A 144,179-nucleotide genomic window follows, 5' to 3' on the forward strand; every position below is an offset into this window, starting at 1 on the left:
AGAAAAGTTTGTTGAAAGTGTTGATAAAAAATTAAGATAAAATAGAAAAAGAAAAAGAAAATTGAAAAAAAGAAAAAAAGAGGTTTATGTGGGTGTAATACTAGTATAAGTGGTATTTTTGTACAATTTTGGGTAGTTTTAGTCACCCATATCCCTCTATGCCTCTCGTAAGGAGATGTGCATCTAATTTCCCTTTGAATCCTAGCACAGTGGATTCCTTAATAATCTCCTTTGGGAGAGCATTCCAGGCGTCAACCACTCGCTGCGTGAAGCAGAACTTCCGGACATTTGTCCTAGACTTGTCCCCCCTTAGCTTCAAACCATGTCCTCTTGTCCTTGTCACGTTGGACAATGTAAATAATTTATTTTCCTGCTCTATTTTATCGATGCCTTTCAGTATTTTGAACGTCTCGATCATGTCCCCTCGCAGCCTCCTCTTCTCAAGGGAGACCAGTCCCAGTTTCTTGAGTCGTTCCTCATATTCCAAGTTCTCCATACCTCTTATTAGCTTCGTTGCTCGTCTCTGCACCCTCTCCAGCAGTTTTATATCCTTTTTTAGGTTTGGAGACCAATGTTGGACACAGTATTCCAAGTGTGGTCTGACCATTGCTCTATAAAGCGGCATTATGACTTTCTTCGATCTACTCGTGATTCCTTTCTTTATCATGCCTAACTTTCTGTTTGCTTTCTTTGCCGCTGCCATGCATTGTGTCGATGTCTTCAGGGTCCTATCTATCAGTACACCCAGGTCCTTTTCTTGTTCGCTCTTACCCAGAGTTGCACCTGACATTCTATACTCGTGTTCCTTATTCTTACTACCTAAATGCATTACTTTGCATTTCTCCACGTTGAACTTCATCTGCCATTGCTCTGCCCATTTCTCTAACTGATACAAGTCGCTCTGGAGTTCCTCGCTATCCTCCTGCGATCTGATTGCCCGGCATAGCTTTGTGTCGTCTGCAAACTTAATGATCTCACTGGATATTCCGTCTTCCAGGTTATTGATATAAATATTAAATAGGATCGGCCCAAGTACCGAGCCCTGGGGCACACCACTAGTCACTTTCTCCCAGTATGAGAACTTCCCATTTATGCCCACTCTCTGCTTTCTGTTTTCCAGCCATTTGCCTATCCACCTTTGTATATCTCCCTCTATTCCATGGCTTTGTAGTTTCCTGAGAAGGCTTTCATGTGGAACCTTGTCGAATGCTTTCTGGAAGTCCAAATATATTATGTCCACCGGCATTCCACTATCAATTTGCTTGTTCACGGTCTCAAAAAATTGAAGTAAATTCGTTAAACATGATTTCCCTTTCCTGAACCCATGTTGACTGGGTTTCAGCAAGTCGTGTGTATCTAAGTGCCGGACTATGCTATCCTTGATCAGTGCTTCAACCATCTTTCCAGGGACAGACGTAAGGCTCACAGGTCTGTAGTTGCCCGGTTCTCTCGATCCTTTTTTGAAAATTGGCGTGACTTTCGCTATCTTCCAGTCATCTGGTATCTGTCCAGTTCTGATTGTCAGATTGGTGAGTTTTTGCAATAACTCTCCGATTTCAACCTTCAATTCCTTTAAGACTCTCGGGTGAATTCCATCCAGTCCAGGGGATTTGTCACTTTTAAGTTTGTCGATCTGGTAGTATATCTGGTCCAACTCCACTTCAACTGTGGTGAGGCTGTCTTCTATTACTCCACTAAACACTTTCACTGCTTCTGGTATTTTTGCGGTATCCTCATCTGTAAAGACGGACGCAAAGAAGGAATTTAGTTTGTCTACAATTTGTTTATCTTCCTTAATTTACCCTTTTCTTCCCTGGTCGTCCAGGGGTCCCACCGCCTCTTTTGCGGGTTTTTTCCCTTTCACGTATCTAAAGAAGGGCTTGAAGTTTTTGGCCTCTTGCGCTATTTTTTCCTCATAGTTCTTTTTGGCATCCCTCACCGCCTTGTGACATTTCTTCTGATCATCTTTATGTTTTTTCCATGCTTCGGTTGTTTTCATGTGTTTCCATTTTTTGAAAGAGTCCTTCTTTTCTTTTATGGCTTCCCTCACCTGTCTGGTAAGCCATGCCGGTTCTCCCTTACCTTTTGTTCTCCCTTCTTTGGAGATCCTCGGAATGTGGAGATTTTGTGCTTCTGTGATAGTATTTTTCAGTAGGGACCATGCCTGGTCTACCGTTTCAAGTTTGTCCATCTTTTTCTTGAGTCGTTGTTTCACCATGGCTCTCATGCAATCGTATTTGCCCTTTTTAAAGTTAAAGGTTTTGGTTAAGGTTTTGGCACGTTTTCTATTCCTGATGTCAAGCTTAAAGTTGATCACATTGTGATCGCTCGTCCCCAGCGGTACTGTAACTTCTACTTCTTTTGTCGGTCCCATGAGGCCATTTAGTACCAAGTCCAGGGTGGCGTTTCCTCTTGTCGGCTCTTTTACCATTTGTTCCAGGAAGCAATCCCCTAGCGCCTCCAGGAAATTGGCCTCCTTGCCGCAGTTGGAGGTTCCTAGTTTCCAGTCTATCCTCGGGAAATTGAAGTCTCCCAATATTATTTCATTGCCTGTCTTGCATTCTTGTTTGATTTCCTCTATCATTTCTGAGTCAGTTTCCTCTGCCTGTCCTGGGGGACGATAGTAAAGGCCAATTTTCGTGTCTGCGCTGTTTTGGCCAGGAATCTTGATCCAGAGGGACTCTAGCTTCTCTTTCGTTTCCGTCGTAGCCACTTCAACAGATTCTATTCCTTCCTGAACATATAGGGCAATACCTCCACCTTTCTGCCCTACTCAATCTCTTCTATATAGTTTGAATCCCTGTAGTACTGTGTCCCATTTGTTTTCTTCATTCCACCATGTTTCTGTTATGCCAATGATTTCCAACTTATCATGTCTTGCTATAGTCTCTAGTTCCCCCATTTTGTTTCCTAGACTTCTAGCATTCGTATACATACATTTGAGTTCTCTTTGTGTTACCTTTTTGGACTTTCTACTCTTTGCTGTCCCTACTGTTTCTTTCACGGTATCCTTAACTGCTCCAGTTGTTTGCTGTGCGGTCATCCCCTCCTGTGTCTGAGTTGTCCCTTCCTGCCTTGTCTTCCTTATTTGCCGCGAGGTCGTCCCCTCCTGTGTATGAGTAGTAGCCCATGGTTCCTTCATCGGGGCATCCTGTCGTCCGTGCTATCGACTGGTGGTCGACTGTCGGCTTTCCCCTATTTGTTAGTTTAAAGCCTTCTCGATGGCCTTCTTCGTGTTGCCTGCCAATACTCTTGCTCCTTCCTTGTTGAGGTGTAGTCCATCCTTTCTGTAGTACTTGCTTTTTCCCCAGAACGCCGTCCAGTTGCACACGAAGTCAAAGCCTTCTTCTTCGCACCATCGTATCATCCAGGCGTTAATAGCTTGCAATTCCCCTTGTCTCTTTCCATCCGCTCTTGGTACTGGGAGGATCTCGGAGAAAGCCACCTTCACCTCCCTGATCTTCAGCTGGGAGGTCTAGCCTTACTTGCGTATGTTTTGTTCCAATAGGAACTTATCCAACCTGGTCTTGAATTCCAGAAGGGTGCTTTCCCCTATAATAGCCTCCGGAAGAGCGTTCTAGATTTCTACCACTCTCTGGGTGAAGAAGAACTTCCTTATGTTTGTACGGAATCTTTTCCCTTCTAACTTTAGTGAGTGCCCTCTTGCTCTCTTCACCTTGGAGAGGGTGAACAATCTTTCTTTCTCTACTAAGTCAATTCCCTTTAATATCTTGAATGTTTCGATTATATCTCCTCTCAGTCTTCTCTTTTCAAGGGAGAAGAGGCCCAGTTTCTCTAGCTTCTCGTTGTACGGCAACTCCCCCAGTACCTTAACCATTTTTGTCACTCTTCTCTGGACCCTTATGCACGCAAATGCTCACAACATTGACAGACTCTTGCATATGCAACATACATGTCATCTATTCTAGTATATACTTATGAAGGGATTTTAAAAACAAAGAAAAATTCTGGAATCTCTCATGGCACATCCAAAATCTCTTTGGGGTACACCACTGTTCCGTGGCACACTGTTTGAGAGATAATGATTTATAGAAAAGGTTTGAAACCATCAATACAGGTCAAATTACATAATCAAATATTTACTGAAATTCTCCACAAGCCACCCGGATTCTGTATGTTGTGGTCAAAGTTGTGTGTGCAAAACTGTGTGCATTGCTGATTTGTGTGTGCAACTTAATTGTTTAACAAGTCAATCTGTGCTGATAATTGGCATTCAGTGAATAGTTAAGCTCTGGAACGCATTGCCAGAGGTTGTGGTAAGAGCGGATAGCATAGCTGGTTTTAAGAAAGGTTTGGACAATTTCCTGGAGGAAAAGTCCATAGTCTGTTTTTGAGAAAGACATGGGGAAAGCCAGTACTTGATCTGGATTAGTAGCATGGAATATTGCTACTCCTTGGGTTTTGGCTAGGTACTAGTTCCTGGCTTGGCCACCATTAGAACGGGCTATTCTTATGTTCTTATTTAAGCCTTTATTGGCAGTAATTGTCATTAATTAGAATTTCTGCATAACTTTCTATAAAGTGGTGCGTGTAAATTCTACTACATGGATATACCCTTACAATGTCAGAACCACCTTAACATGGGGAGCTCCTCCTTAGGAGGAAGTGACATGAAAAGGAAGAGTCAGGGAAGCAGCTGCCAGGAAGTACAAGTGGCAAGGCCAGAGCTGGACTAAGGAGGCCTAAGGCAGAAGAAGGAAGAGGTGATTCCCATATGTATCTTGACTACAACAACTGGACACTCCGCTTGGCTAAGATAAGCCAACTTTTCCCTTGCTAAACACCTATGAGGCTTGTTCTGAGGTCTGGCTCAAACCAGACCTTCTTACCAGTCTCAAGAAGGAATTTTGCAGATTGTGTTTGGGGTATGGCAGCTATAAGCCATAAACCCATCTCAGGACTTTTCTTCTTGAACAAAGAGACTGTTCCTTGTATACCTGTCCCTGTGAATTAACACGGTTCAGGGTTTTTCTTTTGAGTCCATAAAGAGCTTTGCTTTACTGCTTGTGATTGTCTGGCTGTGTGGACCCAGGCCCAAACCCTAACCCCGCTTGTACTGTTACAAGGCACCATATATAGAAGAGTCAATCAGTGGGAGTTAAGTAGACAGGAGAGACATATTGACCTATGATATATAAACATTTATGTGACATAATAATAATAATAATAACAGTTTATATACCGCAGAACCGTGAAGTTCTTTGTGGTTTACAATGATTAAAAATGTTACAGATTGAGTAGAACTAACAGAGTTAAAGTTTAGTGGTCAGTTATTGTGGGGAAAGATTGTGCAGAGCAGCTACCTAAGTACTTTAGGAACAGATATGTTTTTAGATGTCTCCTAAATTTCCGATAAGTGTTTGCAAGCATGAGTAATTGTTTCAGATCTTTACCCCATATTGCTGCCTCATATGAGAAGAGATGTTGATGATGACTTTTAAATTTACATCCTCTAACCGGTGGAGAAATAAAATTCAAGTTTGAGCTTCTCTTATGTCTATTGGTTGAGAAGGAGAAAAGGTCAGTTATATATCTGGGGACTAGGCCAAATAGTACCTTAAAGCAAAAACATCCAAATTTAAACTTCACATGTGCCTCCATCGGCAGCCAATGCAGGAGTCGGTAGGAAGGAGTTACATGATGAAACTTCTTCAACCCAAAAATCAGCCTGACCACCGCATTTTGCACCAGTTGTAATCACTGCATACTCTTCTGAGAAATTGCCAGATAGGCGATATTAAAGTAGTCAAGTTGGCTCAGTATAAGGGATTGTACCAGAATTCTGAATGATGAAACATCAAAATATGCTCTAATGGACCGAAGCTTACAGAGAGTAAAAAATCCCTTTCTAACCAAAGAGTCCACCTGGTCTTTCATGGTTAGGCCCTGGTCTAGTATTACACCCAATAACTTCATAGTAGATTGGATAGGGTAACTAAGTTTATTGATGCACATCTATGTTTTAGTATCAAGTGGGTATGACGAGGCTACGAAGAATTTTGTTTTTTTCTGAATTTAGTTTCAGTCTAAATTCAGTCATCCATTTTTCCATCATATTTAGTACTTCTGTTGCCATAGGAGTGACTTTGAAGAAAGAGGTAGCGAATGGGATAATGATCATAAAGTCATCTGCGTAACTAAATAATTTTATCCCCAGTTGGGACAATTGCACACCTAGTGATGACATGTAAACATTGAAAAGCAATGGTGACCCCTGCGGAACACCACATGGATTCCTCCAGGTATCAGAGAGATTGTAGTTAAAATGTAATTGATAGGTGCGGGACATAAGGAAACCTCGGAACCAGTCTAACACCTCGCCTCTGATACCAATTGCATCTAAACATTGTAATAGTTTGCCATGGTCCACTAAGTCAAAGGCAGAGCTCATATCAAATTGCATAATCAGGGCATTAAAGCTCGTACTAAAGAAGGAACATAAATTATCCAAGATGGCCGCAATTACTGTCTCAGTGCTAAATAGAGGTCAGAAACCAGATTGAGTTTCATGTAAAAGAGAGAACTGAGCAAGATATTCCATCAATTGGGTATGTACCAATCTTTCCATGATTTTTACAAAAAATGAAATGGATGCTACTGGTCTATAGTTGGTTACTAATGCTAGTGATTCTTTACGATTTTTTGGAATTGGGGTTATTATTATGTGACAATTATTAGTAAGGAATTTTCCATTTTTTAAATTATCGGTCAAATAATTCAACACAGTTAGTTTAAAGTCTAATGGGGCTGCTTTCATAATTTCTGGGGGACAGGAGTCCAAAACACAGTATGATTTAGTGTACTTGTTATATAATTTGATATAATTATTCCATTCTAAATCTTGAAAGGAGTTCCAAATCATATCCGCTGGTATTTCATTTCTTTGTACGTTAACTATTTGATGTTCATGTATGTCATTTGTCGAACAGTTATTTCTTAGGTTTTTAATTTTTGAATCAAAATGCTTTGCTAGATCATTTGCTGAAGGTAGCTTAATATTATGCATGAATTGAGTGTAGCGTGTGATGTCAAATGTTTGTAACTTGAACTTGTTGTAACTTGTCAAATGTTTGTAAGTTGAACAGTTCTTTTGTATTGATTCCTTTTGAGCTAGTATTGGATGAGTCAATTTTGGATGAGTAAAAAGCTTTATGTTTTTCTTTTATATTGGATCTCCAGTTGTTCCGGTCTGACAATTTTCCCGTTTTTTTCCAGATCCTTTCCATTTCATTTTTAACAGTTCAGTCTCAAACCATTTATTATATTTATTTGAGCAGCTTTTACTATTTTGTTTAGGGGCAATTTTATCTAAAATGGATTTGCTTGTTTTCATCCAGTGATCACAGAAATAAACCCTTCTCCTATCTCCGCTCATAATTTGTATTGTGACCAATATTCCTCTGGATTGATATGGCCCCTTGTGAGATGTTCTTTTTTTATCCTTGGATGTGTTTTAGATTTTAGATGAGTCCAGATTAAAGTAAAATAATAAGTAAAGTGATCAGACCAGATATCATGACACCAAGTACCGTCAGATAGAGAGATAGAAGGATCTAGAATCTCCTTTGTGGACATAGATCTAGATGATGTCCCTTTTCATGTGTTTGTGTGGTTAAAGGGAGATTATAATTAAGTAAAGATAGAAAGTTTTTAAAATCTTTCACTTCTGGATTGTCCTCTTCGTCTAAGTGTAAGTTTATGTCTCCTGCAATAATATTATATGAAAGGGTAATTGAATTATGTAGAACAAATTCGCAGAAGTCCTCTCTAGCTTTTGTCCAACTTTTCGGTGGGACATAAAATAATATGTAAGAAAAGGATTCTTCTACCAATTCCTTATTGCTAATTTTACAGACTAATATTTCTAACTGATTGGTCATTTTGGAATCCAATAGTTCAAATTCAAATCCTTCCTTAAAACCAACTGCTAATCCTCCCCCTCTTCTGCCATCACGATTTAGCATGTGAATTTTAAAATTATCTGGTAGAAGGTCATTTATTATTGGATCCTCTTCAGACAATAGCCATGTTTCCGTTAAAAAAAAGACAGGCTATTTGTTTGCTGATGATCCAATCTTTGATTAAAAAAGCTTTATTTCTTACAGATCTAGTATTAAGATATGCACAAGGAACAGAAGTGGATGTGATAGGTTCTGATAGGTTTTACTTCCCTTGCCCTTTTTTTAAGGGTACGTTGATGTCTTCCATTGCTTGTCATTACATTAATATGATTTGCTTTATCTTCCTGTTGGTTAATTATGAGCCTAATGGGTACCTCAGGATAATGGAGTAAGTGTAGCTGTGGATAGAGTGAATTAACATCCTTAATGCTTCTGCTTATTAAATAGATTAGTAGTATCAATAGGAAATTCATGTTTGCAGATTAATGTGTCTCCTTCTTGTCACAATAACTATATTGATTTCTCCTATAACTTCCAATTTCTAGGTTATAAACAGACTGCTCATTCCTTAATGTTTCAGATAGTACTGATTATGTTGAGGGAGTTAGCTCTCATGACCCAGATCTCTCAATTTGTCTCGGACAAGTCCTAATTGAGAGCTTTTCCTTAGCAGTAAACTCCAGGTCTTGGCGACAGCCCTTACACCTATTAGTACCAATCCTACCCCCTGAAAAGACTGGGAGTTCAAAAGTTAGAGCCGCAGGGGGCATCGGGAGGCGGAACTGGTCTCCCACGCCGATCCGATCTCCTTCCCCTGCAGTGGAAGGTAGGGCTTTCATTGGAGCAGCTCCCGGTAGCAGTGGAACTGCCCTGAAGAGACTAGGAGCTCAAAAGTTAGAGCCGCAGGGGCATCGGGAGGCAGAGCTGGTCTCTCACGCCAATCTGATCTCCTTCCCCTGCAGTGGAAGGTAGGGCTTTCGTTAGGACAGCTCCTGGTAGCTCCCGGACATACACTTGTATATTCTGCTATTTACACTGTCTAAGGGATAGTTTTGCAGAAAACCCCCATTTTGTACAATTTACTGCACATTGGCTTACTACACCATAACTGATAGAGTTGATTTACATGATAACTCATTAATGATTTTGAATAAGTTTTGCCAGTGGCTTCGTAAACACAAAATTATGCAGGTGAAAATGGAACAGGCCACACATTAAACTTTGCAAAAAGAGCAATCATGCAATTTGTGGGTTTTTTTTTTCTATTTTTGATAGCATTTGCTTAGCCATTCACAGTTAATCAGCCTCTTAGTAAGTTGGCCATTAATATCCTTTTATGCCCCAGTATTGTTTGGGGCTTAACTTTACCTACTTTATCGACTGGGTTGCCTTTCATTTATCAACTTGTAAGTTCATCAGTTCTCACAACTACCTCATATTATATATAAAGGATAGAAAAGTGCCCTGATGGAATTAGAACTATAGCCAGCCCATAGCACGGAGTTCATAAAAGATTAGAAAAAAAGAAAATAATTTGGCAGATAATCATGTCTTAACTCCTCAGTCAGAGATGTAACGTGAAAGGAAAAAAAAAAGAATATTTATTTTTCAGTGAAGGCTCCTGTTCATGACCTCTGCTAGAAAGTTTAACGTCTGGCAAGAATATTAATCTGCCAACTTTGTATAGAGGGTTTTTTGCAAGTGCTAGAGCACAGAGCTTGCTTTCTTTGCCCAGAGTCATAGGGTTATCCTTGGCCCCACACTAGCCACAAGGCAGACATAACTGCATCCATTTTGATCTTGTAGCTTTCAAAGCTTACTCAGAAACTGCAGAATTTGTTGCACTCCAAGGAAATTTCTGGTCAATAAATGCTATGAGACACATGTGCTTGAATGACCATAATTGATTCTCCTTCTACTAGAGAGTCCAGTGCCACCTTTCTGAGCTCCAAGTGCTGAACTGGCTTTGGCTAAACGTTTGGAAAAGCGAGAGGAAAAAGTAATCTCTCAATGTCAAATTTTCAAGTTAAGGTTGATGGAAAGGTCCTATTTTTGGAACCTTTTTTCCTTGTTGGTTTCATGCAAAATTATTCACCCAGGTTTCAGACTTTTCTTTGGATACAAAACATCTGTTTTCAATTAAAGAGCATCTGGGAGTTATGTTAACTGTACAAAACCATAATGATTTCTCCAACATCTTTTTACTGTTTTAATAAAACATGAAATGTATCAAATAAAACACTAAATGCCCCCTCCCCTTTTTTGGGCTCATAGACGAAACCGCGAGAGACAGTCACGTGTGGACAAACCTACCCAGACAATTGCGCACAGGACGTCAGCACGCTGGATTTCAACACTATTTTAAAGTGCTGTGCGGGGGTGTGTGGGGGGAGCCCTCCCACTTTAGTTAGAAATGTTTGTGCTCCTGTTAGGGGTATATATGGGGGGGGGGGGTAACCCCTCCATTACAGAGGAAACAGCCTTTTTCCCTGTTTTTTAAGGAAAAATTACTGTTTCCTCTGTATTGAATTTAATATACCAACCATCAATGTGTACCTGGCTGGTTTACAATACAGTACTAAAAAAAAGAAAAAAGAGAGAAAAAGTAACATTTCTAAGTAAAGTAGGGGTTCCCCTCCACACACACCATCAAAATGTTTTAAAATTGTGTTGAAATCCACCACGCTGACATCCTGCACACGATTGTCTGGGCGGGTTTTTACTGAGCCATGGTAGAGGTTTCTACTTGTGCCACAGAGGGCCTAAAAATGTAAACATTGTTACTTGCTGTATATCTCAATTCTGCATTTTCTGAACTTCTATTAATGTAGGCTATATATACAGTAGATAAATTGTTGAACTGTCAGTGATTTCAGAATATAACAGAGTTATATTTCAACCACTACCTATTTCTCTTATTAAAATAGTCTAGTCAAAATTTAGACAGCAGCAGTGAGTGATATTTTTTTTAGCTGTTTACTATCTTTAGCTAAGTTAGGCCCAGATATTCAATGTCAGGCCATGTGGGAGCAGATAGGAGGTAGCCACTTGTACTTAGGCGGGTCCTGGCTGATATTCAGCCAGGCAACCACGTAAGATAGTTAGAGAAGTCCTGGCTGAATATCAGCAGGGTCATTCAAAAGAATATCTGGTTAGTTCTCCCCTCCCAGATTTTGATTCCCAAACCATCTCCCTTCCTCCATCCCTCTGCATACCCCCAATAGCATTGTCCCCCTCAACAAAAGCCAACCCCCTCTCTCCCATTCGAGCATTATTAATGTTACCATACATCCTGTTTTGAATGGGACTATCCCGTTTTTAGATCCCCTGTCCCGTTGTCCCCACGCACAGCTTCAGGATGCCAAAATGGCCTGTTTTCAGAGACAGTATCCTGAAGCTGTGCTTAGGGACAACGGGACAGGCAATCGCTTCCCCTCCCTCTCTGCCACACCAAAGCCAGCCTGTCTGTCTGCCTCCCTCCATCGCTCCAGTGCCCGAAGCCAGACCTACCACCAATTCAATCCCCCCTCCGGTCCGCCGCCACCCGCTGCTGCTTGCCGCCCGCTGCAACTGAAGAAAAGCAAGGTCCAGGTGCCGGCCCCCAAGCCTTCCTCCCGATGTCAATTCTGACATCGGAGAGGAAGTTCTGGACCAGCCAGTTGCAGCAGGTGGCAAGCAGGGGGCGGATAGGGGGTTTGAATCAGTGATAGGCTAGGCTTTGGCGCTGGAGGGAGGGAGACAGACAGACAGGCAGGCTGGCTGGCTTCGGGGGAGGGGGTAGGACAAAGGCTGGAAGGCAGTGAGGGGGATATAAGGAGGGAGGAAGAAAGTGAGAAAGAGACAGAGAAGGGGGTGTAACAGAAGAAAGACTAGAGAGAAAAAGGCATGGACAAAGGGGAAAGACAGCAGCAGATACAGGACTATGGGAGGTGCAGACAGAGGGGGAGAGACCCTGAGGAAGAGCAGAGAGAGACAAGATCATAACAGGAGGGAGAGAGAGGGAGACTTGGAATAAAGGTACAAAGGAGAACTGACACTGGATCTGGGGAAGGTAACAGAAAGAAAAGAGATAGACACCTGGACCCAAAGAAGATGGGGCTGGATTCTGAAAGAAATATTGGATGAGAAAGAAAGAAAGAAAGAAGTTACCGTTAAGAATTAATAAGGTACTATGTGTACATGAAAAATGAATGGAAGAAATTGGGAGCGAGATTGGGGCAGGGCTAGGGCAGGATTGGGGGCGGGACTGACAAGTAATAGATGTCCCGTTTTGATGAAAAAAATAAATGGCCACATTAAGCATTATGTACCTCTTAAAGCCCCACCCCCATTCATGTAGGCCTCTCTGGATCTGTCTTTACAATTCTTGGTGAACTTCAGTAGAAAGAGAAGAGTGATTCCCACTCACTCCTGCCCATGGGGATCAGACTTTAAAATGGCTGTCAGTCTCATAATACCAAGTGTAGAGGGGAGTTATCAACCTGAACCACAATTAAGTCGGCTTATTTTACTGTTTGCTTGAATTATTAGTAACTGTGTCTCATTGCATAAATGGGGCCTTGTCTAAAATAGAACAAGTTAGTGGTAAAATAACCTATCTTAACAGAAGCCCAAATTGATAACTTGTCCCTTTATTATTCAGTGCAAGCTGCTGTTTATATAGTAATGAAACAGAGAAACATGATGGCAGATAAAGGCTAAATGGCCCACCCAGTCTGCCCATCCGCAGTAACCATGATATCTTTCTCTCTCTAAGAGATTCTATGTGCCTATCTCAGGTTTTCTTGAAATCAGACACAGTCTCTATCTCCACCACCTCTTCCGGGAGACTATTCCATGCATCTACCACCCTTTCGGTAAAAAAGTATTTCCTTAGATTTTTCCTGAGCCTATCACCTCTTAATTTCATCCTATGCCTTCTCATTTTAGAAACTCGACTCATGCACATTTATGCCACATGGGTATTTAAATGTCTCTATCATATCTCCCCTCTCCCGCCTTTCTTCCAAAGTATACAGATTGAGCTGTTTTATATGCATTTGCCTTTATTCCATCTCATTACAGTGTAACCTCATATTCACATGTGTAGCAGTAATAAAACATGTTATTGCACTTTAACATGCGTTAAGGGAAGGGGGGGGAGGCGGTGGTAATTCATCAAGGGGTGCTAACTCAATGATATGAAATTAAATTAAATGTGTCAAGAAAAATATATAGCCATGAAACTTACAATAACATGTAAGTTTCATGGCTCCACATCATTCTCTTCTTGGTTGGGCTGAGAATTTTTCAATGGCCTCTTGTAGCACCAGGATCTGTACCTAACTTTACATGTGAGGATTTACACCAACTAAAATCTGGTATAAAACCTTGCACCTAAATTAGGTGAGGATCCCCCTTATTATGAAAACATAAGAATTGCCTTACTGGGTCAGACCAATGGTCCATCAAGCCCAGTAGACTGTTCTCACGGTGGCCAATCCAGGTATCTAGTGCCTGGCCAAAACCCAAGCAGTAGCAACATTACATGCTACTGATCCAGGGCAAGCAGAGGCTTCCCCCTTGTCTTTCTCAATAAGAGACTATGGACTTTTCCTCCAGGAAATTATCCAAACCCTTCTTAAAACCAGCTACGCTATCTGCTCTTACCACAACCTCTGGCAATGTGAAAAAAAAAAATTACCTCCTATTGGTTTTAAAAGTATTCTATACCAGCTTCCATAAATTGAAGGAATGCCCCTGATCCTCCTGTGCTCCAATGACCATACCTCCTATTTAGAGCCATGCATAAACTTCACAAGGTCTAATGCTATTCATGGCGCCTAACTGCTAGGTGTTGCTCATGCTGAGCAGCATCTGGGCATTAGGTGCCATTTATAGAATTAGGCCTGTGACGTTTATGCATGATTATGAATCAACTGCTAGGCACTGCTAGGCGTGATGGTTATAAATCAACTGCTAGACTAGGGGTGGGCAAACTTTTTGACTCGTGGGCCACAATGGGTTCTTAAATTTGACAGAGGGGCTGGACCAAGATCATCCCCTCTTCATCTCGGTATAGTGCAGCACGTGGCATATCATAGAAACATGACGGCAGATAAAGACCATTTAGCCCATCTAGTCTGCCCAACCGCAGTAACCATTATCTCTTTCTCTCTCTGAGAGATCCCATGTGCCTATCCCAGGCCCTCTTGAATTCAGACACAGTCTCTGTTTCCACCACCTCTTCCGGGAGACTGTTCCACGCATCTACCACCCTTTCCATAAAAAAGTATTTCCTCAGTTTACTCTGGAGCCTATCACCTCTTAACTTCATCTTATTCCCTCTCATTGAAAAGTTTCCTTTCAAATGAAAGAGACTCGACTCTTGCACATTTATATTATGTAGATATTTAAACAACTCTATCATATCTCCCCTCTCCCGTCTTTAACTTTATAGTGCAACCACAGCCTTTACCTCCGTGGTGGTGGGGGGGAATTGTTTTCCCTGTGAATCTTCCCTTCTTTCGGTCTCAGTCGGTGACTGGCAAATGTAGAGGGAAGCAGGGCAGGGGCAGCAGGGGCAGCATGGCTGGCGTTTTCGGCAGGAGCCGGCTACTCCACGCTGTCGTTCCGATGGTTGAGGCGGCGCCGGCGGATGCGGCTCCTCATCCTCACTACTTTCTGGGGATGTATCTGGGTGCCAGATAAACAGATCATCTCCGCTGCGAGCGCTTTGCGGGCCGGATTAAAAAACTAAACAGGCCGTTTATGGCCCGTGGGCTATAGTTTGCCCATGTCCGTGCTAAGCACTGCTAGGTGATGTGCGCGGAGGTTCATCATAATTTCCATCTCTCTCGTCCGATTGATTGATATGAGAGTGACTCTCATACATGCGCAAAGCCGGCAAAGGGAAGCCCAAGCAGCTGAGAGGCAAGGGAAGCCCCGAAAGCAGCCTCCTGCCACTCAGTTGTTCAGGGCAGGAAGCCTTTTTTCTTTTAATGGACAGATGTTGTGCATGTGTTCCACAGTGCACCGGGGAGGAGAAGGCCCATCATTTTCGACGGGCAGACCTCTGAGCTGGAGGGACCATGCTTCCCTCCAGCTACCAATGTCTACAAAAGGTACGGGGGAGGGGTTCAGGGAGTGGGAGAGCATCTGGTGGCAGGAGGGAGTGGACATCCCTCCTGCCTTTTTTTCGGGAGGAAGGGGAAAGTTAGAGGATAGTTTTGGGGGAGCCTTCATTGGCAGGAGGGAGTAGCATCCCTCCTGCCAATTTTCTCTCATGGGGGTGAGGCCGGCATGGCAGGAGGGAGTAGGAATTCCTACTACCAAGTTTCTTCTCGGGGGGGGGGGGGGAATTCCTGATGCTGTGTTCATTGGGGAGAGCCGTCATCAACGGTGAGGGACTTTTTTCTTTTTTTTTTAGGATAGATATTTTGCATGTATAACACACAAAAAATATCTGTGCCATTGAAAAAAACCCCCGGCAAACCTGTCACTTTTTCCCGATCGCTAAAACCTCTGGGTTTTTTTTGTTTTTGTGCTTAGCCAAGTGATGTTAATGCGTCAATCGCTTGTCTACTTTGCATGGGGTTTTAGCTTATTTACATGGCAGGATCAGAAAATGGGCAATCGAGGGGAAAAACACTCAGTGAGCCATTTTGTGAATTGGGTCAGTACAAACAATTGTCATTAAAGCTGTGAAAACAGGTTTAGCGATGATCGCTAACTTTAGTGCATCTAGCAGATAGTTATCAATAAGAGCTACCATTTAAGGTGTGTTATTTTGCTGTTGGCTCTGATTATTACTAACTAGGTTTTATTGCATAAAATGGCCTCTGTGTTAAAATGACACAAGTTAGTGGTAAAATAACATATCTTAAATGTAGTTCATGCTGATAACTACACCTCTATACCCACTGAATATTGGACCATGTATTTATGGTATAGGTGGCGCATGGATCAATATGGAGGCAATTTGGCATTTTCTTTTCCAAATAATTCTTAAATTTCAGTTTGTTTTTTGACTGTTACCTCACACTAAGAAGAGAACTTTAAAAGGTGGTCTATTGTTAAGTTAAGTTATTTTTATTTCTTTATGTATTCAATTTTCTATTCTATTCTCCCAGGGAGGCTCCTAATGGTTTACAGCAGTTTTCTTCAACCACCGGTCTGTGGACCGGCGCCTGTCCGCAGAAATTTTCTTCCAGTCCACAGGGCCGGCACGTCCATCGGGCAGAAGACAGTGTTCTTCAGCTGCCAGTCCACAGTGCGATCAACACAGCGTCTTTGGGCTGGCTCCCTGAGTGTGGGAAAAGGCTCCTACGCACGTCCTGCACCTGAACCAGAAGCCTTCTCTCTGACATCGCAACGTCAGAGGGAAGGCTTCCAGATGAGGCACGGGACGCGCTCGAGGAGCCACTGCCCACATCTTTGTGCACTGTAGCACTCAGGGAGCCGGCCCGAAGACGCCGCGTTGATTGCACCATGGACCGGCCCGAAGATAACACTGGGGGGGGGGGAGGGGGCAGGCCAGAAGGCAAGGCACAGCATGGAGGGAGAGAGACAACAACGGTATGGGGAATGCTTTTATTTTTTAATTTAGTGATTGATTTACATCTGCTGTCTGTTCAGGAAGAAATGCATTTGTTTCTTTTCCTCTGGGGTTGTACTGCTTGCAGAATCTTGCATCTTAGGGTTTGTTTGTAAATATTAGTACTTTTAGTTTTTGGTCCTACATTTGCATGGGGTTATCTGTTTTCTGGTAGAAATGAATGTTGAAAAGCATACAGTGTGCTTTGTGTATTTTAATTTTTGTGGTTAACCATTGTGTGTTGTTAATACGATTATATTGTGTGTGTGTGTGTGTGTGTGTGTGTATGTGTATATATATATATATATATATATATATATGAAAAATGAATGGAAAAAATGATGTTACAATTAGTGCTATTATGGAGGTGGAGTCTGGGGCGGAGATTGGGTGGAGATGGACATGACTTAGCAAAGTGTTCTTCAACTGTTGGTCTGCAGACCGGTGACAGTCCACAAAATAATTATTTTATTTCCGCCAGTCCATAGGTGTCAAAAGGTTGAAGAACACTGGTTTACAGTACATGAATTTATTCAAGTGCTCAAGTGTTTTTCCCTGTCTGTCCTGGTGGGCTCACAATCTATCTGACATACCTGGGGCAATTGTGAGATTGGGTGACTTGCCCAGGGTCACAAGGAGCAATGTGGGTTGGACTCATAACCTCAGGGTGCTGAAGCTATAGCTTTAACCACTGTGCCACACTCTCCACACCCCCTACCCTCACCCCATGCGGTCCCATCTTATGCAATTTGATGCTGTGCTAAAATAGCATGACTTATCGTAAAATAACCTGACTTACATTAGCTCACGTGGATAATGTCCCTTCTAAGCTGAAATTTTCAGTATATTCTCAATGGAGGTTGCAAACAATTTAGTGAACCAAAGGGACAGGAGGCACTGAAGGTAGAGAACAGGCAGGTCCAAGGGGGCCGCACTCACATAAAACCAAAAGAGAAGCAGCAGGCGCACAGGGTGCGGAACAGAAGACAGACAAAGGGCAGGCCTAAGAGGTAGCATACACAGAGAGAACACACACAATCAGAGGGAACACTCAAAAACAAAAGGCAGCGGTGGACAGTTAAGAAAGGCAAACTCAAACAAAAGGTTCTGACAGGCAGAGAGGGCTAGGAAGAGCAGGGCAGCGCGCACGCACAAATGGAAGGAAGCAGAAGACGAGGAAGATCAGGAATAGCCTAGACCAGGAGTGAGTGCGCAAGCAAGGAGTGTAGGAACTTCTAGAAGGCGGACAAGTATGGAAGCTGCAGGAGCCCAGGGTTTGAGCTTCCCAGTGTACTGCACGGACTGCCACATGTACGACTACCTCCCCTCGGGGAGACAGTCGTATGTGTGCGTACGATGTCAGAAACTGAAGAGCTTGAAGAGTGAAGTCCATCATCTGAAGCACAGGATCCAGGAACTGGAGGGACTCTACAGCTCAGAAGACCCATTCCTGACTACCGATTACCCCACGGGAGAGAGGCATATTGAGGAACAGGTCAGGGAACTTGGGAAGTTCATCGAGGACGCCTACAGAAGAGCAGAAGAACAGGAATCTGAGCAATACACATACACGGAGGATGCACGAAGCGGAGGACACGAACTATCCAGCACCATGGAAGAAGGATCCCAAGGAGAGCACTCGCAGGAAGAAGAGGCAGGAACCTACCAGCACCTAGAGAGAGAAGAAATGAGATCCACCATGGACACTGATCTGCGACCACAGCGGAGACTGAAAGAAGGGAAATCTGCAATCCTGGTGGGAGACTCGATCTTGAGACAGGTGGACAGTCACATAGCAGGAGGGAGAGAGAATCGGCTGGTGACCTGTCTCCCAGGAGCAAGAACCAAGGACATTATCAACAGAATTGACAGGATCCTGGAAGGAGCAGAGACGGAAGAGACGGCAGTGATTGTCCACATCGGGACAAATGATGTCGCTAGGAGAGACTACAGCAGGAAGGCACTCACCGAACAGTTCAAGATCTTGGGAGGGAAGCTGAAGATGAGGACTCGGAGGATAGCGTTCTCAGAGATCCTACCAGTACCAAGGGCAGATGTGAAGAGGCAGACGGAACTACAATCAATCAATGCGTGGCTCAGGAGATGGTGTGAGGAAGAGGGATTTCACTTCGTGAGGAACTGGACGACGTTCTGGGGCAAGAACAAGCTCTACAGGAAAGATGGACTACACCTGAGCATGACGGGAACTAGACTACTAGCAGGTAACATCAAGAGAGGAATAGAGCAAGCTTTAAACTGAGAGGAAGGGGAAAGCCGACAGTCGACCAGGTGTTGATGATTCGGAAGACAGTATCCCGAAAAGATACTGAGTGGGAAAAGTGCTGGGAAGATACCATGTACGTCAAGCAAGCAACGGAATACCGAAGGAGCCAGACAAATCAGGAAAGGGACAGGAGGAATCTACTACATGGGGAAGAAAATAAGGGCCAAGGAGAAGGGAATGAACGTAAAGAGGAAAAATACCACGCACCACAGGGGAAGGACAAGAGAGACAATAAGCAAAAGTCTGTAGAATGAAAAGAGGACGGATCAAATGATGAATTGCAAGGGAAAATAACAGGAAAACAAAACTATCAAGATTTAAACTGTATGTACACTAATGCAAGAAGCCTGGGGAACAAAATGGGAGAACTAGAAACCAGGGCCAAAGATGAAAATCTAGACATCATAGCAATCACAGAAACTTGGTGGAACGAGGACAACAAATGGGACACAGCACTACCAGGGTACAAGCTATACCAAAGAGACAGGATACACCAGAAAGGAGGAGGAATAGCACTTTACGTAAGGGACACCATTCAATCGACCGGAGTGGACACAGCAACAACAAATGGCCATTTGGAATCAATATGGGTTAAAATACCAGGAAGAAAAGGAACCAAACTAAAGATGGGACTGTACTACCGCCCACCCGGGCAATCAGAAGCAATGGATGAAGAACTGAGAGACGAGTTGAGGCGAGAATGTAAAAACGCAAACACCATAGTTATGGGAGATTTCAACTACCCGGGGATTGACTGGAGACATGGAGCTTCAAAATGTTCAAAGGAATCGGAGTTCCTAGAGGCTGTGCGGGACTGCTACTTGGAACAGCTTGTCAAGGAGCCATCGCGAGGGACAGCTATTCTGGATTTAATCCTCAATGGACTGGGAGGACCTGCCCAAGAAGTAGAAGTAGTAGGACCTTTATGAAACAGTGACCACCACACTATCCAATTCAAAGTGGAACTAAGTATGCCAAAGGGGAGGAGAACCATTGTAACAACGTTCAACTTCAGGAAAGGGAACTATGATGCCATGAGACAAATGGTAAAGAGAAAACTCAGGAACAGTTCCAGAAAGGCACAGACTGTGGACCAAGCCTGGACCTTATTCAAGGACACGGTGAACGAGGCACAAAACCGGTATATACCCAGATTTAGAAAAGGGTACAGAAAGAATCAAGCAAAAGACCCAGCATGGTTAACCAAAGAAGTTAAGAAGGTGGTAAGAGATAAGAAAATATCCTTCAGGACGTGGAAAAAGGACAAAACCGAGGAAAATTGGAAAGAGCACAGGAAGCACCAAAGAGAATGTCACTGCGCAGTCAGAAAAGCAAAGAGAGAGTATGAAGAGAGACTTGCAAAGGAGGCACGGAACTTTAAACCTTTCTTCCGATATGTGAAAGGGAAACAGCCGGCAAGGGAGGAGGTGGGACCCCTGGACGAGGGGGACAGGAAAGGAGTAGTAAAGGAGGAAAAAGAAGTAGCGGACAGATTAAACATGTTCTTCTCGTCGGTCTTCACAAAGGAAGACACATTCAATGTACCAGAACCAGAAAAATTCTTTAAGGGGGACCAAGAGGATAAACTATCGTGCATGGAGGTAAGCCTCGAAGACGTACTCAAACAGATAAACAAGCTAAAAACTGACAAATCTCCGGGCCCGGACGGAATCCACCCAAGAATACTAAAAGAACTTAGAGAGGAAATAGCGGAGTTACTGCAGCAGATTTGCAACCTATCCTTAAAAACGGGGGTAATACCAGAGGACTGGAGGATAGCAAATGTTACACCTATCTTCAAGAAGGGATTCAGAGGCGACCCGGGGAATTACAGACCGGTCAGCTTAACCTCAGTTCCGGGGAAGATGGCTGAAGCGATAATCAAGGACAGTATCAATGAGCATATAGAAAGAAATAAGCTGATGAGAACAAGCCAGCATGGTTTCTGTACTGGAAGATCTTGCCAAACGAACCTGCTGCACTACTTCGAAGGGATAAGTGGACATTTGGACAAAGGAGACCCCATAGACATAGTATACCTGGACTTCCAGAAAGCCTTTGTCAAAGTACCTCACAAGCGCCTACTAAGGAAACTGTGGAACCACAGGGTGGAAGGAGACATACACAGATGGATCGGAAACTGGCTGGCGAACAGGAAGCAGAGGGTAGGAGTAAAGGGACACTATTCTGACTGGAAAGGGGTCACGAGTGGGGTCCCACAGGGGTCGGTGCTGGGACCACTGCTATTCAATATATTTATTAATGACCGGGAAACAGGGACAAAGTGCGAAGTTGTTAAATTTCAGATGACACGAAACTCTCCAGTAAGGTTAGATCTGTAGAGGAATGTAAAGAAATTCAAATGGACCTGAACAGACTGAGTGAGTGGACAAATAAATGGCAGATGAGCTTCAATGTAGAAAAATGTAAAGTTATGCACATAGGGAAAGGGAACCCGATGTACAACTACACAATGGGGGGGATGGTACTGGGGGAAGATGACCTAGAAAAGGACTTGGGGGTTTTGGTAGATAGAACAATGAAGCCAGCGGCACAGTGCGCTGCGGCCTCAAAAAAGGCAAACAGAATGTTGGGCATTATCAAAAAAGGTATCACTACCAGAACCAAGGAAGTTATCCTCCCGCTGTATAGGGCAATGGTGTGACCGCATCTGGAGTACTGCGTTCAGTACTGGTCGCCGTACCTTAAGAAGGATATGGCGATTCTCGAGAGGGTCCAGAGGAGAGCGACAAAAATGATAAAGGGCATGGAAAACCTCTCATAAGCTGAGAGGCTGGAGAAGCTGTGGCTCTTCTCCCTGGAAAAGCAGAGACTTAGAGGGGATATGATAGAAACTCATAAGATCATGAAGGGTATAGTGAAGGTAGAGAGGGACAGATTCTTCAGACTAGCAGGGGCAGCAAAAACTAGAGGGCACTCAAAAAAACTGAAGGGAGATAGGTTCAGAACAAATGCTAGGAAGTTCTTCTTCACACAGAGGGTGGTGAACACCTGGAATACGCTTCCAGAGGAGGTGGTAGAGCAGAGTACAACTTTGGGGTTCAAAAGAGGATTGGACGAGTTCATGAAGGAAAAGGGGATCCATGGGTACAATTAGAGGGTTACTATACAGTACAGAAGGCTGTAAATTAATAGAGTAGTAGAGAAATAGATCACTACAGGTCATTGACCTGGGGGGCCACCGCGGGCGGGAGCGGACTGCTGGGCATGATGGACCTATGGTCTGACTCAGCAGAGGCAATGCTTATGTGCTTATGCTTATAGTACTGTGGAGGGTAATTCTCATAACAAGGCCTTTTTTTCTCTTATTTTGTATGTAACAGATCACCTGAAGTGGTAGACTGGCCTGTATTTTTAGGAGGGTCAAGACATAGAAACCACACCACAGTGGCATAAGAACACAACACTCTTTATTTCTGTACAGTTTGCCTCACTCTTAATTCATACAAGGAGTTTGGCTTACCTTGGCCAAATGCTGTGTCTAGTTCCTAGTTCTCCTTTCTCTTTGGACCTCTCTCCGAGTCAAACCTGGGAACTGTAGTCCTTCTCATATACATGATCATGGCAAGAGAGATGTCCAATCGCTCCTGCTGATACCCGCCGTGACTTCCCCTCTGAATGATCGTGGCAGGAGAGATGACCAATCTCTCCTGTCAACACCTGCCACCCCTCCCCCAAATGATCGCAGCAGGAGGGATGCCCAGCACCCGCCGTGACACCTGAAAGTTCTCCAGCAGGAGAGATATCCAAGGCCACCCCCCCAAGACCTCCCCTCCACTATGCCACACTCTTCTCCATTTCTCATTTCTGTAAAAGTACTAGATATTCACAGCATTCTACATCAAAACATAGAAGAGATAGTCCTTGCTCAAAATAGACAAACTGGACAAGAAGGGTGGGGGAATTACAGAGGGAATGATAAGACAGATATTGGTGCTTAGAAAGGTGGGTTGGAGTTTGGAATTGAAAGCAGGAATAGTATTACAATGGTTCCAAGGCTTCCTGATGAAAAGACACTACAGAGTGTTAAATGATAGAACCTTCTCTACTACTTGTCTGTACCATGTAGAATACCACAAGGATCTATAGCACATGTGCAAATATGATCTCATATAGGGGATAGAGTGAACTTTTATCAGGTTCACTAAGCTGTGAGAATTGATTGCACAACACTCTTAAGATAAGTTTGTTGGAATTTGTAGCTCACTATATGAATTTTTGATGAGTTGATTATTGAATGACAAACTCCAGAAACTATTTTGAATATTTAATAAAACTTAAAATCATTTAAAAAGAAAAAAGAATCAAAATACCCAAAAGTTAAAAAGTGAGAGGTGATGGATCAATGAAAGATACCGAAATCCAGTTATACAGACTTGTTTATCCATAATGGAGTGTCTGTGGAGTTTCTGAGATTCATACCTCTTTTGTAGAGTTGTGCTTTAGTACTGCCTATGTGAGATCATATTTGCACATGTGCTATGTATGTTAGGTAGATCTCTTCATCCTGTACGTCTGAGTTAGAATACCACAAGGATCTCCCATCTCACCACTATTATACAACATTGACTAAGTGAATGGCTCTTCTCATGTGCACATGATGCCTTTATATCTTTCCCTGAGTACGGTAATGCCCAGAATGCTAAAGTGAAGGATGAGCAGGGAGATACCATGTCAATCTAATCATTGACAAAACAAACTACTATGGTCTGAGTGACGCAAATACCTAATCCCATCTACTATGAAACCAGCTGCAACACTGAGAAAATCTCCAAAGTACTGAGAGTCATTTTAGATAGCTCGTTAAGTTTTGAAGATCATATTAACAACTTAATCTGAGAATCCTTTCTTACACTACAAAAATCAAGAAAGATAAGATACTACTTCTTCCAACAGCAATATAGGATGGTAGTGCAGTCAGCAATATTGTTACTATTAGACTACTGCAATGCTCTACTCTCATTATCTCCATGAAATTAATGAAAACACTGCAGCAGAACTCATACACTACAAATCAAGAATTGACTATGTCATACCACTGCTTATAGAACTACCTGATTACTGATAGAAAACAGAACAGAATTCAAACTATGTTGCATAGCATTTAAAATGTTACACGGTGATGTTCCTAATAACTTCCCCAGATTTACTGAACTATGATTAGGTAGATCTGTGGACCAATATAAATCTAACAACCTGACCCTATCACTCACAGCTAAGAAAGATATAAAATACATAAGATTGCACAAAACATGAGTATAAACATCTTTTTCCGAGAAAAAAAACACTACTTACATGCATTATTTGTACCTAAATCTACTTGCTACCTTATAGAATTAACTCAAAAACCTTAATCTCAAAATTCAAATCAGAGTTATCAGTCACTTAAACTCTCAGCTGAAATATTTACTGTTGTTCTCGCAATGTGGTAGCCAAGTCCCCAAGTAAGAAAAGCTTACCATAATTTTTTTTCATGTCTGACCTACAGAGAAACTACTAGCCACACTGTGTGTTTCATGTTGCATAAAACCAAGGATTTTACCAACTTGAGGCTTCATGTAAAAGTCCATGTGTGGCCTGGAATTTTGTCTAAATTAGACCATAAAAGTTTTGAAAGATGTACAGTACACTAATGTTGTTCATTTCCATACAGACACTATAGCCCTTCAGTTACGAAACATTTTTGAGAGATGCAAGTTTTGTTAAATCTTTATTCGTTTTTAAAGCCAAGACAAAGTGCAACATATTATCATACAGTTAACAGAATAAACAGCACTCAAATTCATCAAATATTATTGTATGTATATATCTCCCTCCCCCCACCCTTCCCAAGAGTGTTAAACCAGTCATACAGATCAAAGGATAATACAAATGATCAGGACATATAAAATTATAATCATATGACAAGATAAGTACATATTCCCCCCTCCCTCCTTCCCACCCATCTTGGATGTGTATAACTTTCTTTCAGAAATCAAGGGTAAGACTAATAGTCACTCCTTGTAAAATTTTGTTAATGCAAGGTTTAAATATATTATTTTGGTTTAAAAATCTGTTTTGCAAAGCACAGAAAACTTCAGACTGTCGGTGAAATCTTTTGAGTTCTATAAAGAAACACAGATTAAAGGAGTCTGGTAACCTAACCTAAAAGAGACAGATAGGGTCAATTTAGACTAAAGTGAGGCTTTTGTATAGTTTATAGTCTATACAATATTTATATTCAAGTCTCTTTTTTTGTTGTTGTTAAAATCCAGAGGACTCTCTTTTTTTTGTTATCCATGACAAATTACCACAATTTGAACTTTGGCCATGTCTACCAAGTAATTTTCCATTCTCTTTGGCCATATGCTTTACTCCATGAGGGAATGATTGAATTCCAAAAAGAAAAGGCAGGAATAAAGTTGACATATACCAGAAAGTGATAGAAGTACGAGGGCAAATCAAAAATTAAAGGCAATTCTTAAATTATGTGATAACTGGAAAAGAGCTAGTGAAATGCAACATATGTACTCATACATTGCCTGTTGAGTAGTTCGTCCATGCACAGTGCAGCGCTTGACTTTAAGTCATGTGGCAGCCACAAAGTTAGAAACATGGATATGCCATTGCAAGATTGCACAATCAAAGAACAACGTGCAGTAGTGTGCTTCTTTTAGACAAAGGGAGTAAAACCTGTGGAAATTCACGGTTGGATATTGACTCAGTATGGACATAGCACCATCAACGAAAGGTTTATAAGTGGGTAAAAAGGTTTAAAGCAGGAAGAACAGGTGGAACCTACGGAAGTCGTTCTGGTTGCCCATCAACATCATGCACACAAGAGCACATTGACAGGCCTTGATTAGAGAAGACCGACGGATAACAGTGTCTCAATTGGCTGCAAATTTGGATGTTAGCTATGTATCTGCATTTGCCGTAATGCATGATGACTTGGGATAAAGGAAAGTCTGTGTATGATGGATTCCTAAACAGCTTACTGATCTGCACAAGTAACAGCATGCGGAGGTTGCGACCCAGTTCCTGAGACTGTATGAAGAAGATTTGAGTATTCTGAAAAGAACTGTCACCGGCAATGAGACATGGGTGCATCACTGTGACCCGAAGAGCAAAGGAGAAAGCATGATGAAGTGAAGGAAGTGGTGCTCACCTGGCTTTGGGAACAGCAGAAAAACCTCTCTGCAGGAATGCAGAAGCTAGTCGAATGATACAACAAATGCATCATCTTGTATGTGGAAAAGTGATATGTTCAATTGCTCGTAGTTACTTCTGTTAAAGCCATTAAATGTATTTTGCCTTTACTTTTTGATTCACCCTCGTATTAATGTGTGAAGAGATTTAGGGGGCTATTCTGTAAGAAAGTGACTCCATATAGGTGCCCCAATGCCGCATGGGGAAATCCTATTCTGTCACAGCATCTGAGCACCCAAATTCCATTATAGAACACTAGCACAATCCAACATTGGTGCCTTATATTTAGGTACTGTGGTTACCCCAGATCTAGCAAGCTCACACAGAGATTTTGGATCAGTATTTACCTTCAATCTATGCAGACTATTGTTCTCTTTTTGTTTGCGGTTTAATTTGATAACATACCAACCTAGGACCCCTGATGAAGGCGTGTCAACCACAACACGGACTGTGTCGGGTCCCTAGGTTTGTGTAAAAGTGATAATATTAAACGCAATCATTAATTGATATAATTAACATAGCCTGCATCTTGTACGTTTGTCTGCATTTCTTCTTTGTTTACCCCAGAACTAGACCTGTTATAACTGCAGGCACATAACTTACAGTATTCTGTAAGCTGCACATACCTGGGAGTCCCTCCCATATCCCACCCATGACCGGCCCACACACAGGCCCCCTTGCATGTGCGCTATTGCATCTATGTATCCCTTTATAGAATAGCTTATAGTGCACTTATACTGTAAGTGCTGCTTTTTTCTGCATTTATGTGTGCAAAGGGATAACCACCATTGAGCACCTAGTTATAGAACTTCTGTTTTATTGTGCAAGAATGTACTTACATTTATTGAACATCTCAAAATAGATCTTTTTTTTTAACATCTGGGTGATTTTCAGTCGGGGTTGAGCAGCTTGCTGTCCAGCCAGCACCAGCGCCAGAGCCAGAGCTCAACCCAGATATTCCAATACCGGCCATTTCTGGCAACCAGCTTTGAATATCCAGGGTTTTTTGGACTGATTCTAACTTAACCTTCAAAGTTAGCCAGTTAATTTAATAGTGGGCAAATATAGGACTGGATAGGCCTAGAAGAATCAAAGAGACAACAGAGATAGCAAGACACTTCAGTAACTTCAAAAGAGATAAAGGGCTGTCCATAAATAAAACATGGCAGCTGCTAATCAAAAAGAAATTCAGTGCAAAAATGACTGAGGCCAAGGAGAAATGCCTTCTCCCTCTATCTAAAAGTTTCCACCACCCCCTCCTTTTTTAAAATAAATGTGACCATAGACTTCCCCACCAGAATTTAAAATTGTCTCCAATTGCCAAAATGTCAAATTTGTATTACCAATGAACTTTCCCGCCAAAATTCAAATTCATGACCAACGGTCCTCCCTGTTCTCAATGAGGTCAGTGGACCCTCTATATATGAGATCTGACAATTAAGTTCATGAACACATCCTAGAAAAAGTGCTACATACCTCATAGCTGATATATCACTACGGTCATCTTTGAAGTACGCCCCTTGGGAAGCTATGCACCAATGCTAGCACCTAGTCCATCCTACAAAGCAATTTTGGAACTCTTTTTCTGGAATGGCCATCAGAGTTGTAATCGTATTACCCTTGATGTCCTGAATGTCATCTAAATGTCTTCCTTTCAATATTTCCACTTTCTTCGGGTAAAGAAAAAAGTCATTGGGGCAAGATCAGGTGAGTAAGGAGGGTGTTCCAATATAGTCATTTGTTTAATGGCTAAAACCTGCCTCACAGACAGTGCCATGTGAGCTGGTGCATTGTCATGATGCAAGAGCCATGAGGGACCATTTTTGCAGACACCTCTCATGCCAAAATTTTAAGTCAAGATTTTCCTGTGTCTCTATCGAGTTTACTTGGTCTGTTATGTTGCTCACAGTAAGCCAACAATTTTGACACACCATTCAACATCTTTTTGCAATGTTTCTGTTAGTTCTTCTCATTACTGGCTGCCCTGATCTGCTCGTTACTGGCCGCCCTGATCTCTCCTCATCAATGATGCTTTTTCTCCCTTCAGAAAAATTTTTAATCCATTTGTACACTACCATTTTCTTCATGGCATTATCCCCATAAACTTGGACTAACATGTCTCTGATTTCATATCTACTCTTGCCAAGTTTAACAAGAAATTTAATGTTTATTCATTGCTCTAATTCAAGCTCTGACATTCTCGCAACAGCACACAAAAACATGCAACAACAATAATGAATGCCACTTGGCCAAACACCGCCACATGTCGATAGAAGCACAACTGTGAGACACTGATATACCAAGGTTATGAAACCTTACTGAGCTGTTTGCACAGTGCTGCCAATGTAAGCGCATGTTGGTAAGCTTGTTAATTAAGTGGCACATGCAAATTGGCAATGTGCATAGATTTGAGCAAGCAACTAATCGCATTATACAGAATCAGGCCCTAATTCCGTGCATAAATTCATAGAATACTAGCATATACATGAGTAAGTATGCAGTACACTTACACCTTTAAATGATTAGCACTATTCTATAAATTACACATTCAACTCGCTTAGTGTGTAAATGCCAGGGGACATTCATAGTGACCAGCATGGATGGAGCATGATGTTGTCCAACATTTACAGTGTAATGAACATACTAGTGCAAGTTGCCTACTAAATTGTTACATTTAGATATGAACGCTTATGCCCGCCATTGACATGATGTAAGTGGGTGTGCCTATGACGTGGGCTACCAAATGTCATTATAGAATTACCCCTAAATTCTATAAAGTCACCCAAATATAAACTTATTCCCAAATTCTGTAAATGGTGCCTCGTACACGCACAACTTAATTGAATATTTGGCCTAATCTGCACCGATAATAATTGGCAATTAACACTTCATAATTGATGCTAATTGGAAGTAATTAAAAGTTATACATGCACCTCGGAAAGTGTGATTCTATAAAAAGTGTGTGCCAGTTGCAGTATGCAAATTTGAAAAGGAAGTATGGCCAGGGGTGGATTGGGGTAAATCAGGGGCAATCCTAAATTTATGCACATTGTTATCGAATATGCCCAATTTATTTATTTATTTAATTCGATTTCTAGCCTCTCCTCCCTGAAGCTCAGAACGGGTTACATAAGGACATTCACAGTGCAGACATTTTACAAAAGCAAAGGTCATGACTGGTCATAGGGTAGTGGGTACATAGGGGGAAAAATGTTGAAATTTCACAGAGCCTAAGGGGCTCAAAGGAGGGATACAGAAGTGTGTGTGTCTGTGAGGGGGGTCTTCACTGCTCTTCAGAATGTTATCAATGAATTCTGAGATCTTATCTGATCAGACAACTGGTTCCAGAGTTGAGGAATGAAATCCGTGCACAATTTAGGTGCAGGTATTAGATATGGTATTAGATGACCTTTATGCCGGCGCCTAAGTTATGTGTTGCTCTCTGGTACTTAAGATGATTCTATACAAGGTATGTATACCTTGTAGAATTGCACTAAGGCAGGGGTAGGGAGCCATATTCCAGTTGGGTTTTCAGGATTTCCCCAATGAATATGCATTGAAAGCAGTGCATGCACATAGATCTCATGCATATTCATTGGGGAAATCCTGAAAACCCGACTGGAATACGGCTCTTGAGGACCGGAGTTCCCTACCCCTGCACTAAGGGCTCCTTTTACAAAGCCGCGCTAGGGCCTTAACGCGTGGAATAGCGTGCGCTAACTTGCCGCACGCGCTAGCTGTTACCGCCTCCTTTTGAGCAGGTGGTAGATTTCCAGCTAGCGCGCGCTACAGCGCGTGCTAATCCAGTGCATGCGATAAAACCTCTAGCGCGGCTTTGTAAAAGGAGCCCTAAGTGCCATTCTAGTCCACGCCAATTTTTTTTGTTTGTTTTTAGGCAACATATAAAGAATGGGTGATTCAGTAGAACATGAACCAAACCAAAAATGTTTGCTGTGTACATCTCTACTGCATAGAAATGAGTCCAGCTGCCAGATAGCAAGATTTTCCCAGGTGCAAATAATCTGTCCTGTACTTTAGGAGAGAAGAGATGCTGCTGAGCTCCAGAACTGTCGCAGATGCTTTGCTTAAGAGAATGCGAGATCCTGAAGTATTACTAATCATTTCTATTACTCAACTTGAATATACAACACTGTGCCAATTCTATACTCATAAAAAGGCAGTCTCTTCCCTATAAAGCTTACGATCTAATCAAGACAAACATACATGACAGAGAACTAGGACAGTTTACTCGGAACACTTCTAAACAGTTCGGCTTTATGAGTTATTTTCTATGTAGTGGAACAGAAGTTGTATTTTGTTTTCCTGAACAGTTCTAATAAAGCTGCTGCGATAGTTCTTGGTATTGTTGAATCAGATTGTTTTTTTTTTTTTTTACAGTTTAGCAGCTTCTACAGATATTGATGGAGAAATCCCTTTAGATAGAGCACGTGGCTCAAATGTGATGATACCACATTGGTGTACAGAATCAAGAGCCAGTTTGCTACAATTTATTAATTTATTCCCAGGATCATCAAGGTTCTTTCATTTTTTTTCCCCCTCAGGCAAGAATAGGTGAAATAGCTTTTTGTTGTTTTGTTTAGCTGTCGTGGCCTCATTTTTAACAATCAAGATACAATCTCATATAGATTTAAAGATATTCTCCTAGAAGAAGTTTTCTGTTTTAGAGGCAGTGAGACAAGGGCATAACGTCTTTCATGTTCTTGTGTGGATTGGCCCATGGGTTGCACTACATTTGTCATTATTTCCCACATGAGTACTACCTGAATAAGTTATAGCTTGCACAAGCATTACACTTGAAATGAAAAGCAGATTGAACTGCAGACATGAATTATCCTCCTATATTTCATGATATATAATCCATCTTGGTGTGATAGCATTGATATATATTTCACGGTCATGATTTTCAAGGTATCGGGCTACTCATTATCTCACAGTTCTATTTGGCAATAAATGCCAAAATGTTCTAGCTTCCAGTATGTGCTCTTTTAAAAACTTAGTCTAGTGTTCTGTGTATGTTTAGCATTTTATGGATCTGAATAAGATTTTTAAAAATGTCATAATGCTCTATCAGAAGTAACGCTTGGAACGTATTGATATTGTAGACTTCATTTAATTTCTAGACTCAACAACCATTCTCAAATATTTCCTGTAGACTAGAAAGAGTGGCAATTGTAGTCTTTTCAGTGACTGTTTTAAAAAATCAATCAGGCTTGAAATTTAATTTGATCTAATTAGCTTGATACATTCAAACAAAATTGAATGGCATAAAAATTCAGTCGTATACTGTATTTCTTGCCAACATAAAAATAGATTTTCCCACCTCTTCCGGGTTTCATGTGGTCTTTCACAGTGCTTGTTTAATTCATTCCTGACAGAATTGATAAACATTTTTCCAGTATCCATGCTCTTCATACTTGGCCTTTTCTGTCTCAGGTAAGATTATTTTAATTATTCAAATACCACAATAGTGATAGCAAATCTGTCAATACTTCCATTTTCATTCTTATTCTTATAAAATTCCCAACAATTTGATGGAGCTTAAATTCCTTGAAATCTACTCCTGACAATCTTTCACCATTGTAGATTTAAGAAAATAAAGGTGTTGCAGTGCATGCTCAACCATTTTCTATGCAAGCATCAGACAGAATCACAGAATTTTTAATTAAGCACTAAAACTAATGTTGACTGAATCTAGTCCTTCATGCCTGGGCCCCTTAGGTTAAAGGGAAAAAGTCTAGACTTGAATATTTTTTCCCTTAACCTAAGGAGCCCTCTATACATGATAACACATTAGCCTCACCTTGTACTTAGATCCACGGCCTACTGTCATGGGCAGGGTAGTGCAGAATCATCCAAAATGCCCGTGTGTCCTAAGCAGTCCCAGAAATGTGCCCAGATGGTGTTAGAGCATCCGAAACCCACAAGAATGACAGGGAGGTGGGCTAGGATTGCCAGATTTTCCAATCGGAAAATCCGGACCCCTAGACCTGCCGCGAGGCCCACCCCGTTTTGCCCATCCCTGCCCTGTAATGCCCTAATCCCGCCCCCTGGCCTACCCTAGCCCCATCCCCCGCTGCCTGCTTTTGGGCAGGGCAGAAGTCTGAGCATGCTTGGACGCCACACGATGATGTCATGTGCGCGTGAGAAGGCTTTTCAAAACCTGGACAAAGTGTTAGGTTTTAAAAAGCCATCCGGACCCTCGGTCATGTCCTCAAAAGGAGGACATGTTCGGGGAAATCCGGATGTCTAGTAACCCTAAGGTGGGCAAAAGTAAAAACTCTCAAGCTGACAGGAGAGAGGTTAGCTGTCAAACCAGAGCTTGGGTTTCAGTTTCCCAGGGAAAGGGAAAGAGAACAACACCTGAGCCCGTTTAATGGCCATGCTAAATACACAGCTCAATCCCCTGAGAAGAGAGTAACCCGGGGTATAGAGGAACTCATATACAAGCTGAAGGCTTGCAAGTGGGAGAACTTAGAGCAGGGGTGTCAAAGTCCCTCCTCGAGGGCCGCAATCCAGTTGGGTTTTCAGGATTTCCCCAATGAATATGCATCAGATCTATTTGCATGCACTGCTTTCATTGTATGCTAATAGATCTGATGCATATTCATTGGGGAAAGCCTGAAAACCCGACTGGATTGCGGCCCTCGAGGAGGGACTTTGGCACCCCTGACTTAGAGGAAAGCTCCAGCCTTTAGGACAGTGTATCTCAAACTGTATGCCAAGGCACACTAGTGTGCCTCCTGAGATTTCAGCCATGCTAAGCCAGGAGTTAAAAGCTTGCTAAGAACTGTTTGTGCCAAAGTGGTAAAGTGTGCTTAAAGACCACATAAAGAATCCAGAATTATTGGAATTGCTTATAAAGAGTCCAGTAAAGAACAGATATTTGTGAAGCTGTATTATATACTGTCATTTGCATCAGCTGAAACTAATAAAGTGAATTCTATTTTGTGATTTTGATTTCATGAACTTGAACTGACTGGATATGAAGTTATAACACCCAGTGTTTGTTTTGCTTGCATATCCCTGGAACTGGGACTGAATAGAAAGCTTTATTTTTTAACCCAATGCACTGCTTTTTATTTTCAAATTGTGCAATTATCATTTTGACCATTCCAGAGAAACGCTTGGCTGGGTGCAGTGATGAGGACTGAGGCCTGCTTTCTGCTGACCTCAACTCTCCGCCACCATCTATCTATCTATCTATCTATCTAGATAGATAGATAGATAGATAGAGAGATAGATAGAGAGATTTATATACATATAGAGAGAGGGAATGGGATTGGGATATATATATATATATCTTTGTGTTTTCTTATAAAGTTATACCACAAAACTCTCAAACTTTCAACGCACACAAGAATATTGAAAATTCACAATTCACAATGTAACTTCAAGGGCTTTCAGCAAAGTGACATCTGAACCCTAAGCCACCTTGGCTCAAATGGAGGTCACCTCATAGCTTCACATCTCTAGTCCCTCTTTTAAACATTATATTCCAGCATTTATCTAATCAAAAAGAATATATAAAATATGGCACCTTTTTAAAGTGCCTATGAAACCCACACAGCCTAAACTCAACAGGGCTGCTTGTTTCATGAGAGCTTCATCAGGAGCGGCTGCCAAATCTCATACAGTTTTCAGGCATAAATCCTCCGTCTTTTACAAACTTATGGAAACATTTTGCTCCAAATTCTATTAGTGGTCTCAAAAAATTGCATACACAGATTTGGGCATGCTCCCAAGCTGAGTGTGCAAACTGAGTAATGAGCCAATCTGGATTTACATGCAAATTTTGCTAGGTGTTATTCTTCAAAGATGCATGCCTAATTTTTCATTATGCAACTGAAAATTGATCAGGCCTTGGAATGATAGACATGGGCGAGTCAAGGATGTTCACTAGACTGTAGAACAGTATATCGCAAACTGTGTGCTGTGGCACACTAGTGTTCCTCTTGAAATTTTGAAAAACATTTTGAAAAACATGAACTTCTGATAACCAGCCAGCATGGTTTCTGCAAGGGAAGATCGTGCCTAACGAACTTATTGCACTTCTTCAAAGGGATCAACAAACGGATGGACAAAGGAGACCCCATAGACATCATATATCTAGATTTCCAAAAAGCCTTTGACAAGGTGCCCCATGAACGTCTACTCCGGAAACTGAAGAACCATGGGGTGGAAGGAGACGTACATAGATGGATCAGAAACTGGTTGGAGGGTAGAAAACAAAGGGTAGGAGTGAAGGGTCACTACTCCGACTGGAGGAGGGTCACGAGTGGTGTCCCGCAGGGCTCGGTGCTCGGGCCGCTGCTATTTAATATCTTCATAAATGATCTAGAAACAGGAACGAAGTGTGAGATAATAAAATTTGCGGACGACACCAAACTATTTAATGGAGCTCGGACTACAGAGGACTGCGAAAAGTTGCAAAGGGACTTGAACAAATTAGAAGAATGGGCGGCGAAATGGCAGATGAAGTTCAACATTGAAAAATGTAAAGTATTACATGTGGGGAGCAGAAACTCGAGGTACAACTATACAATGGGAGGGATTTTATTGAATAAGAGTACCCAGGAAAGGGACTTGGGGGTAATGGTGGACATGACAATAAAGCCGTCGGCACAGTGTGCAGCGGCCGCTAAGAGAGTGAATAGAATGCTTGGTATAATCAAAAAGGGTATTACAGCCAGAACGAAAGAAGTTATCCTGCCGTTGTATCGGGCGATGGTGCGCCCGCAATTGGAGTACTGCGTCCAATATTGGTCGCCGTATCTTAAGAAGGATATGTCGTTAGTCGAGAGGGTTCAAAGGAGAGCAACACGTCTGATAATAGGTATGGAAAACCTGTCATATTCTGAGAGATTGGAGAAGCTGGGTCTCTTTTCCATGGAGAAGAGGAGACTTAGAGGGGATATGATAGAGACTTACAAGATCATGAAGGGCATAGAGAGAGTAGAGAGGGACAGATTCTTCGAACTTTCGAAAAATAAGAGAACAAGAAGGCATTCGGAAAAGTTGAAAGGGGACAGATTCAAAACAAATGCTAGGAAATTCTTCTTTACCCAACGTGTGGTGGACACCTGGAATGCGCTTCCAGAGGACGTTATAAGGCAGAGTACGGTACTGGGGTTCAAGAAAGGATTGGACAAATTCCTACTGGAAATGGGGATAGAGGGGTATAGATAGAAGATTACTGCACAGGTCCTGGACCTGTTGGGCCGCCGCGTGAGCGGACTGCTGGGCACGATGGACCTCGGGTCTGACCCAGCAGAGGCATTTCTTATGTTCTTATGTTCTTATTTCAGGTGTGCCCCGAGATGCTGGGGAGAAGGAGAGGCATCATCGCTGGCTGACTGCCTACAGGACGTGTCTCTTATGGTGAGAGATACATTCTGTAGGCAATCAGCTGGCGCCAGTGCCTCTCCTTCTCTCCATGCATCTTCCCTGCCAGCAACCCCCACTGGCGGCTCAGGGCCCATCTGGAGGGCCTTTGCACATGTGCGACATCAATGTGCTGATGTCACACATGCAGGTGACATCATCACATCGACATCACATCACACACTTCCAGGATGCCTCAAACCGCAGCTACTACGTTTAATGTGCCGCAGCTCGACCAAGTTTGCAGGACATTGCAGTAGAATTTAGTTTTGAGGATTTACACCAGGTTTCAATTGGTGTAAATCCTCACACCCAAAATTGGGTACAGATCCCAGTGTTAAGCACCGTTCTCTAAACGGTGCTCAACTCAGAGCACTGTTGATAGAGTAGCATTCATTTTTATCTGTGCCCAAATCTGGGTACCATTATTTAATTAGATTTATTTCCAACCCTCCCAGAAAGTTCAGGGCGGGTAACAGTAGAAGAAACACAGATTCAGAGGGTGGGGTAACAGAAGGGCTGGTGGGGTTAGAGAGAACAGAGGGAACCTAGGTACAATATTAAAGGCTATCAAATTATCATCAAGAAGTGTACAGATTCTGTAGTGTGCTGCTAGCCATCAAGCAAACGTAGTTACTCATTCCCATGAGCCTCAAAATAATTAGAACGGTCCAACAATTTCTTTATTTCTCTTGAGAAAAAAACCCTGAACTTAACCACAAGCAGTGCTGTTGGGATTGCCAGTATTCATTTACAATCCAAAATAATCATCTTCAAATTCAAACAGGCCAAAATAATCACTTTTAAATCCAGTTTGTGGAGGGAAAACCCCCCTCTTCACTATGGCAAATTGGAACAGCTCAGAGGTCTTTCCCTTCACTGCTAATAGTAGTGCTTGGCAGCAGGTGCTTCACTCTTCCAGGCTCCTTCTTTGGAAAAGACTTAGTGTTTACCATTCAAAAACAAACATGCCTCAGCCCCACCCCCTCAACTTGTTCTCATCAGTCAGGAGGGCATCCGCACATGCGCGTATGCAACGTGATGATGTCACGTGCACACGTGTGACATCATTACATTGCATCTACGCGTGCGACAGGGTTCCAAAGAAGAAGCTTTTCAAAACCCGGACAAAGTGCGAAGTTTTGAAAAGCCGTCCAGACATACGGACATGCCCTCTAAAAAGAGGATATGTCCGGTTAAATCTGAACATCTGATAACCCTAGATCTACCTCCTTTCCATGGTACAACTGAAGTGGTTTTCTTATATTATATATATGTCTAGTGGGCTCGCAAAATAAGTTTTGTACCTTGGCCAAGGGAGGATTAAGCAATTTGCCCAGGGTCACAAGAAGCTGCAGTGGGAACTGAACCTAGTTCCCCAAGTTCTTTCTTAATCCATGGTACTAACCGTTAAACTACTCCATGCTGGTCCACTCCTCCAACATTACTCTACTTAAAACAATAACATATCAGACATAATCTCCCCCCCCCCCCCCACACACACACACACTTTTTTATGAAGCTGTGTGTATTGGAGTTAATACTATTGTGGCCAGCAATAAAAAAAAGTCTAACAGGGCTTAATAAAAAGGGGGGTGGGGGGGGGGCAAAGGTAATTATTAGAATTCCAACATTTGGAATCTAAATATGATAGAAACATAGAGTATGATGGCAGAAAAGGGCCGACAGCCCAACAAATCTGCCCACTCAGGAACCCTCCCTCTTCCCTCCCTCCTTCGGGAATCCATCTTTTAAGCATTGCTCTGGAGTGACCCCACCTGTCTGTCTCATCATCCCTTGAAGTCGAGCATGGTTCTGATAACTTTTGTTTGAATTAACAAGCTAAAAGGGTAGGTTGTAAAAATGGTACAAATTAGAAATGTGATGTCCAGGTTGGAATGTGTCAAATTCTGGTAATATTTTGGAAAAGGATTTCCTTACAAGAAACCTTTTCTAAAATGCATGCGGTTTCAGTACCTGTGGATTCGATTATTCACAATTTTATATTTTTTTTTTAAAGAAATGCTGTATCCCAGATCTTCCCCAGACCTTACCTGGTGGGAATACTGTGTACAATTCTGGAGGCCACATTACCAAAGATGTGCTGAGAGTTGAGTCAGTTCAGCGAATGGCCAACTGGATGGTCTCGAGACTCAAAGATCTCTCATATGAGGAATGGCTGGGTAAGTTACATCTATACTCACTCGAGTAACGCAGAGAGAGGGGAGACATGATCGAGATGTTCAAATATGTCATGGGCCGTATCGAGGTGGAAGAAGATATCTTTTTTCTTAAAGGGCTCACGGCAACAAGAGGGCATCCGTTGAAAATCAGGGGGGGGGGAAATTTCATGGTGACACTAGAAAATATTTCTTCACCAAAAGGGTGGTTGATCGCTGGAATAATCTTCCACTATAGGTAATTGAGGCCAGCAGCATGCCAGATTTTAAGAAAAATGGGATAAGCATATGGGATCACTTCATGGAGGAAGTTAGGGGGTGGGTCATCAGAGTGGGCTAACTAGGTGGGCCATGGCCCTTTTCTGCCGTCATTTTCTATGTATCTATGTTATGGGAGAGGTGTGATATACAGATGCAGGGGAAGAGAGAGATGAGAGAGATATTTAGGGGATGGAACTCCTCTTGTATGAGGAAATGCTAAAATGGTTAGGGCTCTTCGGCTTGGAAAAGAGACGGTTGAGGGGAGATATGATTGAAGTCTACAAAATCCTGAGTGGAGTAGAACGTGTAGAAGTGGATCGATTTTTCGCTCCGTCAAAAATTACAAAGACTAGGGGACACTAGATGAAGTTACACGGAAATAGTTTTAAAACCAATAGGAGGACATTTTTTTCACTCATAGAATAGTTAAGCTCTGGAACGCGTTGCCAGAGGATGTGGTAAGAACGGATAGTATAGCTGGTTTTAAGAAAGGTTTGGACAAGTTCCTGGAGGAAAAGTCCATAGTCTGTTATTGAGAAAGACAAGGGGGAAGCCACTGCTTGCCCTGGATCGGTAGCATGGAATGTTGCTACTGCTTGGGTTTTGGCCAGGTACTAGAGACCTGGATTGGCTACCTTGAGAAGGCTACTGGGCTTGATGGACCATTGGTCTGACCCAGTAAGGCTATTCTTATGTTCTTAATCATACATAAAATCCTCCAGTCACAAGTACATGTTAAAAACCCCATAACAGTTCAGTCTGTTTTTCAGAGTAAACCAAGAGGTACCCATTGCTCTGCAACCCCAGCCCATCATCCATACAAATATGCGGATTGTATGTATTCTTTTGTTATTGTTGAGGTCAATCATTTTTATTGAACTTTTGTGAACATAAGCACATTAACAACAAAGAAAACTATAAGCCAGAACATACCGCATGACCCATAAAGTAGGCAGAACAGATACTTATAATCATATAAGATTAAAGTGTAGATGTCCATACGTTTTCACAAAATTGAAATGCAGGCTTCCATATTCTGTGGTTATTGTGTTTATGTTTACAAACGTTTAATAAAAAATTAGTCTGGTTCTTCCTTTCTAGCTTTCTATAACAATCATCAAACCTTGAACCTGGTTTGTGTTTCAGGTGAACCAACCTCTCAATGTTTCATAACGGTTGTCAAGAAAAGAGGTAAGAAGTGTCCTTGGATTCACATATACGAGGTCCCAAGTGAGAGATAAAAACACATTTATGTATCAATATTTGCATATGAGTATCTGCCTCTCAAAATCATCACAGAAGTGTACTGATATTGTATTGCACAGAAACTATAATTCTTTAGTGAAGGAATAAATGATGAAAAATTCATGCATGTCTGAGTCACTGAGAGGCAGAGGCATAGCCAGGAGTGGGCCTGGTCTGGTCTCTGGGTTCGTCTACTTTTGTCTCAAGCCCACAGTAGCACAGCACCTTTGATGTAGATAGCGGATATTCCCAAGCAGTGGCAGCTGAAGACATCTGAATCCCACTGCCTCCTATCAGAAAAGTATGATTGTTAGAGACAGCATGCTGAGCCACCAAAACCAACACCAAAAGAATGCTAATTTCTTGGGTATGCTCAGTTTTCATACTGTTTTTCTGAATAGGGGAGGGGGCCCTCAGATATCTTCTGCTGATGGAGCTTGGGGATTCCTAATAGGGACTGAATTCTCAAAACTCGGTGGTAAAATCCGGTGAGTCATTGGCCGTAGTGGGAGTGATTTTTATTTCTATGGACAATTCTCAGCTTAATAGTATGCAAATTTTATGCACGGTATTTTTGCAGAGAATCGCAGGTAAAGAGCAGGAGGAACTGTACCTGGTGCTTGCTCAGAAGTGCAATTACTAAGCACAGCTCCTCCCTTCTTTCAAAGCTGCTCTCTCTGCCCCGCTTAACTGAGCCACAGGTCTCCCCTAGTCCTGCTGGTTCATGGAGAGCAGCATTGGAAAATATTTTCCCCTTCTGCCAACATCCCCTCATCTGCAGCTGCCCGCCCCCACATCCTATAAAAGATCGGCAAGAGAGATGCTTACTCCCTCATGTCGCTCCACTGACAATGCCTTGATGCCCCCTGACACTCCCAGCAGGAGGGATGCCCACTCCCTCCCACCACCAGGGTCCCATGCTCCCTCACCCCTCCTGGCAGGAAGGAAGCCCACTCCCTTCCTTCCAGGATCCCCTGCCCTCCCATAAGCCCCTGTCCCCCTGTACCTCTAAAACAAAGGCTGGCTGGAGGGATGCCTTCTCCCTCTGGCCAACAGGCTCGCTTCTTCAAATTGGTGGGCCTTCCTCTTCCTGGTAAAATACAGTTATTAATTTCTTCCTTAATCATCCTTACATAAATTATTGCCTACTCTTTTAATGTTCCACGCTGAGGCAGAGAAGAAATTTGGTTTTCCAAGCTCACTTTATATTGACAAGAAACTGGTGAAGGCAACTGGGCTGCAAAATAACAATTTTTAGTGTCTTCAATTCGTATTTCATTTGGCTCTTCTGAGAGCTCAATCTGTAAGCAGCCACCTAGCAAAATGTTCTGAAATGGCCCCCTCTTCAGATAAAGAAAAAAACATATACAAATAAGGTAGATGACATTCTGAAATATCTAATATGTTTGCTGTGGTTTAGATGTCATAGTTGCCTTTGAGCATTATTAAAAATAAACTTATAACAAGAACAGAGGACACTGTTAGATGATTAGAAATGGCAGGAGAGCTAAGATCTTAGGGGCAGTTAGGTTTTTTTGGCTATCTAGTATAATTTCCCCGTCCCCCTATTTTTATTCTTTTAAAACCCTCTTTCTATTCTTACTATTGTCTAGTTTTGAATTACATTGTTATGTACAGTCTCACATTTACTAAAATGCAGTAAGGTTTTATAGTTTGGTAAGATATCATGTTATAACTGCAAACCTTCCATGTTGTATGTTGGGGATGAGGAGGGCTGCTACTATACAGTACATAGCATAAAAAAGGGATGGTTAATAAGACTAAGAATATTATAATGCCCCTGTATCGCTCCATGGTGCAACCTCATCTGGAGTATTGGGTTCAATTCTGGTCTCCTTATCTCAAGAAAGATATAGTGGCACTAGAAAAGGTTCAAAGAAGAGTGACCAAGATGGTAAAGGGGATGGAACTCCTCTCGTATGAGGAAAGACTAATACGGTTAGGGCTCTTCATCTTGGAAAAGAGATGGCTGAGGGGAGATATGGTTGAGTCTACAAAATCCTGAATGGAGTAGAACAGGTACAAGTGGATTGATTTTTTACTCCTTCAAAAATTACAAAGACTAGGGGACACTTGATGGATGTTACAGGGAAATACTTTTAAAACCAATAGAAGGAATTTTTTTTCACTCAGAGAATAGTTAAGCTCTGGAATGCATTGCCAGAGGATGTGCTAAGAATGGATAGCGTAGCTGGTTTTAAGAAAGGTTTGGACAAGTTCCTGGAGGAAAAGTCCATAGTCTGTTATTGAGAAAGACATAGGGGAAGCCACTGCTTGCCCTATATCGGTAACTTGGAATATTGCTACTCCTTGGGTTTTTGGCCAGGTACTAGTGACCTGGATTGCTCACCGTGAGAACAGGCTACTGGGCTTGATGGACCATTGGTGTGATCCAGTAAGGCTATTCTTAAGTTCTTATAGTGCCAAGAAAAAGCCACTACCACGATAAGGATGTATATTATCCAAGAGGGCAGCCCTATAATGAAACTAACTGACATGGTAGTCTCAGACAGCACTCTTAAGGCAGTGACATTTTATTACTGGCCAGACTGCCTGCTTGACAGCTTTCACTTCCCTCCAAGTTTCTATTTTCCTTTCTGAAGAGCTTCAACTTCTGCAATCCTGCCCAGGCATCTCCTATCCCCTATTGGGCCATCATTGCTCCTCACCCCTACCTTAATTTTCAAAGGCCACCATGTAGCTGACTCTGACATCTTCTCTATATTACTGAGGCCTGTCCTCTCTAACATAACTTCCTGTTTCCTAAGAGGAGGGACCAGGATGTGATGTCAGAAGGGAGCCGAGGCCGGCATGAGCATCAGATGGAAGACGCTGTTCACTCCGGTGAATATTTAAAGAGGTATGCGGGGGAGGGGGGAGGAGAAGCGCCAGTGCCCCATGCAAAGATGGTACCTGGGGCAGTCTGCCTCCCCGCTTCCCTTTGCTACACCACAGACCAGGAATCTCCTTGCATGTGCTCTGACACTGGCTGCTTCTGTTACTGAGAATCCCTGACCGCACAGCTAGCCCTGCGGTGACTACCCTTGTGGTCAGGTCCTTCCTTCCTCTTCCCATGGTTGGGTCTCTCCCTCTCCTTCCCCCCTCTTTCCCTTCTTCCCTCCCTCTAACCTTTCATTGCTTGTCAGCAAAGCACTGCTGGCAGACTAGCCAGCTTCAGTCTCTCACAGTCTTTTTAGTCCCTGCTACACCAGAGCAGGAAGTTACATCTTCCTACTCATTGACTACAAGGGTTACCACACACCCAGAACCTATTAATGCAGTTATTTAGACATCTGTAGCACATTTTCGTGGAAGCATGCTCTGTCTCAGGGGAAAACAGCATATCATTGACAGCTAGCAATCTTAGCTGGTGCACTGAGATAGAGCAGCACTGAAGCTGAAAGGCATTGCACAGATAGAAGTGGGTTGAGTGGACAGGATAAAATGTTTGTGGTAGTTGTTTAAGGCTCATTCCTCAGGGATGAAGAAGTTGTCATGGCCAAGAGTGGTTGTTCTAGAAACATAGTAATGGGAAAGGGATGGAGTGAAAAGGAGAGGGTTGTCATGGTGTAAGTCTATCTAGGAGTAGACCAAGTTACACAGGTGAAGGTTAAGCAGGGGTAGCCTTAAGAGAGACAGACAGGCTCATATGAGGTCACTATGGTCTTAGGTAAGGTACCAGTAATATAGTAAGAGTGTGCCGATCTGATATCTGTGTGCTTATGAGTCCATAGTGGCACTTATGAGTCCATAGTAGCACTGTATTCTAGCCCATATTTCATAGCTTTTGTGTCTTAGATACTTTCTGTGTTCTCTGCTCACTCCATCCCATTGTAAGCTCTTACCACTCTGTAATAGGTTGTACATCAATTGTATTGTCTCCTCATTCTCACTCAGGCCTGTCACACAATCATGTCCCTCCTCTGACTGGGGATAGGGAAATATTTTTCCTTCCTGTCCATCATCAGCTGAATGAGGAAGAATGTGTCCTCCAGAGAAAAGCTGGACTTAATATGCCCTGCATATCATTTTGGTTATGACCCTATACAAGTGTATCTCCTCGCATGTCAAACACACTTGTTTGGTTGTAGTTTTCACAAATGTGTGTGCATACTTCAGGGGACAGGGATACACTTGACAGCACTCTATTACCGAGATTTTAGACAAGGTTGTTTTATTTACGGTACTATCGGGTTCATCTCTCCGAAAACAAGCTAACCTCTGGTATACTGATAATCTTTGAAAATTAGAACAGTGCAGGCAATTGGAATGAGCCATGTGGAAAATTAGAGAGGAATGTAAAACAACTTTCAAAATTTATAATCTTTCTTCAGTTTCTTCTGAATAAGCTTATGATTCAGAACTGATTGGCACAAGTGTCTTAGATACAAACAAACTATTTACAATAGCAGACTCTCTTTCTTATACTTTAGCATATAATGATTCTCAAATTGTTCTAGCAGCTTGTGACTTAGCCAAAATTTTTAATGACAAAATTAAAATGTTTGAATCTAGACTTGCTTTCCTTGCACCCAAAACATAATTAGTTGAGACTATGCAGCCAAACTTTAATAATGGCATACTAGCAGTCATCGGGAGTATTTTTCTCCTTTGTTAATGTAAGATGTTTAATTTGCTACATGACTCTTAGAGGTTCTTTTACTAAACTACTGTAAGCACTTATGCATACTTACCACATGTTAGCAGAGCTTACTGTGGGGCATGTGCTGCCATCTCACTGTAAATTTCTCTTTCTGCACATGTATACCATGTGATAACATAAATGTTTGTAATTCTCTTTAACGGGGGGGGGGGGAGGGGGGTCGAGAATGGGCCTTTACTGCCTATAAAATAGGTTCTGATAAGGACTAATGTGGTAATTTTGTTTAATGGTCATGTAACAATGGCGAGATTGGCACAAGGCCTTTAATTAGGAAAATAGGAAAGTCAACCATTATCTAGCTGCAGTTTGATTTATCATCAGCACTGGATCATTTTCTTTTGTTACAATTATTAACTGAGGCTGGTATTGCGGGAAATATATGAAATTGGTCTGAAGGCTTCCTTAGACAAAGAATCTATAGGATGGAAATGACAGATAAAACAGCTCTGTGGAAAATTAAAGCAAGAGGTTCTACATGGATCCCTTTCTTCCCAATTTTATTTAAATTTTGAATGTCCACATTGGAGAAATATTTCTTTTTTTTTTTTTTTTAATCTTTATTCCTTTTTATTTCTTTCAACAAGTGTACAATATTATTACAATTAATTCACATAACTCACTTGACATTCTTAAACAATATTATTATACATGTTTTAATATCCCCCATCCACCTCCCATCCCTTCCCATATCAACAAAATATTTCGTCCAAACTTATACATATTTATACATCCCTCTTTCATAATACAATTAATCTTACATTAAATCTGTCCCTCCCCCCACCCTTTCTTCCTCAAACTCTTTATTCATTTTATTATACAAAGTAATGCACAACAATATATATCTCATCATAGTACATATATCCCCTTATATTTCATAACAACATATTTCCTATAAATTTACCCTCTTTCCTTTTCTATTCATACCTATATACCATGTTTCTTATATCCATTAATCAGTTGAAATATACCGCTAGCTAACTAAATTATCCTATCCCCCCCACCCCACCCCATTTTTATAAATTATCCTCTAAGGAAAAAGAATAAATCTTAATCATTATAATAATCAATTAATGGCCTCCACACCTCTTGAAACCTTTTAAAATACCCCCTTTGTACTGCAAGAAATCTTTCCATCTTGTACATATGACAAACTGAGTTCCACCAGAAACTACAATTCAGTCTAGAACAGTCTTTCCAATTAGTTGTTATTTGCTGAATTCCCACACCAGTAAGAATCATCAATAATTTATTGTTTGCTGCAGATATTTGGCATTTGGCCCTCATACACATTCCAAAAACCACTGTGTCATAGGATAATGCCACATGACTCTCCATCAATATGTTGACTTGATCCCAGATTGATATCCAAAATGCCTGAATATATGGACAATAAAATAAAAGATGGTCTAAAGTTCCAACTTCAATTTTACAATGCCAGCATCTATTAGACTTAGAGCAATCTAATTTTTGTAATCTAGTAGGGGTCCAGAATGCTCTATGCAACAAAAAGAACCATGTTTGCCTAATAGATGCTGACATCGTACCTTTAATTCTCCAAGACCAAATACGTGGCCATTGAGATGCATTAATCTGATGCTTAATCTCAATGCTCCAAATATGGAGAAATATTTCTTATCCTAGAAGTGGGGACAGTGGTCAAAGCTACAGCCTCACTATCCTGACATTGTAGGTTTAAACCCACGCTGCTCCTTGTGACCCTGGGCGGGTCACTGAATCCTCCTATTGCTTTTTTTTTATATATAGCACTAACAACGTTTAAGTTTCACATGTGGAAAATGCTGAGAGCTTTTTGTTCTTCTATAGTTTTGTAGTAGCTCACGTTATATTTTTTTCATTCGATGACCTCACCATTTCATTGTCTAATGTGACTCAAAAAAAGTATCCCCTGAGGAAGACATATTTCTTTGCTGAAACTAGGATCCTTCTTAGGATCAAGTCCTACATATTAAAGTTTTGCGTTGGTTGAGTAGACATCTTCACTTGCCTGTAGTTGTTATTTAATTAGAGCTTACTGGTTGCAATTAAGGGCACAAATAGAGTTTAAGATTTTAATTTTATTTTAATTTTTTTACATTTTATATGGAATGGCACCAAATTCTATATCAAAGTTTTGTGTAATATATACTCTGAGAAGTTTACGTGTATAGGGTCTGAACTCTAATTGAATATTCCAAATATATTTCAGATACATTAACAATCTACTAGGCATAAAATTATGACTCAGGGTCCTTTCTTATGGAATGTGCCACCTAAGTAATTTAGAATGATTTCATCCTATAGATTATTTAGACAACAACTGAAAATTTGGCTTTTTTTTTCAAAAATGTCAACGCTAGACTGAATAAATGTGAATATTATGAATCATGAAGATTTTAGAGGAAATGTAATAATGTACAGTATAGAATTACCTGACTTTGTCCATGATCTAATTTGATTTTTTTTATGTGATCCGCCTTAAACTAAAAGGGAAAGTAGAATAGAAATACATATGTTAATGCTAATGTTAATATATGGCACATGCGTAAGTGTGTACTTATACACACATATGCTAGTATTGTAAACATGTACATGCATAACTAACATGAGCGTTAATTTTTTTGCTCAAAATGGGACAGGACCCGCCTCTCAAACCCGTTAAATATAGTGCAAAATATAGACAGCAGATATAAATTCTCAAAACTGACATATTTTGATCACTAAATTGAAAATAAAATCATTTTTCCTACCTTTGTTCTCTGGTGATTTAATGAGTCTCTGGTTGCACTTCCTTCTGACTGTGCATCCTTTCTTTTTCTTTCTTTCTTTCTGTCTTTCTTTCTCTCTCCCTGCCCCCTTTCTTTCTGTCTTTCTCTCTCCCTGACCCCCCCCCCCAACGCTGACGCAGCAATAGGTCAGGTGCGTGCAACGACTGCACAAGCCTTCCCCCCGACATCAATTCTTTAAGCAGGAATCATTCTGTCGGTGCTTATAATGACAAACTGTGTTGTGAATCTCTAATTTGTCCTTTAGTTACTTCAAAGCTTGACTATACTTTTCTACACAAAGGGTGGTAGATGCATGGAACAGTCTCCCAGAAGAGGTGAAGGAGACAGAAACTGTATCTGAATTCAAAAGGGCCTTGGATAGGCACGTGGGATCTCTCGGAGAGAGAAAGAGATATTGGTTACTGCGGATGGGCAGACTAGATGGGCCATTTGTCCTTTATCTGCCATCATGTTTCTAAGTTTGAGTATTGCAATATTGTTTACACTGCATTACCATCAGTATCTATTAAGAAGTTGAAAACTATACAGAATACTGCTACAAGAGTTCTTGTAAATGCTCGGAGATATGATCATAGCTTTCCTTTTTTAAGGGAGTATCATCAGTTACCTGTTAAATTTTGTCTTATTCATAAGGCTTTAACACTTGCCTTTAAAACACTACAATCCGGTAAACCTGACTATTTGGGAAAATTATTAGTTCCTTATAGGCCTGCTCCTAATTTGTGTTCAGTATCCGCTCATCAATTGGCTTTGCCTCCAGTTCATTTGGTGCGATTGTATTCAACACATAACTCTGCTTTTTTTGCATCTTCTCCTACTTTATGGAATTCTCTTCGCTCTGAGCTCTCTTACGCAAAATTTAGGTCATTGGTTAAGACTCATCTTTTTGGTCTAGCATTTCATTGAAACTATTGGGAATAGAGTCCTCTCTTTGGCAACTATTTAGATTTTAAATAATTTTAATCTTTCAATTTTAATTTGGGATTTTGTCTTCTTTTACCTATTCTTTGTTTTAATGGCATTCCTTTTTCTTTTCTTTTTTTCCTTTGTAAACTGTGCTGTTGCTAAACCAAAGTGCGGTCAAATTTTTTAAATAAATATAAATATAAACATTAATGGCTAGTGGTTGATTGACAACTGTGCCGTGCCGTTTATAGAATCGGCCCCTTAGTGCCCCAAGTTACAAATCTAGGTGCATAACTTAGGCACACCACTTAGAAGCTTAAATTGAAGTGTACCACACTCTGAGCATTGATTTACAACTGCTTAGATTATCAAATCTTAATATTTTGTGAAAAAAAAGAAAGAGAAATATAAAATCACTTATTGTAAAGAAGACTTATGCACTAATTTCCCCCCTCTAAGTACTACTTGCATATTAAGTGACACTAAAACTTTTATTCCACTTTCAAATGAATGCTTTAAGTTATTCTTCCAACACTTTATTAAATATTTAAGACGTATTTTAAATCCTCAGGCTACTCAATTTTTATAGTTACAGTAGATTCTCTACTGAAATAGCAATATATGATGTCTGTCAAAAAGTCTGCCATAATAGCTGTAGGCTGCTTTCCAACAATGAAATAGAAGTCTATAATATGCCAGGGTAGTTTGAGTGCCGTGTTTTACATGTCCTTATTCTGCTTCACAATTCATACTGCTAAAGTATGTATACGACTTGGCAGAAATACATCAGTTATTCTTTACAATCCGAAATGAATTATGTTCTGTTGAAAATACATGACAGCACCAGCTCTCAGAATCAGCTTTTCATAACACTCAAGGAAGCAGAGAAAAAGCACTTGTTATCATGGAAAGCAACATAAATGGGTCTACGGTGGAATAAAACGCATGCTAGGGATACGTTTGCTGTAGATTTGCATAAAACGTATAAGATATGTAATATTCTACTAAATTGATAATAATTACCGTTTTTGTAGCCCTAGTAGATATATTCTGCACTGTTTAGTGGTGATAAGTGTTCAGGTACAATATATGCCTGCCTTGAAAACATTCCAACCTAAATGGATACCAAGACCAATGGGAGATAAAGGAGCCCTTTTTTTTTTTTTTCTAAAATTTGCACGTAACACAGCTTAACATGGGAATCTCCCATGTGTTGACTGCATTGCAATGCAAATTTAGTGCTTCCCTTTTGGGGGAACAATATTCTGTTTGGGCCCCTTTTACAAAGTTGCGGTAGTGATGCTGCCACAGTAAACGTGGCCCTGAACGTGGCCATTGGATGGATCCGCATAAGTTCTGAATGGCCAGAATGCCTGGAGTTATGCCCTGAAATTCAGTGCTGGTGCCCGGACATGGCTTGGCACTAAATATTGGGGCATAATTTAGCTAAAAAAAAAAAAATGCTGACTACCGTCGGCTAATTGTCAGGGGAATCGTGTTGCTTATCTATCTATGTATCTATCTGTAACCCAGTCATTCTGTAAACAAGAATGCTTAAAATGCTTAAAAAATGGATTCTCGAGGAGGGAGGGTTCTTGAGTAAGCAGACTTGTTGGGCCGCCGGCCCTTTTCTGCCATCAGACTCTATGTTTCTATGTTTCTATAATTTCCTGTAAATTGTAGTTCTGCTGAGATTGGCCCCCTTTGAGCACATGCTTCCAGCTTCCATCGTCTTATGGATTTTACTTATTGGCTCTGCTCTGAGTTCAAGCCTGCTGAGAAAGCAGCCCCCTCCCATCGTGCACTTGAGAGAAAATAATATTCTCTTTTTGTGTGGCTTAATGGTTTTTGTACTCCTTCTGCTCTGAGCTCTTCAATCCTACAGGTACATTATGTTTTTACTACACTCACATTTACCTAATATATTTTCACAATTTCACTAGTAAGCCTGATTGAGAGTGATGGATTTAGAACAGACTCCTATCTACAGAGGGACAATAACTCTTTAGAGTACATTCCAATTACATCTGAACTTTTTCTTTTTTGGGGGGATTACTGACATTGAAGAACAATTTGGAATTAGAATTTGAGTTTCCACATAGTGAGGTTAGAATATTGGTTTAGCTCTATGTGAAACATTATGCTGGACACCTTGTGAGTACAGAAGAATACTGAATTCTTTCAGGGAACTTCAAAACAAGTCAGAGTGAACTATAAGGGGCAGAAAATGTCTACAGGAAATGTCCTGATCTCTATAAAAGAATGTTCTTTGTAAATAGATACAAAACCAAAACAGAAAAGTGGAGTCGATGAACTTGGTGAACCAGGTTTATTAAGTCAGTTAATAAAATAAATTGCAAAAGCTAGCTGAATAGCTATGATGAATGGTAATTCGAGGCTAAAGTATGGTTCAACAAGTATAGAAGTTCAAATCCAGATATTAATATAATGGATATTGACATGAAAGATAATCCCTAGGACAATGCAGCAGAGGTCTGTACTGGTGCAGTTACATGTATATATATATATATATATATATATATATATATATATATAAATTTATTTTATTAACCTGGGTTTGTGAGTGTTTTGCAAGACAAGCAAAACATTCTCGCAAATCTTGCCTCGCAAACCAAGCGTTGACTTGATATGTAAGCTCCCACCCCCGAGAACCGGCATTGCCCCCCAAGAACCGGCATCACCCATCCACCTGCTCGCCCAAATCCTTACCAAGATCGGGCACTAGCATTGGCACGCAGCACTAACCCACAGGACGTGCCGGTGCCAAAAGAACCTGCCACCTGCCGCTGATCTCTGCTGGGCCTTGAGCATCTGCATCTGCACTATGTTGGGTTGTACTTCCTGGTTCACTATGTTCTCACGTATGTACTGTTTCACTCACATCTTTGGGGGGTCATGTTTACATCCTTCTAGTGGTCATATGTCAATTTTTTTGGCACTTATTTGTTATTAAAACAGGTCTAGCCCCAAACATCCAAATTGTACCCATGAAGTATTCTTTAATATTTGATTATGGTAGAAAAACGTCAAAGTCATAAGCTTTCACTAGTCCTGCCCAGATCATGCCTCTAACATGACCCCTTGAGATTTAGACAAACTATTGATAAACAGCATTTAAAACCATCCAGAAAGTAAGTTTTGAAAATAGTGAATTAGAAGGGTTTGGTGAGAAAAACATCCATCTGCCCCTTTATGTCACTTTTTGGACATTTTTATTTTTTGAAATTGAGCCCCATAGATTGATAAGCAAACTAATATAGTGAATGGCACAACCCTCATATAAGGAAAGGGAAAGGAGCTTAGGGCTCTTCAGTTTGGTGAAGAGCCAACTGAGAAGAGATGTAATAGGGCTCTATGAAATCATGGATAGATTGGAACAGGTAAATGACAAAAAATATCAGTTCTTTGCTCTTTCAAAAAATACAAAGCTTATGGGACATGCCAAGAAATTATGAAGTAGTACAGCATAGTTAAGCTTTGGAACTTGCTGCTACAAGATGTGATAAAAGCAGTTAGCATAGCATAGTTTTAAAAAAAGTTCATAGAGAAAAGGCCAATAGGCTTTTATTAAAGTATATTTGGAGAAATCCACTGCATTTCCTGGAGTTAAGCAGCATATTGTAGAATCTTGCTAATTTTGGGGATCCTGCCAGGTACTTGTGACCTAGATTGGCTTGACAACTATTGGAAACAGGAGACTGAGCTTGATAGACCTTTGGTTTTACCCAGCATGACAATTCTTATTTCCTTATGCAAGCAGAAGTGGGTTATGTGACCTTTCGCAAAATATTGAAATGATGTTTTTTTAAATTAACTTCAGTTCCTGATTTGAAGTCTATGCATTTATGCTGCTTTAGATGGTGAGATGAATGTAATTATGAATTTTTTTTCTGATTGGTATGATTAATTTAATCATTAAACTGTACTAAATTATTAATTACTGAATCATATGTCTGTGTTTTTAAAATATATTTTTTTAAATGTTTTCCATATTAGAATTGGCAGCAACTTAGAAAGGAGGATTATAAACCTTAAATTAAATTGCATGAAACTTGATATAATTATCATACATCAGTTTGCAGACATTACATGCTTTGTATGATATTTGCTGTTTCAGCAACACTTCAGGGATGACCTTAACTGTGGTTTTTTTGCCTTTTTTTTAGGCAAGTGGAACATCGATGTTCACTAATAGGTGAATTTTTCAGGCAGTACAAAAGATGAATGTTGTCTGCCAGTGGCGTAACTGGCTTGGTGGCAAACTGGGGTGGAGCACCCGGGTTGAGGGTGTGTGCAGCGGTTATAGGGCAGTCGTTCGCATGTACATAGCCATCGGCTCTGTTGGGCCCATGCTCTGGAACAGGAAAATGACGTGAGAAGGGACAGGGTCTTGTGGAGCCAATGGCTGTGCGCTTTCAGACCATGGCCCTGCACCTGCTTCATGCACCCCTTCCTCTTGCATTTGGGGCAGACCGCCTTCACCATTGGTACACTAGAGTAGTAAGCTAATAAACTGTGAGACCAATTCTTGGAATGGTTTCTGTGGTTTTGTCCTTTAGTGAATGGATTAGATTCATAACCATTCCCTCCGCATATGTAATTTGTATGAAAATTGACAGGTCTCAAAAGGCCTGATGTTTTTTAAATAACAGGTTGCCTATGTAACAAATCCATAAAGAAATAGTGATGCACATTCCTTTGAAACAACATCTCAGTTGATATGCTTGCAGCCAACAGTGGTTTTTAAGCTGCCATCATAATTAAACCCAGATATTTAATTCTGGGCCATGTCTGGAAATCATCATTGAATATCAGGTGTCAGGTGGTGACCCGTATGTTATGTTGTAGCAAACTGATGTTTTTGTTCTGGCGCCACCTATCTAAGCAGTGGTGGTCCTATCTGCCCACTTAACTATGCAGATAGTAGCCTTGCCTTTGAGTTTAGCAACCCATCTGTAACCTAATGGACTCTGTATCACCCATCTTGTCCACATCTAAAATCTACACTTGGCCCCTCGGCTATAGGATAAGCTGTATTGTAGAAAAGCATTAGCATCTTATCTATGTCATTTGAATGTTCTGATTTGTGCTTATTAGATGTTTCATAAGTATTATGTTGACATTGTATTGTAATTCTCATTTAAATTTCAGTGCTTTTAATAAGTATATTTTTTAAACTGTTTCATGCTAGTCCTATAATTAAATTTCAGTTTACTGATATTAACATAGTAACATAGTAACATAGTAACATAGTAGATGACGGCAGATAAAGACCCGAATGGTCCATCCAGTCTGCCCAACCTGATTCAATTTAAAATTTTATTTTATTTTATTTTATTTATTTATTTTTTTTTTTCTTCTTCTTAGCTATTTCTGGGCGAGAATCCAAAGCTTTACCCGGTACTGTGCTTGGGTTCCAACTGCCGAAATCTCTGTTAAGACTTACTCCAGCCCATCTACACCCTCCCAGCCATTGAAGCCCTCCCCTGTCCATCCTCCTCCAAACGGCCATACACAGACACAGACCGTACAAGTCTGCCCAGTAACTGGCCTAGTTCAATCTTTAATATTATTTTCTGATTCTAAATCTTCTGTGTTCATCCCACGCTTCTTTGAACTCAGTCACAGTTTTACTCTCCACCACCTCTCTCGGGAGCGCATTCCAGGCATCCACCACCCTCTCCGTAAAGTAGAATTTCCTAACATTGCCCCTGAATCTACCACCCCTCAACCTCAAATTATGTCCTCTGGTTTTACCATTTTCCTTTCTCTGGAAAAGATTTTGTTCTACGTTAATACCCTTTAAGTATTTGAACGTCTGAATCATATCTCCCCTGTCTCTCCTTTCCTCTAGGGTATACATATTCAGGGCTTCCAGTCTCTCCTCATACGTCTTCTGGTGCAAGCCTCCTATCATTTTCGTCGCCCTCCTCTGGACCGCCTCAAGTCTTCTTACGTCTTTCGCTAGATACGGTCTCCAAAACTGAACACAATACTCCAAGTGGGGCCTCACCAATGACCTGTACAGGGGCATCAACACCTTCTTTCTTCTACTGACTACGCCTCTCTTTATACAGCCCAGAATCCTTCTGGCAGCAGCCACTGCCTTGTCACACTGTTTTTTCGCCTTTAGATCTTCGGACACTATCACCCCAAGGTCCCTCTCCCCGTCCGTGCATATCAGCTTCTCTCCTCCCAGCATATACGGTTCCTTCCTATTATTAATCCCCAAATGCATTACTCTGCATTTCTTTGCATTGAATTTTAGTTGCCAGGCATTAGACCATTCCTCTAACTTTTGCAGATCCTTTTTCATATTTTCCACTCCCTCTTCGGTGTCTACTCTGTTACAAATCTTGGTATCATCTGCAAAAAGGCACACTTTTCCTTCTAACCCTTCAGCAATGTCACTTACATACATATTGAACAGGATTGGCCCCAGCACCGAACCCTGAGGGACTCCACTAGTCACCTTTCCTTCCTTCGAGCGACTTCCATTAACCACCACCCTCTGGCGTCTGTCCGACAGCCAGTTTCTGACCCAGTTCACCACTTTGGGTCCTAACTTCAGCCCTTCAAGTTTGTTCAACAGCCTCCTATGAGGAACTGTATCAAAGGCTTTGCTGAAATCCAAGTAAATTACATCTAGCATATGTCCTCGATCCAGCTCTCTGGTCACCCAATCAAAAAATTCAATCAGGTTCGTTTGGCACGATTTACCTTTTGTAAAGCCATGTTGCCTCGGATCCTGTAACCCATTAGATTCAAGGAAATACACTATCCTTTCTTTCAGCAACACTTCCATTATTTTTCCAACAACTGAAGTGAGGCTCACCGGCCTGTAGTTTCCTGCTTCATCCCTGTGACCACTTTTATGAATAGGGACCACTCTATCTCATTCATTGCACTTACGTTTATATTTGGTCTTTTTGCTACTGTTATGCTGTTAACAAAATCGTAAGTTCAGTATTCAATTATACCTGCTGTACATCATCTTGGGCAAATCTCTTCATAAAGGCAGTTAATAAATCCCAATACATAAATAGCATTGGATTTGGCCAGTTCTTGCATAACTTTAGACTCCTCCCTTACTTCACTCTTTGAATGCCCTGGTATGGCAGTCAGAGCCGATATTCAGCAAGCCTGGTTATGTGCCACTGGATATCAGTAACTGGCTCACTTAGCATGGTTTAAGCAGGCAGGGTTCCAGAGATGATCCAGGAAATTATAGACCAGTGAATCTGAAGTTGGTGTCGGGCAAAAAAAAAATGGTGGAGACTATTATAAAAAATAAAATGACAGAGTATATATATATATATATATATATATATATATATATATGCATAAAACAGGGGAAACAAATCCACAAATTCAAATACATAAAACAAAGTGAAATTTTCCAAATCAGACTGATGACCACAACCTATTATAAAAATGTCCTTCTACTCATCTGATGTTCAATTCACTTTATTCTTCCAATAACTCAATGACTTGACATGTACATGTTTCGGCCGAACAGGCCTGCTTCAGGAGTCTTAGGAAACTACTGGGTTATAACAGATGGTATTTTGATTAAGTGAATAGTCTTTTAAGATAATGCTACGTTATAAAAACTTTGACCATAGTGCTCAAAGCCGAAAAAGGCAATAGCTATGCTTAAATCCATGTTCAGAAGATCTTTTAACACCAAATAAATGTGGTACTTCCGTGCACTAAGGCCCATATTCTGTAAACAGCACCTGAAGTGGGGTGTCTAGCTGAATTAGGCACTTAACTTTATTATTTCAAAAATTTAATCAGCGCTGATACTGAGCAATAATGAGCTCATAAGTGGCAAATATTTAAATTAATTGGGTGGTCAGTGCCTAACTCAGTAGGTGCCTTTGAATTTTAGGTAGATTCCTAGACCAAGGCACCTACCAGAAAGTGGGCATGAGTAGGGACAGATCATGGGTGGATCTTGGTCATGTTTTGCATGTAGGCACCAGCACTGAATGTAGGTGCCAGTGTTAAGGCCAAGAAAACCCTGGCATAAATAGGGGCACCTAAGTCCAATTTAAGTGCCACTCTGTACAATTCTATAAACGGTGTCTAACTCATGATTGACATGTGCATTCCTCAGCATCGTTTATATAATTAGGGCCTAAATGCTGCTGCCATTGCTTTACAGAGCTGCCTTTTAAATGAAACAGGAAAATGTTGCTCTAAAGCAGGTAGTAATACAAGAGAAAAGTAGGGGTTTTAATGCAATGAGTCATGGGGTTAAAGGTTACAGGAGAAGACACTAAATAACATCAACAACGAACCTTGCAAAAAATCTGAGATGGAACTTAAAGGTGCGTAGCTACCATCACTGCATATTATTACAGAATGTGTCAGAACAATCTCCAACTGTTTATCATGCATGCAGTTATCTCAGAAGATTTACTAGTGACACGGGACAGCTTTCAGAGGTATTACCATCCATTATGAAGTGACACTAAAATTCTGTGCATAAATGAGGTGTTTCTATTAGCTGTCAGTGATGTCATACCTATGCCATGTCACTAAAACTTAGGTAATGTTTAAGTTTTATATTTATGACCTCTTTGGAGCAATTTTAGGCTAATAATATCAGCAAGATAATGAAGAGAGTGTCTAATGTCCTGCTTTCCTGTTTCAATGGAATTAGATTCAGTCCAGCTAAGTGGAGGTGAGATATCTCGAAGGAGTACTGTGTGCTGCAGAAATTGGTGTTAAGTGTTGACTACGGAGGTACATTTGTCTGAAACAAGCTGATAAAAGTCAATGTCATATCCTATGTCATTTCATGTCATTGGAAAAAGAAAACAAACAGAAATACTAGAAATTTCAGAAGAGTGATCAGTAGAAAGTGACGCGGGGACAAAGATTCATCCACATCCCCTCACCGCATCTCCCGCTCAAAGCAGAACGATGACTTTAAGCAATTTTATGGGTCTGAAGCATTGCAAATAAGCATTTTGGGACATCTTCTATAAATGCCTAAGTTAATTGTTTTAATTGACTTTAATCAGCGCAGTAATTGACCACATAATTCAAAAACAACTAAAAACTCAGAAATATAGAAACATGATGGCAAATAAAGGCCAAATGGCCCATCCAGTTTGCCCATCCATAGCATCCACTATCTCCTCTCCCTAAGAGATTCCACGTGCCTGTCCCACACTTTTTTGAATTCAGACGCAGTCTTTGTCTCCACCACTTCTACCGGGAGACGATTCCATGCATCTACCACCCTGTCTGTGAAAAAGTATTTCCTTAGATTACTCCTGAGCCTATCACCTCTTAACTTCATCCTATGCCCTCTCATTCTGGAGCTTCTTTCAAATAAAAGAGACTAGCCTCGTGCACAGTATTGCCATGTAGGTATTTAGATGTCTCTCAAGAAAAATAATTAATAACATTTAAATCAAAAAATGAAAAATGTTATTAGCTCTTCCTGCTATAGTGGCCTCAATTATTTCACAACATTGAAGTGAAGATAAGTGGATCTATTTGTCTTGTAGATCCACTTGTCTTCACTTCAACGTTGCGATTTAATTGAGGACGCTATAGCAGGAAGATCGACTTGCTGTAATTGAGCATAATGTTCTGGGAGAGTGACATCATGATGTGAAGATTAGTGCAACATTGCTTCTTGTTCTTTTTCCCTATTTTTCCTGTGCACAGTGGTGGGATGATATCCCATGTTGAAAATTACATTTTTTGAAAATTGTGGAGTTTTTTTGCCTATGATTCAGAGGTTGAACGTCTGAAAAGCCCAGTGGGTTGCCAATGCCATCTAAATATTAAATAAGGTTGAGGCTTTTTCTCCACTTTAAGTAAATGTATTTTCAGTGGGTGCTTCCACCACTTGGCTAATAACATTTTTCATTTTTTGATTTAAATGTCTCTGCCATATCTCCCCTCTCCCGCCTTTCCTCCAAAGTATACATATTGAGATCTTTAAGTCTGTCCCCATACGCTTATGATGAAAACCATGCACCATTTTAGTACCCTTCTTCTGGACCGACTCCATCCTTTTTATATATTTTTGAAGGTGCAGTCTCCAGAATTGTATACAATATTCTACATGAGGTCTCACCAGAGGCTTATACAGGGGCATCAATACTTCCTTTTTTCTACTGGCCATACCTCTCCCTATGCAGCCTATCATCCTTCTAGCTTTTGTTGTTGCTTTTTCAACGTATAGTATAGGTGCCAGTAACGCATCTACAGCAGGATACCTAATGGAACTTTACATCTAAGTGGGTGTGGTTAGGAATGGAATGGGACTTAGGTGCCGTTAGAGTGTGATTCACTAAATTCAGCAATCATCACTGCTAGCTGACCTGATTCACAAAACGACTCACCGCATGTGTCCCCCCTTGATTGCCCATTTTCCAATCCGGCCATGCAAATTAGTAAAACCCCATGCAAAATAGCCAAGCGATTGATTCACTAACATTTGCTTGGCTATCCACAATGAATATGCATGAAAGAAATTTGCCTATAATGGAGGCAGTGTATGCAAATCAAGTTTATGCATATTCATTGTGGATAGCCTGAAAACCTGACTGGCAAGGGGGTACTCCAGGACCGACTTGAGAAACACTGAGCTAAAGCATTTATATTTTGAGGTGGGAGTAGGGTGTGGCAGATAAAATTTTGTGCCCAACTACAGTACTTCGGCCCACCCAAAATTTGCTGTCTGGCTATGCCACTGGATACATATCTACAAAACCTTAAAATTTCAGATTTCACAGTAGGCCCTGTTTTGCTGAGTTCAGTGCATATTTTGCGATTATACCTGGATGTTTCAAGCTTACAGTGATACCAGACATATCTTTGTTTATGATATGCATTATGAATAATACCATAATAATAATTTATAGATATCAGAGGCTGAGCCTTGACAATCAGATTGTAAAAAGAAAATAATATTTATATGTAGTGTAAACCAGTGGTCTCAAACTCAAACCCTTTTCAGGGCCACCTTTTGGATATGTAGGTGCTTGGAGAGCCTCAGAAAAAAATAGTTAATGTCTTATTAAAGAAATGACAATTTTGCATGAGGTAAAACTATATAGTTTATAAATCTTTCCTTTTGGCTAGGTCTTAATAATAATATTGTCTTTTATAGCTAAAGAGACATATGATCAAGAAACTGTTTTATTTTACTTTTGTGATTATGATAAACATACCGAGGGCTTCAAAATAGTACCTGGTGGGCCGCATGTGGCCCCTGGGCCGCGTGTTTGAGACCACTGGTGTAGACTAAACTATAATAAATACTATTGATCCTCATTTAGTGTTCTCTCTGACTCTTGTTTCTGAATCAGGGCTTTCAACATTGGCCATACAATGAATTGTATAACTCTGAGCATTATGAATGCCATTGTTTTCACTGGCAGCTAGCCACATATCTCTTATCAGAGAGCAGCACAGAGACAACAATTTATTAATTACATTTTATAAAGCAAACTAGTTGATGGTTAGAGCACAGGCACCAGTTTTCATGACAGGTATAAAATCACTAGACCGGTGAAGCAGATCCTTGAGTTTAATCCAAGCAAAGCCTCAGAACCATGCCTCCTCCAGTTTCTTCAGTAACATTTACGTCACTGTGATATCTTCAAGTGGTACTTCTATAGATAAATCTTTTGCTTTATTACCATGATCATTTATACACCTGACAGAGGAATCTGCTTAATAGATATAATTTCCACTGTTGCTGTGCATGTTCGGTGGAAAAGGAGAGAGAGAAAAAGAGGAAATAAAGAGAGATCAGACCCCTCTACCAAAAAAAAAAAAAAAAAGAAGAAGAATATTCTGGATATCTTAGGCAATCTCAATATGTTTTTTATTGGCTGAAATAATGTCAGTGGAATTAATTATGAGTGGTGAGTGATATTCATGCTGATGCTGTGTTTCTAAAGTGTAATTCTTTTCAAGAAGACTGCACAAGTTATGGCTCCACTCCAGCTGTGTGGAAACCCTGGCTATGGTTTCTGTCAGCTGAAAAACATTAGGGGAAAATTATGCTTGCAATTAATTACTCAGTATGGCATAGCACATGAGTCTGTAGCATTAAAACATAAAGCAATCCAAACATGTTTCCTTTACGGTCCAGGCTATCCTACATTCAGTGAAAGAAATTATACTGTCAGATTTAAAATGTATCTGGAAGATTAAAAAATAAAAAAGCAGACAATATACAGCACCTATAGCTACACATGCATACAATTTAACTTTTCTGACAAAGCACTAAACATGTATTAAAATACGAATCAAGTTTTGTTTTAATAGTAAATGCAGAATTTAGAAAATGGCATTATGGAGACAGCAGTGGGAACCTACAGCATCAGGGTGTTCATATTATATTATAGAATACTAGAATGGCTCAATATTTAGGATTCCTATATTAAGGCCAACAAAAAACTAAGGAATAGCCACAGCTCAATAAATAGAGCTGTGGCTATTCCTTAGATTTTTGTTGGCCTTAATATAGGAGTTTGAGTAAGGTTACTATTTTGATTGACTGAGGAGATATCCAGGTTCCCCTGGACGTGTCCTCTCTTTGGGCTCTGTCAGAGAGTCCAGGTGATTTTTGCTCTTTGTCCAGGTTTTGTTGTTTAGGGGAGAGGGAGTGAGGGGGGGAGGGGGCTTAGCGGCAGTGAGCAGTGAACTGAAAATTAAAGATCAGCTCCAGACCTCTACTGCAGCAGTCAACTAAGCACAGACACACAGCATGCGCTAGGTTACCTGATTGGCGTGTGTTGTGCATCAAGCTGGATCCTCCACTCTACTCAACCTTTCTCCCCTAGTCCCTCTTACCTCGTGCGTAGATACTGTGTACTGCATATTGAGTTGACGGTGCCGAGGCCAGAGGAGAGGTGGTGGTGAAAACCTTTTTTTAAAAAAGATCAAAAGATGCCAGTCTGGAGTCAGGACCCACCATGGAGGAGAGGAGGATGGCAGGTAAGAAGAGCAGTGACAGCTCTGTAGTGGAGCAAAGAGGAGGGCAGAGGGGGGTTGTCTGTCTTGGGTGTAGCCCACTAATAGTGCTCTGAGGGCCGGTGATCTTCTTCCCCACAGCTTCTAGCAGTCTTTACAGCTGACTGCCCTCCCAAGCGTCGGGCCTTCCTCTCTGCCGGATCCCGCCTATTTCCTGTTTTCATGAAGGCAGGACCCGGCAGAGAGGAAGGTCCAACGCTGGTGAGAGCAGTTGAACGAGGGGGGGGGAAGGGCAGAGGGTTTGACAAAAAAAGAGAGGGAGGGGAGAGAAATGCTGCACCCAATTGGGAGAGAGAAGGAAGGTCAGGGAAGGAAAGGGAGAGGAAAGAGAGATACCAGATGATGGAGGGGGAGAAAAGTGAAGGAAACAAAGATGTCAAACCAGGGGGAAAGGCGGGAGGGAGGGAAAGGGAGGAGAGGAGATGCCAGAGCATGGATGGGGAGTTGAGATGGAAGGGCAGGAGAGAGATGTCAGACTGTGGGATGGGAAGGAAAGGAGAAGACAGATGCTAGGGCATGGGGAGAGGGTGGAGAAAGAGAAAAAAATGGAGAGGGGGTGAAGCTGTAATGAATCATGTATAAAGGAGAGAAGGGACACATAATAAACTTTTTGTGGAAGAGGCATAGAAAGAGGGAAGATGCTATAAGGAAGAGGGAGAGGGTGGACAGTGGATTTAAGGGGCATCTGTATCCAGTCTCCTTCCAATTAACCATGAGAGGACAAAGATACCCCCTCAATATAGATATATAAGACTCATTTATCCCAGTAACAGACGGTGGCGTTGATTAAATTATTAGAGGCCTAGAATCAAAATTTAACCTTCACAACCTTTGCTCATCAAATGCAATTTGTTGGTGTTTGAAAAATCTACAAAAATTGTGGCTTCTCTTCCTATGGGTGGCTGCCAACAGAGGTAAAAATGGAATTGTGTGCCCCTGGCTATAAAAATGCACACTTGACAATTACTGGATGATATCCAACACCTATTTTTCTAGGATAGTCTATATTCAACTCTGTGGCCAACTAGAAAAGACCAACTGGCTGGATTCATGTAAATGCAGATTTAGACCTGGTTACAGGATGTAGACGGTCCATGTATCCCGACTAGACCATTTCCACAGAAAGTATGACAAGAATCTAGCTTGGTTTTTATTCTGCTGGATTTGTCAATAGCTTCTGTGGGCCATAATATCATGCTAGCACGGCTGGCAGAAATATGTATTGGAGGCACATTATCTGCCTGATTCAGATCCTATCACATGGGCAACAGTGAATACTTTTCAGCAGAACCTCATTATTGCTTTAGCCATTAACTTCCAGGATCTATGCTGTCATCTATTTTGTTTTGTTATCTATTTCAAGCCATCAGCTGAGCTGATTCAGTTGAGGGATATACAGAACAAATCTATGCAACTAGATTAGGGGGCATGAAATGAAGCTCCAAAGAAATAAGCTTAAGAATAACAACTGGAAGTATTTTATTACAGAAAGGTGCCGAATGCTTGGAATATCCTTTTAGTACAAGCAGTGGGGAAAAAAAGTGACAATATTCAAAAAGGTATGGGATAAAGACAGAAGATCTCTATATAAGGATTTATTTATTTAAGTATTTATATACGACTTATAGCCTATGGGGCTCATAATAAAAAATAAAAATGAAAAAAACGTTCAAAAAGTGGCCTAAATCAGTACTTGGATGATCAAAAAGACAGATCGTCCAAGTACCGATAATCAAAGCTGGTTTTAGACGTATCTAAAACCAGCTTAGGCCTTTCCCCTGCCTCTGAACACCTAGATCGAAAAAAGGCATTTTTAGAGGAGGGAAAAGGGCGGGAGGTGGGTCGACCTAGACTTAGTCGTACACCAAGTATAAGTACTCGCTGACTTACGACTGCAATTGGTTCTGACTGACAGGTCATAAGTTGATCGGAACGTAAGTCGGCCTATGTTAGACTAAGGTAAGAATACTGTATTATTATCCCAGGACAAGCAGGCAGCATATTCTTAACACATGGGTGACGTCACCGACGGAGCCCTCGGTACGGACCTTTTAACTAGAAGTTTCTAGTTGGCCGCACCGCGCGTGCGCGAGTGCCTTCCCGCCCGACGGAGGAGTGCGTGGTCCCCAGTTTCTTCGTTTCCGCGGAGCGAAGAAGACGCGTGTATTTTTTCAACGGCCGTTGAAATCACTTTTTGCCTTCCCGCTCGCGCTTTTGTTCTAAATTTTTCTTCCTCTACCTTCGGGTTTCCTTTTTCTTTGAATTGCAAAAAAAAACAACTTTGATTTTTCTTGTTTCTTTCGTTTTTGCCCCGGCGGGGCCTGTTGCCATTATACAGGCCTCGGACTTCGATTTTGCGGAGGCTATCTTCCCCTTCATGCCCCCGCAGGTCGGTTTTAAGAAGTGCCAGCGGTGTGCACGCCCGATCTCCGTTTCTGACCCACACAATTGGTGTTTGCAGTGCCTGGGTCCGGAGCATCGGGCAGATTCCTGCACCCGCTGTGCCACTTTACAAAAACGTACTCTTAAAAACCGAAGAATCCAGCAAACCCTGCTCTTCGGCTCCGAGTCGGCGATGGATTCATCACCTTCAACGGCGGTACCGCAGAAATCGGCACCGTCAAGCTCGACACCGACCGATCCCGCATCGGCGCCACTGGCGCCAGGTAAGCCGGCTAAGAAGCCTTCCTCTTCCCTCGAGCGCCCTCCAGCTACGGTGACGACACCGTCCATACCGGCATCGCACCGGCCCCGTAAACGCTCCGCCCCGATAACGGTGAGTGCCTCGTCATCGGCCTCCTCATCGCCGGGGCGTGGAGCGGCATCCAAGGAACCGAAGAAAAAGAAAGCGGTTCCGATGCCACCCCTAGATGACCGTATTTCGGCCATTCTACAAACTCAGCTTCAGGAGCAGTTGAAGAAACAGCTTGAACAACTGCTACCCTCTATCCTGGCACCGCTCCTTCCGGTACCAGACCGGCCCGAGCCCCGCACCGAGCCCCCGGTGTCCACTCCTTCGGTACCGGTAAACACCTCGATGCCGATCCTTTCGGCCCAACAACTTCCTGATGATCCTGTGGTTCATTCTCAACCCACAGTGGATCCTACTCGGCACCAGGCGGTACGGCACTCTTCTCGGGACCGAGAACGACGCCGATCGTCCTCCCCTGGTACCGTTTCGGTGCGCTCTGGTAAATCTTTGTCCAAGACTCGCCACACCGCACCCTCCACCCCGGTGTCCCGACACGCACCAGAGGTCAGGGATCCTGATTTATGGGAGGAGACTCCTCTCGGTACCGAGGAGGATCCCTCCTCATCTGATGAGGAACCATCGGCACCTGATGCCACCTCTAAACCTGAGCAATCCTCTTTTTCTAAATTTCTGAGGGAAATGTCTGCTGCTCTGTCACTTCCCCTTGAATCTGACTCCAAAAAGTCCCAAGCCTTTTTAGAAGCCTTAGACTTTGAGCAACCTCCTAAAGAGTTCCTCAAGCTTCCCGTACATGACATCTTACGGGAGACATTCTACAAAAACTTGGAAAATCCCCTCACGGTACCGGGAGCTCCCCGTAAACTGGACAACCTTTACCGTGTCATCCCTATTCCAGGATTCGACAAATCTCAATTGCCCCATGAGTCCCTTCTGGTGGAATCCACCTTAAAAAAGACTCAGGGCTCCAGTGTCTATGCCTCTACCCCTCCTGGCAGAGAAGGTAAGACCATGGACAAGTTTGGCAAGAGACTTTACCAAAATGCCATGCTTGCCAACAGGGCAAACAACTATTCCTTCCATTTTTCCTTTTATCTCAAACACTTGGTCCAGCAGCTGTCTGCCCTCCAGAAGTACCTACCTGAGCGCAAGGTCCCGCTATTCCAGCAGCACATATCTGGCCTTCTCCAAATGCGCAAGTATATGGTCCGCTCGATATACGACTCCTTCGAGCTCACCTCTCGGGCCTCTGCCATGGCTGTAGCCATGCGTCGCTTGGCCTGGCTCAGAGTCTCCGACCTGGACATCAACCACCAGGACCGCCTGGCCAACGCCCCCTGTCTCGGGGATGAGCTTTTTGGAGAGTCACTGGATTCCACCACTCAGAAACTCTCTGCCCATGAGACCAGGTGGGACACCCTGATCAAGCCGAAAAAGAAGGCTCCGCCTGCTCGACCCTATCGGCCTCAATCATCTTACCAGCGGAGGTTCTCAGCCAGGCCACTCAATCCGCCTCCCCAACAATCTCGGCGACCCCGTCAACAGCAGCACCATGCCCAGGCTCGGTCTCAGGCCACTCAACCCTCCAAGCCTCCTCAGCCTGCTAAACAATCTCAGCCCTTTTGACTCTTCTCTCCAGGGCATAGCCAGTCATCCACCCTCGCTGCCTCTTCCACAGCCTATCGGGGGTCGTCTCACCATTTTCTCAAGCCGTTGGGAAGTCATCACGTCGGACCAGTGGGTCCTCAACATCATCCGCCACGGCTACTCTCTCAACTTCCAGACTCTGCCTCCGGACAACCTTCCCGTAGAGTCTGCTTCAAACTCATCTCAAACCCCCCTCCTCCTGAGGGAGGTTCAATCCCTCCTCCTTCTCAATGCCATCGAAGAAGTACCTCCAGATCAAAGGGGGCAGGGATTCTACTCCCGCTACTTCCTGGTACCCAAAAAGACGGGAGACCTCCGTCCCATTCTCGATCTCAGGGACCTCAACAAGTGTCTGGTCAAGGAGAAGTTCAGAATGCTCTCCCTTGCCACGCTCTACCCTCTTCTTTCTCAACACGACTGGCTATGTTCCCTGGACCTCAAAGAGGCCTACACTCACATCTCCATCAATCAACATTCTCGCCGCTACCTGCGGTTCCAGGTACTGCACCACCACTATCAGTACAAGGTGCTACCGTTCGGCCTCGCCTCCTCACCCAGGGTCTTCACCAAGTGCCTTATAGTGGTAGCGGCCTTCCTCAGGTCTCACAACCTCCAGGTGTTCCCCTATTTGGACGATTGGTTGGTGAAAGCACCTACGTCTCCACTTGTGCTACAGGCTACTCATCACACCATCTCTCTCCTCCACCTCCTGGGGTTCGAGATCAACTACCCCAAGTCGCATCTGCTTCCCACCCAGCGACTTCAATTCATTGGAGCAGTTCTGGACACCACGCTAATGAGGGCTTTTCTCCCCTCCGATCGCAAGCAGACCCTGCTCCATCTCTGCCGTCAGGTACTCATGCATCCCTCCATTCCTGCTCGACAGATGATGGTCCTCCTGGGTCACATGGCCTCGACAGTGCATGTCCTTCCTCTGGCTCGTCTCCACCTTCGTACACCTCAGTGGACGCTCGCCAACCAGTGGTCACAGACTACGGATCTTCTTTCTCATCCCATCTCTGTGACATCATCTCTTCAGCAATCTCTCCAATGGTGGTTGAACTCCTCAAATCTTTCCAGGGGTCTTCTTTTCCATCTGCCCCCCCACTCTATGATCATCACCACAGATGCGTCCCCCTACGCGTGGGGAGCTCACCTGGGAGATCTACGCACCCAGGGACTTTGGACCCCACAGGAGCGTCGTCATCACATCAATTTCCTGGAACTCAGAGCCATGTTCTACGCCCTCAAGGCTTTCCAACATCTTCTCTGTCCTCAAGTCCTCCTCCTATGCACAGACAATCAAGTCGCCATGTACTACATAAACAAGCAAGGCGGCACCGGATCTCGCCCCCTTTGTCTGGAGGCTCTGCGCATCTGGACCTGGGCCACGGACCGCAATCTCTTTCTCAGGGCGGTCTATATCCAGGGCGAACAGAACTCTCTGGCCGACAATCTCAGCCGCATCCTTCAACCTCACGAGTGGACGTTGGACCCTCCGACTCTACTCTCCATCTTTGCTCGATGGGGCACTCCGCAGGTGGACCTCTTTGCAGCACCTCACAACCATCAGCTGCCCCAATTCTGTTCCAGACTCTTCTCTCCTCACCGTCTGGCCCCGGATGCATTCCTGCTCAACTGGAGGGATCGGTTCCTCTATGCCTTCCCTCCACTTCCTTTGATGTTGCGGACCTTGTCCAAACTCCGCAAGGACAATGCCACCATGATCCTCATCGCCCCTCGGTGGCCTCGTCAACACTGGTTCTCCCTTCTGCTTCAACTCAGCTCCAGGGAGCCCATTCCTCTTCCTGTGTTTCCTACTCTACTTACACAGCAGAATCAGTCTCTACTACATCCCAACCTGTCTTCCCTCCACCTGACAGCTTGGTTTCTCTCGGGCTGACCTCTCCGGAGAATCTATCTCAACCGGTCCGCCTCATTTTGGACGCCTCCAGGAAACCGGCCACTCTCCAATGTTACCATCAGAAGTGGACCAGATTCTCCTCGTGGTGTCTCCGGCATCAGCAAGAACCCACCTCTTTGGCGGTGGAAACTGTCTTGGAATATTTGCTCTCGCTGTCCAACGCTGGCCTCAAAACCACCTCCATCAGAGTCCACCTCAGTGCCATCACTGCGTTTCACGAGCCTATTCTCGGAAAACCCCTCACGGCTCATCCTCTGGTTTCAAGATTTATGAGAGGGCTCTTCAACATCAAACCGCCTCTCAAGCCTCCTCCCGTCGTCTGGGACCTGAATGTGGTTCTCTCTGCTCTCATGAAACCTCCGTTTGAGCCTCTTGCCACAGCTTCATTCAGGCTTCTTACCTGGAAGGTGCTTTTCCTAATTGCCATCACCTCTGCCAGGAGGGTTAGCGAACTGCATGCACTGGTTGCCGACCCACCGTTCACTGTTTTTCACCATGACAAGGTTGTTCTGCGTACCCACCCTAAATTCCTTCCCAAGGTGGTCTCAGCTTTTCACCTCAACCAGTCCATTGTGCTTCCCGTCTTCTTCCCTAAGCCTCACTCGCATCCTGGAGAACAGGCGTTGCACACGCTGGATTGTAAGCGTGCCCTTGCTTACTACCTTGATCGTACCAGAGCTCACCGAACATCCCCTCAGCTCTTTTTGTCTTTCGATCCCAACCGTTTGGGCCGTCCTGTCTCCAAACGGACACTTTCAAATTGGCTTGCTGCCTGTATTGCCTTCTGTTATGCTCGGGCCGGTCTCTCTCTGGAAGGATCTGTCACGGCCCACAGAGTCCGAGCTATGGCTGCTTCTGTGGCTTTCCTCCGTTCCACGCCCATCGAGGAAATCTGCAAGGCGGCCACTTGGTCCTCAGTTCACACGTTCACTACTCACTACTGTCTGGATGCGTTCTCCAGACGGGATGGACACTTCGGCCAATCTGTGTTACAAAATTTATTTTCCTAATGGCCAACCATCCCTCCTCCCTCTTTGTTAGCTTGGAGGTCACCCATGTGTTAAGAATATGCTGCCTGCTTGTCCTGGGATAAAGCACAGTTACTTACCGTAACAGGTGTTATCCAGGGACAGCAGGCAGATATTCTTAAGTCCCACCCACCTCCCCGGGTTGGCTTCTTAGCTGGCTTATCCTAACTGGGGACCACGCACTCCTCCGTCGGGCGGGAAGGCACTCGCGCACGCGCGGTGCGGCCAACTAGAAACTTCTAGTTAAAAGGTCCGTACCGAGGGCTCCGTCGGTGACGTCACCCATGTGTTAAGAATATCTGCCTGCTGTCCCTGGATAACACCTGTTACGGTAAGTAACTGTGCTGACTGGGTAATGATATTGTAATCATCTTAAAGTAATATTTTATTAACATTTTCTTACTTTCTAAGTCAAGCAGAGCACAATCCCTTTGTGGTGAACATTTGTTGTGGTGCCTCCTCCTCTTTATATTATTACTGCTGCGTAGCGAGACTTGGGAGTACGGGAGAATGGGGCTGCTAACAGCTGGCGGGGAAAACTGTTGTAAATGCGTCGTAAAGTCGAACAGTCGTAACTTGAATAGGTCGTAAGTCGACGAGTACCTGTATAAGCAAAAGTTTAACAAGGTTGCCTAGTCGAAATGTATACGTTTTGACATAGACCAAGTCAAAACAGGTATAAGTTCCAAATAGGGCCGCTGAGCTGATCGCGGCTGCTGCGAACAGCTTAGCAGCCCCAGCAACCTGCCCATCCCCCATTGCAATGATCAGGACAGGAGAGATGCATAATCTCTCCTGCCGCGATTTCCATCGCAATCGCGATCCCCCCGAACTGCCGCAAATCGCGACAAGAGAGATGCCCAATCTCTCCCGCTTGCACCCTAACCCTCCCAACAATACCGGCAGGAGGGATCCCAAGCCCTCCTGCCAAGGCGCAAGCCCCCAACCCCCCCCTCCCTGACAATACCAGAAGGAGGGAGCACAAGACATCCTGCCAGAAGGTGACCCCCCTCAAATACAGGCAGGGGGGATCCCAGGCCCTCCTGCCCATGACACATACCCCTGCAACTCCCCTGATTGCCCTCCAAACATGTAAATGGACCTCCTAACCCCGACACCCCCAACCCCCCTCAAATTATTTTAAGTGGCTGGCCGGATGGGTCCCAAGCTTGTACGGCCGACAGGCCCACCATCCTCCGAATGACAGGCCTAGGTTCTGATTGGGCCAGGCGCCTAAGACCGCACCAATAGGAGGGGCCTTAGGCACCTGGACCAACCAGCCCATGTGCCTAAGTCCCCACCCATAGGAGGTACCTAATTCACCTCCCATGGGTGGGGCCTTAGGTGCCTGGCCCAGTCAGGCTCTAGGCCTGCCATTCGGAGGATGGCGGGCCTGCTGGCCGGCCAGGTTTGGGACCCGTCCATCTGGCCAACTTAAAGTATGTTGAGGGGGGTGAAAGGGGTTGTTAGGGTTAGATGGGCCGTTTGGGGGTTCAGAGGGTCAATTGGGGTTTAAGAGGTCAATCTGGGGATGGCGGGGGGTGCGCCATGGGCAGGAGGGCCTGGGATTCCTCCTGCCTGTATTTGAGAGGGGTTGCCCTCTGGCAGGAGGGGTTGGGCATCTCTCCTGCCGAGATCGTTCTGGGAGGGTGTTATTCTGTAACCTGTGTTGTTTTTGACAGACATCGGTTACAGAATCCAGTTTTTAGGTGAAGGACTGGCCCCTCCTTCTCCTAAAAGGTCTTCTTTTGGGCATTTGGGACTTGGGCAATTCATTTGTTGATAATGTGTTCTAAGGTTAGAAGTAGTGGTGGTCTGGGCGATTAAACTGCTGAACATAGAGGTAGACCATTCTAAAAAAAAAAACTCATTTGGGGTTTTTTTTTGAGCATGGACATTTTCCCTGCTGCTACTTTCAGCATTTAGGCGCTTAGGCCAAAAGGGGACTTAGACATGGTTTACATTCAGGTACTCAAGCAATTTTCCCTATCTGTCCTGGTGGGCTCACACTCTATTTAATGTACCTGGGGCAATGGGGGATTAAGTGACTTGCCAAGGGTCAGCATAGGATTTGAACCTACAACCTCAGGATGCTAAAGCTGTAGCTATAACCACTGTGTCACACCATATAGAATTAAAGCAAAAATTAAATTGAGTTTCTCATTTCAAAAAAGGCATAAAAGAGTGTAATCTGTATGGTGTGGAAGATACAGTCCTAAAGAAAATATGGAGTAATGTAGTCTGCATGGAGCATCATGTACAAAACTAGCCTCCTTACTATGCAGACTAAAGAATAACATGGGGACAAATTTGTCCCCGTCTCCACAGGAACTCAATTTCCCCATCCCCATGAGTTTTAACGCTGTCCCCGTCCCTGCCCCATTCCTGTAAACTCTGCCTTAACCACACAAGCCTCGAACACTTGGAATATAATTGGCCTTAATTGGACTTCATTGGCACCAGTTAGCAGTTATGAGCATAACTGCTATTCTAACATAACAAGAATAACCTTACTGGGTCAGACCAATGGTCCATCAAGCCCAGTAGCCCGTTCTCATGGTGGTCAATCCAGGTCCCCAGCGCCTGGCCAAAACCCAAGAAGTAGCAATATTCCATACAGAATCTCAAAGAGTAGCAACATTCCATGCTACTGATCCAGAGCAAAGAGTGGCTTCCCCCATGTCTTTCTCAAAACCAGCCCCGCTATCTACTCTTACCACAACCTAATATTCCAGGTCGTGGAACTTCAAGGGGAGTATCGACATGGGAGTGGCATGTTTAGGTTGGGGCATGTCAGACAGTTAGGTACTTAGGTTATAAAAGACTATAGTTTATGAACCTAATTGCCTACATTAGGTATGACCACGTACAGCAGCCTTTGAGCCTCTATGTACTACCCAATGTTTGGTACATAGAGGCAGACTAGTATTCTATAGCAACTGCCATTTTAGAATTCACGCTCAGCACGCATCATCATGACACATAAATGTTGTCACCATTTCTTGAATTTACTCATCTTTTAAGTTGTAACAAGGTGTTAACATTCACACTAGCATTTTTTCTTTTTCATTCCTCCACTTTGCCATGATAAGTTACCGTAATGCTGGAATTAGGATCTAAAATATAAAACGTGTGATGTAATTCTTCAAACAAAGTTATTCAAATACGACTATTTACAATAGGAAGCCTTGTAAATGATAGTCTTCTACTCAATAAAGTTGTGTAAACCTTTGAACTTCAAATATCCAATAATGTTCCTTCAATGTTAAAGCCTCCAGTCTGTTGACCTCTGCGACAGCATTAGGAATTTGTTCTAATGTTATCCACTTCAAATCTTCAAAAGAGTGGGTAGCTGAGACACAGTAAGCTACAGTTGACTGGGGCAATAAACTGGGATAAGAACATAAGAATTACCATACTGGGACAGACAGAAGGTCCAACAAACCCAGTATCCTGTTTCCAACAGTGGCCAACCCAGCTCCCAAGAACCTAGCTAGATCCCAAGTAGTAAAACAGATTTTATGCTGCTAATTTTAAGAATAAGCAGTGATTTCCCCCAAGCCATCTCAATAATGGCCTATGGACTTCACCCTGAAGAAAGACTTCAACAGGATTAGGAGCCAGGGGTTTGAATGGTCCTGAAGGCTTTGGGGACACAGTGTTTTGTTTTGTAGTGTTTCTGCTACAAACAGGCAAGTCCTGCTGAGAGGCACCCTAGGCTACTGCCTAGGTCTGTCCTAAATCACCTTTGGGCAGAAATTGAACGACTTGCCGACATCTCTTGGTCAACTGCTGGAATCACCTCCTGGAGTTCTCTGAAGTAGCAATTCCCACCCAGTGGCACTCTAAGGGCTCCTTTTATCAAGGTGCGCTACGGGGGTTAGTGCGTCGGACATCACGCGCTAACCCCCACGGCAAGCCAAAACACTAACGCCTCGTCAATGGAGGTGTTAGCGACTAGCGCAGCAGATGGTTTAACGCGCGGTATTCTGCGCGTTAAACCCCTACTGCATTTTGATAAAAGGAGCCTTAAGTGACCACCTGGGCTTGACACTCTGCATCGATCCATAGTGTGACCTCACCTTGAGTATTGTGCTCAATTTTGGTCATTCTATCTCATAAAAGATATAGAGGAATTAGAAAAGGTCAAAGAAGAGCAACCAAAATGATAAAGAGGATGGAACTCATATTGTAAGAGGAAAGACTAAAGAGGTTGGGGCTCTTCAACTTCAAAAAGACATCTGAGTGTGTGTGTGTGTGTGGGGGGGGGGGGGGGGTGATTGAGATCTATAAATTCCTGAGTGGTGTAGAAAAGGTAAAAGTAAATTGACTTTTCACCCTTTCAAAAAGTACAAAGACCAGGGGACACTTGTTGAAATTATATAGCAATATTTTTAAAATAAATAAGAAATATTTTTTTTCACTCAAAGAAGAGATAAGCTCTGGAACTTGTTGCCAGAGAATGTGGTAACAGCGGTTAGCGTAGCTGGGTTTAAAAAGGTTTGGACAAGTTCCTGGAGTAAAAGTCCATAGTCTGCTATTGACACAGACATGGGGGTAGCCACTGCTTACCCTGGGTTTGTAGCATGGAATGTTGCTACTACCGTATTTTCGCGGATATAACGCGCACCTGTGTAAAACGCGCACAGGGGTATAGCGCGCAGAAATCACGATGATATGTACCAAAACTTTTCTATACCGCGCTCAGGCATATAACGCGCATGATGCCCGACGCTCCTTTCGCCCGCCCTGACTTTCCGTGCGCTGTCCCGACTCTCCGTTCACCCCCCTGACTTCCGTGCACTGTCCCCCCTTGAAGTCCTGTCCCCCCTTGAAGGTCTGTCCCCATCCTGAAAGCCTGATGCCCCCCCCCGACGTCCGATACATCCCCCCCCCCGGCAGCACCACTCGCACCCTCACCCCGAAGGACCGCCGACTCCCCAACAATATCGGGCCAGGAGGGAGCCCAAACCCTCCTGGCCACGGCGACCCCCTAACCCCACCCCGCACTACATTACGGGCAGGAGGGATCCCAGGCCCTCCTGCCCTCGACGCAAACCCCCTCCCCCCAACGACCGCCCCCCCCAAGAACCTCCGCCCGTCCCCCAGCCGACCCGCAACCCCCCTGGCCGACCCCCACGACACCCCCACCCGCCTTCCCCGTACCTTTGTGTAGTTGGGCCAGAAGGGAGCCCAAACCCTCCTGGCCACGGCGACCCCCTAACCCCACCCCGCACTACATTACGGGCAGGAGGGATCCCAGGCCCTCCTGCCCTCGACGCAAACCCCCCTCCCCCCCCAACGACCGCCCCCCCCAAGAACCTCCGCCCGTCCCCCAGCCGACCCGCGACCCCCCTGGCCGACCCCCACGACCCCCCCACCCCCCTTCCCCGTACCTTTGGAAGTTGGCCGGACAGACGGGAGCCAAACCCGCCTGTCCGGCAGGCAGCCAACGAAGGAATGAGGCCGGATTGGCCCATCCGTCCTAAAGCTCCGCCTACTGGTGGGGCCTAAGGCGCGTGGGCCAATCAGAATAGGCCCTGGAGCCTTAGGTCCCACCTGGGGGCGTGGCCTGAGGCACATGGGCCAAACCCGACCATGTGTCTCAGGCCGCGCCCCCAGGTGGGACCTAAGGCTCCAGGGCCTATTCTGATTGGCCCACGCGCCTTAGGCCCCACCAGTAGGCGGAGCTTTAGGACGGATGGGCCAATCCGGCCTCATTCCTTCGTTGGCTGCCTGCCGGACAGGCGGGTTTGGCTCCCGTCTGTCCGGCCAACTTCCAAAGGTACGGGGAAGGGGGGTGGGGGGGTCGTGGGGGTCGGCCAGGGGGGTCACGGGTCGGCTGGGGGGGGCGGTCGGAGGTTCTTGGGGGGGGGCGGTCGTTGGAGGGAGGGGGGTTTGCGTCGAGGGCAGGAGGGCCTGGGATCCCTCCTGCCCGTAATGTAGTGCGGGGTGGGGTTAGGGGGTCGCCGTGGCCAGGAGGGTTTGGGCTCCCTTCTGGCCCAACTACACAAAGGTACGGGGAAGGCGGATGGGGGTGTCGTGGGGGTCGGCCAGGGGGGTCGCGGGTCGGCTGGGGGACGGGCGGAGGTTCTTGGGGGGGGGCGGTCGTTGGGGGGAGGGGGTTTGCGTCGAGGGCAGGAGGGCCTGGGATCCCTCCTGCCCGTAATGTAGTGCGGGGTGGGGGTAGGGGGTCGCCGTGGCCAGGAGGGTTTGGGCTCCCTCCTGGCCCGATATTGTCGGGAAGTCGGCGGTCCTTCGGGGGGGGGGGATGTATCGGACGTCGGGGAGTCGGCCGGGCAAGAGGGCTTGGGCTCCCTCTTGCTCCGATCGTGGATGCGGGTGCGGGTGGGAGCGCGTGCGAGCGGTCGTTCGGGGTGGGGGTGCGAGCGGTCCTGCTGGGGGGGTGAATCGGGCGTCAGGCGGGGTGGGAACTATGTTTAAAAACTTTTCTATACCGCGCTCAGGCATATAACGCGCAAGGGGTATGCGCGGTAGGTAAAATCGCGTATAACGCGCGCGTTATATCCGCGAAAATACGGAATTTGAGTTTCTGCCAGGTTCTTGTGACCTGGATTGGCCAATGTTGGATACAGGATACTGCGCTAGATGGATCAGGGATCTGACCCAGTATAGCTATTCTTATGTTAAGATTACACTAAACGGAACACTCAAAAATCCAAAGAAAAATAAACCTGCAGCGTTTCATGTTGTTACCAACATCTTTGAGGTGGCATGACTTTTAAAAATTGATTGCAACCTTTCAATAATAATATGTATACTCTGATATGTACGAGTATGATGTGCTTAGTTCTCTAAATTCTCTTAAAAAAGTAAATCACCACTTCATTTAAAACAGTGTATGAAGCAAATTTTATGCATTAATAATTTTAAAAGAGCAGCGTCTTTTCCTACAGTTAGCATATGGCTACAGGCCATCAGGGATAAGCTGTGCCAATTCCCATGTTGCACCATTGCATTCATGGATTTCGGTTCTCTTTCTCTGGAAAATTGGAACTGAAAGTCTATGCCTGCATTGGGATATAATAAGGACTGACTCAGCTCATATCTGATGACCTAGCCATCTGGTATCCTTAAAATATGTGCTCAAAGTCCTCAGAATTACCAAAGGTAAAAGATTGCTATCCACAGCATATATTGTAAGTGGTAATCATTTATCTAAATAGTTAAAAAAAGATGATACGAGAGGACTCAGTCCATCCAAATTCGCTTTGCATTTGAAAAATTAATAGTGAGAAATTTGGGGGCATTGTAATAAATCAATTATCATAAAAGGATATACGTTAATGGTACTCAATAAAATAGGAAAAGATTTAACATGAAGTTTAACAGTAAAGGATATAGCAGGGTGGTTTAACAACCATCACTCTGCTGACAAACTCACAAATAAACATTTGTCTATGTACACACAGAATTTTAGTACACTTTGAGAGACCTTTGATCTAAGTGCAGTCGGTGTCAGGAACTGGAAAGCCTGAGGATGGAGGTCGGCAGATTGAGGGTCAGGGTCCAGGAACTGGAGGGACTGTGCGCACCACAGAGGAGACGAGCTGGTCAACCCAGAACACAGACGGAGCAGGCCCCATTGTGGACCAGGTGAGGGACCTCGAGAGATTCATCGAGGAGGCCTATAGGAAGGTGGAGGAACGGGACCAGCAGCTGCACAGACGGATGTCGGCAGACGAGACCCAGGATCCACAAGGCGACACTGGGGAAGGACCTAGCGGAGGAACCACGCAAGAGGAGGAGACCGCAACTCACCGGGACCCCGAGGGAGAGACACCGCACTACACCAAGGACACGGACCTGAGGCAGAGGAGGTTGCTGAGGAAAGGGAAGTCTGCTATTGTGGTGGGAGACTCGATCTTGAGAGAGGTAGACAGTCACGTAGCTGGAGGAAGGGAAGACCGGCTAGTGACTTGTCTCCCAGGGGCCAAGACACGAGACATCACTGATAGGATCGAGAGGATCCTGGACGGAACAGAGACAGAGGAGACTGCGGTAATAATCCACGTCGGAACGAATGATGTGAGCCGGAGGAACTTCAACATGGCCACACTGACTGACCAGTTCAGGGTCCTGGGACGAAAGCTGAAACGGAGCACACAGAGGATAGCATTCTCGGAGATCCTGCCTGTACCGAGAGCAGATGCAAAGAGGTAGGTAGACCTCCAGGCTGTGAATGCATGGTTGAGGAGATGGTGCCAGGAGGAGGGCTTCCACTTTGTGAGGAACTGGACGTCCTTCTGGGGAAAGAGCAAGCTCTACCGGCGGGACGGCCTGTACCTGAGCACAGCGGGAACTAGACTACTGGCAGCCAATGTGAGGAAGGAGATCGAGAGGGCTTTAAACTGAGGAGAGGGGGAAAGCCGACAGCTGATCTGATGTTGACGCTTCGGACAACAGTATCCAGAACAGATGCTGAACGGGCTGACTGCAAGGAGGAAGCAGAGGGACCGGAGGATCTTATGATCAGACAGCGAGGGAAACATCAGGTAAAGGGAGCTTGCTGGGAGAAGACTAAGGGGCATGGAGACACAGGGGGACTGGGTGGCACGAGGGCGAAAGCTGAGGGCAATATAGAGGTACCACAAGGCGAGGGGGATCAAACAGAGGCTCAAGGGATGATAGCTCAGGAGGGGGCCGGTAGGGCTAGAAAACCCAGAGGAAAAGCGGGGAAGTGGGGTGGCGGGAATGTGGGGAAGCTGAAAGCTAAGAGGGTAAAGGCTGAGGGCAAAGCAGAAGCACAGGGAACGGGAGAACTGCCCGAAATCCAAGGGCAGGCGGCCCAGGTAAATCCAGAGGTGGAGGAAAAACGACGGGACCTACGGGACCTGCGGTGCTTATACGCAAATGCAAGAAGCCTCATGGCCAAGATGGGTGAACTAGAAGTCGTGGCCAAGGGGGAGGACCTAGATATAATTGGAATTGCAAAAACCTGGTGGACAGAGGAAAATCAATGGGATGTGGCGCTGCCGGGGTACAAGCTCTACAGGAGGGACAGGACCCACAAGAAGGGGGGAGGCATAGCACTATATATAAAGGACTCTATCCACTCGGTTGGGATGGATATGGCAACGAAGGCAGAGGGGCTGGAATCGCTATGGGTCAAATTGCCGGGAAACAAGGGCGCAGGCATAAAACTGGGGCTGTACTATCGCCCACCTGGTATGCCAGAAGGAGTCGGACACGACTTGGAAGCGGAACTGAGACAGGAATGCAGGACTGGAAGTGTAACAGTGATGGGGGACTTCAACTACCCGGGAATAGACTGGAGTACGGGTACTCCAACTGCACTAGGGAAACAGGATTTGTAGAAGCTGTGAGGGACTGCTTCATGGAGCAACTAGTCAAAGAACCGACGCAAGGGGGTGCTACTCTTGACCTCATCCTAAACGGATTAGGGGGGCCTGCAAGAGGGGTAGAAGTGGGAGGACCACTAGGCAACAGTGATCACAACACGATCAGATTCACATTAGAAAGGGGGACACCCATAGTAAGGATGACCGCAACAACTGCGCTCAACTTCAAGAAAGGGAACTATGTTGCTATGAGGGAAATGGTAGGGAGGAAGTTCAGAAACATCTCTAGGATGGAGACTGTGGGAAGCGCCTGGACCCTATTCAGGGACACCCTGCAGGAAGCACAAAGAATGTACGTCCCCAGTTTCAGGAAAGGCTGCAAGAACAAGCGATCAAAGGACCCGGTTTGGATGTCAACTGAAGTAAAGAGGGCAATAAATGACAAAAAAGTATCCTTCTGGAGATGGAAAAAGGACCCAACGGAGGAAAATCACCAGGCGCACAGGAAATGCCAAAAGGAATGCCACCGAGAGGTTAGAAAAGCAAAAGGGGAATACGAAGAGGGGCTGGCCAGGGAGGCGAAAAACTTCAAGGCATTCTTCAGTTACGTAAAGGGGAAGCGACCAGTGAGAGAGGAGGTGGGGCCGTTGGACGATGGGGATAGGAAGGGAGTGATTAAGGAGGATAAAGAGGTAGCTGAGAGGTTGAACACGTTCTTCTCGTCGGTTTTCACGAGCGAAGACACATCTAATATACCGGACTCAGAGGAGCTCATGAGTGGGAAACAGGCCGAAAAATTGGAGCACATAGAGGTAAGTAAGGAGGATGTCCTCAAACAGATAGACAGGTTAAAATGCGGTAAATCACCGGGCCCGGACGGGATCCACCCAAGGGTTCTGAAGGAATTAAGACAAGAAATAGCGGGCACAATCCAGCATGTTTGCAACCTATCCTTGAAAACTGGTGAGGTACCAGAGGACTGGAAATTGGCGAATGTCACACCCATCTTCAAGAAGGGATCGAGGGGTGACCCCGGGAACTACAGGCCGGTGAGCCTGACTTCAATTATAGGGAAGATGGTGGAAGCTATGATCAAGGACGGCATTTGCGAGCACATCGAGAGCAATGGCCTACTGAGAACAAGCCAGCACGGATTCTGTAAGGGAAGGTCGTGCCTAACGAACCTTCTGTACTTCTTTGAGGGAATAAGCAGTTGGGTGGACAATGGGGAACCCATAGACATCATTTACCTCGATTTTCAAAAGGCTTTCGACAAGGTGCCACATGAAAGGCTGCTTAGGAAGCTGTGGAACCACGGGGTGGGAGGGGATGTGCACAGATGGATCAAGCACTGGTTGTCGGGTAGACTGCAGAGGGTCGGAGTGAAGGGCCAATATTCTGACTGGCGGGGAGTCATAAGCGGTGTGCCAAGGGATCGGTGCTGGGGCCGTTACTCTTCAACATATTTATCAATGACCTGGAAAAGGAGGCAAAGTGCGAGGTTATAAAATTTGCAGACGATACCAAACTGTGCGGCAGAGTTAGGTCCAGGGAGGAGTGTGAGGACCTGCAAAGGGACCTGGACAAGCTGGAAGACTGGGCAAACAAATGGCAAATGCGCTTTAACGTGGAAAAATGCAAGGTCATGCATATAGGGAAAAAGAACCCGTTGTTCAACTACAAATTGGGGGGGGGTGCATTGTTGGGAGACAGCAGACTTGAGAGAGACTTGGGTGTGCTGGTGGATGCATCACTGAAGCCATCTGCACAGTGCGCAGCAGCCTCAAAAAAAGCCAACAGGATGCTGTGCATCATAAAGAGGGGCATAACAACCAGGACGCGGGAAGTCATCATGCCATTGTATCGAGCGATGGTGCGTCCACATCTGGAATACTGCGTTCAGTATTGGTCACCGCACCTCAAGAAGGACATGGCGGTACTTGAGAGAGTCCAAAGGAGAGCAACGAAACTGGTAAAAGGGCTGGAACACTGCCCATACGCCGAGAGGTTGGATAGGCTGGGGCTCTTCTCTCTGGAAAAAAGGAGGCTCAGGGGAGATATGATAGAGACCTTCAAGATCATGAGGGGCATAGAGAGGGTGGATAGGGACAGATTCTTCAGACTGAAGGGGACAACAAGTACGAGGGGGCATTCGGAGAAACTGAAGGGAGATAGGTTCAAAACAAATGCAAGGAAGTTTTTTTTCACCCAAAGGGTCGTGGACACTTGGAATGCGCTACCGGAGGAAGTGATCAGGCAGAGTACGGTACAGGGATTCAAACAGGAATTGGACGGATTCCTGAGGGATAAAGGGATCGTGGGATACTGAGGAAGGAGCTGGGATGTAACACAAGTATAGAAAGCTAACCAGGTAATAAGTATAGAAACCCAACCAGGTCGTGCATGTGCAAGACCAGAGGGTTAGGACTTCGATGGGAAGATAGGACTTCAATGAAAACCAAGGTGGCAAGGGAGCCCCTTCTGGTGATTCAGACAGATCGTGACCTGTTTGGGCCGCCGCGGGAGCGGACTGCCGGGCAGGATGGACCTATGGTCTGACCCGGCGGAGGCACTGCTTATGTTCTTTATGTTCTTTAAGTAAATTATAGTACTTTTTATTAGATCAATGTTTGCCACACATACTTATACACAACTTTCATTATTCCGTTTAGAACTGAATATTATATGTTTTAAAAAATAAAACCTAGAAGGAATCTTCTTCAGAAACTCTAAAGAAAAATCCTTCCACCAATACTTTTGAAGGTTTCAAATATATAAAACAAAAAAAATCATTTTCAAAAGCAGATAGTTACTCGGGAGCACAGGATTTGGAGTTAGGCATTCTCCAGAATTACAGAACCCCCCTCCCAAATTCTGTATATGGTGCCTTAAGTTGTGCGTGCATTATCAGAGCACACAACTATTTGTGTGCACAATTGATAAATTGGACTAATTGGCACTGAAAATTGGCAGATAACACCTCATAATTGAAAAGTTATGCACATAACTCAGAAAGCATGATTCTCTAAAAAGTATGCAGTTGCAGTGCACAAATTTGAAAAGAGGGGTGTGGCCAGCAGCAGATTGTGGGCGTTTCTAACCAATGCATATTATTCTAGAATATGCCTGACCTGCACACAACTTAGGCGCAGGCATTTAAGCCTAGTTTTAGCTGGCCTAAATAGGGGTGTCTAAGTTATGTGACACACACAGGTGCAGAGGAGAGTATGGTGTAATGGTTAGAGCTACAGTATCAGCACCCTGAGGTTGTGGGTTTAAACCCTGTACTGCTCTTTGTGACCCTGGGCAAGTCACTTAATCGTCCACTGTCCCAGGTATATTAGATAGAATGTGAACCCGCCAGGACAGATAGGAAAAATGCTTGAGTACCTGATTTGTAATCCATTCTGAGCTTGTTTGGAAGGTAAGGCTAAAAATAAATACAGTAAAACCTTGGATTGCAAATAACTTGATATGCAAGTGTCTTGGAAGCCAAGCAAAACATTTTATTAAACTTTAACTTGATAAACAAGCAATGTTTTGCAATACAGGTACATATAGTATTGTAACTGATGTAAACCGCCTAGAACTCTCCGGGTATGGCGGTATATAAGAATAAAATTATTATTATTATATAGTATACACACATCACATCATCACAAATTGAGCCGATGGTTCTCTCTCTGACGCTGAAGGAGTGTAGTGACTATTCTAAACGAACAAAGTCTTACAATACAAGTACAGTGGTACCTTGGATTACGAGCATAATCCGTTCCAGGAGCATGCTCGTAATCCAAAATGCTCGTATATCAAAGCAAGTTTCCCCATAGGAAGTAAGGGAAACTTGCTTTGATATGTTTCCACCCCCAACCATATATAGAATTTGGGGGGGAAATACAGAAATTTGAATATTCAGATAGGGAGGTTATGATAAAAGCTGAAGTAGTCCTGGAATGTTTAATTAAAGAATACACAAAGTGCCACCATCAACTTCTACATAGATTGTACACAAAAATAAAATATATAGTTTAATTTTTCTATACATATACACACACCCCACCCCCACCCCCGTAAAATGCCTCTGCTGCAGAGTGGAGGGATGAGATTTTCCAGGAGGTTACTGAGTGTGTGTGTGTTTGTGGATAGCAGGGTGAACTTAGAAGCCCCTTCCTGGGTGGGAAAGGGAAAAGAATAAGGAAGGAGAGAGGAGCAAATTCTAGGCTTTTGGTTATCCTGATTCTCCTGCCAGAGCCCTAGTACCGAGGGAGACTCCTGAGGTACTGACTGCTTGTGGAGGGAATGTCTAAAGGAGTTTGCAGAAGAGCAGAGAGAGGGAACCTAGTGAGGTTCACAAATTGAGAAGAAAACGACCAGGAGAAGACAGAGATGAGAGTGTGTGGAGACCCCATCTGAGAAGGATAATTGTGAGTGGACAGACTCTGGGCTATGCAGAGGCTATGTGGTGTTGATTCAGCTTGGCAGGGAATATACAGTACCCCTAGGCTGAGGGAAGAGAGTGGGATCTGGGAATAGCTCACCGCATGGATAAATGCCTGAAAAATTTGTAATCTGCATAGAATTATAGGATATGCGGAATATAAATTATAGAAAAAAAAAAAAAAAGATGGAGATGAAAATGCAAGTGATGAATTGGACAGCACTACTTCTAATGCAGATAATAATGACAATGATAATGATAAAGCATTCTTTGCTATAAGGAAGTCAAGTGTTTCAGACAGATTCCCTTGATCAATATATGCAGACTCAGAAGACATCAGTAGTATTGCAGCCTGGCCGGATATGAAGGAACTTTTTATTAGACTGAACACTTTACTTCCTGAAGTGCAGTTTTTGAATGCTTTTATAGCTGTGTTGGTTTAATAATGCCTCACAAGTGCACCACATGAGTGGCAGTCATTTTCAGAATTTAGTTTACTAAAAAGCAAAGTGGATATAAATTATAGAGCAATAAAGTTGTTGGGATAAAATTCTTAACAATAGTTGCATTCATAGGCATCGGAACGGGGGGACCACAGGAGTCGTGGCATCCCCAAAAATTGGCACTAGCACTGCCCCAGCCCCCTTCCCTCCCTCCCTCCCATGGCTGAGCCTCATGGACTATGGACTAGAATTGAGGCTGTCTTCCCTGGCTTCCCCCTCAGCATCCTTCAGATTCCACCCCCCCCCCTTTAAAGCTAATTATGGCTGCTTGCAGAGCAAACCTAGCAGGCTGCCATCAGACTCTGAAGCACATTCCCTCTGTCGTGGTCCTGCCCCTGATGTCAGAAGAGGGGCGGAACCACGGCAGAGGGAATGTGCTGCAGAGACTAACAGCAGCCTGCTAGGTTCTCTCTGCAGGCTGCTATAATTAGCTTTAAATGTTGGCAGCTGCGGCAGCGGTCACAGCGCAGGAAGCAGTGGAGGTAAGACCCCACCCATCGTGAGGGTCCTAGCAGGATGGGGATTGCCAGAGATGCTGGATCTGGACACCGGGGTTGGGGACAGAAAAGGACTTTGAGGAGGGGCGGGTAAGCAGATTTGAACGGAAGACAGGGCAGATGCTGGACTAGAGGAGTTAGAGAGGAGAAACACCCTGAACTGAGGAGAGAGATGCCAGGCCCTGTGGAAGGGGAAGCCAAAGAGAGTGAGAGAGACAGAAAGACCAGGATCAAAGGTAGGAGGACTCAAAATGTTAGCAGAAAGAAGACAAAGAGAAGGAGAAACCTGAAACAAAGGTGAGGCAGAAGAGAGGTGGGCAGATGTTGGGCTTGGGGGTGTATAGAGGGAAGAGAGAGAAAGAGACTGCAGAGAGGTGGAAAGATTCTGGACCAGGGAGGGAGGAAGGAAGGAGAGAGAGAGAAGCAGAGAAAGACCTGGAAAAAAGGAGAACAAATGCTGGGGGGGGGGGGGGGGTTGTATGCATAAGAAAGACAGAGAGAGAGGCCTGGACCAAAGGGGAAAGACAGGAGGCAGATGCTGGACTATGGGAGGTGCAGACAGAGGAGGAGAGACCCTGAGGAAGAACATTGAGATGCAAGATCATAACAGAGGAGGGAGAGAGAGGGAGACATGTTGCCAATAGGACAGGGGGGAGGGGTTGTAAGTAGAAGAAAGACAGAGAGAGAGAGACCTGGACCAAAGGGGAAAGATAGGAGGCAGATGCTAGACTATGGGAGATGCAGACAGAAGAGACAGAAGGGGAGAGACCCTGAGGAAGAACAGAGAGATGCAAGATTATAACAGAGGGGGGAGAGAGAGGAGACATGGTGCTAATAGAGGTGGAGAAGAGAGGAAGAAAAATTGGACTCATGGAGGGACAGAGAGAGATGTTGGTTGGGGAAGGGAATGAGGTCCGTAGGAGAGGAAGCATGCAGGAGACAGAAAAAAAAAATGTTGGATGCAGTCAGAAGGAAGTCCAACCAGAAACTAATTAAATCACCACACAACAAAGGTAGGGGAAATTATTTTATTTTCAATTTGGTGATTGAATTGTGCCAATTTTGGGAATTTACATCTGCTTTCTATATTTTGTACCGTTAAGGAAGAAATGCATTTGTGCCTATTTCTCTGGGGTTGTACTGCATGCAGAGTCTTGAATCTTAGGGTTTTGTTTATATATAAAGTGGAACCTTGGTTTACGAGCATAATTCGTTCCAGAAGTATGCTCGTAAACCAAATTACTCATATATCAAAGCGAGTTTCCCCATAGGAAGTAAGGGAAACTCGCTTTGATTCGTTCCACCTCCTCCTCACCCCTCCCCCGAGGCTACCGGCGCTGCTCCATCACCCCCCCTCCCCCGCCGCTTGAACCGGAATCGCACCATCCGCCTGCAAACCCCCCATCGAGAACCACATCGCACCCCCATGCTGGAAGCGGCATCTGCTCGCCCGCCCACCCAATCTCCTTACCCCATCTGCTGCATGCCGGTGCCAGTTAAGGAAAGATCCCGCCTCTTGCTTCTGCGCATGCTCAAGGCCTTCTGGCTCTCGTTTTCTCTGAGATCTTGGCCTTGAGCATGCGCAGAAGCAAGAGGCGGGATCTTTCCTTAACTGGCACTGGCACGCAGCAGATGGGGTAAGGAGCTTGTTTGGGTGGGCAGGCAGGCGGATGCCGCTTCCAGCACGAGGGTGCGATGCGGTTCTCGCGGGGGGGGGGGTGCATTCACGGGCAGGGGGTGCGATGCCGGTTCGAGCAGGGGGGTGCTCGTTTAGCGGGATAGTGCTCATTTTGCGAGTTAAGGTTTGCGGGAGTGTTTTGATCGTCTTGCAAAACACTCGCAAACCGGGTTACTCGCAAACCGAGGTTCCACTGTATATATTAGTACTTTTAATTTGTGGTCCCGTATTTGCATAGGGGTTATCTGTGTTGTGGTAGGAATGAATGTTGAGAAGCATACGTACAGTGTGCTTTGTGTAGTTTAATTTTGTGGTTAACCACTATGTATTGTTAATAAGATTATATTATGTGTATATATAAGAAGAATGAATGGAAAACAGAGACTACAATGGTGTTTGTCTGTCTTGTCTATTTAGACTGTAAGCTCCTTCGAAAAGGGACTGCGCTGCACACGTCTGGTAGCGCTTTACAAATAATTGATAGTAGTAGTAGTAGTTTCCATTTGCCCAAAAAAAAAAACCAAAAAACACCTTTTTAAAAGTTCTAACAGCATTCACTTAGATAGAAATTGAACAACTGACTTCTGATTGGTGGTTATTTTAAGATACCATAATAACTTGAAAAAGTGCTCCCTGATATACATCTGCACCATCTAGTGCCTCTGTCTGGAGTCCTGATTTTTAATCAACACTTTTGTGAATTTTTTAATCACATCTCAGACTTACATTTATAGCTGCCAGGTGGTTTACGAACAGGTGAATAAACACAGAAAATGTCCAGAGCATCAGTGTTGTCTCCCATCACACAAAAAGACTGAAATTTCATATATGACTGAAAAAAAAATGTTGTTATTGCTGTGTTGGCTGTTTCTGAATTCACATGATTAATTTAAGGGAGGGAAAAGGCCTTGCGTTGACAAGTAGATCAACTGATTGATTTCAAATGACATTTACAGTCTCTGAAATAAGTAGTTCTCACAGTTAATAAAACTCATTATACCTGGCTGCTAGTACAATGGATCTGAAAGAATTTTCATAGACTGGATACGCCTCCTTCTTTTTGCATGAGAAAGTCACTACGATTCTGCCTTTTCCTTTACTTTTCTGATAGAAATAAACTCTTATTTTGATTCCGGAACTTGGAAACTTGGTGGATGGCTGGCTAGTTCTTAAGCTCCCTCCTCTTAGCATCATTTATTGGACCCCAGAGATATAATTTTTCTTCTATTTTATTATAAAATCCTCTACTAATAGCATTTAACAAGCAGAAAATGCAGGAAACTCCCACAAAATCTACATGAAAAACAAAAAGATTAAAAGAAGATCTACAGACTCCTAGTGGGATTCCTTTGCCTTTGGATGCCTTGGATGTAATAGAGGTAATGGAGGAACTCAGAAATATCAATTTAACATTAATTGAGATGAGAAAGGAGATGAACATCATGAATAGCAAATTGGATTTGGTAAACAACAGAATGGATAAGATTGAATATACAATAGAAAAGGTTGAACATGTGCAAAATGAACATAAAGATGATCATAAGATCCTAAAAGAAATGGGTAAAAAAATGATAGATCTTGAGAACAGATCTAGAAGACAGAATTTAAGGATCCTTGGATTAAAGGAAGGGGCAGAAGGAAGAAATATCAATTCCTTTTTAGAAGAAACATTACTGAAAATACTTCCTATCAAATTGAAAATGCCAATTGAAATAGAGAGAGCACACAGGATCCCAGGGAGAAAATCTCAAAATCAAGAAAAACCTAGGCCAGTAATAGTAAGATTACTGAGATTTCAACATGTATTAGAGATTTTTAAAGTTGCAAAAGAAACAAAAAAATTTGACATATAAAGATTCCAATTACTCTTTGTTCCAAATTTTGCCAAAGAGACTGTTCAGTTGAGAAAGCAAATTTTACAATTAAGACAACCATTAAAGGAAATTGGAGCTAAATATGGGTTATATTATCCAGCATTGATGAGAGTTACATATAAAGAAAAATTTCATCAATTTGAAGATCCAGAAAAACTTAAATAGTTTCTGTCATCTCAAGAAACACCTATGAATTAAAGATTATTATATTGATGGAAAATATGTTTTTGGGTTTTTTTTTTAACTTTTCATTTACTTTGATCTGAAAAAGTTTTAGAAATACAGAAATAACTTAATATTTTTGTTACTGGCTTTATTTGATATTAAAATGGTTGCTGCAACTGATTTTTAACTGTAATGGAACTACTGGAATTGGCATCATTTAGAACAGAAGAAGATTCTACTCATGAGAAGGAAAATCAGCTGATATATATATATTAATATATTCAAAGAAGCAGATTTATATATTAATATATATTCAAAGAAGCAGATATATATATTAATATATTCAAAGAAGACAAGCAGATGATGAAGGGTGGAGGGGAGGAGAAACAGAAGAGGCCTTGAAAATTCTTCATTCCGGAATGGAGCCAGGGAATTTGAGGATGAAGCTGATTTTGATGGCAGGACATGAATTTTGAAAAAAGCTTAGTTGACTATGATTTGAGGAGGGCAACATGATTCCTTAACTTAGGGGTGGGGCTGTGGTGGTAAGCATAATCTGAAGATCTACCTTTCATTCTCCACTGACAGTGAGAAACGATGGTGCACTTTGCTCCGCCTCCTACCTTCGACGCAAACATGCCAAAGACTAGGTAGAGATGGGGCTGCCTGTAAATGGCTGCAGGAGTGCACTCATTCTCTGCCCGATCAGTACACTATCCTTACAGCCTAGATAAATAACACATGATCTTCCGGTTCAAGGTCAGGCAAAAGAATCATTAAAGCGGTTCCCACCCAGCTACAGCCTGCATCAGGGAAAAGCAGTGATCTCAAATCTCTGCCCTAGTCACTCACTAACATCACCTCTTATACCACTGTGGGACGAAGCAGCACGCCAACCAAACACAGACAAACAGGGGTTGCGATGGTCAAAGAAGATTAAAGGCCCGAAGCATACCTTGCCTCAACATGAATGATAAGGTCCAAGACTGTGTAACCAAGGAGCATTTATCAGCAGGATGGAAGTGACAATCAACTGAAAAACCCGCAGTACGATGCACAAATCCACCACCAGACAGTCAGGTGGAGGCAGAAGAAGACTGTAAAGAGTGAGTGATTGCTGCGGACCCACACGATCTTAATGATCATTTTTAGTGTATCCAGCCCAAAGGCTTGTTTAGTGGCTTATCAAAAAGTTAACAATTCCAACACATTAGTTTAGTGTTTTGTGCTTCTGTTTTCTCCACCTCCCAAAAAGGTTCTGCCATGTATGCCTCAGTCATCCCCTCACTTCACCCTCAGCTGATTTATTGTCAAAATTGAATGGCACGAATGAGATAAAGTTAAGTATGCCTTATCAGTCATTTTGTTCATTTATAGGTATATGAATTTTTTTTTTTAAAAAAACCTTCTTGTTGCATTTTACTATTTCTCTGAAAATGAATGCACACTCCTAGTTTTACAGTGGTATAGTCTCATATGCAGCACCTAAATAGAAACCTCTGCCCCCAAGATCAGAATCATGAGCTTCTCTATCACAGGTTCCAATCCCAGCCCTACCAGCTCCAGTACCTATTTTATATGCTAACACATCTGTGATAGGGTAATAAGTGCAACAAGATATTTTGCCCTTGGAAGCTGCTTGATGTTGGAAATATGTTGTACGAGTATGTACCCAGGAGATGGATATGTTTGTCGCTGAAATTGATTTGCAAATCACTCTGAATGTTAAGAAGTGCTGTGTACAACTATGATGTTATAGAAACAAAATATGGAGTATAAATCTAATTATTAGTGTCTCTGTCTGATCGAGGGTGCATGGAGCACTTGATACCTTATTGTCCATCATTCCATTAGTGTGAGAGGTTTTATCAATTAAATGAATTTATCTATATAATTTAACTATTTATTTTAGGAGGTGAACATACTTCAATATATATTTATTCTTCCTATATGAATGGATAAAACTAATATATTTATGATATTTATGAAATATTTACTATTATAGAGATGATAAATTCTATTTCATGAAAAGGGGGTAATAGATTTTTAGGTATATGAAATGTTCAATTTATTTAGTTTAAAAATTAATTATTTTATAAATGAATTAAGGTGAATTCTTATTTCAATTGGTTTTTAATGGATAGGAATATTGAAATGCACATATATCTCAAAATTTAACTTAATAATCTCAAGGGGAAATTATAAAGGAAATTCTTATGTATTTAAAGAAATTTAGTTAGATTTTGTGAAAATACTGTAACATTTAATTATTCATTTGTTTTTTGAACATAATTCATGCAGATATTTATGTAATATGTTCGGATTATAGGTTTGATTGACAATTTTTCATATTAAAGGGTTTTACTTCTTGAATAGGATTATATATCTATTCTCTATTTATAAATCCTTTTAATTAACATGGGTTGATTAATTATAATAGGGTAGAGTAAGGTGCTTGGGGGAGGGTTATGGTTACCAGTCTGAATTTATGTCTTCAAGTAATCGTAAAATAAGGAGGGTAGGGTTAGAGAGAGCGAGAGAAGACACAAACAGCAGGCTGATAGAGAGAGACAGAGGACACCAGCAGAAGGCAGAGAGAGCAAAGAAAAGACACCTGCAGCAAGCAGAGAGTGAGAGAGGGCACCAATGGAAGCAGAGGGGAACCAGAAGATGAGCTTTCCAGTATTCTGCACGGACTGTCATATGTATGACTACCTCCCCTCGGGGAGACAGTCATATGTATGCGGCCGGTGTCAGGAGCTGAAAAGCTTGAAGACTGAAGTCAAGCGACTAGAGGGCAAGATACAGGAACTAGAAGGACTTTACACCATGGAGGACCCAATCAAGGCAGCTGAAGTCTTCACGAGAGAGAGACACATTGAGAAGGAAGTCAGGGAACTTGAGAAATTCATTGAGGAAGCATACAGGATGAAGGTGGAAGAGAACGAACTTCGTATGAAAGAAGAAGTTACCCCGACACCAACATGGAAGGGAGAACAAGAAACAGATGACCTCGAAGAAGACATACACAGAGGGATACTGCAGGAAGAGGAGAATTTGGCTAGTCGAGGCCCAGAAGAAGAAAGAGCGAACCACACCAAGGACATTGACCTGAGACCGGAGCGAAAATTGAAGAAGGGAAAATCGGCGATCCTAGTGGGAGACTCGATCCTGAGGCATGTGGACAGCCACATAGCAGGAGGGAGAGAGGATCGATTGGTTACCTGCCTCCCAGGAGCAAGAACCAAGGACATCGTGGACAACATTGGAAAGATCCTAGGCAGTGCGGAGACAGAAGAGACCGCAGTAATGATCCACATCGGGACGAACGATGTCAGCAGGAGAGACTATAGAAGAAGCAAGCTGATAGAACAGTTCAAGATTCTGGGAAGGAAGCTGAAGATGAGGACCCAGAAGATAGCATTTTCAGAGATCCTACCAGTACCTAGGGCAGATGTGAAAAGGCAGGAAGAACTACAATCAATAAATGCGTGGATGAGGAAATGGTGTGAGGAAGAGGGATTCCACTTCGTGAGGAACTGGACAACGTTCTGGGGCAAGAGCAAGCTTTACAGGAAAGATGGACTACACCTGAGCACGGCAGGAACTAGACTTCTAGCAAACAACGTCAGGAGAGGAATAGAACAGGCTTTAAACTAACAAGAAGGGGAAAGCCGACAGTCGACCAAGCGTCGACGATTCGGAAGAAGGTATCCTGTGAAGATACTGAGGGGAAAAAAGGCCGGGAAGAAGCAAGGGACAAATTGCAAGAGTCGACTAACCCAGAAGAGGAGGTTAGAAAGATTGTAGCAAAAGAGAAGAAAATAAAGACTGAAGCGCAGGGAATGGAAATGAAGACAACAAAACACCAGGATCTAAATTGCATATATACCAATGCAAGGAGCCTGAGAAACAAAATGGGGGAATTAGAAGCCATGGCCAATGCAGAAGACATAGACATCATTGGAATTTCTGAAACATGGTGGAATGAGGAAAACAAATGGGATACAGCACTGTCGGGGTACAAACTCTATCGCCAGGACAGATCAGGACAGAAAGGAGGTGGAGTAGCCCTATACATAAAAGAAAGCATACGATCGACAAAAATGGACACAGCAGAGACGGCCAACAAGCTAGAATCGCTATGGGTTAAAATACCAGGAAAGAAAGGGCCTGAAATAAAGATAGGCCTGTACTATCGTCCACCTGGACAAACCGGAGATATCGATGAAGAAATGGAAGCCGAGATGAAGCGAGAAAGCAAAAGCGGGAACACAGTTATTATGGGAGACTTCAACTACCCTGGGATAGACTGGAGTCTTGGAAGCTCAAAATGCGCTAGAGAGACAGAATTCCTGGAAGCTACACAGGATTGCTTCATGGAGCAGCTTTCTAGAGAACCAACGAGAGGAAATGCCACTCTGGATCTAATCCTAAATGGGTTAAGGGGACCTGCAAAGGAAGTAGAAATAGTGGGACCGTTGGGAAGCAGTGATCATAATATGATCAAGTTCAAGGTTGAAGTAGGAATACCGAAAGGGAAGAGAACCATAGCGACAACTTTAAACTTCAGGAAAGGAAACTACGAGGCAATGAGGGAAATGGTAAGAAAGAAACTTAGGAACACTTCCAAAAAATGGCAAACGGTACAACAAGCCTGGTCTTTTTTCAAGGGCATGGTGAGCGAGGCGCAAAATACATATATCCCCAGGTTCAGAAAGGGGTGCACAAAGAGTCGAACAAAAGACCCGGCATGGATAACCAAAATAGTGAAGGAAGCAATAGGCAATAAGAAAAATTCATTCAGGAAGTGGAAAAAGGACAACACTGAGGAGAATTGGAAAGAGCACAGGAAAAATCAAAAAGAATGTCACCGTGTGGTTCGAAAAGCCAAAAGAGAGTACGAAGAGAGGCTAGCTAAGGAAGCACGAAACTTCAAACCATTCTTTAAATATGTTAAAGGGAAGGAGCCGGCTAGGGAGGAGGTAGGACCGCTGGATGACGAAGACAGGAAGGGAGTTGTGAAAGAGGAGAAAGAAGTGGCAGAAAGGCTAAACATGTTTTTTTCGTCTGTATTTACAAATGAGGACACTTCAAACATACCGGAACCTGAGCAATTCTTTCATGGAAGTCAAACAGAAAAATTAACATCCATAGAAGTGAGCCTTGAAGACGTACGCAAGCAGATAGGAAAACTAAAACCTGACAAATCCCCGGGTCCGGACAGAATACATCCAAGGGTTCTGAAAGAATTAAAGGAGGAGATAGCGGAACTACTACAGCAAATTTGCAACCTGTCCCTAAAAACAGGCGTGATCCCGGAGGATTGGAAGATAGCCAACGTTACGCCCATCTTTAAAAAGGGATCAAGAGGAGACCCTGGAAATTACAGACCAGTGAGTCTGACCTCGGTTCCAGGAAAAATGGCAGAAGCTCTGATAAAAGAAAACATCGATGAACATTTCGAAAGGAACGAACTACTGATAACCAGTCAACATGGTTTCTGCAAGGGTAGATCGTGCCTAACGAACTTATTGCACTTCTTCGAGGGAGTTAACAAACAAATGGACAGAGGAGACCCCATAGACATCATATATCTAGATTTCCAAAAAGCCTTTGACAAGGTGCCCCATGAACGTCTACTCCAGAAGCTGAAGAACCATGGGGTGGAAGGAGATGTACATAGATGGATCAGAAACTGGTTGGAAGGTAGAAAGCAAAGGGTAGGAGTGAAAGGCCACTACTCTGACTGGAGGAGGGTCACGAGTGGTGTACCGCAGGGCTCGGTGCTCGGGCCACTGCTATTTAATATATTCATAAATGATCTAGAAACAGGGACAAAGTGTGAGATAATAAAATTTGCAGACGACACCAAACTTTTTAGTGGTGCTTGGACTATAGAAGACTGCGAAGAATTGCAAAGGGACTTGAACAAGCTAGGGGAATGGGCGACGAGGTGGCAGATGAAGTTCAACGTTGAGAAATGTAAAGTATTACATATGGGAAGCAGAAACTTGAGGTACAACTATACGATGGGAGGGATATTATTGAAGGAGAGTATACAGGAAAGGGACTTGGGGGGAATGGTGGACACAACAATGAAGCCGATGGCACAGTGTGCAGCGGCCGCCAAGAAAGCGAATAGAATGCTTGGTATAATCAAGAAGGGTATTGCGACCAGAACGAAAGAAGTTATTCTGCCGTTGTATCGGGCGATGGTGCGCCCGCATCTGGAGTACTGCGTCCAATTTTGGTCACCATACCTTAAGAAGGATATGGCGTTACTCGAGAGGGTCCAGAGGAGAGCGACACGTCTGATAAAAGGTATGGAAAACCTTTCATACGCTGAGAGATTGGAGAAATTGGGTCTCTTTTCTCTGGAGAAGAGGAGACTTAGAGGGGATTTGATAGAAACTTACAAGATCATAAAGGGCATAGAGAAAGTAGAGAGAGACAGATTCTTCAAACTTTCAAAAAATAAAAGAACAAGAGGGCACTCGGAAAAGATAGAAGGGGACAGATTCAAAACGAATGCTAGGAAGTTCTTCTTTACCCAACGTGTGGTGGACACCTGGAATGCGCTTCCAGAGGACGTGATAGGGCAGAGTACAGTAATGGGGTTTAAGAAAGGATTAGACAATTACCTACTGGAAAAGGGGATAGAGGGGTATAGATAGAGGATTACTGCACAGGTACTGGACCTGTTGGGCCGCCGCGAGAGCGGACTGCTGGGCACGATGGACCTCTGGTCTGACCCAGCAGAGGCACTGCTTATGTTCTTATGTTCTTATGTTAAATAGGGAGGGGTTATTGGGATCTTAGCAGTATAATATTCAATGGATTAAGGGGGGGAAGATTTGAGAAAGGATGGTTTGGGAGGGTCAGATATTATATTCCAAATATTAAATTGGGGGAAAGGATGTATGAACTTAAAAATAAAATTTCATAATGGAGTATAAACTATTTTCACTAAATGTTAATGGCTTTAACCATCCAATTCAGGGATGCCCAACACGTCGATCGCGATCGACCAGTAGCTCAGGAAGGCAACGCGAGTCGATCGCGGAGCCCATCCCGGGCTCCGTGATGGACTCGTGTTGCCGTCCTGATCTACCGGGCCGATCAGCCTTCCTCTCCAGTGTTCTCTCTAGGGCCTTTTAGCTGGGCGGTCCGCCCAGCTGTCATCTGCTGCTGTCGCCGCTGCTGAACATTTAAAAAAAAAAACAAAAAACCAACACCGGCTTGGAGATTTCAGCCCATAGCGAACTTATGCTCCGTGGCTCTAACGTGTGCGTGCCGGCTTCCCTTCTCTTCCCTCCAAAACCGGAAGTTATGTCCGGGGGAAGGGGGGAGAAGGGAAGCTGGCACGCACATGTTGAGAGACCTGAAGCAAGCTTTCGCTATAGGCTAAGGCAGGAGACAGGTTAGTGAAGCATTTGCTCTTCTTGCTGCCGGGTCCTGCCTACTTTCTGTTTCCGCGAAGGCAGGACCCGGCAGCATTTCCCCCAATAGGTCGATCGCGATCTTGGGCCAATCAGCCTTCCTCTCCCTGACGGCAGAATTGACGTTGGGGAGAGGAATGCTGGTCGTCCGAAGCAGGGAGAGCTTGGGGTTGCATCGGCTTTCGGGCCTGTTATTGGTGGTGGTTTGGGTCCTGGTCCACGATGGCAGTAGCTTGGGGGAGGGCAGGAAGAAAGAAAGAAAAAGGGCAGGCAGGGAGACAGAAGGAAAGAAGAGAACCAGAAAAAAAAGAAAGGGAGGCAGAGAGAAAGAAGGCAGGGAGAGAGGAAGGAAAAGTTGGGGGAGGGAATGAGGTCTGGAGGAGAGGAAGCATACAGGCTAAAAGAAGGGAAGAAAGATTGGATGCACAGTCAGAAGAAGAAAGTGCAACCAGATACTCATGAAATCACCAGACAAGGTAGGAAAAATGATTTTATTTTAAATTTAGTGATCAAAATGTGTCTGAATTTATATCTGCTGTCTATATTTTACACTAAGGTCCCCTTTTACTAAACCGCAATAGAGTTTTTTAGCGCATGGAGCCTATGAGCGTCGAGAGCAGCGCTGGGCATTCAGCGCAGCTCCCTGCGCTCTAAAAACTGCTATCGTGGTTTAGTGAAAAGGGAGGGGGGTATATTTGTCTATTTTTGTATGGTTGTTACTGAGGTGATAGTGCATAGAGTAATCTGCTTTGACCTCTTTGAAAAACCCTGGAATAGGAATGATAATTAACATTTTCTATGTGTACAGTGTGCGTTGTGTTTTTTTAAAATTTTATTGTTGGTAGATCATTTTGACTTGGTCATTTTAAAAGTAGCTCGCAAGCCCAAAAAGTGTGGGCACCCCTGATCCAATTAAAAGGAAGAAAGCACTTTTTTTTTTAAACAACAAAATTTAGATATATGTTATATCCAGGAGACACATCTGTCAGCTTTAGAGTCCAAGAAACTAGAAGGGGGTTGGGTAAAACATTGTTTTTTTGCCCCTGCTGTGGGAAAGAAGGCTGGTGTAGCAATTTTGGTGAATAAAAAATGCACTGCAATGTTTAAGTTGATTGCTGCTGATCCTTTAGGGAGATGGTTACATGTGGATATGCGCCTGGGAAATATTACGCTGGTGCTTTTTAATGTATATTCACCTAATTTGAATCAATTGGAATTTTTTAAATCTCTACAACAATTGATACTACTACTGGCTGCTTCTAATTTAGTTGTGGCAGGGGATTTTAACGCTGTTATGGATCCTTTATTGGATAAAAAAAACCTAGTAGACTTATGAAGTCATTAGGATTAGATAATCTGATACAAAATTGTGATTTGAAAGATAAATGGCGAATACTTCATTTTGATGATCAGGAATTTTCCTTTTGTTCCCATGTTCACAAATCTTTTTCAATAATAGATTATATAGTTGTTTCAAATCAATTTGTTCAACAGGTAACACAAGCCTCCATAGATCCAATTATTTTGTCTGATCATGGGGATGTGTGGATTGAATTTAAAATAGTTGATCAAGATAATAGTAGATCTGTATGGAGATTTGATAATACACTGCTTGCGGAACCGACTTTTATTGAGGAAGTTCAATCAAAAATAAATGATTATTTCCAATTTAACAATACAGAAGATATCTCCATGGAAACTTTATGGGATGCTTTCAAGGCAACCATAAGAGGTCAAATTATTTCATTTTCGGCATTTATTAAGAAACAAGTTAAAAGACAATTTTCCAGTTTGGAACAAGACATTAAGTTATTAGAATCAAAATTGGTTGATAAATGGGAATACTCTACATTACAGGTTCTCTTAAAAATAAAAGGTAAATATAATGAGATTTCTTCTAAATTGATAAGGAAAGACTTATTTTCTCAACAAGCTTTGTATTATGGAAATTCAAATAAGGCAGGAAGATTATTGGCAAATTATCTAAAAGCAAAAAAACAAAAATAATAGCAGTAAATGATGAGAAAGATAATACCTATTCTCAAATAGGACCGATTTTAAAACAATTTTTAAAGTTTTATAAAGTCCTGTATTCTTCTGAGCCTTATTAGATAAAGAAAAGGATGGTTTAGAATTTTTAAAATTAATTAAGGGACCTAAAATTCCTGAGCATATAAAAGAAAGTTTAGAAAAGCCAATATCACTAAAAGATTGCAAACAGCGTTGAAATCCCTTAGAGTTGGATCCGGTCCAGGTGGAGATGGTTTCACAGTAGAGTTTTATAAATCATTTCAAAATACCCTATTACCATATTTGTTAAATTTATATCAGGTTCAACTAACTAAAGATTGCATTACAGGTACTATGGCAGAATCATTAACTATAGTTTAACCAAAGCCAAATAAAGAACCAACATTGGTTTCAAACTACAGGCCCATTTCTTTAATCAATGTAGATGGAAAACTTTTAGCTAAGACTTTGGCTTTGTGCTTGGCCTGAACGTGAACTCGCAAGCCTTGAGCATGCTCAGATGCTCAAGGCCCAGCAGAAGAGGAGGCCGATCTTCGGGCACCAGCACCAAGCACAGGACATGCCGGTGCTGGTGCCCAGATGAGGGTAAGAAGCGGCAAGGGGGTGCCAGATCATTGCGGGGGGGGGGTGCCCAATCACGTTGGGAGGGTGCCGGATCATGGCGGGGGGGGTGCCCAATCGCGTCAGGGGGGGTGCCAGATCGCGTCGGAGGGGGTGTCGGATCGCGGGGGGAGGGTGCCGGATCGCGGGGGAGAGGGTGCCGGATTGTGGGGGGGGGGGCGCTTGTAAATCGAGCCATGCTCGGTTTCTGAGGCACCGATTTTGCAAATGTTTTGCTCATCTTGCAAAACACTCGCAAACCGGTGCACTCGTAAACCGAGGTACCACTGTATTTGGATAAAAAAATATGCTGGAAGACACAATGGAAGTGAATGAAAATTTTTTATTACAGAATATAACAGAAATGTGTAAGCAATGGAATCCTTTACATCTTTCCTGGAAGAGGAGAGTCCAAACTATTAAAATGATGATTTTCCTGTGGTTTGTTATCAAATGGGTATGTTGCCGGTTTTTTTATATGTAAGTAATTTAACACCTATTCCAATTCACAAATCAACAAAACAAACTACATGGCTAAACTCCAAGATTCAAATTGGCGGATTTAAAGTCATCTGGAAGTATTGGATGATTGCAGGAATACGTGTATTAGAAGATGTTATTTCTAATGGTAAGCTGCTTGATTTTTCACAGTTGCAACATAAATATGGCCTCAATAAATCACAAAGTTTTAGATGGATGCAACTGAAGCAGGCCATTCAGGTGGGGTTCCCTAAGTGGAAAAATCTTAATAATCAATATAGTTTGAAGTTCTTATGTTTTCAGGTGGACTTCCTGGGACACTAGGCCGCCCAATGGTATAAATTGACAGCTGGATTTATTAAGAAGAAACCAAAGACTGGTCTGAGGGACATTTAGGCCGGGAGAGGTGTTCTATACAGAATCGGGCCTACACTAACCCCGATTCTGTAACCGGCGCCCATGTTACAGATGCCGGTTAGAGAATCGGGTTAGAGTAGAGGCGGCCGCTACACTTATCGCGGCAAGGGTTAAGTATAGCGACTGCCAGTCCGATCGCCGGCAGGAGGGTGCTGAACCCCTCCTGTCGGAAACAGCACCTGCCCCCCAAAACTGTAGATCGCCGTCAGGAGCATGCTGAACCCCTCCTGCCGGAACCCCCCCAGACTCTCAATCGCCGGCAGGAGGGTGCTGAACCCCTCCTGCTGGAAAGCCGCCCCTGCCCCCCGAAACTGTAGATCGCCGGCAGGAGAGTGTCAAACCTCTTCTGCTGGAACCCCCCAAACTCACAATCGCCGTCAGGAGGGTGCTGAACCACTCCTGCTGGAACCCCCCAAACTCCCAATCGCCGGCAGGAGGGTGCCCAACCTCTCCTGCTGGAACACCCCCCCCAAACTCCCATTTGCCTTAGGCATAGCAGGGCCGCCCATACCCACTAACCTTAAGGTGTGATTGGCCCAGTTTTGGGGGGCAGAGGCGGCTTTCCGGTGGGAGGGGTTCAGCACCCTCCTGCCGACGATTGGGAGTTTGGGGGGTGTTCCGGCAGGAGGGGTTCAGCACCCTCCTGCCGGTGATTGGACAGGCGGCTGCGGCCGCCATACTTATTGCGGCAGGGAGATCCCTTGCCACGATAAGTATAGCGGCCGCGTCTACTTACAATGTAGGCCAGCATTTTGCTGGCCTACATTTTAAGCATCTCTTCCTCTACTAGGGAAACGCGTAGGGCTGCCTAGGTTTGCCTAAGGCCCTTAGGTGGGCTTAGGCATCTTGCAGGCCTCCCTAGGCTCCCAGAGGCACCTTCAATATAGGCGGCCTGCCTGGGGAGCATTTTTTTAAAAAAGCGTGCATCCTGATTGGCTGATTAGACAGCTGTAGGACTCCTACAGCTGCTTAAAATCGGGACGGCACTTTGCAGAATCAGGGTCTTAGAACACTGAGATTAAGCATCAAATTACTGCATCTCAATGGCCACGAATTTGGACTTGGAGGATGAGATGTACAGTGTCTGCATCTATGAGACAAACTTGTTTTTTTTGTTGCATAGAACATTATGGGCCCCTGTTCGGTTACAAAAGTTGGATAGTTCTAAGTCTAATAGATGTTGGCATTGTCATCTTGAAGCAGGGACTTTAGACCATTTATTGTTCTATTGTCCATTTATTATGGCTTTTTGGAAATCAATTTGGGGCCAAATTAATTGTTTATTAGAAAACCCGGTGGCATTGACCTATGATACTATATTATTTGGCATATCAATGAGAGCAAAGAGTCAGATATCTTCGAATAATAATAAGCTTTTGCTTATAATGATAAGGGTTGTCATACAAAAAATTACTTGTAACTGGAAGAACTGGAGTAGACGGAATTATAATTTTTGGTGGAACTCATTGTGTCATATATATAAAATGGAAAGAGTAATAACTACACAGCAGGGGTATTTAAGAAAATTTCAAGATGTATGGGAGCCGTTAACAAAATATTGTAATGAATAGATGCCATTTTTTCCCTTAAATTTATAAGTTCAATATTCAGGGTGGGGGAGGGATAATTTTTAGTATATCATATAAAAATATTTGTTATGAAAGGGTGGGAAGGGAGGGAGTTAAGGTTATATGATTTGTATTATTGCTGAATATTAAGTGATTTATTCAATGTTAAAATGTTTTAACTTACTGTCACACTTATTGTAAGTTTGAAAATGAATAAAGATTAAAAAAAAGAAAAGAAAATGTTATTAAAGTCCTATGGAAAGCCCTGCAAGCCCTGTGACCATCAATTCAGAGATGTACCAATCCATACAAAATCAGTATACATTCACTAATATCCCTTCCATCTAGTGACAAGAGGATTGTCTCTATGGGCCTGGCTAATGACCCAATTACAGGAGCCAACGGAAGAGAAGTATAAACTTTTGACATTTAAAAATCACACTTCAGGTGTAAGGATAGGATAGGTCAGGGGGAACTGCTGTACTCCCCAAGCAAAACCAAAGACATATCCACCCATGGCCTGTTGCATGCTCCGCAATGTAGCTCTTCAATCACAGGATGGCTAACTCAGAGCAACCAGAGCTACCAAGCACTGAATGCAATGAGAAAGAGACCTTATACCCCCACAGGCAACCATGGGACCTGACACTCCCACAGGCACACCAGCATGTACTGGCTGCAAAAAAAATAAACTAATTCAGACATACTTCTTGTAAGTGAACATAAGAATAGCCTTACTGGGTCAGACCAATGGTCCATCATGCCCAGTAGCCCGTTCTCACAATGGTCAATCCAGGTCACTAGTACCTGGCCAAAACCCAGAGAGTAACAACATTCCATGCTATGGATCCATGGCAAACAGAGGCTTCCCCCATGTCTTAATAACAGACTATGGACTTTTCCTTCAGGAATTTGTCCAAATCTTTCTTAAAATCAGCTACACTATCTGCTTTTATCACAACCTCTGGCAATGCGTTCCTGAGCTTAACTATTCTTTGAGTGAAAAAATATTTCCTCCTATTGGCTTTAAAAGTATTTCCCTGCAATTTCGAGTGTCCCTTAGTCTTTGTAATTTTTGACAGAGTGAAAAATTGATTCACTTGTACCCGTTCTACTCCACTCAGGATTTTGTAGATTTCAATCATATCTCCCCTCAGCCTTCTCTTTTCCAAGCTAAAGAGCCTTGACCTTTTTAGTCTTTCCTCATACGAGAGGAGTTCCATCCCCTTTATCATCTTGGTCGCTCTTCTTTGAACCTTTTCTAGTGCCGCTATATATTTTTTGAGATGAGGAGATCAGAATTGAATGCAATACTCCAGGTGAGGTCGCACCATGGAACGATGCAGAGGCATTATAATATCTTTAGTCTTGTTAACCATCCTTTTTTAAATAATTCCTAGCATCTTTGTTTTTTTGGCCGCCGCTAAACCTTGGGCGGAAGGTTTCATTGTATTGTCTACAATGACACCTAGATCCCTTTCTTGGGCGCTAACATATGTTAATACAAGTTACCCAACGTATAGCTTCTCCTCCACCCATGTGTCTCAGTGTGCCAATGTATTCAAGGTGTCTCTAATAAGAAATAGTTATCTTGGATGTGCATAACTGTGAAAAGAGTTGGAGATGCTCCCATGATCCCAACTTTAACATGCCCTGTGTGTACTGGCATAATGAAATCCCTCCCATTCCCTATGGGATGAGTGAATTTTGGGAAAGGTGGGTGCAGCACATACTGTACCACAGAATACACTGCAAGACTGAGGGCTGCCCTTCAGAGGCTGGTCCTCATTGTTCTACCCCAAAGGCCTGCCTGGTGTCTCCATGGAAGTCAAGGAAGATCAGGTATTTTTGTATTACACCACTAGGGTCAGGCTCCTGGCTAAAACGAAGTAGACAAAAAGGACTGGGGAGTGCACAGGAACAGAAGTGTCTTACAAGGGTTTCCCGGGTGTTCTCAGGTGCTCAGCCAGCCGAGGGAGTAAAGTAGCCAGTTTTAATTATACCTATTCTCTCTTTCAATATAGCTTGCAGACCCTGAACGTCCTCTCAGAGACCACTGACCTTTGCTCTGCTCAGCCTGGCGGCTATGTCTAATAACAAAAACTATATAAATTAATTTTAAATCAGACAGTGCTCAGAAAACGGCTACTTAGTAGCTAATAAGTGTTCTTTTTTCAACAAATGTGAAAAGCATCACATTTTTCCAGAAAAGAATCCATTCTCAGTTCACAGTTCACAGATCTCAAAGAATTGGGAAGGAAAGAAAAAAAATGCACTTATCTGTTCTAATTATTATCTTGCACTTCAAATCCAGTCCTCTTCAATGAACAAATAATTAACTGTGATGTCTTCCAGGGGTGCTTTCTTAATCTTCAAAAGTCCATAATTCCTTCACCTTTGTGCAACCAGAGTTAAAAAAAAAAAAGACTGGGATCCCGGTTTTGCCTTGTCCAACCTCATCAGGGGAAATTAGAACACAACAAAAAATTTTAAACAAAAATTATTCAATACAATCTCATAATTCTTCTCAAATATATTTTCATGGCTCACTAGAGGGAGGGTGGAAGGAATTCTCTCTAGTGAGCCATGAAAATATATTTTAGAAGAAGTAGGTGTGGTTAGGGACAGAGAATAGGCATGGTTGACATCACTAGTCATGCAAGATAGGCCTAATATACCGGCACCTACCTCAATGATGCTTAGTGATGCATAAGGACACTTAGGCACTACTAGCCAAGATTCTATAAGGGATGCCTAGCGGTTGATTGACAACCGCATGGACCAATGCCTAAAAGTTAGGCGTGGTTAGGTGCCATTTGTAGAATCAGGCCCTATATATTTTTAAATTGGTTCTGATTGTTAGAACACAAAATATATGACTTTTAGTAGGGCTGCATTTCAATTAAAATTGTAATTGTGCAATTAAAGATATGTTATTTGTGTGCTTTTCCCCACTAAAGCTCTTTTGACTCTGGGCAAGTCACTTAACCCTCCATTGCTTAAAGGCACAAGGAGCTGCAGTGGGAACAAAAATAAGTAAATAACATGCCTCTAATTGCATGATTAATCACCCAATTTATTGTGATTAGAGATTTTAATCAAAATGCAGCCCTAAATAAATTAAAGACTAAAAAGTAATGAAAAGAAATGCAAAATACAAATTGACAAATTACAAATTAAAGAATCTAATACAGCATGCAGAATAGCTATAAACAGCCTCACAATTTTCAGAGCCTTGTTCAGAAATGCAGCCCTGCTTTTTAGCACACAAGATAGATTTAATAATCTCTATTGTCCTGGAGAGAGAAAACAATCCTTCTTATGTTAATGAAACAACAGCTCATATCTGTCAGCAAATCCCATTACATTTATTCTATATGACTCTGGTTTGGAGTCGTTCATAGATCGCAAAGATATTACTGAATAAGACTTCAGGAAGCCAGGCATAATAATATTCTGTAAATTGTGATCAAACTCTGATGCGGTGGTGGCAGTTAATGGATTAACTGGCTGTCACTGTGAAATGCATTCATTTCTCCTTATCATTCAGGGAGCAGGCTTCTTGTCGCTCTTTGCCCAGCGCATGATGCAGACCTAGGGACATGCTTCTCTCTAAGGCAGGCATCAGCCGAGGATTCCGTTTATCATTAATAAAATTCTCTTCATGATTTCTGACCTTTCCTATCTCATACCTCTGTAACCTCAATCAGCTTGTGCCATTGACCCCTGTCTATGTATTTTCTTTTCTTTCTTTTTTTTTTTTTTTGTATTGGGGGTGGGATGGGACCAAATAAGTGTCTAGGATAAAATGTTGCTGCTAAAAGCTCTTGCTCTGGGAAAGAGACAAGGTGTTCAATATAATCTTCATTCAATTTTTCCTCAAACACATTTGAAATGCATTCCACTTGAATTTCAAAGGCATTTGAACCAGTACATTTGAAACTCCAAATGAATGAATTTCAAATTCATTTCAGAGAAAGTTAAATGGGGACTCTGACAGCCTACGCAGAGAGTATGGCTGTATCTTGCTACCTATACTATTCTCATTATGTGTATTTCATGAATTAAAGAGCTAAACCAGCCTAACATCCAAAAGGAAGGCTTCCATTTCTTGAATTCCAACTCTTTATTACAAATAAGTAAATAAACCCTCTTTTACTAAGCCACGGTAGAAGTTTCTACCGTGGCCCAGAGCGCTAAATGCTCCAACGCTGCTCCGACCCTCATAGAATTTTATTTATTTATTTAAAAACTTATATACCGCATAAAAAATATGCGGTTTACAAAATTACATGCATGCATATTAAAAATGCTAAAACAAGTTTCGGTAGAACAAACACAATAAAACGTTAACTAACAGTATCATTATTAAAACCTTTTTCAAATTCATCCAACAAGGTGGAAAGACAAAATCCCATAAAAACATTTACAGGACGGTAAGGCTTCAGCAGCAAATAGCATTAGCACATGAAGGCATTAACAAATAATTGTGTTTTCAACATTTTCTTAAAATTCAGTCTCCCATCACAAAATCGCAGATCACCAGCCAGCGCATTCCAAAGCTAGGCACCTGCTACAGACAGCAATTTTGCCCCAATCTTAACATGAAAGACTAACAGCCTCTTTTACAAAGCTGCTCTAGTGGCTGCGCTGTGCTAACGGCCCCAAAGCACATAGAAATTTAAAGGGCTTCAGGGCTGTTGCCGCGCGGTAGCTGCTAGTGCGGTTTTGTAAAAGAGGCCATAACATCTTACCCTCCAAATTCAATTTCATATCATTTTCAGATCTCAAACATTTTCTGGGCTGACAGATTTCAAAAACTCCTTTAGTGCATGTGAGCATTTAGCGCTTTGGACCCTGGTAGAAAACTCTTCCACGGCTTAGTAAAAGAGGGCCCAAGTAATTAACTAAATGAAGGTATTGAAACAAGAGTTTTGCACAGAAGGATAAATCTTTGAAACCAAATGTTGATCAACTGGCTACCAACTTGCCAAACTGAAGGGGTGGATGCTGAGTGGCTGGACAAATGGATTCTGAATTATGGCAGAGATGCATGTTGAGTTTGTGGCACATTATAATTGAAATTATAAAATTGCAAAACCAACAGAAAAATTCAAATTGAGAGTTATTTATTTAAAGTTCTTTAAGCTATTTATGGGTAATTGTAGCAATGGTGAAACTAAAATAGAATAGAACTGCTAATCAATGCGATGGATGTGCTTATTTTTGAGAACAAATTAACTCAAAATGCATCTCAATAGTTGACAAACAAACACGCATTTCATCATCCACCATCTGCAGTAATTCTCTTTTCTTATTTAATTTCTGTCAGAGCTGAAAATCCAAGTTCGCAAAGATAAGACGATCCAAACAATTCACGCAAATAGGAATAGATTACTGCTTATAATGACAGGAGTTGCTATGCAGCTTATTATGAAAAACTGGAAAAAATGGGATAGGATAAATTATAATTTTTGGTGGGAAACTTGTGCCAGTTTTATAAGTTTAAGAGAATAAACTCAATGCAATTGGGCCACTATAATATACAGTGGAACCTTGGTTTACGAGCATAATTCATTCCAGAAGTATGCTCGTAAACCAAATTGCTCGTACATCAAAGTGAGTTTTCCCATAGGAAGTAAGGGAAACTTGCTTTGATTTGTTCCACCTCCTTCTCCCTCCCCCCCCCCCCCAAAGCTACCGGCACTGCTCCATTCCCCCCCTTTGAGGCCACCGGCGCTGCTCCATCCCCCCCCCCCCGCGATCTGACATCCCATCCTGCGAACCGGCATCGCTCCCCTCCCCCCGCTATCCTACATCCCCCCCCGAGCACCGAAATAACATCCCTTACACAGATTTGGCACCGGCACCAGCACCAACGCAGAAGACATGCCGGTGCCGGTGCCTGAAGATCCTCCCTCTTGGCTGTGCTGGGCTGGGTGATGTGTCAGAGATCCTCCCTCTTGCCTGTGCTGGGCTGGACTGGGCCTTGAGCATTTGTGCATGCTCAAGGCCTTCTGGACTCACACTCTCCGAGATTCTCAGATTCTCAGAATCTCGAAGAGAGCGAGACCAAAAGGCCTTGAGCATATGCAAATGCTCAAGGCGCAGTCCAGCCCAGCACAGGCAAGAGGGAGGATCTTCGGGCACCGGCATGTCCTGTGCATTAGTGCTGGTGCCGGTGCCAAATCGGGATAAGGGATGTTATTTCGGTGCTCATGGGGGGATGCTGGATTGCTGGGGGGGGGGGGTGCCGGATCGCAGGGTGTGGCACTCGTAAATCGAGTCAAACTCGGTTTCCGAGACACCGATTTTGCGAATGTTTTGCTCGTCTTGCAAAACACTTGCAAACCGGTGCACTCATAAACCGAGGTTTGACTGTATTTAATGAGACCTGGAGTCCATTGGCGAAGTATTGCAAGAATTGATCATTATTATCACTCTTTGATTTCTGAATGAGTGTCATAGACATCCAGAATGGGTGGGAGGGAGGGGGGTGAAATGTATTTTATCTTATTATTATTTGATTGCTATTAGTGCTGTCTATTGTATCACTTATTTATAATTGGTTACACTTTGTATTGGTTGTTTAAAAATGAATAAAGAATTAGGAAAAAAAAAAAAAAAAAAAGAAGATCCAAACAGTAACAAAGCCCTGATTGGTTTGCTGCTCAAGTTAGGATAACTACTGCATAAAAAATAAAAATAAAACAAATTGCTTGCTGTTAGTTTTCAAGAACCAATTAAGTCACAGTCTGGTAGTGCTATAGAAATAATGAATAGTACTAATAGTAGTAGAATGATGCTTGTCTGGGCGGTTGTACCCTTACACATGCAGACACTCATAGCATTAACAAACTCTTGCGTATACAATGTATCTGTCATCTATTCTAGTATATACTTATCAAGGGAATATCGCATGGCATACCTGGAATCTCCTCAGGGCACACCACTTTGCCATGGCACACAGTTTGAGAGACACTGGATTAGACTGATGTTGGGCTTCAACGAGAGAAAGATGCTGGACATTCATCTGTTGAAAGGAGGATTTTTTTTTTTTTTTTTCCCAGAGGATGGAAGGGGAAAGAGAAAGAGAGAGTCCGTGGACTGCTTGCATTTTTACCCCAAGATGAACATTTCTGCTTTACAGAGAGAGGGTGCAAGGAATATCCATAAGACTAGGAGGCTGAGAAAATGACCAATGTGGTCAGAGCATGCACCTTAGATTGAAGCCTGAACTTGGAAGATCTCCCAAAGATGGAAGAAAATGGGTCACATGCATGGATTGACCTAGGAAAATAGACTGCCCCATCTTGAGCTGGCAGCAATGAGTATGTTTCTAAACATTGACCGCTGCTGGTAAAATGTGACCATCTCTGGGAACAGGTGACAAAATGTTGAAAATGGTCAGTTAATTATCTCATGGGTCCATAAGCAGCCTGCAAATGTTATATGTTTGAACTTCTGTAACTTCTTTTTTTTTTTGGGGGGGGGATCACTTAAAAGGATGGGATTTGGACTGTTGCAAATTGTTTGCTCTAACATAATTCATTAAAACCTCTTTTTTGTTTGTTTGTTTGTTTTTTTCTGGTAACTTGGATCACCTTTTCACCAGCTGGTCAACCCAGTGTGGTTTTGGTAGGCAGGATCCTCTCCCACCTATTTACAGCAGCTGAATATCGACCCTAAAGATTCCAAGTTCTAACATGAAGTTATAGCTAGCTTTGGTTAATGTGCTGCAGCTACAAATACAAAACACATGTAAACATACATATAGGGTTCCTTTTACTAAGGTGCACTAGCGGTCTTAGAGCCTCCATAGAGCTTGCATTAGTATTTCCCGTGTAGTGTGGGGTTTGCGCGTGCTAATCTTCAGCATGCACTAAAAATGCTAGCGCAACCTAGTAAAAGGAGCTCATAGATAGGGTTACCAGACTTGCGGATTTCCCTGGACATGTTCTCCTTTTGAGGACATGTTGGGTGGTCCGGACATCTTTTCAGAACCTGGTACTTTGTCTGGGTTTTGAAAAGCCTCCTCAATTTGCATCGGGCATGGAAGAAGTCCGGGTTGGGGCTATGGCGGAACTGGAGGCGGGATTAGGGCGTTACAGGGCAGGGATGAGCGGAACTGGACGGGTCTGGGGGCAGGTCTAGGGGTCTGAATTTTCCGATGGAAAAATCTGGCAACCCTACACATAGAACTGGAGTAGCAGAACATTATTTGGGCGATTCTTTAACTGGGTATCTCAGTTTAGGGCCCCAAGCTCAAATGGTACATAACTATTTTATAATGGGACCTGAGGGCCTAGGTTTTATTCCACTTGCATAAACTGATATCAGTACATCTAAAATTTAAGTGCTTGCAGTTATACTAGTCATAATGCTGGAATAAATGCAGACACTAAAATGCTGCAGGGAAGACCCCTTGCAAATACACAGCATTGCCCCTGTAGCAGAGTCCAGTCCAGACCTTTCTGGAGCCCTGCACACATGGAAGGTACAAGGAAAAGCTTTTATTTGCTCTCTCACAGGCTTAGGGGGTAATAGTTTTTTATTCAAATAAACAGTCCTAGCCAAACCAATGAACACATTCCACAGTTCTCAAAATAATAAGTTAGGCTTACCTCACAATGTCAGCTCCTTCAAACAGTCCTTTCCAGACTTAACTTCCCATGGTTCCTCTTAACACATGGCTAGGGAAGTAATTCAATTCTGAGCCTTCTCTGCTAACGGAAGCCTCTCAGGGAACTCTCCTGGAGGGCGTTTCTTGAGGCTTGTATCAGCCTCTAGATTTGGAAGCCTCCTCTCACTCTGGGACCCCCCCTCCAATGATTCTCCTCTGTGGCAGATAAACACCTCCCTGTTGAACCCTGCCCCCTGACTCAGCAGGGTTACCTTGTTAAGGTAGCTGAGCACTGAGCTATAAAGCCCAGTGCAGTCTGTGACATGTAGTCCGCTCAGTCTCGGGCTGGCAGCCCCTGCTGTATAGAGGTGGAATTGTAGCATTAGCAGAAGATAACCCCTTACTCTTTTACAGCCCCACACGGCAACCACATTGAAGCCCAAATGGATTTAAAGGGCTTTAATGTGATTACCATGCCAGACCGCACCAATCGCCTTAGTAAAAGGGGGCCTATATAAGCTAGGTATAAGGTATTTGCAGAATAGCTGTTAGGTGCTCTTATAGGGGTATGTGTGCACATATATGCTTAAGTGTCAGTATTCTAAACATTTGAGGGGTAATATTTAATATAGTGCAATACAACAATACTTATATACCATTAACACCATCAAGTTCACAGCGGTTTACAACAAAAATACCAACAACAATATTATTGGATTTAGAAGTCAGTATAGATTAATATGGTCCATCACAAAGCCTTAAAAAAAAAAAAAAATTGGCACAACAATAGGAAAGCATGAGTCAGACATCTTCCAATATTTAGGAGCCTGATAAGTAAGAAGCTTATCATAGATTGAAGATCTCTTCATGCCTTTGACAGAGGGATATGCTAAAAGACTATCATTATACTGTCTTTTATTCTTATCAGGCATAGTAAAGTTTAGATGAAGTATCAAATATTCAGGACATTTCAATCTTATTGAAAATACAACCAAATTTAAACAAAACTCTCAATTCCACTGGTAGCCAGTGTAATCTTATATAGGGAAATCCTATCGTATTTACCTAAAAAGAAAATTAGGCCCTCTTCTATCAAACTGCGAAAGCAGTTTTTAGCGTGGGGGAGCCACACTGAATTGTCCGTGCCGCTCCTGATGCCCATAGGAACTCAATGATCATCGGGAGCAGCGCAGGCCATTCAGCTCGGCTCCCCACACTAAAAACGTATGTTCCAAATTTTGACTAAAATTAAGTCATATATTCCCCCCCTCCTTTTTTTTACAAAGCCATGCTAACGGCTGCCGCTGTGGTAACTGCCCCAAAGCCCGCAGGGATTTAAAGGGTTTCGGGGCTTTTGTCATTCAGCTTTGTAAAAGAGGGGGGTTAGAATCCTAACTTAGGAGCATAAATTTAGCAGTTCAGCATTTTTTAAAATTTTGGCCCCCTAGGGCCTGATTCTTCAAAGGTTGCCAAAAGATAGGCACTGGCAGGCACTTAGATCACCTACCAGCACATAACTTAAGTGTTTTAATTGTATTTAAATGGCATGATAATTGGTCTTGCTATTAAAAACTAATTAAAAACACATTAAAAAAAAAAAGAGACCACTAGGCACCCACCAGGACGGTGCCTGAGTCATAAGAACATAAGAAGTTGCCTCCGCTGAGGCAGACCAGAGGTCCATCTTGCTCAGCGGTCCGCTCCCGCGGCAGCCCATCAGGCCTATTGCCTGAAACAGTGGTCCCTAACTAATTTTGTAATTTACCTCTAATCCTTTAATCCTATCCCTATAACCTACCTCTACTCCTATCTGTACCCCTCAATCCCTTTGTCCTCCAGGTACCTATCCAAACCTTCTTTGAATCCCTGTAGCGTGCTCCTGCTTATCACATCCTCTGGTAGCGCGTTCCATGTATCCACCACCCTCTGGGTGAAAAAGAACTTCCTGGCATTTGTTCCTAATGATGTCAAAGCCCGGAATTGGGCATGTTTAGGGGGGGTGTCGTCGTCAGACTTTGGTGTCACTAGGCGCTGCTGGCTGTGATTTTACAAGGACCCTAGGCTCTGGAAATATAAGCTTGTAAAACTCTGACCTACATTCCCAGTGCCTGTTGACCCGTCAAAAACACACCGGACTTTGGTGCGCCGACAAAGGTGCACTAACAATTGCGCACAGCATGTATGTGTGCCGCCGGACCCACCTCTTTAAAACCATACCATTAGCACTGTAAGGGGGGTGTGGGGGGGAACCCCCCAACTACATGTGCAAGTCCTCGTGCTCCCATTGGGGGGTGGGTTGGGGGGAACCCCCCATCCCTGAGTATACTGAAAAACTGTCAACCACCGAAAACTGAAAGGAAAACGGAAGTTTCAGTGTACACGCAACTGACACTATTCTATAAATTTAGCACATAAAGGGGGGGAATTTATTAAGGGATACTAATGACTAGTATGCACTAAATGCTAAGACACACATTATATTCTTATAAGTGCTTTGCATTTAGGCCCTGATTCTATAAAAGACACCCATAGGAACTTACATGGGAATTGCACTTGGGGGTGCATTGTGGGGCCTTTCTTGGCTCCTTCTTTCCCAGATTTGGTGGTGTCACCAATGGGGGAGATCCTGAAGAAGCCTGGAAAGTTTTGTTTGATTCATAACTTGTCCTGCCCATTGGGCAGGAGTGTCAAATCCTTCATTGATCCTTGGCTTTGCATATTCAATATGTGTCTTTTGATGAGTCAGTGGACTTACTGCATTCATTCGACTATGAGGCACTGTTGGCTAAGGCGAATATTGAGTCAGCTTTTCACCTTTAGCCTGTACATCTGGATTCCATCTGCTTGGATTCCATTTTGATGGGGCTTATTTTTTCAATAAGTGCCTGCTGATCAGTGACAAGGGTAGGACATGCCCGGGGCAGTGGTGCACCCTCCTCCCCTGCCCTCCTCTCTGCCCCCTGCTCCTACTGAACCCCACATGCCACACTCGCACCTTCCTTTCCCACCCCATACCTCTTTAAATCATTGCCAGTGCAAACAGCTTCTCTGGCCTGTTGCTCACATCAGTATTGGTTTTCCTTCCAATGTCACCTACCTTGTTTAATATCTATGTTGCCCCTTTGGCCGATTTATTAAAAAGTCTAAATGTAATATTTTACATTTATGCTGATGACATTACAATACCGATACCAGTCATTTCTCTTACCACGAAAATAAAAAAATCAGATCACCTTTATCTTTAATCGGATTAAACAATGGACTATTGAATTTAAGTTGAAATCAAATACCAAAAAAGCTAGATTTTAGATAAAATAATGGATAAAACTCTTTACTTAAGAGGACAAGAATATCCAATATTTCCCTCTCTTAAAGTCCTGGGAATCACATTAGATTGTCATTTAACCCTGGTGGAACATACTGATATACTTGTTAAGAAATGTTTTTTCGTACTATGGAAATTGCGAACTATTAAAAATATTTTGACCTTGTCTTTTTCAGATTACTAGTACAGGCTTTAATCTTGTCCATTCTCAATTACTGCAATATAATCTATCTGTGATCCTATAAATCAATCCTTGGAAGACTAAGATTAATTCAAAATACAGCCGTCTGTTTAATTTTCGGGTTGAAAAAACAGGAACATGTCAGCCCTTATTACTGGCAACTGCATTGGTTACCAATAGAAGCTAGAATACTTTTCAAATTTGCTTGCATTTGATATAAATTGTTTTCTGGATTATCTCCATTCTATATTTTTTCTCACTTCGAATTGTATATTCCGATTAAGTCTACTCATCGTTCTGGTTTATTTACTTTTCCTAATCCTAAAAATTGCCGTTACAAAAAGTTTTTTGGCCTATCAAGCAGGTAAAGTCCAAGCTTGGTTAGATGATATGATTCGACAAACTGCATCCTATATTGCACTTTCAGGAAGTTAGTAAAGACCTATTTGTTCAAGAAATTTGTTACTTGATTAGTGACTATATCACACTATAATAGTATAAAACTGTATATTGTACTGTTGCTTCTCATATGTTTTGTATTATATCACTGAATTGTTCAGTTTTCATATTTTGTGAACTGCCTAGAAGAACTCTTTGGGTGTTGGTGATATAGAAAAATAAAGTTATTATTATTATTATTATTCTTGGCCCCACAACCTGGAAGTGATTTCAGAGGGAGCCAAGCCGGGGTGAGCAGCAGACCAGAGTAGTTGCTTGCACTGGCGAAGATTCAAAGAGGTACCAGGTTGGCGTGAGAAAGGGAGGGCATGGGCAGTTTGTTGATCTAATTTGTATGACTACGCTTCATTGTTTTGCACTGTTTACATTTAAACCTCACTGTTTCTGTGTGTCAAGTGCTTGGTGTTGTTAACAAGATCGCTGATGCCCTTTCTTTTTTTTTAAATAAATCTTTATTAATTTTCAAATGTTAACAGTGCCATACAATTAATTTAAACATACACACTACACAGAACACAAATACACAAATTTAAATACACAAATAATTCAAAATACAATCATTTTCTCCTCCCTCCCCATAATTAATAGAAGAAGAAGAAGTACATATTTAATTTCAATAATATAGATAATTAAGTATAGCAAACAATAATGCATTCCCCTCTATCCACATACCCACCCTAGATGTGTAAGGAAGTCAAATAAAAGGAAAGGTACATGAAAGTTATTGTGACTCAATAAATGCAGTCAATGGGCTCCACACCATTTTGAATGCGTCACTATATCCCAAACATTCCACGTTCATTCTTTCATACTTGTAACTGGAACATATAGGTTTGCCCTTTCTTGGTTTCAGTACATTTCCAGGCATTTCAGTACATTTCTAGGCATTGGCCCCAACTGCCACTACAGAGGGAACCAGGATGCCAGTGGACCTATGGACCAGATTTTTGGACTCGGTGGGAGCTGTTGAGTGTGTTGACACCAAACACTTAGAGAGCTTATCATGTGGGGTAGTGGCATTTTTTTAGTTTTGCTGCTGCTTACCAGAGGGCAGGTTGGTTTTTTCTCCTATATCTATGCAGTCTATAGAGGAATTGTTGCATTTTGCAAATTGGGAAGGGATGTACTGGTCATTGGCAATGGTAAATCAAACATTGGCAGCTATACCTTTCTTTTCCAAGCTAGGCAGATTTTCTGATGCTACTGGCATATTTACATTGGTGGCACTTTGTGTGGGGGGTGGATGTGATTTGTGCCTCTTTCTTTGAGAGTTGACTGTTTCAGTAGGCTTTCTGTACTGCAGTTTTTGGGGCCCTGCAGGTTGGGGAATTAATGGCACCATCAAAATATGCTCTGGGAGAGTTGGGGATTTTGTCGATGGATGTAGTGCTGGGGGAGAGCAGCCTTTAGGATCACTTATAGAGATCCAAAATGGATAATCTGGTCAAGGGTGCATGGATTTGTTTACATAAGGGTGGGATTATTGATGCCCATCCTGTGCATTTGGCAAAAGCTTATACAGTGGTGTGGCCTTCATTTGGGCTTGTTCTTGTAGATCCACGAGAATGGATCACCCCTGACATGTTTTCATTTCCATGCTCTGTTAAAATGAGGGTTGGCATGCATTGCTTGTTTATGGGACTTGAAACTTGAAACTTGAAGATGCCTCTCCGGCATTTATATACTGTATCAGTTGGATAGGTGGCATTCAAAAGCATATAAAAAGTATGTGTGCCTTTGGAATCAGGCTGCGTTTTTTTTTTCCTTGTGACTAATTCTCTTCTTTTCTGTAGCTTTTTTTTCAGATTCCTTGCCTCCCAATGTGTGTGTCTGGCTTTGTGAACATTCATATGTCTTTTGGACACACAAATATGCATTTGAGTCAACCTGGGGAGTGAATCTTGGTTTGACAGAACACAGCGTCTGTATTCGCTGGCTGGTTATCAGAGGCATATGGTGGGACCAGCTGCTGCCCACATTGTTCCAGACCAAACATTTTTCTTCCCCTGTTCTTATATTTGTCCTTTTGAGGGGTAATGATCTTTGTTAGGTAAAAGGGGTAGATTTGATTCAGCAAATGAAAAGTGATTTTACCGTAATTGTTAATTACTTCCCTAATGTCCATCTGGTTTAGTCGCATATTACCCCTAATTTAGTATGGGAGGGGGGCCTGCAATGTTTCAGCAATAGAGAGACTTAGATGGAAGGTTAATGCGGAACTATCCAAATGTTTGGTAGCAGGGGTGGGGGTGGGGGGACATGGCAGTTAGCCATGAGTTGTTATCAACAGATTGTTTAGACTTCTATCATTCCAATGGGGTTCATCTGTTGGACATTGGGCTTGATATCTTTCTAAGCACTGTGCAGGATTTACTGGAGGCTTGTTTGTGCAAATGATTGGCTGCAGTTTTGGTGGGGGAGTGTTGACAAGTAATGAATTGTCACAGCTTGTGACAGAATGGGAGGTCATTTGGGGTCCAGATGCAGTGTTAAACAACAAAAGGAATGCTAATAGAATATGAAAATGGGGTTAGAATGCTCATGGATGGCATTTCCACAAGGGTTACGGCCTCTTTTTCAAAGCCGCGCAGCAACAGCCCCGAAGCCCATTAAATCTCTATGGGCTTCTGGGCCGTTAACGCAATGCAGTCTCTAGCGCGGCTTTGTAAAAGAGGCCATTAGTGTGACTTGGCAATACCGCGGGTCATGCGTGGAGTTAGTATGACTTGGCTAGGCCAAAGGCCAAGTTTCAAATAATGTTAATTGGTTATTAATTATCTCAAAGTTTGGAGCTAGTTGTTACCAAATAGCTTTTTTTTTTCATTTATTCATTTTTCAACAAACACATTATTGAACAGAACAAGAGTCTTATCACTAACAAATCAAAAAGAAATTGTAGACAAATTAAACAATTCCATACATATCAATTCAAAGATTATCTTTAACATTCTTAAACAGTCCTCACTCGAGAGAGACAATTCACATATCAGAAGGAATGATACTTAAACAAAACAGTTATAAACATTATAGTGGTATATCATCCCCAATTATTTATATGGACCAGATTAATAGGATTCACCTGGCACCCTGCGTTACCACCCCCTTTCCTTCTAAAAAGAATTGTAATTGGGAGTGTTCATAAAACATATAAGAGTTTTGATCTAAATAGATCAAACATTTGCAAGGATACCGCAATTGAAATTTTGCCCCCATGCTTTAACATTTTCTTTCATTTCAAGGAACCTTTTTACTCTTGTTTGTGTCGTTCTTGAAATATCTGGAAAGATTGAAATATTTTTATTCAAAAAAGAGACTTCTTTATGCCTACAAAATAGGCAAAGAAGTGCTTCTTTATCTTGTTGAAATACAAATGTTACAAGAAGTGTAGAACACATTATAACTTCCTCTTGAGAATTTTCGAATATATTTGAAAGATCCAATGGACTTAAAGATGTCACCTGAGATAAGGCCTCAGGACCAGAGGAGGAAGGTTTTTGTGGATAAACTGGCAAAAAATATATTTTATGAAGAGGTGGAAGCCCTTCATCTGAATATTTAAGGACTTCTTTCAGGAATTTGTAGAATATTTCTCTAGGTGGCTTTGTCAATGTTTTAGGTTCAATTGTTTTGTGAAATTCTCAAAGTTCTCAACTTTCCTCAGTAACAGTAATTTGTCCTGAACAACAGAGCCACATGTAGACTGTACAGTTTGTACTGATTGTTCTAAACAATTAATTTTTTCTCCATGGGACTTTAATTCTCCTTCAAATTTATTTAACTTTAATGTTTGAGCTTGAACAAGAGGAAAGATTCCTTGGCATACCTTGTAGAGGGAATCTAGCGCAGTCCAGATAGAATCCAATGTGATCTCAACGGGTCTAGCGAGAGGCTGAATAGTTGGAGTTTCGTCTCTCTCCACTGAGACTCCGACACCGCCCCTTGCAAAAGATTCCCCAGCCGCAGCTTCTTGGGGGGCCAGCATGCCCAGTAGCTCTGAAGACAGTGTTTCACTCACCGCCGATGTTGCTGCCGGTACACCTCTCTCTCTTGGCTGCAAGGGAGGCACTGGTCCCGCGGGACTAAACGAGATCTCACTTCCTAGAGCCGACACTTCTTTCAAGTCCGGCTCAGCAGGAGCGCCCCGAGCCGAGGATGAGATGAAGTCCGTGAGAACTCCTTGCCGCATTAAGGTAGATTCAGGCTGCCAGGCTGAAGCAGCCACACTACCTCTCCTTTTCGGCATCAAATTAGTTGCTCTAACGAGCAGCAGACCAAAGGAAAAATTTTGTCCGGCAGGAGCAACTCTCACAGTGTCCTTGACAATCACCAACTAGCTTTTGGGGGTAAAAAGATTGCTCTGGGCAAAATAGTTGATATTGTTGCATTTTACTATTCAGATGTGTTATGACAAATGTTACATGATGTGGATTTGGCTATTAAGTGAATAAAGCTATGGCCAATACATTGACACATTTAATGGAAAATGTTGTGTTTGTGTTATTTCCTGTTCTACGGAATGATTTTAGATGAAGTGTGGAAGTATGACTGCTGATGTTATTGACCTGCATATAGTTCACTTTCCATCTCAGCATTTACATTTGTGTTAACCACGATACTTCATGTTACATTTTAGTTTTCATCTTACTTTCTTAAATTATTTCAGATGCAATCATGCACCATATAATTTTATTTTCATTTTTACTGCCTTAAATTACAGGATTGTGTTTTCAGTGGAAAACCAATAGACATTAAGAAAAGATAACAGTGCTGTAACAGCAAGAAAACCTGTCTACTAAATAATATGAAAGCATGTCAGGGTAATGTGGAGGTATACAAAAAAATGAAAGCTTGTTAATGTCAGAACGTTAAAATGTCATTATGACTACTGGACCTTGCACACAGTCATCTATATTTCAGACTGCTTCAATCTCCTTGAGGCATAAAAAAAAAAGTTTGTAGAAGTAAGTTTAAAGGAGATTGGAGGTTAATTTGTCAACATTTAGCACTGGGGGGGAAAAAAAAAAACCAAAACAGCAGACAAAATAAATCTAAACTGATTTTTTTCAATTGGACTAATTTGTTAGTTTATTTGTAGAATTTATCATCAGTTCATTCATAGTAGCTCCAGGCAAAGTATTTAATGAAAAGTGACTTGGTAGCTTTGTCCTACTATAATACGTTTCCAGTCAGATGAGGGAGCCCTTAAAGCTGTTACCAGATTTTCCGTTTGGAAAATCCAGAACCATAGTCCCACCCCCCAGGCCCATCCAGTTCTACCCATCCACGCCCAGTCCCGCCCCCAATCCCGTCCCAACCCTGCCTGCTCTTGCTGGGCAGGAGGGCATCCGTGCATGCGCAGATGCGACATGATTATGTCACATGTGCATGGAGGAAAGCTTTTCAAAACCCGGACAAAGTGCCGGGCTTTGACAAGCCATCCGGTCTACCGGACCTATCCGCAAAAGGAGGACATGTCTGAGGAAATCTGGGTGTCTGGTAACCCTACCTGAAACAGCAGTATGCTGCTACCTGAAGACTGCCGCTATGGAAGGGTGCCTCTCACCTCAGAGATACCAGCCTTTATGCAGATTAGGGGAACTACACAGGCCAAGGATGCAAGGCCTACAAGACTACTTCAAGGAAAGAGAAGAGAAGCCAACTATTGACCCTCTAGTCAATCTCTGGAAATGGCAATTGACATTCCTTTTGGTGAGTGATCATCATTTTGTCTAACCAGTCTTTTATCTATTGAAAAAAAAATCTTAACCATGATGAAATTGCCCTATACCTTGGCTGATTCCTTTCTGCCTATGTTGAATAAAAAACCAACCTTGGGTCTTTCTGACCATCTTTGTATTCTGACTGATATAAGCCTATCAGAAGAAGAGGTGCCTTGAGTATGGAAGCAAGATATTATTAGGCCTATTAGGCCTTTTTTACAACCCTGATGCATCTATTCTGTGTAAATATAGACTCAGCTCTAACCTCCCCATTCGCCTCTAAGGTGGTGAAAATTTCCTTTCTTTCTTTCTTTCTACAGCCACTTCATCCCCCAACTCTGTCACCAACTCCCCCTGCAAATCAGATTACAGAAATCATTGATGACCTTCCGGAAAGCTGTAAAGACCCTCCTCTTCAACTAAAATTCCAACTACAATCAACCCCCATCACCCCCTAAAATTCCCCCTTCCTCCTGTACCCACTTCTCCATTCTTAACCTATATTTAAGGTCTTTGTATTGTCCAAATGTATACCACTGTAAATGTTCACTTGTGACCCATTCTGAGAGGACGGGATAGAAATCGAAATAAATAAATAAATAAATGCATCCCAGGCAACTGGGCTTTTGGCAGGTGTTTAGCATAGAAAGGGTAGTAGATGCATGGAATAGTTTCCCAGTAGAGATGGTAGAGACAAAAGCTGTGTCTGAATTCAAGAAAGCATGGGACAGGTATGTGGGATCTCTTAGAGCAGGGGTAGGGAACTCTGGTCCTCGAGAGCCGTATTCCTGTCGGGTTTTCAGGATTTCCCCAATGAATATGCATTGAAAGCAGTGCATGCAAATAGATCTCATGCATATTCATTGGGGAAATCCTGAAAACCCGATTGAAATACAGCTCTCAAGGACCGGAGGTCCCTACCCCTGTCTTAGAAATATGAGAAGATAGTGGATGCTACGGATGGGCAGACTGGATGGGCCATTTAGCTTTTATCTGTCATCATGTTTCTATGTTTCTATAAATGGCTTTGGCCTCTTTTTCTTATTGATGTCAATGATGCTCTGGATGGTAGATCTTTAGTTATCCTTGTTTCACTCAATCTCTCCTTTGAACGTCTGGTTGACATTGAGTCTTCATGACTGGGTCTTTAGGTGGGTCACCTGCTATCTTGAAGACAGATCCTATTGCATATCTTTTGGCTCTTCTGTTTCTTTCTCCCATTCTCTAGGATACAACCCTAGGGTGCAAAGTTCCTCAGTACTCTTCTTTGCCTGGGCTTTGGCTATGATTTTATTTTGGGGGGAGAGGGTGGGGTCCACTGGACCACCAGGGCTTTAGCTATGAGTTATTAAGGATTGGGGTCCACTGAACTACCAGGACGTTTTGTGAGGGGGGGGGCTGGAAAATACCAGTGGACTACCAGGGATTTTATTTTTTAAGATGGGAGAGGGTTGATCAATGCTTGGGGGGATTCACACCCAATGTTCAGGGAGAGGCTCAGGAGGGGTGATTCAGGCCAAAGCCAGTGTTTGTGGTAGCATGCTTTTTTTTCTGTCAGCTTTTCTGTTAATGCCTGAGCCAGTCAGCGCTAAGACATTAACAGAAAAATTAGCGCAAAATAGTAAGCAGCTAATTAATACCATGATTTTAACAGAATTAATTTGCATACTTATTGTTCTCTCAGGGTTTCCACAGCTGACATTGTGTTTGTTGCAGGTTTACAAGTCTCACTGCGTCTTGTCAGGTAGAAACCGACATTTCACCATGCTGTGGCTTTCTTCAGAGTATGCTGTGAGGTCTGTAGTTTAAGCTTGTAAAAAATGGGTCCACTGACCTGATCAGGCATAGGGCAGTCCATTTGTCACCAATTTGAATTTTAGTAGAAAAATCAGTTGGTCTCTTTTTTTCCCATAGAATGGAAAAGTCTCTGATGAATTTAAAGGTGTTCTCCCCATGAAGCTGGTTTATATGGTCTCTCAGGGTTTCTACTGCTGGCATCGTGCTTGTTGCAGGTTTCCAGATCTCGCTGCATCTTGTCAGGTAGAAATTGACTTTCCCCACCAAAATTCAAATTGGTGACCAACAGATTGCCCTGTTCCCAGTCAGGTCAGTTGACCCACTATTTACAAAGACAAACTGCAGACCTCACAGCATACTCTGAAGAAAGGCATAGCATGATGTATGAAATGTCGGTTTCAACGTCACAAAACGCAGTAAGACCTGGAAACCTGCAACATGCATGCTTATTATTCTGAGTCTATTATATAGAAAGGCCTTAAACATATATCGACCCTATAACTATAAACAAATGAGATAAAGGGAAGACAGTTGATCATGTATAATCAATTCATCAATTCTAATGTCATTCACAACTTCCAATAAAGGCCAAAATGGCATCTAATGTAACAAATCTAAATCAGATTATTTATTAAGAGTATCATAAATGTCCAAATTATGATAAGAATGAAGTCTTGGTCCTTATTGAGTATTCAAGAAGAAATGTGGTGGACATATCATAAATTATACAGACTTCAATCTTGAGAACCTCTTATGATATATACCATTCCAGGTTCCAGTCTTGTAGAGTGTTATAATCATTTATTTCCACCGCCCCCTACCAAAATAAATGTTTTCTTATGAATTTATTTACTATGAATTACATTTAATATCCTATAATTATTATGATCACTCAATTTATTAAATTTACTGTTATGAATACTAACAGTATTTAAAAATAAAAAATATTTTAAAATAAAAAACCTAAAAGTATGAAGTGCTTGTGCATAAGACCTAATTAATGGGTTACGTTTAATATCCTATAAGTATTATGATCACTCATTTATTGGATTGACTATTACAAAGGCTAAACTTAAAAATTTTTGAAAATGAAAGATTCCTAAATATATAAAGTGCTTGTGCATAAAACCTAATTAAATAGTGTGCATAAGACCTAATTAATTGGTATACATAAAACCTAGATAATTGATGTAAGAAATATGAATTTAAATATATAGAGTTCATCAGAATTCATGAGAATATTGCTGTAAGTGAAAAAAACAAAAAAGACTAAAAAACATGTTTGTAGAAGATACATATTACTTAGGTTCCCTTAGACAATGTGAATGGTATATAAAGCTTGTATATGAAATAACTGTCATTCGATGAAAAAGGCAACACTTAGCTTGCTATATTGTGGGACCTGCCATCATCAATTCATATTTCTTACATCAATTATCTAGGTTTTATGTATACCAATTAATTAGGCACACTAAAGCCCTGGCCGGAAGGTACCCAGATGTCGACCCGATGACGTCACGCACATGCGATGACCCGTGGATGGTGCAGGAAGAGGAGGAGAGACGCCGGGAGGAGATTCATCTGCTCCAGCTGACTACCTACAGGACGTGCCTCCCACCGCAGGAGGTATGTCCTGTAGGCAGCCAGCCAGCGTAGACAACTCTCCTCCTCGCCAGTGTGTCGTGGCACACCAGAAATCTCAGGAGGCACACAGTTTGCAATACACTGCCCTACCATATGCTATCTCACCCCTCTCCCAACCATCACTGACATCCAGTAACATATAAAAGGGGGAAAGGGAAGGGATAGGCTCAGCCACGTTATGGCTCCTCCTCATAAAGAAGGTGCCAACTTTATAATACAGTAGCAGTAACTTTGTGAAATGACACAAAAGATTGCAAAACAGATACTCAAAATCTAAGAGACTAGAGGATCTGAATATGTACAGTACACCCCAGAGGAAAGGAGGGATAGGGGTGATATGTTACAGTTTAAATATTTTAAAGGCATTAATATGCAAAAACATCTTTTCCAGAGAAAGGTAAGTGGTAAAACTAGAGGACATGAATCAAGATTGTGTGTGGTGGTGGGGAGGGGGGGGGGGGCGGGGATCAACTTAGGAGTCATGTCAGGAAGTACTTTTTTCCCAGAGAGGATGATGGATGTCTGGAATGCCCTCCCATAAGAGATGGTGGAGACATAAACGGTGACGGAGTTAAAAAATGAGTGGGATAATCACAAAAAATTCCTATATAGGACAAGAATGGAATGTTTTATGTTTTATTAAAACTAGTTATACTGCCTGTTTTTATAATAGGTGCAAGTGGTTTACAATTATAAATACATAAAAAGAAAGGAGCGTCATATAAAATAGGACAGCTCTGAATAGAAAACATAACATGCACTCCCTCATTCATTCCAACAACTTATAACAATTAACATAGTAACATAGTAAATGATGGCATATTTCTGGGCCAGAAACCCAGAATCCTGCCCAGTAGTGCGCTTAGGTTCCATCTACTGGAATCTCCATCAAAGCTCACTCCAGCCCATCTTAACCATCCTAGCCATCGAAACCCTCCCCAGCCCATCTTTAACTGAATGTCCATATATGGGACACAGGCCTCACCATCAACCTGTACAGGGGCATCAGCACCTTCTTTATTCTATTGGTTATGCCTCTCTCTATACAGCCTAGCATCCTTCTGGCAACAGCCACCTCCTTGTCACACTGTTTCTTTGCCTTTAGATCTTCAGACACTATCACCCCAAGGTCCCTCTCCCCATCCATGAATATCAGCCTCTCACATCCCAGCACATATGGCTCCTTCCAGTTTCTAATCCCCAAATGCATTACTCTGCACTTCTTTGCATTGAAATTTAGTTGCCAGATATTAGACCATTCTTCAAACTTTTGCAGATCCTTTTTCATGTTTTTCACTCTCTCCTCAGTGCCTACTCTGTTACAAATCTTAGCATCATCCACAAAAAGACAAACTTTTCCTTCTAACCCTTCGGCAATGTCGCTTACAAACATATTGAACAGGATCGGCCCCAGCACCGATCCCTGAGGGACTCCACTACTCACCTTTTCCTCCTTTGAGAGAATTCCATTAACCACCACCCTCTGGCATCTGTCCATCAACCAGTTTCTAATCCAGTTTACCACTTTGGGTACTAACTTCAGCCTGTTAAATTTGTTCAAGAGCCTTCTATGAGGAACCATGTCAAAGGCTTTTCTGATATCTAAGTAAATTATGTCTAGCATATGTCCTTGATCCAATTCTCTGGTCACCCAATCAAAGAATTCAATCAGATTCATCTGCAATGATTTACCTTTTGTAAAGCCATGTTGCCTCGGATCCTGTAACCCATTTGATTTTAGGAAGCTCACTATCCTTCTTTCAGCAACACTTCCATTGTTTTTCCAACAACCGAAGTGAGGCTTACCGTCCTGTAGTTTCCCACTTCATCTCTGTGACCACTTTTGTAAATAGAGACCATATCCGCTCTCCTTCAATCCCCAGGAACCACTCCCATCTCCAGAGATTTGTTGAACAAGTCTTTAATAAGACCCGCCAGAACCTCGCTTTGTCCACCTTCAGTTTTTCAAGTTGTTCATAAACACTTTCCTCTGTGAACGGTGCAGAATCTACTCCATTTTCTTGTATTACTTTGACAGACAATCTTGGTCCTTCTCCAGGATTTTCTTCTATGAATACAGAAAAGAAGTATTTGTTTAGCATGTTTGCTTTTTCCTCATCACTCTCCACATATCAGTTCCTAGCTCTTTTAGTTTAGCAATTCCATTTTTCATCTTCCTCCTTTCACTAATATATCAGAAAAAAATTTTGTCTCCCTTTTATACATTTTTAGCCATTTGTTCTTCTGCCTGCGATATTCGCCAGACATATGTCTCTCTTGGCTTCTTTCAGTTTCACCTTGTAGTCTTTTCTGTACTCCTCTTCTTTGGTTTTTTTAATATTTTAGGAATGCCAACTCTGTTGCCTTTATTTTCTCTGCCACTAGTTTTTATTTATTTTCTTCACATAAAGGTCTGTAGCCATTTTTATTGCTCCTTTTAGCTTAGACCACTATTTTTCCACTTCTCTTATGTCCTCCCATCCTAGCAGCTCATTCTTCAGATACTCTTCCATTTTATTAAAGTCTGTATGTTTGAAATCTAGGACTTTGAGTATTGTGCAGCCGCTCTCCACTTCAGCTGCTATATCAAACCAAACCGTTTGATGATCGCAACTTCCCAGGTGAGCATCCACTCAAACATTAGAGATACTTTCCCCATTTGTGAGGACCAGATCCAATATTGCTTTTTCCCTCATGGGTTCCACCACCATTTGTCTGAGCAGAGCCTCTTGAAAGGCATCCACAATCTCTCTACTTCTTTCTGATTCCGCAGACGGAACGTTCCAGTCCGCATCCAGCAGGTTGAAATCTCCCAACAGCAGCACCTCCTCTTTCTTTCCAAACTTGTGGATATCCACAATCAGATCTTTATCAATTTGATGTGACTGAGTTGGAGGTCTGTAGACTATACCCACGTAGATAGAAGTTCCATCTTCTCTTACCCACGTAGATAGAAGTTCCATCTTCTCTTTTCAGAATGATCTATATCTCTTTTTTCTCTCCCCAGGTCCCTTGCATTTCAGTTGCTTGGATATCGATCTTTACATAGAGAGCTACTCCTCCACCTTTTTGACCATCTCTGTCCTTCCTAAAAAGATTATATCCAGGTATGTTTGCATGTCTCTGTGATAGCGACAATATCCAGATCTGCCTCTAACATCAGGGCTTACAGATCATGAAGTTTGTTGCTTAGACTTTGGGCATTTGTGATAATTGCTTTCCAGCTATTTTTCAGCGGTAATCTCCTTTTTCATATAGTTTTTTGTTTCATTTCACTTTCCGTTGCTATGCCAAGAACTGAGTTGTTGATACTGTTTATGTTGCAATATTTACTACCATCACATCTTGTTCTTTACTGGGGGTGGCCTCTATAATTGTCCTTCATACAAATGCCACCCCCACCTTCTAATTTAAATTCCTAGAAACATATTGTTTAAATTTCTCTGCAAGGATTCTTTTTCCTTCTGTAGTAATATGCAGCCCATCAGTATAATATAGCTTCTTGTCCTTCCATGTATTACCCCATTCTCCTATATACCTAAAGCCTTCTTGATGACTTAAGGCTTTAAGCCACCTATTAACATATTGAAATGAGGGGCTGCATATATCTGCACCCCTCCACCTATTCCCCGTATGCTGTCCCATGCTTACCTACTGATGGGAATCTTGGTAGCAGTTAAAAAAATACATACATCCACCAAAGGCATGCTTGATTTACCCCACTGCCCATCTGCACCTCCCAAAAACAGGATACATTCTCCCCAGAAAATCCACCATGACTACCCCAGTTCACATTGCGCCTGTGCCTGCGTACTGCATATCCATCCCCTCAGCTCCTCCCCCACCCAGCTGTTGCCATTGGTCCCAAGTTCTATGAGGTACATTGTCAATATTTAGGGATGTGACACTGAGGAGCCCCCTCATCTGAACCCTGTCTTCACAAACTGCCAACAGATACCTGGTCTGAGGGAAAGCTTGGGTTGATGGGACTGGATGGTACCTGACATAAGCATTGGTGGAAGCCTGGCATACTGGCCCCTAGACCAGCTGATACTGGAGCCTGGAATCTCGTTCCCATCACAATTGTTTTTTGTTGAAGATTTTAGCTATACATATGCACTGCAGGCCCAAGGAAGGGGGCAATGTCTGCTGATGTAGGCCACATTCAGAGCCACTGACAGCTTGCAGTGTAAGACTAGCTCCATATACCCCCTTCACCCTGCAAGCCCACATCCATTTGGCAGACTGCATACAGCTCATCGATGTAAAGGTGTGCTGCATCACACTAAACACCAGTCTGGTACTAACCAGCAGGTATGCGTAGGCAGTGCCCAGACTAGATTCTACTCTCTGTTCAGCGTGTTTTCTTTCCCACAACCATCATGACTAAGGGTTTTGGAAGATGCACAAACAACTTCTACTATTACTAATCATTTCCACAATGCTACTATACATATACAGCGTTGTACGTCAAAACTGCTTCATATCTACCAATTTACATATTTACAGCAGTGTTGGACATTGGAGGTGAGGAAATAACTATATACAAATATGGGGGCTATATATATGAGGGGCTCCTTTCACTAAGCTGCGATAGCATTTGTAGTGCACGCTAAACCCGCACTACGCAGCTCAATGCTGGTGTTAAGGTCTAGCGCGCACGCGCTAAAACCCCTATTGCAGCTTAGTAAAAGGAGCCCTTAGTCCAGCGATTTTCTACTTTCTTCCTTCCGTATTTTTTCCGACAACAAAAAAAGTGGAAAATCACTGAACTAAGTGAATAGCCCTTGATGAGGACTGCCCCAGCTTTTTTAGTTGGGCTGAGAACTTTACAGTGGTGTCTTGTATGCTGTCTTTCCTATATGGCTTACTTATTTCCTCCCTGTGTGAGCTCTCTGCTTCTCCCAACCCAAGTTGATGATGGTTCCATCATATAATTCATTTTGAATCTATTAAATCATTGTACCTTTAGACTAGTGGCTCAAGCTCTTCACAATGCTCTATCCAAAACTGTGGAAAAGGTGACACGTCAAAACCACAGAGGACAACGGCATACTGGCAATCTCGCGCTGACATGTGAGTGCAGGAGAAAAGCATGCCACTCCTTCCGCTGCTTTCAGGTCTTCCCTTTTGCCCTCTAAGGGGTATGTGGGGAGAAACCCCTCAACACATAGAAGTTCTCGCGCTCCTGTGGGGGGGGGGGGTGAATCCCCCACTACACTGTAAACTCCCAAAGACTGAAAATGAGAAGGAGAATGGGAGTTTTCTATATACTGGGGGGTTCCACCCAACCCCTCCCCCAACAGAAACGCGAGGATTTCTAAGTGTAGTCGGGAGGTTCCCCCCCAAACCTCTCCCCCCCTCAGAGCATAAAATGGTATGCCTCAAAGTAGCAGAAGCAGCGGAGTGCTTTACTCCTGCGCTCAAATGTTGGCTCAAATGTCGGGGTGCCGTTGTCCTCCGTGCTTTTGATGGCGTACCATGCAAACAAACAAAAATTAATTTTGTTTAGACTCCTAGGTCATTTACGGGATTTAAATTTTTAATTTAATTTTCTTTCATTTTTAAAATAAATTCTTTCAATATTGATAGATAGGTAGATAGAGTTAGAGATGTTGTTTTTTTTCTGAGAAATGTTTTCTTCTGAGTAACTGTGTTACTGCCCAAACAAAACCTCTCATTGCAAACCACCCCAATCAGAACCCTGATGACCACAAGCATTCCCCTAAGTGCGTCACCAGTCCACCTCCATCCCTCTATAACAGTGATTCCCAAACCTGTCCTGGGGGACCCCCAGCCAGTCAGGTTTTCAAGATATCCCTAATGAATATGCATGAGAGAGATTTGCATATAATGGAAGTGACAGGTATGCAAATCTCTCTCATGCATATTCATTAGGGATATCTTGAAAACCTGACTGGCTGGGGGTCCCCCAGGACAGGTTTGGGAACTACTGCTCTATAATCTTCTTGGTACCAGCATTAGGTAATGTAATTTCAGTCTCATAGTTTATAGGTTTTCTACCTACCCACTTCAGTTTAAATTTATTTTGAGTATTGGCTCAGTATTCAAATCAGTTTTTAATACTGTGGTCATGTTTGATACAGGTAAAACAGAAGCATATATATATGGAACACATGATAACTAAGAAAATAAAAGAGTTGAATTAGCACAAATGTGAAACCTGAGAATCATAGATCCAACTGTCAAAGTGTAAACCCTAGCTGCTGTACAGTACATTTATAAACTCTTTCATAAGTACTCATTATGCAGTTATCATTAAGAAAATAGAAAAAAAAATCAATTACAAATATAGCTTTCATTCACTCATTTCATGCTTCGATCAATAAGAAGAGCTGAGTATGATGACTCTGAGTTCCTTAAGGATTCCCATTAAGATATTTAAATATCAATAGTGATGTGTGGTTTGTAAGGAAATAGGATTGTCCGGAAGTATGAGGGCAGAAGGAAAAGCCAACTCTTGACTCCAAAGCAACATAGCTTGTCATAAGTGACGGAAACTTAAAAAAATAAAAGGTATTACAGTTTATTTACCTGGAGACTAGAAACAGGATTGCTGGTCGATATTGTGTGCCTGGATTTTCTAAAGGCATTTGACAAAGTGCCTCATGAAAGACTTATGAGGAAATTAGAAAGTCATGGGATAGGAGGTAATGTCCTGTTATGGATTAAGAACTGGTTAAAAGATAGAAAACAGAGAGTGTTCAATAGTCAATATTCTCAATGGAGAAAGTAAATAGTAGGGTTCCCCAGGAGTCTATGTTGGGACAGTTGTTTTTTAAACATATTTATCAATGATCTAGAGATGGGAATAACTAGTGAGATAATTAAATTTGCTGATGACACAAAGTTGTTAAATCACAAGATGATTGTGAAAAATTGTAAGAGAGCCTTGTGAGACAGGACATCAAAATGGCAGACATTTAATGTGAGCAAGTACAAAGTGATATAAGTGGGAAAGAGGTACCTGAACTATAGCTGCATGATGCAGGGTTTCACATTAGAAGTCACTGCCCAGGAAAATAATCTAGTTGTCATCATTGAGGATACGTTGAAACACTCAGTTCAGTGAGCAGTAGCGGCTAGGAAAGTATATAGAACTAATCTTTAAGCCCGTTACATTAACAGGTCCTAGAATAGATGTGTCTGTCTGTCTTTCTTTCTTTCTCTCTCTCTCTCCTTGGCTGCTGTCTGTCTGTCTGTCTTTCTTTCTGTATGTCTCTCTCCATGGCTGTCCACCACAACCCCTTCCCTGCTCCCCCTGTACTGCAGTAGGCCTTCTCCCTTCCTTTTGCCTCCCCCCTATCCAGCAGAAACCTTCCTGCTCCCCCTGTGCAGCAGTAGCCTTGTAGTAATTTTTTCTCCTTACCTGCTCCCCCTGTCCAGCATCTGCTAGGCCGTGCAGCCTTGGGCCTTTTGCTAGGCCGGCCCGACTCACAATATCGAAGTGGGCCGGCCTAGTAAATGTTCTGTGGCTGCTTGAGGAGACCATGGCTGCTGCCGCTACTGGTCCAGGAGTGAGAAGAAGAGGCGTCCTGATAGCGGCAGCAGCAGGAAGTCAGCCGGCATCAGCGATGGAAGAAGAGGCATCCCGGCAGCCTGGAGGAAGATGAGAACAGCACCACACGCATTGCAAACTGCCACAGGCCGCACGCGTGCACATGCTGCACACTGTAGTACTGTACCATGTCTCTGCTACGGAACTACGGATCACGGAGGCAGGGATCATGGCGTGTCAACTGCGCATGCGCGCTTAGGGTTTTATTATAGTGGATGTTAGGAATTATCAAGAAAGGAATGGAAAACAAAAATGAGACTGTTTAATGCCCATGGTGCGGCCACACCTCAAATACTGTGTGCAATTCTGGTTGCTGCATCTGGAAAAAAAACCAAAAAACAGAATTAGAAAAGATGTGAAAGGCAACAAAAATGATAAAAGGGATGGGACAACTTCCCTATGAGGAAAGGCTAAAGCGGCTACAGTTCTTCAGCCTAAAGAGATGGCTCAGGGGAGATATAAAATACTGAGTGGAGTGGAAAGAGTAGATGTGAATCGCTTGTTTACTCTTTCCAAAATAATAGGACTAGAAGACATGTGATGAAACTACTAAGTAGTAGATTGAAAGCAAACTGCTGAAAATATTTCTTCACTCAGTGTGTAATTAAACTCTGGAATTCATTGCTGGAGAATGGAATGAAAGCAGTTAACTTATTAGGGTTTAAAAAAAAAGGTTTGGATAATCTAAAAGTCCATAAGTCATTATGAAGATGGACTTAGGGGAAATCTACTGCATATTCCTAGGATAAGCAGCATAAAATCTGTTTTATTCTTTGGGATCTAGTCAGGTATCTAAGAACTGGGTAAGTAACTATTGGAAACAAGGGAGGCTCCTGGTCCCTACAGGATTTAGTGCACGGGGAACAAAATACATGTGTAATGGGATTGTGTGTAGCACTCTGGGATATTATTAAGTTCGGCAAGTAACAAAGCTCATACTCTATAAACAAATATATCTATAGAACTCCCTACAATTCCATCAGTATTGCCAAATAATTACTCACAGAGGAACTACACCACCACAATCATACACCACACACTAAATTCAAAGCAGAGGGGAAAAGAGCACAAGAGAACCAGAAAAGAAAAAGAAAGTGGAGAAAAAGCCTCAGTTCAGCTTCATGGGCTCAAAAAACTCCACTTTCTCTCATATGGGCTCCATTTTTCTGAATCAAAATGTTCACTGAATCAAGTCTTGGAAAATGCAGGGAAAGTTCAAAAATCACTTACAGGCACAGATTAAACTCAGCGCATTAGATGGCAAAAAACAGATACTTAGCTGCCGGTCAAATCATGTCTCTGGTGTCATGATCCCCCCCAACGAGCATGCACATGCAGGACTGCAGAACTTGAAACGGCGTCTTCACTACTGGATCCGACAGGGAACTTCCTTGTTTCGCCGAGGCTGCTTCTGGAGTCTTGCAAAAGCTATATTCAAAGATATCACTACTAGTGCAATCACTGCACAATGGCGCCGGGACCTCTTGATCAAGGCCTCTCCAGAAATATCTTCTTGATGTCACCTCAATTGACAATTCTAGGAACCTTGGTTCCGGTATCCAGGTGGTTGGAGGGTCATCTTGCCCTTGGTGCAATCTGTGGGCAAGAGAGCTATGATGCAATATCATTCCAAGTTGCATCAGTAAAGAGAGCCAATTGCAACTCTTACTGAGGATCAAATGTAGGCCAGAGTTCATCTCTGCTTCAGGCATAATCCTTGAATTCTGTAGCAGATTTATTAAGCTCTGTGTAAGATCTATATACAGAGGTTTGACCCTTACAATATTGGGCTTGATGGGCTTTCAGTCTGTCCCTGTATAGTAAGTCTTATGTTCTTAGTTCTTATGACAGCTTTACAATTAGCCAGTGCCAAATGTAACACAAATAAATGCAGGTAAAGACCAAAATGTTCTATTCTGTCCACCCTGTAAGTATACAATCCAACTGCAAGTAGTAGAAGCTTGACTGTTTGTCGATTATCCATTTTTATCCAGATCAGTTTTAATTTTCTACCTCATTGGACTTCTATCACCCTGAGCAGTTAAGCATGCAAGATCTCTAGGTGCCTACTCATGGCACTTTGTTATAAATTTACCCTCAAATCTCATGCTGCGAAGCTTTATTTCTTGTGAAAATATCAATACAATCCAAGCTCCCACTAAGGAGATTTATTAGGATGGATAAGGTGAAGAATTTCCTTGTTCAAAATTATTTTGAGCTGTCAAGTATGTTTTGTTATTCATTTGAGTCATCCCTCTACACTGTGACCATATTTGCTAAAGCTTGTGTAAAAAAAAAATTTTCCCCTAAACATATTAGCAAAAGAAAAGAGAAGGAGACATTTAATCAGGCTAAGCAGGGTGGATAACAAAACTCTTATGTTCCTCGATAAATCATAAGTAATCCATAACTTTTCAGTTCTAAGTCCATTAATATAAAAGTTGGAACGTTTGCCAACTCGTCTGCCCATATTTAAATTCCTTTTGTCAGAATTATTGTAAGTTCTTTTGTGCTGGGATGTGGCAACCTTGAGAATGATCTTGAACAGACCTGTTCTTGTTTGTTTATTCTAGACAGCAGGGCAGACAAGGGGCAAATATAAGATTTTATAAGGACATGAATGGATATAACTCATGGCCAAGAAATTACAGTCCATAAACTCCTCCAGGTGGATGTAGGATGGAGTCCAAGTTGATAAATCATTGCTGAAGCACATTAGCCTGTAAATAAATTATCTCCTAACTTGTAAGGAGCAAGACGTTTGATGTTAAATAAAATGAATACAGCTATTATGTCATCTTGCACAAGTTGTCATCCTTGTTCATATACTCTTTTCAAGCAGACATCTTTTGTTTAGAAAAAGTTTGTGAACAATGAAATACCAACAGTTGCTCTGCCCTGCTTTTAAACTCTGACCCGGGCTTTTGCCCTGTGCAGGATCAGTTGTGTACTAGATCTGACTGGCTGACCTTGACACAGGATTAATCAAAATGATTCAGATCCACTAGAAAGTGCTCCAATTTTCATTTTGAAATCACACATAAAGCAAAAGCTTCCAGTCTACACTAATATTGTATCTGATAAAGCAAAAAAGTATAAATACTGTGGCTGAAACACGTAGCTTTATTTAACTTTATCAGCCACAATTAAAATCCTCCAACATTTAATAGTGCATACCATCAGATAACCAAAATAAAATGGCAACTAGCATTTGACACAGTATTCACTTCTCAGCTAATAAAAGTGTTAGGGAAATGAACAGCAATTAAATAAATAATGGAGAGGGTTTTCAAGCATTTCTATAGGAAAGTAGTGTTTTTATAAAACTGTCTGCTCTTTATGCAGGCACAAGTATATGTGTTGTTCCTTTTTGCATGTACTTTTATCTTCTTCAGGGAGAAAGGCATTTCTGTGGGTAGGGCCTATGCAGGAATTTCAGCTACAGAATGAAGGCCTTATGAGACTAGAAGATTGGGCATTCATAAGAACATAAGAATAGCCTTATTTGTTCAGACCAATGGTCCATCAAGCCCAGTAGCTCGTTCTCATGGTGGCCAATCCAGGTCACTAGTACCTGGCTAAAACACAAGGAGTAGCAATATTCCATGCTACTGATCCAGGGCAAGCAGTGGCTTCCCCCATGTCTTTCTCAATAACAGACTATGGACTTTCCCTCCAGGAACTTGTCCAAATCTTTCTTAAAACCAGCTACGCTAGTAATGAACATTGAGAAGAATAACCCAAATTATGGTTATATGATGCAAGTTTCCTTGGAGAAGAATGAGGCAGGAAACATGTTATGAAACTACTAAGTAGTAAAACAAACCAGAGAAAATATTTCTTTAGTCAATGTGTAATTAACCTTTGCAATTTGTTGCCAGATAATGTGGTAAAAGCAGTTAGCTTAGCAGGGTTTTAAAAAAGTTTGGGTAATTTCCTAAAACAAAAGTCCATAAGCCATCTCATGGCTTGGGGAAATTCACTGCTTATTTCTAGGATAAGCAGCATAAAATCTGTTTTACTCCTTGGCATCTTGCCAGGTACTTATGATCTAGGTTGGCCACTGTTAGAAACAGGATACTGGGTTTGATGGACCTTTGGTAAGGCAACTTTTAAGTTCTTAACAGTGGATGGGGTCCCTCTTCACAAAAGCAGAGATAGAGAAGATAGTCTGGTTAGCCTTACTTCACTGGTTAGAAAGGTGATAGAGATACTGCTCAAGGAAAGAATAATGAGTTTCCTGGAATTCAGAGGATCCAAGGCAATATGACCACCAAAGGAAAATTGCACCAAAAAAAATCTGATTTTTTGACTGGGTGACCAAAGAATTAGATAGTGGATATGTACTGGATGTAGTCTACTCAGATTTCAGTAAGGCTTTTAACATGGTCCCTCACAGGCAGCTTGTAAATAAATTCAATGGGCTAAAGTTAGGACAAAGTGGTGAATTAGATTGATAACTGGTTGACAGACAGATGGCAGAGGTGATAGTTAATGGGGTTTTTTCTCAGAGGATAGAAGTGTAAGTAGTGGAATACCTTGGAGATCTGTACTGGGGCCAGTCCTATTCAATATATTTGTAAGCAACTTTGCCAAAGAGTTGTAAGGAAAAGTTTGCCTTTTTGTGAGTGACATCAAGGTTTGCAACAGAGTGGACTCTCTGGTGGGTGTGAGCAATATGAGAAGAGCTCTACAAAAATTATAAGAATGGTCTTAATGTATATCAGTTAAGATTTAATGTGAAAAAGTACAAAGTGATACACTTGGGGTGCATAAATTCAAGAACAGTAAGTTTCAATTTTATTAACCCCCTCTTTCACAAAGGTGCACTAAGCTTTTTAGCGCAAGCTAAACATGCGCTAAATGCTAACGTGTGCATGTTATTCTATGGATGCATTAGCGGTTAGCACACACGTTGATATATGATGAAAAACATTTTACACTTTAATATCACTTAATATTCCATCAAAGTCTCATTCAGATCAACTATCCCTCACTCCCACATCCCCAACATTGTCTTTAAACATAAGAAAACATAAAATACCCCCCCCACCCCAACTTAAACGTGTATGTTCAAAAAGAAAAAAAAACTAATATTCATTCTTTACAATATTTTGTTAATGGCTCCCAAACATCCTGAAATTTCTTAAAATTACCCTGTTATAGGGCTATTACCTGTTCCATTTTAAAGATGTATAGCAAAAAAAAAACCTCGGATACGTGAAAAATAAATAATGTTGAAATAAACACTTTCACCAAAACGATGTCACAAAAATTGTGTGTAAATAAATAAACAGTGCTGCTGCAGTTTCAATAAAGGAAGTTTCAAATGAATGGAGGAAAAAAGCCTCAGACTGGAACCCTTCCACCACCACAATGGTGGTCCAAGGTGGTTGGGCGAACACCTCACTGGCAAAAACCCTCCAAACTGACTCCCACTAATTGTAAACTTAAAGCAGAGCTGTATTGTGCAAAAAGATAGAGGAAATATCCACTTATCTTATCGGTTTTAAAGATGTGACATAAAGATTTCAATTATTATTATTATTACAAGCATTACTACTACTTATCATCTCTATAGCTCTAGATATATGCATCACTGTACACTGAACACATAAGAGGTAGTCGCTACTCAACAGCTTACATTCTAATCAAAACAGACAAACAGGACAAATAAGTGACGAGGGATTGCTAATGGTGGAAATGATTAAAGCAGACATGGGTACTTTACAAACGAATAGCCTTAAAAAGATGGGTGTTTAGCCTAGATTTGAATACAACCGGAGTCGGAGCTTGATGTACTGGCTCAGGAAGTCTATTCCAGGCATACAGTACAGCAAGATAGAAGGAACGGAGTCTCTAGAGTTGGCAGTAGAGGAGAAAAATATGAATAAGAAAGAGTTAGCCCTTAGCCCTTTGTGTCCATTGCCTCATTGCATTTTGTGTATCAAGGTATTTTCTATAATTTTTTTTTTTTTTTTTTTTTTAATGATACTGTCTATGTTTAATTTACTATCGGCCTCTTTTACAAAGTCGTGCTAGTGGCTGCCGCGCGGCAACAGTCCCGAAGCCCTTTAAATATCTATGGGCTTTGGTGTCGTTAGCGCAGCGCAGCTGCTAGCGCAGCTTTGTAAAAGAGGCCGTATGTTTTTATGGATGGATTTATCTTTGTATTGTGACAAATCTAACTCTCTTCCTAGCTTTGACACAGAATTAGGGAAGAAGAGCAGGAAACCCCGATGCAGGAGAGCTGATCAGGTTGGCCTTGCGGATTTTGAAAGCGCTGACTTCACTTGGACTAACCCAGGAGTTAAGAAATTACAGCTCCCAGAAGGCCAGAGTCAGAATAGGAAGGTGTCACAGAGACAGGCTCAGCTGCAGAGAGATTTCTCTCCCTTCCCCCTCTTCAGAGCAGGGAGGGGCGAGTTGAAGGGAGTTAAAGCAGAGCAGCTGAGACACAGAGGGGAGGAGGAGCCGAGGAGGCTTCAGGGTGAGCTGGAGAGGCAGCACACGCCTCCTCAACTAAAGCCTGAAGAATTAAGCCACGATTGGGACATGGTGGACATGTCAGAGGGGTTGGAGACTGAAGCTGAGACACAGCTACAAAGCTGTGAACCCATGGACCTTGGTGGGTCTACTCTGCCTGGCGAGTGTTTTGAGGCAATGGACACAAACTAAGCAAAGGTGGGAAGTGTGTGACTATTTTTGTTGCTTACCTTATTTTTCTTTGCTTAATAGTTTTGAGTCTAAAGTTACTTGTTGGCTTAAACTCGGTGGGCTTATCATAGCTACTCTCTGAAGCACTGCCATACCCGAACTGTGACATTTGACTATATCACTGAGCGTTTGGCTTTTCCCTTTCAGCCCAGCTGGAGGCTAATGAGGGAAAGATAAGACTCTGATAGAACGGCAAACACAGGGAAGCTCCTTCTAAGAGGAGTTCCTTAGCTGCAGGCACTCCGTTGTAGCAGAGCTACATCATTAATAGTTTTTGTTTGCTGATTTTTTTTTTTTATAAAACTTTATCTTTGCCTTGACTGCAGGAGTGTAGCTGATTTCTCCCTTCTGTTTTTTTTTCTGGTGAGGGAATGTTTGCTACAGCTATCCTTGACACACAAAAAGGCTGGTGAAGAGGACTATGATAAAAAGGCTAGAGTCCAGCCTAAAGTGTTTATTTTGAGTTGGTATTTTGGATGTTTTTCTACAACTTGTATGGAAAATGCTGCAATGTGCTATGAATACCTGGACAAAGTAAACCAGGAGTATAAAAATAAAATATATCTTTATTTTTCTATCATTCCTGGAGGTGTGTGACTTTCTTTTTCCCTTGCCTGGGTTTTCTGAGGACACTGAACATATTGGTTTTACCTTAGGCAGGTGCCTAAGAAGGCCTGAAGGATTCCCTTGTTAAAGGGTTCACGCTGGGAACAGTTAAAGTCATGTGGACCACAGCTCGCTGCAGTGATCAGGAGCTCGGGGGTTGTGACAGTATGTTTTTTTACCTATGTAAACCGCTTAGAATTCTGATTAGGTGGTATAACAAATTTGAATAAAACTTGAAACTAGGGAAGTATGGTCTTATCTGTACCCTTCTCCTGCTTCTTTGAACTTGTTAGATTGAAAAGACAGATCTATTAAATATGCAAAAAAAAAAAAAAGGTATAACTACGTGCTTCCATTATGAGCAATAAGGGATTTGATCTAATAAAATGGCCGATGAACGGATGAAACAGAGATGTTTCTCAATTGCAAAATTAAATGTCAGTAGAAAATCATTCCAACAATAATCAATATCAGATATCTAGGTCCTTTTCCCGGTGGTGACTCTTAATTCTGAATTCTATATATGGTGGCACCTCCAAATGGTTGCCGAAAAAAAGCGTTATTCTATAAACTATGCATAACATTAGAGACTACTTTGGAGAAGGTAGGCCTACAGTACATCTGGTTTGTCTCATTTCCCCTGGGTCTCTCTCCATCATGAAATTTTTCAAACCACCCTTACATAGAACAGTGTATAAATTTTATAAATAAATCTTAAATCTTACGAGCTCCATGATACAAGTGCTGACTTGTTTTCATCTTACATATGTACTGTGTATGTATTAGTGTGTGGGGGGGGGGTTAATATTGTGTATGTATTTACTGTGACCCGCTTTGTATAAAGTGGGATACAAATGAATAAATTCCACAAACTCTATAAACTCTACTACAATATGTGATAGTACTAAATTTTAGGGACTGAGATCATATTCTACTACCTGGTTTTGAAGTGGTGTTCATTACTGCTGCCTTCTGACTTGGTCTGCAGATATTAATCAAGGGAATCTCTGTCTGAAATACTTGGCTTCCATGTAGCAAAGAATACTTTATTATCATCATTTGCATTAGAAGCAGTGCTGTTTAATTTATCACTTGCATCTTCATCTTAATTATCATTATCATGCTGACCAATTGCAGAGAAGGCTTTCACTAAGGGCTCCTTTTACGAAGACACATTAGGGCCTTTAATGCGCGGAATAGCGCACGCTAAAATGCCGTGCGCGTTAGCCGCTACCACCGGTGGTAGTTTTTTCGGGTAGCGCGCACTAATCCGGTGCATGCGCTAAAAACGCTAGCGCACCTTCGTAAAAGGAGCCCTAAGTTGGAACCATTTCCTGTTTTTGTTCTAACAATTTTATATCTGATGGCAAACTCTTCAAGAACTGATGTAAGAATGTCAAATGTGTGGGAACCCTTCAGTCTTAAAGCCAGACAAGCAGACACTCTCTCTCTAAAGGCTATCAATTCTTCGGACAGTCACCCCAAATATAACATTTTCTATGGGAAGTGCAGCAGTTTGATCATGTTACTCCACTTCTAATAAAAACCCACTGGTTATCAATGACACATAGAATCACATACAAAATCCTATTGCTCACCTTCAAGGCTAAACTAAACCCCCCCTCCCCCTTCCCCCAGGATTTATAGACAGACTACTGATCCCATATTGCTCTTCCAGAACACTCCTATCCAGTAACCAACACCTTCTTAATATTCCTTCTCTATGCCATCTCTTTTACGACACCACTAGAAAGAAGATTTTCTCTGTTATAGCCCCTACACTGTGGAACTCTTTACTCTCACACCTTCGGGAAGAAACACCTATGGACAAATTTAAAGTAAATCTAAAGACCTTCCTATTTAAGGATGCTTACGATAAGTAATCCTCAGACCTTTATTATTCTTCTCTCCTATTATAAACTGTATTTCTCCCCCTATCCCTCATGTTTCAATATGTCATTTAAGACTGTTGTCCAAATTATGTTCCCCCAAGATTTTATCTGTTTATGACTGTACACTGCTTAGACAACTTTTTAAGCGGTATATCAAATTTTAATGGAAACTTGGAAATAAACTTGATAGAGATGTCTGTTCACCAAGAATTGCAACCAGGTTCAGCCTCATCTCCCCTTCAAAGTAACTCATCACTGTTCTGTGTATCTGAATACCAGAAACGAGTTCAAGAAACATAGGCAACTTTGCTGTTCTCATAGGCTGTATTCCCTAAACAGCAAAAATGTAGATGATCCATTGTTTGCATGACAAGTTTCCAATTGCAAAATCCTGTGCCAGGTTTTGCTGTTTCATTGGGTTTACTGAGGAATCATCATTTAGGTCTATCTTCAGCTTTTGCTTTTAACCGAAAGCATCAGTTGAAACAGTAAAGAGAGTAAAAATGGGTGAAATCATTACTTCAGTAAAAGTAACACATGTTTTTGTAGTTCTTTATAAGTAGAAGTGACAAAACCTTTTCTTTAAGTACAGTAACTAGCCACATTTACTTACTATATAAGACTATTGGAGATTTTGCTCCCCCAAAAAGAAAGTGTGTGAAAGACAGAGCCAGACCTATTCCTGGTACTGAGTTTTGACCTTAGACAGAAAGCAAACATATATGGGCTCACACAAATAGGAAAAAAAAAAAAAATTAAGGTTCTGCATTTCACTTCTATAATATGTTCAGAAACATACCTATGATCTCATTTGACCTAGCAAACAACAAAAACAAAGGACAAAACTACCACCAGCAAAAAACACCAGCAAAAACCCATGTAAGTAAGCAACTAACCACATACATTGAGCAACATTCTTGCCTTCACCCATCCCGATATGGATTCAGACAAAGCACAGCACTGAACTCATCATCACCCTAACCACTAAAATCATAGGAACATAAGAAATGCCTTCACTGGATTAGAATCTAGGTCCATCTAGTCCGGCAACCCGCACACAAGGCGGCTAAGCTAGGTGTTGCCTTTTGAAAACTCGTATCCCGCAATGTGATTTGCAAGAAGGTGTGCATCCAACTTGCCCTTGAATCCCAGAATGGTGGTTTCCATCACAATCTCTTCTGGGAGAGCATTCCAAGTGTTCACCACTCGCTGTGTGAAAAAGAACTTCCTGATATTTGTCCTGGACCTGTTGCCCCTCAGTTTCAGTCTATAACCTCATGTCCGAGTCACATTTGACAATGTGAATACCGATGTTTCTTGCTCAATTTTGTCGAAACCTTCCAGTATTTTAAAAGTCTCTATCATCCCAGTTTTTCGAGGCGTTCTTTGTAGCTCTAGTTCTCAATACCCTTTACTAGCTTCGTGGCTCATCTCTTCACCCTCTCAAGCAGGGTTATATCCTTTTTTAGGTAGGGAGACCAGTGTTGAATACAGTATTCCAAGTGTGGTCTGACCATTGCTCTGTAAAGTGGCATTATGACGTCCGCCGATCTACTCATGATTCCCTTTTTTATCATGCCCAACATCCTGTTCGCTTTCTTTGCCACCGCTGCGCATTGAGCCGACGGCTTCAGGGTCCTGTCTATCAGTACCCCAAGGTCCCTCTCTTCTTCGCTCTTGCGCAATGTTACACCTAACATTTTATATGCATAGTCTTTGTTTTTCCTGCCCAGGTTCATCACTTTGCATTTATCTATATTAAAGTTCATCTGCCACTTTTCCGCCCATTTCTCTAGCAGGTTCAAGTCTCTCTGGAGTTCTTCACTGTCCTTTTGAGACCCAACTGCCTGGCATAGTTTTGTATCATCCGCAAACTTGATTATACTACTTGTTGTTTCCTCTTCCAGGTCATTTATGAAGATATTGAATAAGATGGGCCCAAGAACCGAGCCCTGGGGCACACCGCTTGTCACTTTCTCCTAGTCCGAGAACTTCCCATTTATGCTTACCCTCTGCTGTCTGTTTTCCAGCCAATTGCCTATCCATCTTAGTATATCCCCTTCTATTCCATGGCTTTGTAGTTTCCTCAGAAGTCTTGCATGTGGAACCTTGTCGAATGCTTTCTAGAAGTCCAAGTATACTATATCTACCGGTTCTCCGCTATCAATCTGTTTGCTCACCTTCTCAAAAAATTGAAGTAAATTTGTCAAACATGACTTCCCCTTTCTGAAGCCGTGTTGACTTACTCTCATCGGGTCATAGTTTTCCAGGTGTTGCTCCATGCTATCCTCAATTAGTGCTTCAACCATCTTTCCAGGAACCGACGTAAGACTCACAGGTCTATAGTTGCCCGGTTCTCCTCTCAAACCTTTTTTGAAGATTGGGATGACATTCGCTATCTTCCAGTCATCTGGTATTTGCCCAGTTCTAATTGACAAGTTGGCTAGGGATTGTAACAGTTCTCCGATTTCTACCTTAAGCTCCTTTAGCACTCTCGGGTGAATTCCATCTGGTCCAGGGGATTTGTCCCTTTTTAGTTTGTCGATCTGATAGTATATCATGCCCAGATCCACATTCACTGTGGTGAGGCTTTCCTCAATTTCTTCCTTGAATACTCTCCCTGCTTCGGGCATTGATGCAGTGTCCTCCTTGGTAAAGAAAGACGCAAAGAATGAATTTAGCCTATCTGCAATCTGTTTGTCCTCCTTGATGCACCCTTTTCTTCCTTAGTCGTCGAGAGGCCCCACTGCCTCCTTTGCTGGGTTTTTTCCTTTTATGTATCTATAAAAGGGCTTGAAGTTTTTGGCTTCATGTGCTATCTTTTCCTCATAGACCTTCTTGGCGTCTCTTACCGCCTTGTGACACTTCTTCTGGTCGACCTTGTGGATGTTCCAGGCCTCCGTCATTTGTACACATTTCCATTTTTTAAAAAGTTCCTCTTTTCCCTAACCGCTTCCTTCACCTCTTTAGTTAGCCAAGCTGGTTCTTTTTTGTTCTTATTTTTCTTTCCTTTGGATATTTGCGGAATGTAGAGATTCTGTGCTTCGGTGATGGTACTTTTTAGTTATGACCATGCTTGGCCTTCAACTCTGTGGACCACCACTTGCTCCTAACTAAACTATCAGAGATTGGAATAACAGGCACAGTGCTGAAATGGTTCACCAACTTCTTACAAAACCAGAAAATACACAGTTAAAGGATGGGGAGCTCTCCAACCCCTGGAAGGCCTTCTGTGGAGTCCCACAAGGCTCCCCGCTTTCTCCCATTCTATTTAACCTATTCATGAGCTCACTCGGTCACATCAAATTTGAAGATGAAACCATAATGTCCTCCTCATTCCCACAACCAACAACTAGCCAAACACTACCAAAAAAAATCTCAATCAACATAGATATAATTCAAACCTGGGCAACAATCAACAAGCTAAAACTAAATGCCACCAAAACCAAAGTTATCTGCTTCCACACTGCTCAGCAGTCTGCTCCGACGAACATCAATCTGGCAGCACCCTCAAAGTAGACAAAACCTCCAAAATTCTTGGCTGTATCCTAGATGACACACTGTCCTTATGTCAGATTTATAAGTTTTAAAACATTCATTCTATGCAGAGGGGACACCAGAATAAATTTAAGGAAATTTAGGGCCTGTTAACAAAGTATTGTAAGCTATGAATTACTAAAATTATTTCTCTTTGATTCACAAAAGATTGTTTTACACATCCAGGAAAAGGGGGGGGGGGGGGGGGGGATGTAATAGCTGTATATTATTTGTTGGAATAGAGTGCAGTTTTCTTATATTACTTTGTAGATCATCTGTTTGCACTATGTATTTGATTTTAAAATGAATAAATAATTTTTTTAAAAAAGACACTCATGATGGAACCACATATCTCCCACCTCCAGAAGAGGGCCCTTTTCACCATGCAACAATTAAGATTCACTAGGCCATACGTTCATCAGCCCCATTTTGCCCTGATCGTACAGATGATGATTTTACCACAACTGGACTACTGTAACTCCGCCTACGTGGGAATCAACACTACTCTAGACCATAGACTGCAGCTTATTCAGAACATAACAGTAAGACTAATTTTCAACCTAAAGAAATACAACTCGATCTCAGCCTTCATCAAACAACTGCACTGGCTACCCATCCCATCGCGGATAAACTTCAAAATATCATGCATCATACATTACATACTCCATGGAAATACAGCAGCCCCCCTTAGCCAATTTTTCTCAGTGGCATGGTCTACCTCTAGTAGAAGCCTTAACAACCAGCCAGCCAGAATACAACTAAACTTTCCAACTACAAAAAAATCTCCAATACAGGTGCATTTTTCATTCTATGCTAACCTTCCTGGGCATAAAAACTTGGAACGACCTCCCAGAAACAATCAGAATAGAAACTAGCTATACCATATTCCGGAAGAAACTGAAAACTCTTCTCTTTAATACCTGAATCTACATGAAACTCTCAAACACTCTCCCTACAAGTCAACTACTGTTCTTTAAGTCTTCTCTTTTTCCCTGTCTCCCTTACTCTGCCCTTCTCCTCTATCTACCTTCTCTCTCTAAGTCGCCTTGAGTCTGTATAGGTATGCGCGACACACAAATAGAAGATTAGATTAGATATTTGAGACCAATGTGTACATTTTGCAGTGGTTCCCAAGCCTATCTTTGGGACTCCCCAGCCAATCAGGTTTTCATGATATCCACAATGTATATTCATGAAAGAGATTTGCATACTGTGGAGGTAGTGTGTACACATCTCTCTCATGAATGTTTGAGAGATATGTACTTCAAATTCTACTGCCTACTATCCAAGGCTATTAATGGAGATAGCTCAACCTACTGGAACAACCGACTAATTCAATCCTCCTCAACCAGGCACAGAAGAACCCACTCACTATTCACACACCCACCATCCAAAAATGTCAAATGAAAAAAACTATATGACAACCTAATAGCCACTAAAGCAGCTAAACTGGACAGACAAAATCTCCATTCTGCTGTCCTCAACCACAAACTACAAAACCTTCAAGAAAGAAACTAAAACCCTTCTGTTCAAAAAATACATAAAACCCATTTAACACGACCAGTTCCTACCCAAACTCCACCAACCCACTCTATACCCTTAACATGCTCAAATATGCTTCTAATTACCCATCATTTATCACCTCAAGATCTCGACAACTCTTTGGTAATTCTTATGTAACTCTTATGATATCTCTTATGCCATGTCACAATTTCTTGTAACTCTTATGCTATGTCACAATTCTCGTAACCTCCGGAAAACTCTTATGTAATCCGCCTTGAACCGCAAGATATTGGCGGAATAGAAATCACCAATGTAATGTAATATCCTGAAAACCTAACAGGCTGGGGAGCTCCAAAGGACAGGTTTGGGAACCAGTGACATATGAATCTTGTAGGATAAAAAAATCCCATTTGTATGCCTACTATAATGATATGCAAATGATTAGCTTTGCTTGGTTTAAACAGTAGCATGAATTTAGCTATTGTGAAGGATTATGAAATAGTGTCCTGCTTTACCTGTTCAACATCCCATGAAATAAATCTAGCAGTATGTTTAGAGAAGTGTATTATGTTTTTGTTTTTTTTTTTTCTAATATTTCTAATTTCTAAAAGCATGCCACTCTTAATTCATCTAAAAAAGGAAGAAAAAAAAAAAAGAATACAAGATAGTCTGGATCTCCCCAATGCTCAGCTTAGGAATCCAGTGCACGGAGACGTTATGTTCAGCATTGCTAATGACAGACTCTAAAATAATGACCCACTTTACTCTGCAGAGCCTACCATGAAAAGCCAAATGAGACCTCATGCACAAGTATAATTAAACACTGATGTGCCTCCGAGTGAAAGAGCTGTAAGATAATGACTACAAATGTGCACTGTACCAACTAGAACAAGATATGTCACAATTATATATGTGCAGGTTGATTTAATTTGACAAGATTCTGAGCAGTAGTGAGCCTGGCCCAGAAGTGCTAAACAACACAGTCATGTATACCTACAAATGAGCTACAATTTATCTTTGATAACTTACATGTGTCAATTAGTAGGCTTCTTAAACTAGCTAGAAACTAACGTTACATAGAAGACAGAGAAACTAATGTTGGTGGAAAAATATCTACTTTGCCATTTCAATCCGCCATAGTTCTTTATGCTCAAACAAAAATCCATAGACGCAGGCAATTTTTTTTTCGGTCTAGCAATTTGTACATATATTGTCAAAGGGTCAGGGAATATGATTATCATAACGATTAAGTCAAGTAAGCAAAGTATGATCCAATTAGATAGCCCTGGTTGAAAACTGCCCCCTCACACTAGCTTGAAGTTTGTGCAGGCTATAAGATTGCATTCCCAGGGGCATGCTTAGACTCGAGCAACGCACATTACATGTGGATGTAATGTACCCTGGCCTTAACTGCAAGGTTCATTGGTACAAAAAAAACACTCATGTACATTTCAGTGACATGGACCATTGAAAGTTGCTTTAAATATGATTTTAAAAAAATAATTGGAGTAATATATAATAGAAATTGCAGTATAACAATACAGTTAAATTGCAGAGTACAGAAAGGACAAAAACACATTCTGGATTTTGCAGGTATTTAATATTATTACTGTTCATAGTGAGCAGCTATTTTGTTAGGAAAATAACTATTTATGTATGGAGGTTGACTGAAAATTTCTGTTCTCCCAGTGAGTATAAATATGTACATTCTTCATCATTCTTGTACAAGGGTGGTTTGAAAAGTCATAGCTCCGGTATGCAAGTTAAACAACATAGGCC

General features: G+C 42.4%; 1 long non-coding RNA gene across 2 annotated transcripts; it reads left to right on the forward strand.

The window, feature by feature from the left end:
• Positions 1-37,522: 37,522 nt before the first annotated feature.
• On the forward strand, positions 37,523-115,827 carry LOC117355646. 2 transcript variants are annotated; one of them, XR_004538421.1, is made up of 3 exons: positions 37,523-37,575; positions 38,980-39,024; positions 113,199-115,827. It is a non-coding gene; the product is annotated as an uncharacterized LOC117355646 (long non-coding RNA). The 2 variants fall into 2 exon arrangements; XR_004538422.1 differs by lacking the exon at positions 113,199-115,827 and adding an exon at positions 105,888-106,007 and having other exon boundaries at positions 37,530-37,575.
• The last annotated feature ends 28,352 nt before the right edge of the window (positions 115,828-144,179 follow it).

Source organism: Geotrypetes seraphini, chromosome 2, assembly GCF_902459505.1.
Source record: "Geotrypetes seraphini chromosome 2, aGeoSer1.1, whole genome shotgun sequence".
NCBI classification, from domain to species: Eukaryota; Metazoa; Chordata; class Amphibia; order Gymnophiona; family Dermophiidae; genus Geotrypetes; species Geotrypetes seraphini.